Source organism: Lepisosteus platostomus, chromosome 14 (assembly GCF_059453375.1).
Source record: "Lepisosteus platostomus isolate fLepPlt1 chromosome 14, fLepPlt1.hap1, whole genome shotgun sequence".
NCBI classification, from domain to species: Eukaryota; Metazoa; Chordata; class Actinopteri; order Semionotiformes; family Lepisosteidae; genus Lepisosteus; species Lepisosteus platostomus.
In genome coordinates, this window is record NC_142624.1 from 38,135,164 (window position 1) to 38,278,772 (window position 143,609).

General features: G+C 45.9%; 4 protein-coding genes across 12 annotated transcripts in view; 1 reads left to right on the top strand and 3 right to left on the bottom strand.

Moving 5' to 3' along the window:
* Positions 1-488: 488 nt before the first annotated feature.
* On the bottom strand, positions 489-24,161 carry LOC148649456 (ras-related protein Ral-B). 2 transcript variants are annotated; one of them, XM_088606185.1, is made up of 5 exons: positions 24,004-24,161; positions 6,304-6,479; positions 5,473-5,681; positions 4,743-4,920; positions 489-4,075 (listed from the first exon to the last, which is right to left on the bottom strand). In XM_088606185.1, the coding sequence occupies exons 2-5, from the start codon at positions 6,415-6,417 to the stop codon at positions 3,956-3,958; spliced, it is 621 nt and encodes a 206-aa protein (XP_088462311.1). In that variant the 5' UTR covers positions 6,418-6,479; positions 24,004-24,161; the 3' UTR covers positions 489-3,955. The 2 variants fall into 2 exon arrangements, with proteins under 2 accessions (XP_088462311.1, XP_088462312.1); XM_088606186.1 differs by lacking the exon at positions 24,004-24,161 and adding an exon at positions 11,810-11,967.
* A 4,761-nt stretch (positions 24,162-28,922) lies between these two features.
* Positions 28,923-38,639, top strand: klhdc3l (kelch domain containing 3-like). 2 transcript variants are annotated; one of them, XM_088606188.1, is made up of 8 exons: positions 28,923-29,079; positions 31,809-32,027; positions 32,434-32,516; positions 33,119-33,197; positions 33,876-33,916; positions 34,542-34,662; positions 35,226-35,412; positions 36,340-38,639. In XM_088606188.1, the coding sequence occupies exons 2-8, from the start codon at positions 31,883-31,885 to the stop codon at positions 36,941-36,943; spliced, it is 1,260 nt and encodes a 419-aa protein (XP_088462314.1). In that variant the 5' UTR covers positions 28,923-29,079; positions 31,809-31,882; the 3' UTR covers positions 36,944-38,639. The 2 variants fall into 2 exon arrangements, with proteins under 2 accessions (XP_088462314.1, XP_088462315.1); XM_088606189.1 differs by having other exon boundaries at positions 28,924-29,079; positions 31,806-32,027.
* Positions 38,640-39,443: 804 nt separating this feature from the next.
* epb41l5 (erythrocyte membrane protein band 4.1 like 5) lies at positions 39,444-81,318 on the bottom strand. The gene is made up of 26 exons (XM_088606187.1): positions 80,964-81,318; positions 77,430-77,628; positions 72,200-72,304; positions 70,997-71,039; positions 70,042-70,120; positions 68,879-68,923; positions 68,191-68,243; positions 65,763-65,883; positions 64,636-64,723; positions 64,145-64,233; positions 63,683-63,752; positions 61,875-62,044; positions 60,476-60,582; positions 59,908-59,932; positions 58,204-58,243; positions 57,814-57,929; positions 51,628-51,800; positions 51,126-51,217; positions 50,049-50,177; positions 49,426-49,490; positions 48,679-48,798; positions 44,823-44,919; positions 43,563-43,640; positions 43,088-43,138; positions 42,686-42,855; positions 39,444-41,449 (listed from the first exon to the last, which is right to left on the bottom strand). Exons 2-26 carry the CDS (start codon positions 77,607-77,609, stop codon positions 41,383-41,385), a joined length of 2,373 nt encoding a protein of 790 aa, XP_088462313.1. The 5' UTR covers positions 77,610-77,628; positions 80,964-81,318; the 3' UTR covers positions 39,444-41,382.
* Positions 81,319-85,519: 4,201 nt separating this feature from the next.
* The window catches only part of ptpn4a (protein tyrosine phosphatase non-receptor type 4a), a 64,737-nt gene continuing 6,647 nt past the window's right edge, over positions 85,520-143,609 (bottom strand). For 2 of the 7 annotated variants that reach the window (XM_088606193.1, XM_088606194.1), the window contains exons 2-27: positions 123,074-123,228; positions 117,493-117,600; positions 116,479-116,521; positions 116,279-116,357; positions 114,169-114,213; positions 113,945-113,997; positions 112,373-112,493; positions 111,344-111,431; positions 109,381-109,469; positions 107,737-107,800; positions 106,244-106,416; positions 104,945-105,013; positions 102,401-102,529; positions 101,534-101,692; positions 98,564-98,723; positions 97,729-97,812; positions 97,584-97,640; positions 96,815-96,971; positions 96,469-96,635; positions 94,744-94,834; positions 94,593-94,654; positions 93,959-94,105; positions 93,470-93,598; positions 93,190-93,338; positions 90,941-91,076; positions 85,520-90,325 (exon numbers count right to left, since the gene is read on the bottom strand). In XM_088606193.1, the coding sequence (XP_088462319.1) occupies positions 90,239-90,325; positions 90,941-91,076; positions 93,190-93,338; positions 93,470-93,598; positions 93,959-94,105; positions 94,593-94,654; positions 94,744-94,834; positions 96,469-96,635; positions 96,815-96,971; positions 97,584-97,640; positions 97,729-97,812; positions 98,564-98,723; positions 101,534-101,692; positions 102,401-102,529; positions 104,945-105,013; positions 106,244-106,416; positions 107,737-107,800; positions 109,381-109,469; positions 111,344-111,431; positions 112,373-112,493; positions 113,945-113,997; positions 114,169-114,213; positions 116,279-116,357; positions 116,479-116,521; positions 117,493-117,600; positions 123,074-123,228 (2,801 nt within the window). In that variant the 3' untranslated portion in view covers positions 85,520-90,238. Of the gene's footprint in view, positions 90,326-90,940; positions 91,077-93,189; positions 93,339-93,469; positions 93,599-93,958; positions 94,106-94,592; positions 94,655-94,743; positions 94,835-96,468; positions 96,636-96,814; positions 96,972-97,583; positions 97,641-97,728; positions 97,813-98,563; positions 98,724-101,533; positions 101,693-102,400; positions 102,530-104,944; positions 105,014-106,243; positions 106,417-107,736; positions 107,801-109,380; positions 109,470-111,343; positions 111,432-112,372; positions 112,494-113,944; positions 113,998-114,168; positions 114,214-116,278; positions 116,358-116,478; positions 116,522-117,492; positions 117,601-123,073; positions 123,229-132,735; positions 133,292-137,090; positions 137,492-140,891; positions 141,038-143,609 lie in introns of those variants that run through there. The other 5 variants (XM_088606192.1, XM_088606191.1, XM_088606196.1 and 2 more) reach the window with 5 other exon arrangements.

The window sequence follows — 143,609 nt, forward strand, 5'->3', positions numbered from 1 at the left end:
TATTATGACTCACTACTGGCAAACCACTGAAGCTAAGCAGGTGTGAACCTAGCCAGTACCTGGATGGGAGACCTCCTGCGCCTTCAGTTATAGTTTCCAGAAAAGCACTTTATAAGTGCAAGGAATTATTATTATATACGAATTACATAAGTAACACAGTCAATGAAAATTGTTCTTGTGTTTTTTTATCACAAGCTCTTTATTTCACGCATTGGAAATATACTGTAGAAAATTGCATGCTGCTCTATATGAACAATAAAGACAAATGTGTAAGTGCTTATAAACTTTTTAAACAACCTTTTTACTCAAATAAGATTAAATGATCAGTATCTAGTCATCCCACATCTGGACAAATTCATAGTAATGTCCCCAATCAATGCTACTCATTTATGCTAGAGACAATACTTTTTTTCCTCTTAAAACAGCACTTTTGAAGCTTAGATAAAATTATCTAAGAACCTCAGCATAAAGCAGAAAAGAGACAACTGTTTTTTATTCCCAATGGTATCTTTAATAGAGATAAAAACGGAAAATCCAATAATGCAAATAAACACAACAGTGTAAAATATATATATATAGTACACCCACTGTGAAGTGTCCCTAAATGCCGTCGACATAATGCAAAAATGAAAAGTTAAATTTGTTTGTTTATGCCCGTACAGAAATATTACAATTTTTTACATACACACAATTTACATTACTGAAAAAAAGTGTGAAAGAAATCAGTTCATTTTCATGCTTACAAAAATCCCTCGCTGTAAGTGGAAACACGAGGGTGAGGACGCGAGAGGAAATCGACAGTAGAGGAAATCACACCCATTCCCCTTGTATTCCTCAATTGCGTGATTCTAGAGGAGGATTATTTGAAAAAAACAATATGGCAGATAGTTACAGCCCTCAGAGGTGAAGCAGCAGCAACTAGGTTAATAGCAACATCTGTCATATAGGCGATCTTCCTACAACATTAATAAAAGAACTAACTCCATTAAAATCAAGAGAGCAGTGTGACAGCTGACCCCGTCAGCTGGCCCAGCACCGGTTCTCACAGAATGAGAACGACACAGGGTTTCGTTCTGCACACGGGGACGGCGCTTGGATTGGTTAGTCCGCAGAAGTCCATCCTTCGCCTTTTCTCCTTTTAAAGGCGGGCGGTCAAGCGTTAGCGCAGCAGGGGAGAGGGACACACCAGCCGGTCAGGGGGGTGACCTGACTCGGGGTGCGGCAGCAAGGTCAGCAGGGAAGACGACGCCGCAGAACCGAGCCCTCGCTGCCGGTCCCGCCCGGCCCGCGTTCACACCGTCGCTTGAACGGGACCGCGGCTCGGAGGAGCCGCTGAAGGACACGGGCGAGACGAAGGAGCACCAAAAAAAAAAAAAAAGCGCAAAGTGAAGCGGCCACCCCCTCCCGTTGGATTTCAACCGGCCACCTGCGCCCCCCAGTGTGACACAACGGGAGTCTCGCTGCGCACACTGGGAGGCTCCAGCTGGCACCGGCGGGGAAACGCGAAAAATGCAGCAGCAGCAGAGAGACGCTTCAGCCCCAGCTCTCCTGTTCCGCACAATGTAGGCGGCCGGCCCCCTACTGGTCCACCAGCTCTAAGGTCGTGCTGGGCTCCCTGCACCCTAATTCAATCACATGCGCCACGCTGGGCTCCAGCTTTCGTGGCAAGGACACGGAGCGTTTTATTGATTCTTCGCCCGTGATTTAAATGACAGCGCGTCGAGACATGGAAATACAGTGGATACAGGGACACACTTCTGGACATTTAGTTAGGTACTGCAGTATTCCCTTTTTCGAACTTCCGGTTTTAAAGGGAGTAGATACATTTTTTTAGCAGCAGAACTGTCCACATGTCCACACGCCCAAAAGGGAAATCGTGTACGATCCGGAATCAAGACTGCGCAACTCGATTTCCTCTGAAGGCGTCGGGAGTGGGGAGACCTACAGTAGGAGAATAAGTAACCCTCACCACAGTCCACCATCACTGGCCCACGGAAGCGCATGGAGTGGGAAACCTACTGTGCAGCACGCAGAGAAACAGAGGGTAGTTTGCCTGTGACGTTCAATTCCATCTGAACAGCTTGTCAGCATCAAACACTGGTCCTCTTAATCCAACGAAGAGGAAGACTGAAAAACGTTTCCCGTTGAATGATACCATCAAAATGAAAAATGTAGTATCCATGTTTTTGTTCTTCATAAAAACGGTTTTGATTAAAAAAAACATGTTGTGGCACAAAAGGCTAAATTTAGGTGTAAAAAGCACTTAAAATACAATAAGTAAAAGTCGCTCACTGAAACCTAAATTGAAGTCAGTTTCCTTAGTGATCAGGTTATCGGGTTTTTTTTTTAAAAAAACTGAAAGTGTACTATTACAGCAAGAGAGATGTTATTGGAAACCATTCTCATTTTAGTTCAAGCAGCTGTGTTTGAAGACTTAAAGCAGTGCGGAGCGCCAGCCGCGGCGCAGCAGAACCCGGACCCGAGCTCCCGAGCCCAGCTCCCGGCTGTCCGAACACCTCGCTCCGCCTCTGGGCTCGCCGCGTTACAAACCACCGCCCTGCCTCACCTTCTAAGTTTGTTTTTTAACAAGGCATGGAAGAAGGAGTTGGCGTCGCTGGAGTGATTTAAAGCACCTGGAAATCTCTGCCGGTAAATTTAAAGTTTAATTCGTTACTCCTTTCTTTTGGCACGAATTATACTCGAACCCTCTCTCGAGGAAGGGTGTAGAAGGGCACTGTTGTGTGGTGGGGTGTAGAATCTCACTTTTTACGCTCGGGTCTACACTTACTGTACTACATTTGGGCAAAGCTAGGGTACACAGGGGTACAAGACAACTGAGACGTGAACAAGTAAGCAGCGTGGTGCAAGACGGACCGTCAAACCAGAACCTGTCGCTGCAAGACCTCAACGGTTCTCACACCAGTTTCCAGGTGGGGTAGAAATCGAGATATAGTTTGGGCTGCTCCTTTCGGGAAAGGAAGCGGATCTGAAAACCCGTCCAGCAACGCCCTTTGTGCGAATGGAGGATTGCTACCTGAACAGGTGACCTCACACGCAGACGCACAATGAAAAACTAACCAGCTGCTTTCACTGCAAATAGGAAAGCAGGCTTTCAGTGCTGTGCGACACCAAGTAACTTCTACTAGCAAACGTTCTGGGTCTGAACGTTTCCATCGTGAAACTAAAAACGAATGCATTTTTACCTATTTTATTGGAGGGGGGTTTGAGACGTCCCATAGATAAAATAATGTGTAAATTCCAAATTATGTGCAAACGCCAAAAATCAAATTGAATTTATGGGATTTTGCAACAGGCACATTAATACTTCGATTCAATTAATCTTTTCCTCTTTTGCAGTTCTGCACTTAATACAAATGACAGGCTTCTAAAATCGAAATCTGGGCTTTTTGTCCCCCCAAAACGTTCAGTGATGACGGTGCAGCTCTAGTTCAAGAACTAACCCAAAATCAGACAAAAGGAGTCCGGGAGCAGTCCGATGGGCTGCATGTTATCGTATCGAGGCAGTGATTCTGCCAGACGGGCAGATGCATTGAGTCAGAGCAAAGACGTACAGCAAAGCGTCACCCTGTGATCCGGAGCACGAATAATTAAATGACGTTTAGTAAGAAGAAAGAAAGAGGTTAGTGTTGGGAGGAGGAGCTTGGTAGCTGAATGTGATGTAGAAAAAAATACAATCCCGTGACACCACACTGTTTGATCTCGATTTACTCATTATCCAAGCTAGGAACGGCTTACTTATGGTAAGGAAGAGAATCTGGACATGATTGATTATATATATATAAAAAAAAGATTCAGCCAGTGACAGTCAGTAAGGAATCCAACTCAAAGAAATACTTTTAAAAATACTGATCTGTTTTACTTAAGATTTGAAAGGCGTTCCGATTTCGAACCCTCGCTGTCTAGGGGCGCCCCGTGCCGCAGGTCCGCGCTGCGATCAAAGTAAACAGCACCGCTCTCTGAAGCTCTTTTTGTTCTTGCTGCTCCTCTTGCCGTTTTTGTCCTTGTTCTCCGACATCTTTTTTGCTCTGACTTCCCGCATCAGGTCGAAAAACACCTGGAAACGAAAGAGCACCTCAGGGCCACACCGGCGACAGCCGGAGCTGATCTTGCGACAGAGCCAGCCCTCCCGCGGACGGGAAGCCTATCTTCCTTTACAGTCCCGCCGACGAGCGCCGGCAACATTGTCTTTTCACCGAAATGCGCCCAAGTTTAATCCCAATAAAACATTCCAACACCGTTAAAAAAAAAGGTGTGCATCGATTTTTGGTTGATCAACGGCAATTGCAGTTGCACTATAAAAGCGCAAGAACGTACACTGGCTCACGGATTCTGAACTGTAACTCTCATCTGAACACTCCTCTCCACCATCAAGCCCGCTTGAACTCTTATCCTGTCCTTAACCCCTAGTCTGTATCCTGACCCCCCTTCCTGCTCTTAACCTTAACCCCAATTTCTGTGTCACTTCTAGCCTTAACACATTCCAGTCTAGACTGAGAGCAAGCTGACAGTTCATCTCAAGAATAGGACTACTACTTGGGGGAGATATATGCGTTGAACGCTAAATTAAACTATAACTTATAGCTATAACGGCATCCACCTGTCCAGCTCACTCTTCTACAGAATGGGCATCAAAGCCTGCAGACAAGCAGGGCATGTCATCCGTGAACAGCTCTGCTCCACTCTTCACGCAGTCAGACTAGTGCGCGTCAACCCAGTCTTACCTTATCCACATTGGCCCTGGTCTTCGCCGAGGTCTCTACGTACTGGACACCCCACTCCTCTGCTTTGCTCCTGGCCTCGTCGACCATCACCTGCCTCCGTTCCTCCAAATCCGACTTGTTCCCAACCAAAAGCAGGGGGATTTTGTCTTCTTCCGCCTTTACTCGTAGGATCTGTTCCCTGGAAGTTCAACATATTTCAAAGACAGCGGGTGATCAGATAGTCTGGGATCATGCTTCGTTAACTGTACAGCATAGTCCGGGCTTGACTGAATACATGCACTTTGCCTTATTTTGGAATGCCAAACATACGGTTATATTCACTGGAGAATGACCGTCTAATGACGATAACCTGATGGAAGGCCACAAGAAGACATCATATTCAGTCTAAAGAAACCCCAGCTCTCCTTCTGCAGTGCAGACAAGAATCAACTTCAACTGGGCATTGCAGTGTCAATTTCTCAATTCCCAGATTGCAATAAACAAAATACAGCTAGACTGTCAACTTTGAGAGTTGGGACACAGTCACCAAGAGGGTGAATTGTCTATGAGTGTATTCATCTTGTTTTTTAGGCCCTTGGAAAATCATTACCAGTTTCGTAAAAAATGCCCAATAGTCTTAGTGATTATCCCATGCACTTTGCTGTGGCTTGGATTGCCTAAAAGCATTTTTAAAAAAAAATCTTTCCATGATTATCTGGTTATCGGATTATGGTGGACTCGTCGGGGGCACCTGAACTCCGCAGTGGCGGTGAAGGACTCGTGCTCCGTTATGGAGAAGACCAGGAGGAACCCCTCTCCGCTGCGGAAGTAGTTATCCCGGATGGCAGCGTAGTCCTCCTGCCCCGCGGTGTCCAGGATGTCAATCTGGACCTCCTCCCCATCCAGGACCACCTTCTTCCGGTAGCTGTCAGCCTTCGTGGGCTCGTAATCTTCGACAAACTGCCAAAGGGAGTCAGAATCGCCTGAGGACCTGGCTACACACAAGACTGTCTCCCTCTCAGAATAGAGGCTGAGAAATCAGACGTTCCACTCCTACCTTAACTCTGAAAAATAAAACGTCACACCTTCGCCGTTTCCATCAAGAATGGACTTTTAGGTTGGTTGTTTTTTTTTTTGGTCTCGCGCATCTCTTTACTTGAGCTAAGTCAGATTTAACCTACTCTTTTCTAGCAAGTTGTTTACACAATTTCCAACACTTTTGTGAAAATTCGTGATCCTCTGCGACATTGATATTCTAGATCGTGATTTAAGACTGGTCTAATGCTGTTCTAATAAACAACACCCAAAGGGTACAAATGTCTCATTTCTGATGTGTAAAAAGAAAAACGTACCAATATTTCAGCCCTTAACATTATCACCAACTGCTACGACACAGTTAGGGGTGTCACATACTCTAGTGTCATAAAATCACAAATGAGAGGGGGCCTCTCGTCTCATCAGAACCGTTTCGTAGTTAATAGTCAATGGCTGTGAGGACTGTGAATACTTGTATCGGGTCCCTGAAACTCAATCCTGAGACAGGCAGCCCTTTGTAGCAGAGTGCTCTACAGGAGAGCCTTACCTCATCATACATGAACTGCAGCGTGAGCGCAGACTTGCCCACCCCTCCACTCCCCACCATGATGACCTTGTGCAGGGCCAGGGAGCTCTGGTTCTTGCCCTTGTTGGTTGCCATAGCTGGACACTTTCAATACCACGCAGTCGCTCACCCACAGCCCTGGACCGGACACCACCTGGCTGGAAACAAGGGACAAAGGGGAGGCCGGTCACTCTCCGTTACATCCCACATTAACAGCAACCAAAATCGTATAGCAACACCTCCCAGCCTGTGGGCCGGGGACCCCTGGTGGTCAGTGATAGTAAGGCAGGGCATCCACGGAGAAGAAAAATGTGCTGATGCATCAGATCTAAGGCTAACACTGTCATTACATGGACTGAGTGCATATATCTGTTGAAACATTCAAATTTCAAGTTCAAGTTCATCTAATCCAATTTTACACAATATAAGTTCAAAATATACAAATGGTCAATGATTGCATCCTTATTTATTCGATTCCATACAGACAGGACTGTTAAAAAGAAATCGGAAGCCAAACGTTTAAGAAAGGTTACAAACGGGAGGAGGCTAGGCACGTGGCTCAGCAGCCTGCTCCACATGCCCACCACCCTTTAAAGACCACGTTTGTGTTCTCGGTCTTAAACGTACAAACGCAGTTTGTACTTCACTCCCTTCCACCCCAAAATGTATCTGGTTGCTCTTCTCTGGACTGATTCCAGGGCAGCAGTATCTGTCCTATAACGTCTGGGAATGAATAAGGGATCAGCACTCCCAAACAGTCTGGGATCCCCTGTTCCAGTCAACCACAAGCATCACCGTTCATGGGCTGTGTACAACACCCCGCCTCCTAGCCCCTTCACTCAGTACATCTTGGTGTTCACAGTTCAAAACATGGTTGCAAACCCATGTTTGCTGTGCAGAATTTTTAGTAAGAAAAAATAGTAGTTACATACTGTATTCTTGCTTTGTCCAGAGAAAAAACCCCATCTAAGGACAGAGTACTAATGCACTTCTTGATTAAGAAACACATGCTGGTATTTCTGGTGGAATTTCTTTTTCTAAAACCACCAAATAAACAACCAAATTCCAAGAGAGAACAATTATATTTATTCTCTATTGTACCTTAAGAGGAAATGACAAAGACTGTACCCAACAATACAGGAGCTACTGGAACATTTTCAAAAAAGGATACTGTATCAAAGTGGCTAACCAGCACATCCGGATTGATTCCCTCATAAGCCTGATGTGATGGCACTCGCTGCTGTCGAGTTAAAGTTTTTGCAAAGGACAACAAAGTTTTTTAGAGTAGATCCAATTTATCCAAACTGGCATACCAGGCCATACAGTGAAACTCCATGTTGTACATGCATTTAAAATGGGATTTGAACGACACATTCAATGAAGAAATTAAAAACAGTAGTAGATAAGGAGATGACTCCTGAGCTGCGCACTATTTATTTTGTGTGATGAAGCAAACACTTATCTATAGGATGAAAATCCAGAGGAGGCATAACTGAGATCTTGAAATCCGTGCACTAAACAGCGGGAAGGAGAGCTGAGAATTGGAATAAGTGAGCTATTTACCAACAGTGGATAGTCATGGAAATCGCCCACACACTCAGCCATCACGACAAAACAGCACTAAACTGCAGAGATTTGAATTGCAAAAGGACGCCCACATAAGCCACAGGTTCAAATGAATTCATCTACTGTATAAACACGGGTTCAAAGGAAAAGGTATCTGCAAAAATACGATTCTCAGAACTGGCCTGCTGCTAAACTGTTATTTAATTCCCTACTAACTATTAAGGAATGTACAGCAATTGAAGGCCTGTATATTCTAACAGCAGATGTAACAGTAAAGTGGAATACACTCGATTCTCTGAAACACAGACAAACATTAAGAATGTTCACAATGCGTTAAAAAGCCTAATGTAGGTTCATATATACGGTAATGAAGCCTTCTTAGGAAAAGAAAAATATAAATATGGAACAAGTAAATGTTTATTCCAAGCTGAAAACAGAAGAAAGGAAACGACGTTTGGGCTGTGGAGCCTTCTTCGGCTGTGTAGCTACCTACTTGAAGAACTTCAAAATATAAAAATGATGACAGATGTCTTTAAAATGTAGAACATCTGATGCACTATTACTTTATACAGTCTTAAATGTCAAAACTGTAAATATTTGTGGTCAGTTCCAGATGTGCCCCAAGTCATTCTGGATTACTCAGATGACACAACTACAGCACAGTCACTCCACATCGCAGAGGATCATCTCCAAAACCAGGCCAGGCTGCTTCATGGCAGCCTAAAATGTAAGTGAATGACTTCCTTCATGTTCTGTAACTCCACGTACCAGCTCAGAGGTGGCTGCCCAACAGGCTTGTACAAATGTCACAACTGTGAGTTCCCACGCGGCGAGCCTTTGACACTCATTAATAAAGAAGAGTGCAACAAGAACTGATCCCAAGCCTGATCAATGCCCACTGTAAGGAGACCAGGCAGCACGCACAGCCACAAGCTAGCTTGCACCATGAGGACCCGAACAGCCCTCAGGAGAAAAGGGCTTTGACAGCACTGCACCGGAGAGTGAAATACTCAGGGGCAACAGATGCTGTACAGAAGCAGTGGGACTGGGAATGAGATTTCTCACGCTCCTTTCTTGCTCCAGTTGTGCTCTTCCCTGGTAAGCTCACACTGATGACCTAAAGCACACAGCAGCCTAACGCCTCAAAACTTCCTGCCAAGGGACACAAGATGTGCCATATTTAGTACATAAAAATCAATCTGGGACTTTGCTGTTTTTAAAGGTACATTAAAACTAGGCAGTAAAACAATTCCAGCCAGCACACATGACCGTGACATCCCACCTTCCCATCATCACAAGGTGTATGGAACAAGCTTTATTGTGTTTTGTGTCACTGAAGTCCACATCTGCACTCGCATGCGAGAATCGTAAAACAGTCGGGAGCAACCCAGCAAACCAGGGGCTTCCTGTCTGGAGTCCCAAACGTGTTACTTCCTCCGTCTACGAGACGGACATTCATGGAGATGAATCTGTGCTTCGTTTCCGATCTCTGACCCTGTAGGAACGTGCGCAGTTCTGTCGGCATTCAGCTCAACCTGCCCCGTCTGCTGTCCAGGCAATCCCAGCAGTTCAATCCCCGCTTATTCCGGAGTATGCACTCTCTCTCTCTTGTGAGCCCCATTTCAGCAGGGTGCTCTCACTTAGGACCCCCCACTTTCACGATACTGTCAAATTAAATACCTGGACAGGATTAGTGCAAGTGACGCTACCACTAAGGTTGTCGGAACTGGACTGCAGGCAAACAGGCCCACTGGAATCTCAGAGCACATCCGCTGTGTGAGCACACACTGATCGGCCTGGTGAATAAAAGTTCCCCCTTTGTTTTTGGGGTCCTAGTGGACATTGCTCAAGGACCCCAGGATTCTTCCCCTGGGGAGTCACTCATAATATAATGCTTCATAATGCTACGCACATCTCTTGCTTTTCCCACCAAGACCATGCCGAGTCACATGCATCGTGTCGACACTAGATGGCGCCGATTGTCACAGCCAGTTTGGTTTCTCCTGCCTCTGCTGTGCCCGAGGTGAACCCTGGCAGAGATACGTACAGGAGACAATGCTGTACATTCTGTAAAAACCCTGTGAGAGTGACAATATTGTAATCATACACTGGGCACAGTTAGGCTTCTGGGTTTAAATAGCAGATCAAGGTACTGTACCCAGATTGTACCAGCAAACCCAGCAGGACAGACGCCAAGATCGGTCTGCAAACAAACAAGTAACTGTAATGTCTGTAAATCACTGTCACTTTGGATAAAGTAGTCCAAATAAAATTCTAATAATAAAACAATATCAAATATGTCACAGCAGAGCACTGTTTTAAGATGAACCATGAAGAGCAATAAACGTTAAAAAAACGAAGTTTAACAGGGTTTTGTCAATGTCATATAGAGTGATAACTATACAGGTTTAAATCCCAGTAAGGTGGTCTAGTCTTTAAAATAAAGCAACGTGCTTAAAAATACTCTTACAATATACCTTACAATTGATTTTGAGGTAATCAGTATGCTGTGGTGTACACATAGCAGAATCACAATATGAACAACATTACCGATTTTAACATAAGATTATTGTCGTCTTACGGTTTGCAAGATGCAAGAATTCTCCTTGTAAACACGAACCAGATTCAAAACGAGCCTCAGACCTCGAAGGTCTGGACAAAGAGAAAGTCACCTGTTGTCTTTCTACCCTTTTCAAAACCCAAGAGACCTTAATTTTTTTTAATAAGAGACTCTTTCAGAAGAAGAGGAAAACAATTTAACATCCTGACGTCCGATGCAACAATGAAATCATGTGACCCGTAGGGAGACAATGAAAGCGCTGTCATCGGCCGCAGCTGGACGGCTCTTGCCTGAAACGGTCTTCCGTCTCGACCCGAGCTCCCACTCATCTCTCAGGAAGTGATCCCTGTCCTGCTGCTTCCTGTCATTGTTTCTGGTAACCCTGGCAACAACGGCCTGGCAGTTCAGGATGCTGGCAACAGAGGTCAGGAACTCAAAGCGGCCTGCTTGCCGTGCTAAGCGATATTGAGCTAAAAAGTGTGATGTTACAAGTATTGCATACTGTGAGAGGCATCGCTGCACAGGAACAGGATGTCTCACATACAGCAGATGAACATGAACAAAAAAGTTCATCCACAGTGAAACACGAACCAGAGGGCACAGAGAGAAACTATGGGGAACTGCACATAAAATGGAGAACAGAAGGCATTTCTTTACACAAAGTGCTGTGCGAGTCTGGAACACAGTACCCAGTCATATCTTTCATCAAGAAATGGCTGTACGAGGTCCTCAGGTCCTACTTAAAACCAAACAAAAGTGGGTGTGTCAAGAGCCCTCCTCTTACTTGCAAACTTTATGTACTCAAGAGCAAGTTCTGCTTTTTATAAAGTTTTGTTGTTCTTCCGACATCTAGTGATGTGTACAACGTCTGTTCACAAAGTTCTTGTTATAATGCTTTTGTACATAATCAAAAGGTTATACCAAGGGTACTTCAGGAGAAACCTCAGGCTGTGTGTCCCAGGTACTTCATCCACCCCAAGAAACTACAAGACACTACTAAAATATAAATGGTGAGACAGACAGATGGCTTTTTAAAATTCATCAGAATTGCCAGAGAGGAAAAAACTGAACAAGCAAGCATCCACTAACCTTAGTACCCTGCACTGCAAATAGCCAGAACCAAGAATACTTATTCCTAGATAAGACCTGCATAGAAACATTAAAACAGACCATTAATGAGCTAACCAGGCAAGGCAAGATTTTTGTTTGCTTACACCCTTTGGATGAAGATAACTAGACCCTTGGATTTAAAATAAAATCGTCAAGATTTTGCATGACGCTCAAGGTGGAGAAATGAATGTCATAGATTTACAGCTACTTACTTACCGATTCAGCTATTATTTATCAGAGTTCATAACTCACCCATTATCTTTCTGCTTACACCAGTGAAGGCTGTGACAGCAGCATGTACAGGTGGGAGGACAAGACATCATCTTTCTCCTCCACAACGCTTTCCAGATCCTCCAAGGAATTACCCCACCACCTGTCGCCAGAACATCCCGGGCAGGTTTCAAGGCCTCCAGCCAGTGAGGGCTGCTCAGCAGAAGCCTCCAGGGGGGGCGCTCTTGCTGAACTGGAGGAGTAGCAACAGCACACCAGGGTCCTCCCAGACAGCTGAGCTCCTCTCCCAGCCGGGGCGAGCACGCCCAACAGCCTTGCGAAGAAACTTCATCCCCACCACTATTCCCAACAGTCTTGTCCTTTCAGTCACTGTCCAGAATTATCTGACAGTGATTCTGATTCCTGACCATCGCTGACGATGGGGACACAGATCAGCTTATGAATTGAGAGCTCCTGCTCTGGGCTGTGTCACTCCAGTCCCAGCTGTGAGAGCTCCTGCTCTGGGCTGTGTCACTCCAGTCCCAGCTGTGAGAGCTCCTGCTCTGGGCTGTATCACTCCAGTCCCAGCTGTGAGAGCTCCTGCTCTGGGCTCTGGTCACTCCAGTCCCAGCTGTGAGAGCTCCTGCTCTGGGCTGTGTCACTCCAGTCCCAGCTGTGAGAGCTCCTGCTCTGGGCTGTGTCACTCCAGTCCCAGCTGGGAGAGCTCCTGCTCTGGGCTGTGTCACTCCAGTCCCAGCTGTGAGAGCTCCTGCTCTGGGCTGTGTCACTCCAGCCCCAGCTGTGAGAGCTCCTGCTCTGGGCTGTGTCACTCCAGCCCCAGCTGTGAGAGCTCCTGCTCTGGGCTGTGTCACTCCAGCCCCAGCTGTGAGAGCTCCTGCTCTGGGCTGTGTCACTCCAGTCCCAGATCCGAGAGCTCATGTTCTGGGCTGTGTCACTCCAGTCCCAGATCCGAGAGCTCATGTTCTGGGCTGTGTCACTCCAGTCCCAGATCCGAGAGCTCATGTTCTGGGCTGTGTCACTCCAGTCCCAGATCTGAGAGCTCATGTTCTGGGCTGTGTCACTCCAGTCCCAGATCCGAGAGCTCATGTTCTGGGCTGTGTCACTCCAGTCCCAGATCCGAGAGCTCATGTTCTGGGCTGTATCACTCCAGTCCCAGCTGTGAGAGCTCATGTTCTGGGCCCACAGCTTCAGGCCAGCACAGCTCTCCCTGTGTGTGTCAAAGAGACCAGCAGGGGCGTGCCTCTGCAGGCGGGGCTGAACGAGGGTGCAGCACAGCGTCTAAGTCAGCTTTCAAGGTTGTTGTGTCAGGAACAAACAGCGATACTATCTTAACGATTCATTTCATCACAGCCTTTCGATTTCAGAAACCGGAAGCCGTGAGGGAGCACGCTGCGCTCCACACACGCCCAGACAGCTTCCTCCCCAGCCACTGAGATCCCCCAGACGACAGAAAAAAACAAGCAGCTTCGAGCGGGACATGTGATTCACGCCATTCATGCACTAAATGAGCGCCGTTCTGAAAGCTGAAAGCCTCAGAGTCTGGTCATTACCACATACGTATATTTACAGCCAAGCAGAACCGGCAAAGCGGTAGCCTTGGATAATTGGTAATATCCGCTTAGGTGTTTAGTTCGATAATTATCCTATAATGAGTGAGCGTTAGAAGTAAACGATTCTTATAATCTGGCCCAGCTGTCCCGTTAACATAGTAATTAGTTGGTAGCCTTAAAAGGCTGTTTGCTCACCTGGGGAATCTACAGAGAGTCATCAAGACGGTTCAGACTAGAAATGTCTTAGTGCACCAAAACAGAGACAATAAGGCATTGGGAGAAACTAATGATGGAACTTCCTTCAGGCTCTCTAGTAGCGTTCTTTTAGTATTTCTGCTTGTATCGTTCTCTGCTCACCAGATCAAATAAGGTGGCAAGAACCAAGTTTTTGAATTGGTGACGCTTTATACTTGACACTGCGAGGGGCTGGTGCCCTAAAGAAATGCTGAGGAAGCTTCAGTAGTGCAGTGCCCAGCGGGAGTTCAGGATCGGGAGCAAGTTTTGAGTTTTCGCTTGGTCAGTATCGCACATGGATCACAATGCTGCCTCTCTCAGGCCAGGCTGGCTTTCCTTTTGAGTGGTTTTTCATTTGGATTCTGTTGGGCAACTCGGCAATAGCGATTAAGCTGGGATGACCTTTTGATGGACTCCAGCGGGATAAGTACTTGTGTGCACTGAGCGTGTTCAAGTGATGATGATCAACCGCATATAGATAGAGCCTTCGTCCCCAGCGGTTTACATACAGGGAAGGACTCGTTTCATCCACTGCCTCCCTGGGCAGTCAGTTTGCACCAGCTAACACACCACACTGCAGATCGGGTGGAGAGCTGGGAAATGATGTCACTGTCCGGATTCAAGGGAGGCCAAGCTGCACAAGCCCAGAGTGCGATCGTGTAGTTGAGCCAAGACGCCCCCAAGACCATGGTTAACATCCCCACTACTCCAGCAGTAACAGGGGCTCTTTGCTTGGCTGCGAAGACAAGCCCACGAGGCAGTGACGCTGCTGTCTGGGAGGTATCTGAATGGACTGTGGCAGTCTCTGAGAAGCTGTGCCAAGAGCGGAGCTATTCTGCGCAGTCCCACAGTGCCAGTGCGCAGACAGCTCCGCCCCTGACTGGTCCGTCAGGGGAGGTTTTTGTGAATCATTACACAAGAGGACAAACACATTAGACGTTACAGTTTAACATCTCAATCGCAGGGTCATCCCAATTCCTAGATAGATCAGCTCTGAATTACTACTTCTAAACCACACGGTTCAGAACCAAAGAAAATGCTCTGAAAATGACTCACAATTTGCCACCACACCCACCGTGCTCTTTAGATAAGCTGGAGTGCGTAGGGCACAGTATTACCGCATAACACCGCTACCTTATGAGCAAGCTAAAATTTGTTGCTGTACAGCAGAATCGTCCCAAACCACCATGAGACTGTTAAACTACCGATCTCTCCACAGCATGGGCTCAGTCTGATGTGGTTCTGCAATTGTTCTGATAATGCGCAAAACAATATGATCTTTATATTTAATTTTAAAAATGCAACTCTGCAAAGCACTTTAAATTTCAGCAAACTACAGGATGCAGCATGTAGCTATGCACTGAGACATACAGTAGGATATTGTTTTTTTTTTAACAAAGTAAGAAGACAGGTTGCAGGGCATTTACCTCCCCAATCACTGACCATCTCGGTCGGTATAAACAGCAGCCCAGGTCACCTTCCCAGATCAGTTCCAAATGAGAAACTCCATCATCTGAGGCAAAACTGAATAAATGTGTCACTGTAGCAGCACGAAATAAGTAGCCAGACCAAAGATTCTGAAAATAGGTGGTGAGGTGGACTAAAAACACAGACTGAAGCACACTGAAGTACACAGGGACAAAACTAATATGCTGTGAAAAATGTCAAAGATAATCATTCATATTCAGCAGATGCCCCCAAGTGACGTACAATTTACATTCGCTTGACCAGCTTTTACTGAAGTAATCTGGGTTAAGTACCATGTACAAATACAAAACGGCAGAGATCCACTTGGGAAACGATCCCAGGGATCTGAATCCAGGATCGGCACCGCTGGCCCCCTGCAGAGGAAGCGAGGTATGCGCTCAGGCGTCTCTCCTCCTCGCTGCCCTTGGCAGACCCCTCGGCCCTTCAGCTGACAGGCCAGAGCCCCGGAGACGCAAGGTGAGCTACCTCCATACCTTAACCAGCAATATCTGAGCTTCCGCAGTGACCACAGTCGAGGACCACATTCTCTTTTACAAAGGCACTAGCGCCCCCAGTGTCAACGAGACCTGGGCACTCAGCTGGAACGGCAACCCCAAATTCCGAAGCCGACACCGCGAGAAAACCGCGCCGACTCAAGACGTGCATTTTAATGTTCTTCAGAGTTGAGCTCTGCGCTGACTTGCGTCTCTCATTAGTTTTTGTGCAGGGTTTCCTATGCGCTCGTCAACATTTTGATTGCATGTCTCCAGTTGAGCTTTGCCAGCCCCCCCGTTTTTCTTCCTGCATTTGGAAAAGCCCATTTTTAGCGGTCAAGGCTCACTGGTCGCACCCTCGCATCACACGGGGCGAGATCGCAGCAACGAGCGTGTGATCTCTGGAATGTGTGCGACTGGACCATCAGACCTGTGGAAAGCAGAGCTATGGCGCCGGACTTGGGATGAGCCAATGACCATGTAAGTACACGGAGAAGACAGGCCAGGGGTACCCAGCACAGCGACAACCCGCCGATGTCGGAGGCTCGGCCTGTGGCGAGACTAACTCAGCCCGGGTCTGAACCTGCGGCCACCGGCCTACAGGGCCTTCACAATGAACGGGTGCCCGGGTGCACTGAGCCACTCACGAGGGCGACTGTAGCTTGGTTTTACCGCACAGTATCCGCGTTCATCATGGATCTCTTTGTGTAAGGCGATTTGAATCTCAAAAGGGCCGTCCTGGAAAAGCGAAGCATCCAGGCTCGCCTGCGCACAGCGGGCACGTAGGAAAACGGGCTCTGCCTACACCGGCTTCCGCCATTCCTCTCCATCGCATACCAGTTAAATAAAGGAGCTCCAGCTTTTCTTCGGAGTCGATAAAGGTACACTTAAACACTTGACTTAAACACTAAGCACCGCGGAAGACCAGGAGCTGGAAACGCAAAGACGACGACAGTGGTGCTGTACTAGCCTCCCTCGGCTCTGACAGTAACCCCGCCTGTGTCCACACGGGGACCCGCAGGGGACCGGCAGCCCCGGGGGCCAGCTCTCGGCGGAGACTGATGGGAAAGGCGGCAGGAGCACAAGGGGAGACAGAGGAGTCTTTTGAGAGAGCTCAGCCGCACAGCGCTGAATGGGGGCTCTGTCTCTCACAACAGCCCGGCTCTGTGAGAAGGCTCCTGTTGAATGGAAATGGAAGATCGTAATAAGACCCTCCGCTTTCACACGCGAGAGGAAATGAAATGACCTATCAACAGTGGGAAGATAGTCTGGGGTCGCCAATATCGTCGTTTTGCATGTCACTCAGTCACCTACAGTACATGCTGTATTACAATACAAAAAAAAAGGAAATGTGAATGTTCTCCGAGAAACCATTTGGAAATATACTGCACCATTATCTTCCAAATAACCTGCTCGGTACATTTTTAAAGTATGTAAGATTCCCATGCAATATTGAGTGAGCGCAGCAGCGTTCTGACAAGCCTCCATTTTGTTTCGTATTAGTGCAAATACAATATGTATGGTACACTTACTCGAAGAGGACCTGCCCCCCCCCCAACACATGGCACCACCAAAGCCCCCTGCCCCCCCATCTCACACTTCCTAGCGAGCCTGGCCAATGCGCTGGGAACAGTCTCCCAATCCTCGAGTGGAGCGCTGTCTGCCCCCACAATGCCTGAGCAAGCCCCAGCCCTGGCCCCTGGACCGAGGCACTGAGTCACCATGGCGATGGGCCTGCCCTTTCACCCCGGCAGGAAATGGTCCCTCGTGCTCATGACAGAGCTTCCTCGCCGCACACAGCTGCCGAGGAAACGTTGCAGGCTCGGGATAACTCACAGGCATGCAGACAGAGGAGATAAGAGGCTCCAAGACAAGCACAGTATCTGCCTAGACTTCATCAGTCTTTTCTTTTCTAACATTAAACAGGTCCCAGACCAAACCCTTCTACTTAAACAGAAAAGGCTTTTTCAACACCGTCCCCCACCGCAGCTAAATCTTTGGTTTTTTTCCTATACAAAATGTGCAAATGCATCTAACAGGCTACATCATGTATCACAATACACTGTGCACGGCAAGGAATAGGAAAGTCACCTTGTCCTGGTGCTTTTCACAACAAAGGCATGGATTTTGTTCCTTGGAATTAAACATGAGAAAGTTTTTCAAGCACACAGAAAAAGGCTTGTTTTACTCAGACAGCAGTGCAAACTAAAAGAGGATATAAGAAACAACAGCTGGGCCAGCAGAGCCCATTTTAAACAGGCTTTTTTCTCCTACATCTTCAAATGTTTCTTACATTTAAAGAACTACAGCTCCCGAAGGAGCGAACAGTATCTCGCACTTCCAAGACTTGCACAGTGGCCGTACTGTAGCCTGCTCCAGAGTCCTGAACAAGTGTTCCAGCGCAGGGCCCTCATCAGGGCCCGAGGTTCAAATTTCACCTCAGCCGCCAAATTCCGATTTCATGGAAACTAGGCCACATGTCTCAACAAGCCCGCTGAGAGGCGGTGGAAACCGGGGGCAGAAAAACCGACACCGCAGCGCCTGGCCTGTGGAGACACGCAGGGTGAGGAAGAGGAAGAAGAGTTCCCCGGCTCTGCTTGTGATCCACGCGCTAGAAGTGCCCCATGGCCTGACACCAAGTCCAAAGGGAAGCTGCCCTCCCTTCTCCGGGTCCTTTTCCCAGCACACTTACCAGCCCCGGCTCCCGCCCGGATGAAAAACGGCCGCGGGTATCCAGCTGCTCCACTGAACCGCGTTCCAGAGCGGCTCTCCGTGACGGAGGGCCCAGGACTGTTTATCCCCTGGAGGGCTGTGCGCCTACAGGGCGCTTCCCTTGCAATAACACTGGGGCTGAGGAATGGCATAAATCTCAGCGGGCCGCAAACAAAGCACGAGAGCTGCCACGGCGTTCACCGTGTGTGTCTCTGGCCTCGGCGCCGCCATCACGCATGTGTGCGGTCAGGCGGGTGGATTCCGACTGCGGACAACACGCTTCACGCCTAACGAACGGGTGTAACCCCTCGTACAGAAAAAAAAAGGGCAATTCAAAATTATTTTTTCCGACTGCCCAGCTCAGGTCAGTTACAGTTGATACAGTTACAGTTTCTCTTCTGTCTCCAAATGTGTTATTTTCTTATGGTCCCCGAAATGTTACCAGCACGGAGAAGAAGACTACTCGCCCCCATTCTTCTTCTCAATGTGACGGCTGTGTCGTCGCCCAGTTTCAACACCGTACCCCAGGCCAGACGGACGCGAGCGACCGACTGAGCAGTTCGCACATGAAGCTTTGCACTATATACCTTACAAGGCCTGGGTATGGATTTGCATCTCCCAGTAGATTCTGCAAGTCGCAATGAGCACCTCCAATCATTAAAATTTGAATAAAACATCCAAACTGGTGTCTCTCTCCCTCGCCTCCCTCCATTCAGCACACTAAATTTCCATTTAGAGTGCTCTGAAACTGCAATTTTGAACACGCAATTAATGTAAATGAGATATCTGATTAATTACACAGTTTTCATGAGAACCATTCATTGTCTGCACTTTGTAATTAAATAGAACCAATTAGCTTAATACCCAAAGGTGGTTTTCCACTTAATGCTCGGAATGTGGCTTACTTAGCGGACTCGATATACTCCCAGGACAGAGCTATCACAGTAAGAACACGACGGACACGCAAAAACAAACTGTAGGGTATTTCAGGGTGACATTCTAGTTTCCTCTCACCTACCGTTTCTGATCAGGGTGGAAGTCACTTTTCTAATTCAACCCTATAAAATGATCCAACGTAAAAGGTTGAAATATGCTCTGATGAGGAAGAACACAGCACAGAACATTAATTGTATTAATGTGGGTGTCAACAGTTTTCAGACTTTTCCAATGAATGCACAGCTGCACCTCACAAGTGAAAGGTAAAAGATAACTATATACACATTAGATTGAGCTTTACATTAAACAATACAAGCACTTTTGACTTAAGAACCATATGTTTTTCACCTGTTCTGAATTATGACCTACAGTGTGTAAATACTGTCCAGATTTGGGCTGAATTTCATCTATGGAGCTCATAAAAAAACCTCACATCTGTTAAGCAGAGAAAGGTGGAACAGAACACAGGCTTGTACCTCCAAACGATCGATCAAACATCCCGTTACTCAACAAACATTCTTTCCTGAAGAAAATAATAGAGGGTTACAAACCAAGGGAAATTATTACACTAATTAGGCCTACCTACTTAGTTTAAGTTCCAGGAATAGTAAAGGAGCCAAAAGTACTTCTTGGTGTACCATTTACAAAACACAGGGCTACACGGAGAGGTATTTACTTACGCCGTCTGCTGTTTCTTTTTTGTATTAGATGGCTGAGCTATGTTGCGTTTATACTTTAAACATCAAAACAGAACACTCTCTCTAAAACCCCAAACTCGTCAATAGAGCCAATTTCAGAATCCAGTTACAGACACGCATTGCAACGGCTACTACATGAACTGCGCCGGGTTATGAACGAAGACTTCCTGGCTGGCACAGTAATGCTTTTTTAAAGGCTACACTAGTCCTCAGAGCTGAATCGGTGTCTCAGAATAAAAAAAACTAAATCAGAGAAGGCACACACACAGACTACAGGGCTATACATCACAGTACTGAGCCATCAGCTCTCAGTGCCACACTGCAGTTCCAGAGCAGGTCAATTCACAGAGCTCAGGCAGCAGAACTCAAAGGGCAGTTTAAAAAACAAAAACCCAATTGATTGTGAAGCCCACTATTCGATATTGGCCTGGTTAGACTTTCAGCAAAGTGCAGTGTTCAAGTATAGCATTATGTGCAAACCACATCCCTTGTGATGGTGCAGCAAACTCCTCTGCCCCAAAAAGACCCTGCAGAGGAAGAATTCAGCACTGTCTAGCGTGTGCAAGGGGGCGGCAGCACTTGTGGAGCAAGGCTCTCAGTACCACTGAGCCCCGATACACGATCCGCTCTCAATCCGTATTACGCATGAGCAAACACATCCTGCTCTGTCCCTCCTGCACCACCACCCGTGGACAGCAGGGGGCTGCACCAGGGTCCTGCGCCCAGGGGTGGTGTCCTTGAAGGATCTGTGAAACCACACCGCACGCCCGAAGGGAGGATCCCCAGTCCTTCCACCCGTCTCGCAAAACGGCTGTTACACAACATCACAATCCGTGAGAAGATAAGAATAGAAGTTACCGCAGCAGAGGAAACACCACTCAGGTTACAGTCTGGGGGCTGACTGAATAAATCTTCCAGCATGGGACTCACACATACAGTGTACTGTGCACAAGTGATCAGACGGGGAGTTGTGCTGAATCTTGTGAATAACGGCACATAATTCATGGAAGAGAAATGTGTCCTGAGCATGACGACATACTGCAGTCTTCCTGGGACACAGTTACTCTCATCTGCTTGTGTGCCTGCGTAAATAACACGCCAAGAAACAAGACCTTAACATGCTTCACACCAACAAAGAACGACTGCTGCATGTCACACACCACTGCTACGGTCTGCGGCCCATTCTAAATTCATCCCTGAATCAATTCTCAGACAGCAAACCTCTGCTTTGAGGGAATCTCTATTCCGCCTCACAATTCCCTAGAACAGGCAGAGATGGAGGTGACTGGGGAAAAAGGTTACAATTCGTGATTGTGGTAATTCCACCATGCACTAGAAACACAGTGTCGAGATAAACTCAGTATCCAATTCAGAGAGTCATTTTTTTTAAAATCAACACACCCTTTAGTTATTGATCACTTACGATATAAAGAACAACTGGGTTAAATCATTTTCTGCAGCACAGTGAATTCACACTTAAAATCATTTAGATGCTGTGGCCAGTCTGACCTGTTAACTGCAGTGGTTTGAGGGCAATTCTATTCAACGTAAGGTTTGACCAACATAGGTTAAAAGTGCATTGTATTGATCTCATTGGCATAAAACTCCACTTCAAAACTGTGCTATGTGTGCTGAGCACACCCACCACCCTTTCCTGTTATCTCCATTTAACATCAATGGCACCTTAACACAGCAAGGTACTCTGTGCACCAGCAGCTGCAAAAGATATTAAAACGTCTTTGCTAAAAAGAGAAATGCCTAGAGATGGTTGCAGTAAATATTGCTCACACTTCAATAATCACTTTGAATGACAAAAAAAGAAGCTTGGTTTATAGCACCTGTGGTTTTCAGCTCATAGAACAAGCATATAACAGGTCTTTCTAACTAAACTGTAAGTTAGAGAGAACTTTGTACACCCATCAGCTGTTAAAGAATGAGGGTACACACACAGCCTCTGATCTTCCTCAATGAAGAAGTCATTTCAGTGGCTGGTTTGTTCTTTTTAATTTTTCAGTGCATTATTTCTTTGCCCAAAACCAAATTGACAACCTACATTTAAAAAAAAATAAAGTCTTACTGCAAATACAGAGGAGTTACAAATTACATTCCTATATGACACCTATTTCACCCTGGATAAGGGTATCTGCTGAGAAAATAAATGATGATTAAAACTATAACTGGGTTCTGATCCCATTGGAATGACATTTTCACTACTGTACAGAGTCTGTTTGCAATCTCGCACCACATAGGCCACAGTACATACACAAAACACACCTGCTCATCTCAATTTCTGCACCGGTCTCTAAAAGAAGGACTTACAGTGGAGAATGTATGTCAATATCGGCACAGATTACTACACACAAGGTAACAGATCTCCGGTATTTCCACTGGGATGAGACATCTGGTCTAACGCAGAGGGAGACATCCTCCTGCCAAGCTGTTTAAGGGACAGAAGCATCACCACCTTGTAGCCTGATCTGCTCAGATCTAGAAAACCTAAGCAAGGCTGGGCCTGGTCGGTACTGGGATGGGAGACCTCTTCCCTCTGGACGACAAATACTCCAATACAAGCAATACTCTAATACATTGAGAGGGGGTGGAATCCTTCGGAGGAGACATTACACTCAGGTCCTGACTAAGAGTACTTGGATTCCTGGCTAAACTCTACACTTCTACCCTCAACTCTACTCTGCCCTAGGATCCACATCCTCAAAGCACACTGCAATGCCTCTGGCTCAATGCTCGTCTGCACTACCTGCATGGTCTACCACGGTTGGTTTGTTTTTTTTCACCGCTACGTACTTATTGTTCTACACAACATATTTACTGTTCCTGTTGTTATTATTTATGGCGTTTGTCATGTACCGTCTACAGCGTGTGGTGTCGTCTGCTGTGCACGTCCCGAGAGATCAGCGCGAATATGAAGTCCAATGTCCGTGTACATGTGGCAATAAACTCCTCTACTCCACTCTGCCCTTCAGGGTGACACGGGGCTCCTTCTATACATAAAGAGCCCTTTGGGGGTGAATATAAAGAAATGTTAAACAATAACTCTCTCGTCCGCCCAGCTGAGACCCGGACCCCACTGAACGTGTGCATGAATCTCCTGGGACCATCCTCAGCGCACAGGGAAGCGACACGCCTGCCAGCTCGCACCTCTTGGGGTTCAGGCCGGCGCAGACTCCTTCAGTGACCGAGAAGGGTTCTTGTGCTTCCGCAGGGATACCCACGAAGCAAGCATCTCATGGATTCTCTCGGAGTTTATTCGTCAGTTGTTTAAAAACCGTATTCAAAGGCTCGAAGTGTATTCTTTAACCTAAGGTGAGCTTGATTTTTTGGGGGGAGGGCTGCAGTCCGTGCATTTGCTTTTATAATATACAACAAGCTCATTTCAAAGAAAGGGGCACTCGACGTCAAAAACCGCAACGACATCACAGGGCAAATAGGTGTATTAAAGAAACCGCTGCCTGTGCTTGTCATTACTCTCAACAAATTCCACATTTTTGGAATTAGAGAACATGCTTGAGATTCGACCCCTACATATCAGGAACTAAAAAGCAGCGAAACGTGAAAACCGAACAATTCAAGGGGAACTCGGGGATGCAAAACAGACCACGAACAAAAACTTATTCTTCAATTGTTAGTGAACTAGGGGAAGTTGGTCACGTGAAGTATGGACTATATTCCGGGCGTTCGTCAATATTTTAAAGATGAAAACGTCAGCGGTCGTGTCCCCGGGTTATCCGTTTACAGAACCGGCAGATATCGTAGACAGCACCCCATAAATCCGAAGAGAAACACCTTTGTAAATCGACGGGAAGCCTCCAAGCGAACCATCCCTTTCTGTACCACATCCCTGATGTGCCCCGCCCCTCCCCGGTTCAGTCCGCCGCTCTGATTGGGCCGTTCGAGCCCAACAGGAAAGGGGGGGCCGCGGGATCTCGCACCGCATTGGTCCACTCCCGTGTCCATCATGTGCCAGCCTAGCCCACAAGTCAGCTGTGTAACGTCTGCGCGAATGAATAAAGATAACAGTCGCCTTTTCCTCTCTGTCCGTGGTCAGCGCCCCGGCGGATGAGCAGTCCCTACCGCGGAGGAATTCACAAAGTGCAGGAGCGCCTTACCGAGTTTCTTTAACCTTGAAATCTCTGGTTTCTGGGTGCTATCTTGAGGGAAGCATCAAGGTACCGAAGCATAAGGCAGCCGACTGCGCCTGCTTCCAGCCTGGAGTCACTGCCGCGGCGGGAGAAACCCCACCCCAGCCGGATGTGACGCAGGAGCTCTCGGAGGGGGGGCCTGTGGTGTTTGTGAAACAGAAACTCGGATTGTTTTTGTTACTCGAAACAAAAGATGAATAAAGTGAGAAAGAAGAAGTTGTGACAAAGGGACGGTTTTTGGTATTTTTTTTGTTATTTGTTGGTTATTTTATTTTGACGTCTGAAATTCCCGTATAATTTTTTAAACTACTGCCCAATGCGGTGCCCCCTGCTGAGCTTACCTGCAAAACGCAAGAGATCGTTTTGCTGGGGTTTCCTCGTTTTAGCTACAGTAGCTGTACAGCACACTAACAAACAAACCACAGTTTTATAAAGTTCAATTCAACCCTAATGATCACTTATTTATAAATTAATGTCTTTAGGAAAATAAAGTATACAGATTTGGGATATCGTTTAAATGTTACTACATGTTGATAAAAGGGTCGTTCAGGACTGGCCAATACAGTCCTGTATGATCAATAATTCACAGTGATGTCAAAAAAATGACCACATTTAGTACAAAATCACCTTGTTAGTGTGAGAGCAGACTGTTCGCAGGTGAGGGGATGATTTAGCGTGTTTAATGTCAAAGCCTAGTGACATTCAAGAAAAAAAAACACAAAAAGGAGCCAATGTCCTGCGCCTCTCAAGAGAACGATATTTCTGCGTTATTGTTGGAGCAACACCTCTGACGGACTAGCCTTCAGTGGAGACAAGTGGTCTTCAGTGATGAATACAGGTTTTGTGTTGACAGACTGGTAGAGACATGCAGAATGATTTGTTCATTTTTGTGCACAATGGACACATCTAGTCACCTCATTAACTCCACTTCTAGAGACTGACGGCAGCCTGACTCCTTGGCTACAGCCGCCAATCAAGTCCTGAGTCCTGAGACAGACGTGCGGAGTCAAGGGTTCGGAGGTCAGCAAAGCCAGCCCCTAACCCCTAACTCTAACTGTTATGAGTGTCCATGCTCTGTAAAAGGAATGGGAAAGAAAATCCACAAGATAACATCTACAGCCGAGAGAAAAGACTGTCGATTTTTTATTGTTTCCAGCAGTGAACACATGTGCCACTGCTCTGTGACATTCACCGCACACTCCCTGTTCATCAATCTTATTGACGATATTAACGACAGCATAATAATCCTGTTAAATATTCAATAAACAGTCAGTGCACCTGCTACAAAAGGTGTAATTTCCCAGTTAACAACTTTGTGAATTTGCTGCTATACCAAGTGACACATTATTGATGCTCCAGTTTCCTCCCACAGGGTAAAGACATTCTGGTAGGTTAATATGCTTCTGTCTCAGGGCTGCATGCCGTGGTCTGTTCATGTTCTCCCCATGCTGAGGGGATCTTCTCTAGTATCCGTTGTTTTAGGGTTCTGTTGTCTGATATCCTTTAAAATAAAAATTCGATTTTTGATTGGGTGATGGGTGTTTCATGTACTGCAGAAAACTTAAAAGCAATTAAATCACACTTAATCCATGAGCATCACAAGTGTTGACGGCTTTATTCTGATTAAATTAATTACACTGAACAGGTAGCTTCCTGTGACAACTCTTACACAATCCTAATACAGAATTTGAGATTTCAAGATGACGCTGACCAGGGCAACATCGTCTTTGCTCTTTTGTTCCTTATATGATGTATAATTGGATCATATTTTTATTGTAAGTCTTTAATTGTATGAGCTCACCAAACCAAATTCCATGTTCCTGGTTGTTATGGCAATTAAGTATTGAACTTGAGCGGGAGCTTACTGTTTTACAAATACTTTTACAGCACTTATTTTTATACTGTTATCTGAAAGGAAAAAGTTTAACCATTTACAAGGTCATCCTTGCAGTTCATTCAGTCTTTTATGATTCCTTCATTCAGTCTGAAGGAATCATAAAACATCACATGATTTTGAGCAAATTAGAAAATGTGCCTGAAGTCTGTTTCCCCGAACAGAGAGCAACAGAGAGCAACTTCCATCCCAAAAGCGAGTCAGAAAGAAGTGGCTGAGCACAGAGAAAACAGGAGGAAAGAGACAAAACAATCCTCATGCGCCGAGAAACACAAAAAACAGATTCAATCCGATTTATAATTTTAGTGCTTTTCACACAGAAACTAAAGTTATAAACGTAGTTGCGTATTAGGATAAAATAACTTCTTGTTAGCTGTGCTAACCCTTATTGATCAAGTCATCTCCCGACAGTCTGAGTTCCAATCTTCACGCCCCTATTTCGAGTAAGCTGTAACCATCAGGCCAGATCAAGCTCGAGTTTATTGTCATTATACTCATATTCAGGTATATGGTATAACGAAATGCTATTTAGCTAGCTCTCAGACGATAAGCAGTACAAAAACAACAATTGGTAACCCAATTAAGAAGTGACCTGGAATTAAGAGACGGACAAAATGTTGTAGCATTGAGAACCTGGACTACTGTAAACTGTGAAAAGGCGATCACACTCGCTTTCATGAAACATTTCTTTAACAGGAGAAATAAACAGTAGCATGATACAGCCAGAAAGAGACGCAAAGGAAATCCAGGATACACCAGGATTCAGGATACACCGACTTTTAAACACTTTCCCGTTTCCCCCTCTAGCCTGTATCCTTCCTTGGGGTTTCTTCCTGTGCAAATAATAGCTTTATATACAGTACTTCAGGGATAGCGAGCCTCAGGACTTCCACTCTATACCATTATCAAGACATCAGTATCCAGCTTGTTTACTGGAAGGCTCAACGAGCTGGAATGGCATGGAATGGGTGTATCAGGGTAGACTACTATATTCCCCCGCCTGTCTAAAAGCCCACATACAGTACCTCCGGGCTTTTGCTCCAGCCCTGTTCTCAGTTACACAAGTGAACCCTTAACTGCCTTAGTAATAGGATCAATTTGGACTCCTTGACTTTTTTTTTTAGCTCTTAAACACGTTAGAGGCTGCATTTAAACTCTTGCATTTCATGAATAGAACCCCAAACTCTTGGGGAGAAAATATCTTGCAAAGATTCCAATCAAGCATCTTATTAGTTCAATTAAGACTTCAATTAGGCAATGAAGATGGACTGGACAACACCTGCTGTTTGGGGGCCGGGCCAGGGTGGGGGATACCTGGCCTGGGTTTTCCGGGTGGTAAAGTTGTAGCACTCTTTACCAGTTTTGACGCGTGTTGCTGGAGTGTAATCTATGGCCTCTTTTCCCATTTCAGGGTAGCCTGGGGTTTCAGCTGGGACTGCACGCACCCCACTGGAGTTGGCCATTTTCACTCAGAGATCTGAAAGGTCCCCAAGACAGCAGCCTGGCTGTTGTGATTCAGATACAAAAGCTTTGAATGTTCAGAAAAATGACATCTCAGCTGGCAATAGAATCTGTATTTGATGTAAAATATCAATCAGTGTACTTTTTCTTCGACAAGGGACTTGTCACTGCAAGGGCTTTATGATTAAATGTCAGGTGGTCGACGTCCTTGAACACTCTTGTAACCGAGCTTTTTCAGCAACAAGCTCTCCTGAAGGACATATCAATGAACAAAAGACAAATACGGTCAATCTTGCATGTGTTCATTCTTCAGAGTTCTTATCTGGTCTTATCAGGTTAATTCTGTTTGCGTTTCCTTTTTTTTTCTCAAGCCCTTCCTATAAAATGGCTCATGGAGGATTCTAACATCAATATGAGAGTCCTGGTACGAATATGGTACGTGTTACATATTTTAAGATTACAGTTTAACATCATCATCAACAACAACAATAATTTAGCATAATTACCAACTTAGATCTATAGAAATGTGTTTCAGTATATCTTTCTAGCCATAGAAAATAATCCCCTTTATTGCAGCTTTGGAACTATACAGTCCTTATGGCATGGGCATAGTGACCTTAACCCACACCTGAAGAAGGCTTCACAGCCGAAACGTTGTGTTTTCTTTCTTCTCTTTTCAGCATGGAATAAACCTATTACTTGTTCCTTTGCAGACTACACATGCTGACCTAGCTACCCACCTGAACTACTGACCTTAACTACTCGCTTAATCATGCATTTTTGCATGTTAGCTTAGCATTGATGTTAAAGTGTAACGAGATAAGATTTTAACGAATTAAGAAGACGAGGGCTTATAAAAAAGGAACCTGTGTCGTGTCCTACTGCGATAAATCGTCATGACGTAGTAACTGTGGGGTCTTTTTCGCTGCGAACGACCAGAGATCAGCGATTCTTCTTCGAAGCGAATCTGTCTGACCCTGGAGAGTGAAAGAGCACAATTCTGTGAATACCGTTAGACCATTTCAAATTATATTCAGCATGAGTTTTCAGTACCTGTTTAGACTGTGGGACTGGTCAGCGGCCTTCCTAAACCCCGACCTGACCACCTCCACTCCTGTCCTGCCCGTCACCCGTACCCCAGCCGGGCGCTCTTCGGCCGCAGCGCCGGGCGAGTGCGCTACACTATTGGTCGTAGGAAGCCAGAGGCAGCTACACACACGGGACGATAAGACAGTGCAACGCAGGGTCAATTTTCTCAATTATTATAGATGCCCTACATGCCTTTATCTTGTTGCGGTGAATAAGATGCTAAAGGAAAAGCAGAAAGCCACTCTCCCGCGTCAAACAACAACAGATTCCCATGTTCACTGAAATGATTTTAGTTGCAGTTTGCATGACTGTTTGCAATACGTACTCGCATAACAGATACGTCACGCACACATATGGCTATTTGGAGACCTGCAGACTAAGTACGGGCTATTTCTGCTGACCTGGCAGTAGGTTTCGCTGTGTTTTTTGCGGAGCTGGAGAGCGCTTGAACTAGCCGGCCAGCAGGGGGCGCCCCGGGCGAGTGAAGACGCCCTGTTTTCTCGCAGCTCAGGAACCGGGGAAAAGAAACGTCGTTGCAGACTCGGAAAGGGAAATCACGGGCATGAGACGCGTGTTTTCTGAGGAGCTGCAGTCCCCATGTAAGTAAAAAAACAATCCCAAACTAATCTTAATACCTCTGATATCATCTCTAATGTGAGCATTTTATAGATCCGTGAATCTCAGAGTTTGACCCGCTGTTATGTCTACTTCTGACTGCGCACATGACAACCTCGACAGTATCGGCGCTTCAGAAAGAGTTACTGGGTTGAGCCTATAATTGTCATGAACCGCTTTCCAGCTGTTTCTGGGACAGTTTCATGCCGTTTCTTCGAGGTCTAAAACAACCCGGGACGGGAAGAGATCGCAAATTACACTCGCTGCGCTCGCCCATCTCTAGGGAAAGTTTTTTTTTGTGTGTGTGCGTGTGCGCGTTTTAAAACATGGCTTAGAAAAATCTCCACAACGTCTCAGAAGTTTTTTTTCCAATCCTGTCCATTGCTTGCGTTTTTTAAGACTGCATGCCATTTTAAAAAGCCTTAAACGCGAGACTATAGAAATAACGAAGTTCTTTCCTCTCCTAATGTGACATAAATGTATATATCCTGTTTACATGTTCTTAAACGTCGTTATTCGTCTCCGGAGCTGCATCGTTTCTCTCTTATTGTTAAGAAAGACAGACTCAGGGAGTACTGTACTGTACTCGTTTAAAGATGACGAGATAAAATTCAGTCTCAGGATAAAGACAGATTCTCAGTTGCGGTTCAAGCAGTGTCTTTAAAACCTAGACACTAGATGTAAATGGACCCTATATTTTAAAGATGTCTTCACTCTTTTTTGAAAACATTCAGCTCTGTGAGCTTCACGCTCCTATGCCCAAGTGCTACAAACGATGGGCTACAGTGGGGTCGCTCTACTCGTGTCAGGTATTCTGGACGACGGAGCTTTACTCGTTACTGTAACTTGTTTACCGGCTTGAATGTATCAGCTAGGAAGCTGTGAGATAAACTCTCATCTGAGGACGCCTCCAGGAGAACGATAGATCTGAGAAAGGCGAGAGAGGAATACTGCACAAAACAGCTCAGTTGTTAACAACAACACACACAAAAAACCAAACACTACTGTTTGCGAAATGAAATAGGTTGTTGTGAGTTTCACGTTGCTAGAAGGCATACGGTATCAAGGGATTTGATGGTGTACCTATTAATAGCTGTCAGTGTTTACGGGAAAAAAAAGACTGGAATCAAGAAGAACTGACTTTTTACAATTGCATCTGGCCGCTGCACGGATCCAGCACTAGGTCGTGCTTTAATATGTCGGCCTTTGGATCGTCCTCCGATTCCTCGGCGTCAAGAGCGCAGTCTTCCAGCAGGCGCCGGTGACGCGGCGGAGCCCATTGTCACGCCCTCTGCAGCCAGAGGGCACTCCTTCTCTGTCCTGTCCCTAGTTTCCAGTCTGCTGTCCTTCCTGTCCCTCTCTTTCCCTTGGGCTATATATTTCCGGGTCTTGCACTCTGTCCTCGCTCAGCATTAACGTTCGGATGTCCTGAGACCCGCCTAGCACCAGGGCGCCCCACGTCCGCTCCCTGAGGGCATAGGTTTCTATACGGCATTCCTGAACTCTTTGCACTAATGAGCCCGGGCCTTTTTCCCGTCTCGCCGCTACGCATATGGGTCTTTTTCCGCTCTCCTGCTCCCCACGGTTAGTCCCTTTGGACGTCCGTGACACCCATCTCCTGCCCGCCGAGCTCCTGCGGTGTGGAGGAGCCTCCTGGTCACACAGAGAGAGAAAGACAGGGGGCGCCACAGCTCCAGGCGCTGGATGCCTTCGGGAAAGAGCACAGCGCCCTGGCTTACGTGAGGCAGCAGGAGGAGGAGGAAGCCCAGGCATGCTGGCGGTGTGGTGGTCTGGCCCCTCAAAGGAAGTTTTGGCGCACAGTGCAGTTCAAGGCCCATTGGCTGCAGTAACACAGCCTCGCTCCTTTCTGTCCACCCATTTCTCCTGTGTATCGTACTCTCAGAGAACTGTGGGTTTTACCCTTTTTTGATTTGCCTGGGCTGGGGGCTCACCTCGGAGCCTGCGGACCCCCCCGCCGCAGGGACGGGACCGGTCTGGAGGGACGGCAGACACCTCTGGCCCTGCCCTGACGTGCCCTCGGTCCGGAGTCGTCGTTGTTACTGACATTCTCATCCTCTTAACTGTAATACTTATTCCCTCTGTGAACCAAAAGCTGCTTTTCCTGGTGGGGATCCCAGGAGAACGGGGAGCGGTTTCGGGGCCCTGGCCTGGCTGGGACGCTGTTCCGTCCCAGGACGGGCACAGATGCACAGGGATGATTCAGAGACAGCTGTGAAAACGTGTCTTCTTCTGTTCTGAAACCTTCTTCGCCAGGTCTTGGAATAGTTGCCGTTTTATATTATCGAACCAGTTCCAGATTTTCTGTTAAAAGTCATCGTACAGCCACAGGTAACTGAGCTGAACAGTACTTCGGGAAAGCGTGTTCTTGGTTGTCTCCCTCTCATGCTCTTGTGCACTTTACCTCCACGGTTTCTATTAAAGATGGTACAATAACTGTTCCTGAACGAGTCCCATGTGACTGCTTGTTTTTGCGCACTCTTGCTTTGCTTGTTGAAGACTGTTAAGACCTAGAGCCCTCCTTTTATTTGATTTTTCTGGCAGCAACTCCAGGGCAGAAATATTGCAGCAATATGGTAATCTCTGGTAAACCATTGCTCCGTTTGGATTAAAACATAGGGGAGAAGGGTCTTTTTTCATTTGTGTTTTTTTTTCTGAGTGATTTTGTTTTTTGTCTTTCTGTTGCTGCCAGCAGGTTTGTCCCGGCTCTCCGGGAGATGTGGGCTCTGCAGGGACGGGTCGGATGAACGGCGACGGAGGTGCTGAAGTATGAGTCTGTGGACCCGTGTTCCTCAGAGCGGGCCGGCTCCCTGTGACCGATACAAACACGCCTGCTGTGCTCAGGGAGACGACATCTACCTGCTCGGCGGCCGGAGGCAGGGCAGACTGAATGACTTCTGGAGGTACAGCGCTGGTAAGTCGTGACAGTAATTGCTTTTCTGCCAGGGTGGTGTACTGTCCTGCAGTGCACTGTAATCAGAAACACTGGGCCAGTGGGGAAGAAAGCTGGTCTCCATGAGAAATATCCCCGAGCTGCTCTTTTATTTCTGTATGGACAGCTATGTCCCGAATTGCTGCACGGGGGAAGAGACGGCACGCGGGCGGGCCCTCGACGCAGTTTGGCTGCTTTCAGGAAGGCTGTCGCAGTCGCACTCAAAACCCGAGGGAAGGTGGTTTTCATCAGCTCCTGGGCCTGCTTTCCAGCTCTGAGAACGGCGTGTGCGTGTGTGTGTGTGTGTGTGTGTGTGTGTGTGTGTGTGCATGGGTCTGTGCTTTACAGTGCGGACCCTGCTGACCTAGCCTGTGCTCCTCTCTGTCAGCGAGCAGCGAGTGGACTGAGCTGGACTGCAGCTCTGAAGAGGCCCCGGAGGAGCTGGAGGAGCACACGATGGTGACACATCAGGTTCGGAGTCTCGCCGCCAGCCAGAGCCACACGCGGCTCCGTCAGGCCAGTGTCGATAACCAGAGACTGCCTTCTTACTGAGTCAGAAGAATTGCTGAGATCTTCAGTTTCATTTTTTACTGGATAAATATCAGCCACACAGTGCATGTGACCTATTGTATCTCTGAAGAAGAACTGCCTTGACTGACTCAATAAAATTATTCAAAAACCAGAGGTCACAGGGCCACTCTTTTATTTAAAGGGGAACTGCGAAGCTATTTTTAGATATTGGGGTTAGAAGGAATGAGCATTGAGAAGTACATTTTAAACCACAGAAAAAGTAGAAATGTACACATTAACATGTAAAACCTCCAATTCAGATCACAAAATAGACGAAATTTCCTGGTCTGCACAGCGCCATCTTCTGCCATTAAGAACGCAGCAGCAAAACTTCATGTGACATGAGGCAGCCCTGTTACATTGTAAACCCGCAGGCTTGTGAATATATCTCTTTTAATCCGATAGAAATATTGCTCTCGATTGTGAGACTTTGAATTTAGAAATGTTTCCAACACGTTAACAGACTGTTCACACTAACATCGTTCATCCTGTGTGTTTCTCAGGGATTTCTGTATGTCTTCGGGGGAATGATAGATTCTGCCTACACAGAGGGGAAGACCTCTCTCTGGCTGTATGATATAGGTAGATCAAAATAGGTTTTTTATCCTAAATTGAGAAGAAAGTCTTATTTGCAACAATGATCTGGTGAGTACCCATTTATATAACAGGGAATTGATTTACTGGATCACCCTGAGTGACATACTGAGCCTTGTTCAAGGGTGTAATATTAGAGTCCCAACTTGGACTCTGAACCCCCAACCCTCTGTACAGAAGGCCCAACCACTACCTCACACTGCTACACAAGAGTTCAGAATTGCTGTCCAAATTAAGTAACCACATGTATAATTGGGTAGAGAGACAGTAATTCAACATTGAGGGATAAACAAAATGTGCTAAAGTAACATTAGTAACTAGGCTGAGATGATTTCCATTGAAGCATTTTTAGTTGCTTAGGAATTTATAGTGCACTTCATTACACACTTTTCACAAATAGACATCTCATTTATCAAAAATAACATAACAGTGACCAAAGGAATGATGTGAATATATCTGTGGATAGAAATCCTAATGTGGATTAAGATCTTGGAGACAAGTCACCAGGTTGATGAAAGTTACTTCTAACTTCCAGCGCACTAGGAAGTGTCTTGAGTGATCTGTATTCTAGTGTGGAGCTGGACGTGTGTGGAAGAGACCAGCCAGTCCCCCTGAAAGCGCTGTGTAGCTCATAAAGTAATTGCTATGGACGTGTCTTTCCTACAGACAAGAAGCAGTGGGCACGCTGGCAGGGAGCACACAGCAAGGTACTGTACTGTACGGCTGTTTTCACTCTGTGTTCAGGGCAGCAGGATTATTGGAGGGTTTTTCACAAAGGTTGCTGGGTATGACTGTGCACGGAGTGCGCTGGGGCTGTCCCATATTTTAACCTAATCTCTCAATTGGCTTTTTTATTGAAGATGTCGAACTCCAGCAGGGGTTTTGGCTATCTTTGAACTAAGTTTAAATTCAGGGACAAGTCTACAAGTTTTAAAAATGCAGAGGAAAAGGAGATGTCTCTACTATTTCTGGTTTGCTCTGAAAAAAAAGTTAGATGCAGTTAAGTGCTTTACTTATATACTTATATAGATGCGGTGGCAATAAATGTTATAGAAAAACAACCTTTTAATTGCTTTTGTACATGTAAACACAGAAGTTGCATTCTGTGTGTGAAGCTCAGTGTCGTGTTTGCAGATCTGTGAATTTCCTTTGTGGTTTTTGTTAAAGTACAGTAAGTAACCGTGGGAACTAAATGCTGTCATGCCCACAGCTCGCAGAGTGCATCTCTGAAGGTGCTCATTTAACCGGGTAATCGATACCGTGTTTTAAATATGCATGAGCTCTTGTCTCTGTGATGCGTGTCTCCTTTCCCATGATGAATTGGTGTTTCAGAGTGCAGTTCCAGTAAACCGATGGGGTCACAGTGCTGTGGTCTATGAGTCTGCGATGCACGTCTATGGGGGATACATCGATATGAAAGGTTCTACCCAGGAGTTCTGGATGTTTGATTTTGGTCAGTTTGTGTCTATTTACAATTATGCAAAGCTTCAAATGTCTTGGTATATATTTTTCTCTGCTTATATTTCGTATTCTTTCCATTGGAGAAGACATTTGGAATAGGCCTGCAGGATTTTTTGTTAATGACCCTAGATCCATTGTTCAGAATTTTAATTTTCAGTATTGTGGTTTTATTGACCCAGTATAAATGAGCCAGTTACAAACGAGGTGAATTATTTCTGCAAGCTGCTAAGTTTAGCCCCTACTGTGTTTTGTACCAAGCATGAAAGGCTCTTTCCTGAGCCTTACTGTATCTCCTACTGCAGGTGAGCTACCACTCCTGTGATAAAACTCAGGTCTGTTCTCAGTTTCCCTCTGTGGATAGTAATGTCCCGTACGATTGTATAATAGTGCGGTATTGTTACAGAGTTATTCTACCTTTTCCTTTCTGATTTTTCTTTGGACCCTTCATGAGCGTTATGCTCCGGGAGGTGAACTGACTCGCCTTGACTAGAAGCAGAGAGTGGGCTACCGTGGGCGAGACTGACCTTCGTGCATGTGGTCTGTGCTGTGTGTTAGACTGCGGCCAGTGGTCCTCGCTCCTCCCCCCGCTCGGCGACGCTGGCCCCGGGCCCAGGCACGGCCACTCAGCGGTGGTGCACCGGGACGGGATGTATCTCTACGGAGGTCTGATGGGCCTCAGGGAGCAGAGCGACTTCTGGAAGTGGAACTTCTGCAGCCAGTCCTGGTCCAGCGTCAAGGCTTTGTGAGTCTGGACCTTTGCTGCGAGAAATGCTCAGGCATGGTCATGTTTCTAGTGCTCACAGAAATATAGCAAGGCATGGATGTCAGATTGCATCCTGACCTCTTAGGCCAGGGCACCCACAAGACCGTTGAAGGCAGCTGTAGAGGGGTAGGAGGTGCAAAGCTAAACCGCTTCCCTTGTTTCTGGCAAAGACTACGCTGAGAAGGAGCTGTCATACCCAGACTATGGCGGCCCTGGGATACTGCACCATTCCCACGAGAGATCTGGGTCCTCCCGGTGTTCCCAAGACACATTCAGGCTGACCACCAATCAGACGCCTAGTCTCCCAGTTAATCCTTGTGGACTTCCCTGCGCCACTGGGAAGGTGCTCTGGCGCTGAGATACCTGTGGCAGTACGGCCCTCAGCACAGCTTCACAGGATGAGAAAGCGAAACTTGGCAATTCCTATGGAATCCCAAATCTTCCACAGGTCCCAGACTTAGGATCTGAATCTCCGAACCTGCCTGTACCCAGGACTGCAAGCACCTACCCCATGGCAGCTTTCACTGCCTGCTGCTGACTTCAACAGCCATCACTCTCCTTGTTCCTCACCACACCTCGGCCCGTCTCGGAAACCGCTGAAACTGCCCGAGCCCGAGCTCCTGGGTTTCAGCCTGCTAACCAGTGCAGCCGCCTGCAGCACACAGCTGTGCCGTAGCAGGATCATTCGATATCTACTTCTGCACCAGGCGATCAGGTGGTGATGGGGTGACCCACCGTTACATTAGAAATGCTAGGATGAGAGAAGGCGTATCTGATGCCAGGGGCGGGTTACTTTTGACATTTTCTATCATTTTGTGTTTTTTTAACATCAATCCCCCTGAAAAGCATCTTCCTAAAATAACGTTATTCTTTTTCCTCCTCCTCCTCCTCCTCCTCCTCCTCCAGTTCAGGACCCTCTAAGCTAGTGGGGCACTCAGCTGTGCGGTACGAAGACAGCATGCTGCTGTTTGGAGGAGGGGAGACGCACAGCTTCCCAAAGAACAGCCTGTGGAGATTCAGCTTCACGTCCCAGACGTGGGAGAAGCTCTCCACGGCGGCGGACGCCTCCCCTCCCGCGCGGATCTACCACTGCAGCACTGGACTGGGGCCGGGCTTCCAGGCCAAGGGGAGCACGGCGCCCTCGCCTGGGCCGAGCCCCTGCAGCACGGAGAAGCAGGACGGCCTCAGGCTCAGGCCTTTTAAGAACAGGTGTTTTCCCTCCGCGGCTATGCAGGGCGCGATTGAACTGGACACGTTCTGCGTAAAAAACGGCACGGATGGGTCAGGGCGCGAAACCTCGAGCAGTGGGGCGCCAGAGAGAGACGACCGGCTCTGCCAGCCTTCGTTAAGGACCAGCGGCCTTACTGTGGTGAACAGGGAGGCTTTCGGAAAAGACTCTCTCTCCGTGCCAGAGGACCGTGTGGTGGACCTGCTGCTGGTGATAGGAGGGAAGCCTTTAAGCCGACGTGCCAGCATTTCCGTTTGGCAGCTGACGCTGGCTGACCTCTGACCTCTGACCCCTGACCCCTGACCTCTAGTGAAGACTGGAAGCACTTGGCTCTGGGGAAAAAGGCACTGAATCGCATTTATAATTGATAATACTGTCCCATGCAACAGATTTTAAAGTTTTAACTTTATTTTAACAGGTTTTTTGGTAACGCCCCTCCAACATGTTAACTATTTTCTATACAACTATACACTTCGGTAATACAGTACCAAATATTACTGTCTGCTCCTTTAAATAATAACATACATTTTAATCAGGGCCTGTGAAAAACATACTGTAGAGGTTAGGCTCTTAAGAGAAGGTATTTCTTTAGAATCTGAAGTTATTTTCTTAAATTCAAGTGTGGATTTTACCATTATTTTATATATTAAGAGTACAGTCTGCTCTGCTATAAACCAGCTGGAGCCTGATGAGAAGTATTATAGTTAAGCAACAGCTAATTAAATAGACCAAAAATAACTCTATAACAGCCTGCTGAATTAAAAACCAGAAGACGCCATGCCACGGTTATATCCAAATGTGTTGCATTATTATACTGGCCATGATGTAAAACAGGCTGGTTTAGGGCTGGTCCTGCGGGTTTTCATTCCAGCTTGGCTGTGAAAGACCAGGCCTGGCCTGTAGGCAGGTTGTCAGCATTTTCACAGCTTCTTCCAGCTCTCTGGGGGCTGCGGCTGGTGAGACCCCTCACAACCCTGCAGGCACCCTGGCCCTCCAGGACCAGAGCCGGACCCCCTGCTCCAACATACCCACACTTCAGGAACATTCAGCCATGAAGTTGTTTTCACACGCTGCCGGTCTCCCTTTCATGATGCCCACAGTGAGAAGAAAAAGCAGCTCCAGGAATAAAAGCCTGTTTACACCCTGTGAGTTAAGAGCAGAGTAACTGACTTGTGTTCAAAGCAGAACAAGGACTGTAGCATCAGGGGCTTGTTTGCAGAGGATGAGGTCTTCAGAGGCGGAAGAGTGTGTGAGGAAGATGGGGCAACCTGCACTTTGGGTCAGTACATTGTCATTCATGTTCAGCATTTGTTTTACAATGACATGTAAAGGGCACCTGTCCATTTGTCTGCACAAATCTGCAAAACCTCTTCATTGCCTTCTGGGTAGAGTGTTCTTGTCAGAACAATTACAAATGAGTCCATTTGGTCTATCTGCCTCCTTTGGTAGTCATTATGAGTTATAATTATTTTAAAATAGTTGTTTTCACAGCAGAATGGAAATTTAGGGAAGACCGTTTTTGTGGAACATCTTCATCTGGAAAAGAAATGCCCCAAATTGTACACGTGTATCGGGAGGACTGCAGGACTGAGACACTAAAGGGGCCGTGGGATGTGCCGTCAGCAGCACCTGTAAATTGCTTGACAGAACACTCGACTGCTGAAACATTGTAAAAAAAACAGCTCTGGATGTTTCAGAATTGTAATCAACCAATAGTAACTTTAAAAGGGCATCACATGAAAAAAAAAGATCAGTAATTCTTTATATTTAAAAATGTTTAGGTTTTCTGTAATATTTTTTAAATTCTTAATATTACAAAAACACTCCCATGCCTCCAAAACTCTGAATGCTGCATCGCTAGAATAAAGATTTTCGTAAGTTTTCTTCACTTGAGCTTTTTCTGGAGCTGTTCAAAAACTGGTAAGGGTGCTTGGTCACATGTTGGAAAACAAATAAAAAGGGCCTTTTTTCCCCTCAATGGAATGTTTTTCTTGAAGTGAGGGAGTTTCATATTGCAATTGCAAGCTTTTCCAGCCTACCTTTACACCTCTTGCCGTTACGGAGGGTCGCTGGCTGACCGTGAAAAGCTACAAGTTTCTGACACCGCGATGAACAGGAACTCCAATCCTCACACGCCTGTACAGTGGGCAGCATCCAGGGGTACTGGGTTACTAGGAATGCTGAACTGAATTTTTTTGTTACCTGCCCCCTGTTTAAAGTCACTGTAAATAATTGAGATTACTTTAAACAGACGTTATGTGATTACGTGCAGTAAGATTATTGGTATACTGTGCATGTATACTGTAAATTGCTCAGCTGAGGAGTCGCTTGCACAGTACAGTTATTTTACGAGTGCCCTGTGCGGGAGACAGCACAGAGGCTTTTTTTTCCAGTACCAAAATAAAAAAACAGCGCTCTTACCAAAAAAAAAACTAGCACTGTGAACATCCTCTGAGCACAATTTACACAGCGGGTCAGGATAGTCAGCTTTGATTTCTTTTGGAGCTCAATAATTTACCAAGGATAAATGATGGACTTTAATCCATCCTTTTCCCTCTTTGCTCCTTGCTGGACTGTGATAACCGCCTGCTGTTCCAAAGCTACGCTCCCTCCAGAAGAACCTGCAGCACCAGTCCATCAAAAGATGGGCTCCCTTCCTTATCCAGCTGCTGCAACAGAATGATTATGGGCAGGCACCGTCAAATAAGGCATTGCCCATTTGGGTAATTTACAGAAGTAACCAAAATAAGCAGCGCACAAACAAAAAAAAACTGCAAGACAGTTCTAAAAGTATGCATTTTACTTAGAGAAATCCTACATCATATAAAATTGCAGCAGGCATACTAAAATCTCCCAGCTCTTTATCAATGTACATACAAAATACATGTCAGTGCAGAGTTTCCTAATCCAGTTTTTTACATCAAGATTACACCGACATATACAAAGTGAAACATGGTGCACTTTACAAAAATAAATTACAGTTAGGAATGCTACAGTGAATTGCACTTACATGGCAATATAAAGACCTACCAGAGTGGTGACAGAGCTACAGTATTGTTCACTACGACATGCAACTCGGGATACAAAATGAGTAAGAAACAGAAAAACTGTATCCTATACGGACAGTCCTTCCTGGGGCCAGATACGGATTTCCTTCTGTCCGAGAATAAAAGTGATGCCGAAATGATGCTTTTGGGGATCAAAACTGAACTGTGATCTAGTAGTACAAAATTGTGGTATGGTTTCTGAAAGGCTAGTAGGAAAGTCCACTAAACGTTAGTACAGCACATATGCCAACTTGCCATACTCTGGCAGACCAGTCACAGTGTGAGAGCACGACTGGCAGCTCTGAACAACGCAGAAAGGACAGCCGGACGTCGACCAGTCCCGGCAGGAACAGGTAGCTCGTCAGATGCACAGCTGGCCAGCAGAGCAGAGGGAGAAGTCAGATGGAATCTCCCAGACCCGAGATATTCTGTCCCTGCCTATTAGCAGGGACTGTCCAAATGGAGAGAGGTAAAAAGACGACCCCTGACGAGCATTCCCACTGCCTGATGGACAAGGGCTGCCGCGTGCCGAAGCGCTGAAAACCGTTCTTCCGATGTCCAGCCTGGGTGGAAACGAGCAAGCGGAAGGCCAGTGCACCTTGCTGCTGGCTGGGAATGATTTTCTGCAAGGCCAGTCCCAGCGGCAGTGAGTCCAGACACCGAGGACGGACAGTTGCCGCCCAGTGGCCAGTGCGTGCGTGTGTGAGGACAATCCCACTGCACACGGCCCCTGCGCAGCGGAGCGAGGGCCTGGAACAGCACAGGCTGTTCCTGCTGCCAGGGCTCAGTATATATAACCAATGAAGACTAAGTGATTACGTTTTTTTTAGAATCATACATAGTTGATGCTAAAGGTGCTACATGCTACAAAATCTTAGTAGCTAACATGTATAAGAAAGAAAAACAGTTACATAGTTCTAGAAACTAAATAAGGCAAAGTATAAAAACTAAGAAGTACAGTGTAGACCTAGTCCATTCTTCCAGTTTCCATGGCTCATTGTTGCACGCTAAGATTTCTCACATACAGTACCAGCAGTGGTTCCAGTCTGGGGGGTTTCTGAAGCCCGAGGCCTGAGGTCAGCATCGGGACTCTTCACAAAGAACAAAAATAAAAGAAAGATGCACCTTGAACATTTCCAGGAAACATTTGTTTGCATTTCCCTAAAATCGAATTAAAACGGCAGAAAAATCCCAGTCATCAGATGGCATGGCCTCCCAGGCCTGCCGAGTTCAGGCACGAGGCCGGCAGGGCAGGAGGGCCTTGGACAGGAGCCCGCCAGCCTCCTCTGCCTCCCTGTGTTCGCCCCCGGGAATCTCTGCCACGCCCGTCTGAGCCGGGACAGAGTGAGCGGAGAGTCCGGAGGAATCGGAATGTTCAGCGAAGAGGGAATACAGAGTTATTTTCTTCGTTTGGAAACCTGTCCAGGTGCGCACCTTATAATCAGTGTTAAAAACGTTTCCTTCGCAATGTTCCTACAGTAAAAGAAAAGTATTACAATCCCTGTGGCCAGTGTCCTGCTCACTGCTCATGTTCCAGCTGGAGAGAGAGATCCCCTCTCCCTCCCCTGCTGGAACGCTCAAGGTGGAGAAACACGGAGTCCCGTGACGGAGTCGAGCTGTGACGCAGATACAGTAGTACGGATCAAGAGCTAAAAAGAGGAATGCTCGCCTCTCTCAGAGCTCAGTGGTCAGCAGGCGCTTGGACTTCGCTGCTTCCTCCTTGGCTGGGCTGCTCACTGTACTGGAGGACACAACAAGGGAACAGAGGTCAGTACAGAGGGACACTTCTGCCAGGAAACACAGGGCTCAATAGTGCATTTACCTGCATGTGGCAGCGAGTAGGTCCTGCATGGCTTGACACCACAGTACTTGTCTGATTTATCTTCCTACTCCCCACCTCGCAGCCTTCCTTCCTCCTCCTGTCCCCCAAGATCATCTACAACTCTGGGGGTGCCACAGCCTTCTCCTGCTGTGCCCCAGAGTTCTGGAATTCGTCCCTAAGAATATCAGGGAGTCCCCTTCCCTGAGCTCTTTCAAAGCCAGGCTCAAAACTTTCATTTAACTGAGTCTGCGCAAATACATCTTCTGCTGCATTATACAGACTTAACCTCCTATTTTTTCCTTCTTACTGTAGGAGCTATGAGAAGCCACTTTTTAAAGGCACTATATAAAATAGCGTGTTTATGATGGTAAATGCAGAACTAAGGAGGAATGAACAATGCCCTGGTGTAATCTGCATTAAATGACCCAGAGAGGAGAAAACAAAACTCTAGTTAGTTCCGCAGTAAAATCAACTCACCTGTACAAGGTAAGCATGACAAATTAAAGACGGATGCACAAGAGGAGAAAGGATGGTGCTGTGTATTTGCCAGATACTTTTCAGGATGTTATACTTTATATTCAACGCAAACAGAAGGGCTTAGGAGCTAGACGCCCTCTTCAGTATTCATTATGGAATAGTAGCTGTGGACCGTCTGTGACGCTGGACATGTGTTTTATTGCAATCAGAGCTGCTCCCTTGTTTTACTTTTTTGCACTGCAATGCTCTTTGCAAATAGAACCTCAGTTATATCAGCTACAGGACTGGCACTTGTTGTCCAATGTCACAGATGTAATAGTGGACTCTCTTTCTACACAGCACAAAAGAAAATAATGCTCTTGCATGGTGGGGAAAATGGGCACAAGAAAGAAGCAGCCACTTGAGCGCTGGCGCTGTGGCTCAGGATCTGCGCCTGTGGCTGGAAGGTTGCCGGTTCAAATCCCACGGCTGGCAGAGGAATCCTATTCCATTGGGCCCCTGAGCAAGGCCCTTCACCCCAGCTGCTTCAGAGGCGCCGTATAAATGGCTGACCCTGTGCTCTGACCCCAAGCTTCCCTCCCTGTCTGTGTGTCTCATGGAGAGCAAGCTGGGGTCTGTGAAAAGACAAATCCCTCATACAAGAAATTGTTTACGGCTGATAAAGTGATAAAACAATACCTGGCAGCCAACACAGCAGGAGTGTGGGGGAGAGGAGGCTGTGCAGCCTGAGGGGCAACCTCAGGGTTCAGCTGTGGGCTTTTTGTAGATAAGCTGCCATCGCTGTCGAAAAGGCCATTCGTGAACACGCCACCACCCTGAGCCGATGACAGAGAGCGGCAGATCGGCAACTGGGAAGGGGACAGACACAGGAATCCAAGGAGAGAAGGGAGGTTAAACAAAGCAGAGCGCGACGCAATGCAAAGACAACAGGAGCAAAAATGTCATTTTTACTGAAGTGCAGGCATGCAGATCAAATCAGAGCATTCATTTGGAGAAGGAACAGGACAGCTAATAGTCATGCAACTGTGGTCCATGCGTTTGAGAGCCAGAGAGAGACAGACCGCTCCACACTCTACTCACAGGAGCTGCTGGGACAATCCATCTAGGAGCAATTATCAGCTTAGACTGAACCTTTAAAAATGGAGGGACGACAAAACCAATCGAATTACGGAAATCTTGAAAGACAGCTTGTATTAATTAATAGAAGATGAATTAATTAATGGAACTCCGATATATTTGAAAACAGATATTGTAACGGAACTCTTACAAAGCTGTTTTGAAGAATTTGCTGCAAACGAGCCCTGAGATTCAGTGGCACTCAAGATGTTACAGAGCTATGCGCTATGTCTATGTAAAGCAGTGTGCCTGAGCACAAGGAACCCATTTGGATTGGTCTTTTTGGACAAGCTACAGCCTGTGGCTGGGGAGCACACAGAGATCAAACCCAGACTGGGGTTTCATCAGCTCTGTTGTTAAACCAACTGGAGAATAGTTCAGTGTGAGTTGTTTATAACATTCTTCAACACTGAGACAATGCACATCCATTAAAACTCACCAATGGGACGGCATCTGTAAAATCTATTAGATTATCCGTTAGAGATGAAATTAGGGTGTCCAGTTCTTCAGTTTTAGCCTGTGTACCAAACAGAATTTAATAAACCGGTGAAAGATAAAAACAAAATGTAAATAATAAGAAAAAAATGTCATGTCTAATCAACAAGATTTTACTAGTCATGAAAATAATCTTTACTTTTAACTTACAATAAAAATGCATCACTGATAAACAGTGCCTTGCAAAAGTACCAGACTCTTCCTAGGGTGTACTTTGTGGAAAACACAAAATTAATATCTGAATCAAAACCTGAATGCTCAAACTGAAAACGTATAAATTTAAGTAAATGTAAATGACCTATAAACTCAATATTTGGTGGAAGAACCTTTGGTAATGGTTACAGCCCCAGATATTTTGGGTCAGTCTGTCCCAGCTTGGTGCACTTTTTCCCTCTCCTCTTCACGCTTCGCTCATGTTATCTCAGATCTCTTGGGGACCCCTTACGGACAGCACATTCCAGGCATTCCCCCAGATTCCCAGGATTCAAGCCAGGACTCTGACTGGACCCCTCAAGGACGTGTCTGCTACTGAACTCTGTAGCTCTGCTGGTCTCACAGTGGCCTCCCTAACCAGCCTCCTCTCCCTGGCTGCTCAGGGTGGAGGGACAGCCTGATCTAGGCAGTGTCCAGGTGCGTACCACTTCTTAACCCTTTACTTTACCCGACTCAGAGATAGTAAGAGTCTCTGAAGTGTTTTTATACCCTTCTCCTGATCTGCGACTTTACACAACTTTATCCTTGTGCCATTCTGAAAGCTTCCTTGTCTTTATAGTTGAATCTTCGTTTGAGACACACAACCTGACTGAGGGACCTTACAAGATATTAATGCATATATTTTGAAACCATGTTAACCTCTATGATTGCACATGGAGAGAAGCTCCACTCAACTAACCATGTGGCTTATTAAGGTAATTATTTATCTATTTACTTATTTTTGTTGTCTTGCCTTGAATGTGTGGCGTAGATTGAGTATATAACAAGTAATTGCTACTTCAAAGTGTCATATCTACTTGACACTAAAGCAACAAAATGTGCAAATTGCTCAATCGTGAGAATAATTTTGCAAGTCACGTTATGGCAAATCTTTTTATGGCTTGGCTACAGTATACTGTGGAGTTTAGAGAGGCTTTATGTTTCCCGATGACGTGAAATATTTTTTAATGAATACTGAGGCTTGCAAGTGAAGGTACAAGTATTAGGATACCTTTAGGGTCACAGCCTCGCTGCCAGGTTCAGGCGTTAACAAGGGAGCTGAGGAAGAGGCATGATCTTCAGTAACAGCGCTGCCCTTTACCTCATTGCTGAAGAAGGAAAAAAAACAGTTCCTGTTGTTAGTCAATGTGATGGGCACGTCTCTGCCAGGTGATACCAGCAGCCTGAAAAAACTTCAACATTGAACAGAAAAGTCTGGCTTTCAAGACTAATAAGCGCCCAAGCTGGGTAGGAGGAGCCTGGACAAATCTTTATTCCAGCTGGAAGCTACATGCAAGTGCATTTTAAACTGAGAACAGAAGGCGCTTCTGTATCAAGAGGGTGGGAGACAAGCTCTCATGCCATGCTGTGAAAACTGATAGCCTGACTTCCTTCCAGAAACAGCTAGCTGAGATCCTGGGATCACTGAGATACTAAGTACCAAGCGGGCCCGATAGACCGCATGGTCCCTCCAGTTTGTAACCGTTCTTCTGTTCTTACTTCCTACACTTCTCTTGCTCCTACACTTCCGTTCCCTCTCGCCATCAGGGATGGCAAAGATCTGCAGCAGCAGCACAGAATAAAAGGAATGGAGTTCTGCCGTGTTTTGTTCACTGTAGGAAACATGGGAAACTTGATCTGAGTCTCTTAATGTGGGAGTCCTAACACTATACACATCCAAACCGAGGCCCAAGTGCAGCAAGAAAGTCTAAATGAGCAAGCAAATCAGATACAGGCAGCAATTAGGCCTGGTGATAAAGATCAGCTGGAGCAAAAACTGTTTGACAAAGGGCTCCTCCAGGCACAGGACTGGTGTAGACTGAGGCCCTCAGCTTGGAGCGGGAGCTCTTTCACACCAGACTGGTGTCGTTATCAGCACACCACAAGACACCAAATGGCCAGTCAACAAGAGTGTTCCCATTCCTTCCAGGTGTTGTTAAACTGAAGCCCATTTCCTGCCCTGCTGTCTACTTTCACAACTAAACTACATCCGTTTAGGACAGCATAGGGCTTTTAAATGGATTGCAAAACCTGCTACGGGTAACGACTGCAATGGAACAACTGGTGACTAAAGGAAAATGAAGCAGGTTGGCTTTAAAAAGGCAGTGTCACATGAGAGTGAAAAAGGGGCTGTCCTGCACCTTAGAGACCATTTCCTGAGGTGCAGGTACCGCGTTTATCACAATCATCTTCATTAGTGAGCATTTTGCATATCTGTGGACTACGGCCATGATCAAAACATTTACTATTAAAATGATTTAATCAAAGAAGGTTTAGAGATTTAAGATTTTAGGCCTTGAGGAATCTTTAAGGATATTATTTCATTATAAAATCAGATAAGAATTTGGAGAAAAGAAAAGGTTTCTAGGTGCGTTTTTCCCCCACAAACAGTGTGCGTCAATTCACCCATTTCATCACACTTTTTGATCTGGAAGGGTAACAGCATTAGCCAAACATGTATTGGTGCTATAAAAAGTCCTGCACTGGCTCACCCTGACTTTGAAGTGTGTGTTGAGGGGAGGGGTTGTCAACTTGCCGTTTCAAATGCCTAACGAAGTCAAACCCCGCAGGCATGCGACAGATCCTGCTGTTTAATCTGCCTGACAGCTGTTCCTAGGACTCGCGGGGGAGAGCTCATAGAGATGGCAGTGGTGGTAAACGAGCTGTGAACTAGGGCTCCCGTGGGGGAGCAAGTCAGCGATTCTTATCCCCTAGAAGGACTGGGAAAGCATCTTGTTAACATGACAAAAACACAGGTGACAAAAGATGTTACATTTCTGAAAACACTTGCACTTAATGCAGATCAAGATTCGCCTCACTCTGCCTTTAGATCAGAGGAAAGACAGCGAAGCCTCAGGGCTGCCTGGCTCTTTTTGCTACCGACTCTGCTGCTTCCTGTTTGAAGCGAGACCCTTTTAACATCCCAGTTTTCAAACAACGACAGCCTTGGTATAATTCCTAGTGCAAAGGACTCATACAAGCCACAGGCCCAATTCTCTGATCGCACATAGACGTGTGCTTCCTTTCTTGTGAACAGATTTGCTCTTTTTGACGTTTTTCCCAGATTGGAAGTAGAGAACGTCCCCCTCCTCCGTGTTTCCAGAAGAGCCCGAAAAAACGAGGCCGGACAGCTACACGAGAGGCACTGCGCCACAAGGTCACAACGGGGCCAAACGCTGCCCCTCCCACCAGCACTAAGGAAGAAAACATGGTGAAGAACACAAAACAGTTTCTTTTCACAATCACTGTAAGTCTCAAGACTGTGAAAAGAAACCCCTGGAGCTCTTCGAGATGCACACAACCAGGCAAGTTTTATATTTGCTGTGTCTCTACTTTAAGATTTCAATTCTTAAATATGAACTCATTTCAGAGGGAGTTTCAGAACCCCCACATTCCGGTGTGTAACCCGAAGCGGCCTCCCGTCTGTGTCCGTTTCTCACGAACGGATCAATTATTGCACATCCTGTAATCAGAAGTGCAGGTAAGAAACCCTACACACGGTGGAACTTACCGGAAACACCAGTGATTTTGAAATTCGGGGCTGAGAACGGAAACACGCTAACAACAGATCAGTAAAAGTGATCAATTAGTACTGAAAAGTCCAGACGGTCAGGATTATGCTGGGAGCAGCTATTATAGGGAGCAGGCGCCCCCTCCTGGCAGCCATAAAAAGCGCACAGTGCGCAAACTGAACAATGCTCGTACAACAGTCAAGACATTTTTGGCCCATTTCATCTCCCCCCCCCCCTAATTAATGTATACCCCATTTCCATCCCCGAGGGGCTGTCTGCATACATTCTGTATTTTAATTCCACCGGTGAATTATATATATATTGAGATATTATAAATCTCAATCACTTTTTCCCCCCTTCTTTCAAACTTCAAACCCACGAAAGCCTGGATGCGGACGAGCAGGAAGCTCTCTCATTTACCCACGCACACGAGCAAGGATCCACGGCGCGTTTTTTCATCTTTTCAGTGAGAGTGAACCTCTCTTTTTATTGCTTTACACCTGGCTCACCGACTCGGCTCCAGACTGGATTACTGAACTGTCTGCGACTCTCGGCACTGACGATTACAAACGAAACAAAACAGCAGCCACACCACGTGTAGAGACAACCCTCGCTAAAGAGCTCATTTACTTTGATCGTCCTCTCGCGATGTGGCATTACTCTACGTTGAGAGCACAGTTACATAAACCAGCCCTGGAGCCGAACACGCGTGGAGCTATTTCAGATGCAGAATCTTGCGTGGAGCTGCGTCAGAGGGCGCTGGTGGCGAAGGGACCAGACAAAAGGTCAATTCCACGAGGAAAAGTGGAAAGATAAACCTCCCCCAGCGGTGTACTCTGGTCTCGTACTGTGAGAGAGCCAACTTTCTCTCACAAGAATTAAAGTACCTCTAGCCTCCTTCCACCGCCAGGTGGCCGTATAGAGCCACACTGAAGAAAAACAGAAGCGCTGCATGAAGAAATACATTTGAACGGTTAACACCACCCCTGGGGTGTACATTTCACTGCACCGCTATTGTACAGAGACTTAGTGCCTGTCCTAACAATATCTCGGAGGAAATTTTAATCCCGCTCGCAGGGAATTAAAATTCTACAGAACACGACACACGCAGCGGAAAGACGAGAGGCACTCGGTAATCTCCCACTGTCCCACTTTCCGCCCGTGTCAGACGCACGGTCTCACGGATTAACGGCTCCAATGTCTCCTTGATGCGTATCCGTTTTCGGTCCTGCAAGACGGCGTACCACTTCGGCTCCAAGATAAAACGTCGAACACCGAGCTCCCTTCTTGCTCGGCTAACCCGGAGCAGACGCCGGCACTGCCCCCCGCCACACTACCCGCACGCCCGGGTCTTACCTGGGGGCCGCGGAGGCCAGCGGGCTCGGCTTGAGCGGGTCCCTGGAGTCCAGCCGCTCGGCGCGCCCACACGCCGGCAGCGAGGATGCGCTGCCCAGCCGCCCCAAGCTCCCCTTGTTCCTGGGGCACAAACACAGAGGACAAGGGCTGGAGGCGACCGCACGCCGACCACAGCTGCGACATGTTCTCGCTCGACCTCGACAAGCCGCCTTTTCACAGAACACCGTACAGGGGAACCGCGCTGTGCAAGACGGCCTTCACTACATGTATAACAGAACTAAAACTGGATCAAAAACTCCTTTGTGTCTTCATGAAAAATGGGCTTTTTTTTTTTGGAACACGTGATGACAAACTCAGGGATTGTTTTAAACACTCTCAGGTCCCCAGATATGTCAACCGGAGCCAGACAAACCTAGTCCCGTTACGGTCCCTCGCACTCATTTGGGGTTTCAAGCGGTTCTGCGCCTTTATGATGAGTGGAGTGCAGCCCCAGCCCAGAATATGCGGCTAGTGTGCCCGAGAGCGTAGCAGCCGATGTCGGAGATGAATTATTCAGGAAGGACAACTGAATATTCATGACCACTGTGCGTTTTAAACCCGGCTGAAATTTGAGCCCGTGCTGCCTGTGCGACCTGATTCTAACAAGCGCACACAATAGTCATCCAGAACGGAAGAAAGCCTTTTCAGGTCTTTTCCTCCGACTCTTCCTTGAATTCCGGCAGCCCAGTCCGCGGTTCACTCCTGTACCTGGCCGCAGCTTCCTGAAGGTTGCAGTTCTTGTCCCCCGCAGCTGCAACGTCCTCTCTTGTGACCTGTCGGGGGAAATGGGAGACGTAGGAAGGAAAATCGCACCTAGCTTTCCTAGCAATGACAACCTCAGGAATATTCTGCTCAAATGTAAAACCGCCACTTTGTTATCGTTATCGACAGCCCCGCGGGGGTTTGGAATTGCCAGCTGAGCAACAAACCCCGCCGCCGCACACGGGGGAAGGGATGAGGAAGTGGAGGCGGACTCCTTCAACCCGCCCACCTCCACGCCCCTTGGCTTTCCACACATCGCAGTCCCGCGCAGATCGGAGGATAGGCGCCTCCATTATCGACGGTCCCGCATGCCTGTAAGCCACAGGGGGCGCTGTTGCCAAGAGCTGGGGCGGCCCTGGCAGCAGTCTTATCCCACCCGACCCTGGGCACTGCTTGGGGGATCCTGGTCACAGCTGGCTGGTGATCTGACCCCAGGCTCGAACCCGAGTGCACTTAGCCGAGCAGCTTTACCGGTTGAGCCACTTGGGAGGTCATATGACGACAGACTGCTGACGAAGCTTCTTGGCTCTGGATCAACGGCACAGTGGTAAAGATGTGCTGGGTCTTACCTTCAGAGCCGCCTCTGCCTGTGCTTTCAGAATGTTGCTCTTCAGATCCGGCGCGGGGCGCACTGGAGTTAGGACAGGGCTGTTGGTCACGTTGTTCAGCGACTTCTCAGTCAGCTTCACCACCTCCTCCTGCAAGAAGACAGCCCTGTCATCGGTACAGGAAATCGTCCAAGAGATTCTGAGGATACGTTTTAAACTATGGCAGACGTTTCAGCTCTCTCGTTGGGTAGCTAAATCATGATCGATTTAGAACGCGAACAGTCGGGTTTTCTATTTGTTGAATGAAACGTCTTGTAAAAAACAGGAAGGAGTCCAAGCTGTGCTGTGGACCGAGGGACATCCGGCTGAAAGGGTGTTGAGACGGGCTCAAAGCCTGCTGCTCTCGCCAGCAGAGTGCTCTGTTGCTTTAAATTGACTACCGCTCATCTCCCAGTTGTTTGTATTCTTTTGTGAGGCAATACTAGCCTGCTGTCTGCTGCTCCTAATCTCCTTAAACAGCTCCATAATCTGCCTTGCAGAAGGAGCAAACACATGGCCAGAGTGCTGGAAGGGAGCTGGCCAGGGGAAGCTTGCTCAGAAACAAGCTCTCCCACTTGACAAGTGCTGGTATGCACCAAGTGTTTTGCATAAATGGCTTGTAGAGCCACAACACACGAACGAACCTCATGCCAGTTTTCCCTAAAACTGCACCGGCGAAACTCTCATCCTAGCCCAAGCCCCAGGGAAAGTGGCACATAATACCGAAACGAAGGAGCTCGGTACATTTTCCTTTTTGGGATCCGTCACTTGGGATCTGAATGCAAATTTTAACTTCGTCATGCCCTTGCAATTAAGAAGAAACTGGGAAGGAGCGCGAGAGGGGCTGTCCCTCTGCTGCCAGCCAGAGCCTCTGTGCAGAGAGGCCACCCTGTGTGTCCTCGGCCCTGACCCTGCACTGGGGCAGAGCACAGCAGAGGTCTTCCGATATCGGGGCCTCTCTGTGAATAAAACGGATGTTGAAGAGACTTATCAGCACTCAATAAGCACGCGATTCACAGCTCGAGCTGTTCGAAGAAACGGACTCGCGAAGTCACTGACCTGACTGTTCACGTTCACATTGATGTTGGACCGGTGGGGAGCGACAGCTGTTACAGCCTCTATTTCCAGCTGCTTCAGCTTTGCTGCTGCCTCTTGGGGGCCCGTGGCAGGAGCGTGAGAAAACAGGGGACAGGAGACAGGAGACACGGTGAGAGAGCGACGCTGCACGATTTCATCGCAGTGCAACACGACCTCAAACCACCCGCTTTGCATCTTTGTAGAAGGGCAATGGAAAAAAAAAACACTCCAGAGCTTCAGAGGCAGAGCTAACACAAATTATACAAAAGCTATAATCTGCAACTAAAAATGCACTGAGGGACGCTTTCCAGATGGTCACCAGTAATGCAAAGTGATCTTTTGAAATAACAAATTTGCAACAAAACATTCATTCATTAATAACAGCAAAAAGCACAGATTGCCATGTGTCAGTTTTGTGACACGAAAGTCTTCAATCTCTTTTCTCTCATGAAACTGGGGTAGCTGTGTCCGGGTTAGTCCTTACCACACAGAGAGATTTTCTCCTCTTCGTTTTCACTGGATCCAGAGGGAGCGGCACTGAGGCCTACTTCGTCAGGCATGCCTGGAGTTGTCATGGTTACTGGTGCCCCCATGACCTCGTCAACACACGTCTCCAACAGATCCCTGCAGTCTAGCAAATCAGCAACAAGTGGCAGACTGCAGGGTGAGAAGGGAGAGAAACTAAACATCACAACTAATCCCCGAACAAGAATTCCATCATAACTGCACACGTGATTACTGAAACATTCATGTGAAGTAGATGTCACAAAGATGTCCATTACTCACCAAAGGCCCAGTAAAACACTGGTACAAGCCCCCTTATAAAACACATTTCTATAGCTAATTCTGACAAACCCATTACTACTGGTTGCTCGTATGATCAAATTCATACTCTCAAAATCACAAAAGAATGAAGAGTCAAATATTGCACAAGAAAAGGACACACAAAAGAAAGGTGTTTTTCAGCTTAACCCCAAGTCAGGGAAGAAATGTTCCCTTGCACAGCTCTTCCTGTCCACAGGAAATCAACCTGGTTTCTGGTACCTAACGCAATTTCCATACAGCACTATTAAAGGCCAGGTTGTACAAAAGCCCTCGTCAAGCCTTGCGCAAACTGCACCTCAACGCCCACGGCACCAAGGATCACCTTGTAGCCACTCGCCGAAGACAACAGGAAGCTCAGTTAATTGTTGGAAAACCCCAACAGTAGCTCTACCAGCAATGAAGAGCTAAAACACAGCCCCAAAACGGCCTTGCTTTTTATCCCTTACACCTCTCTGAGGTAATTTCCTAGTATAAATGCATCAGGATACATTTCCTTCGTGCACTGCTGCTTCCCTCGGTACTCCTGACGCCCTGCTTAGGTCTGAATTCATAGGTACGACAAATTGTCAGGCTACGTTCACGTCTTCTCAGCTATTAAGTTTGGCGTCGAATTCAGTGTCTTCAGTGTTCCGTGGCTGCGAAAAAGGCTGAGAGGTGCCCTCAAAAACACGTTTCAGAAAGGAAATGCTGTCAGTGGCGGGGGAAAAAAATAATCAAAGCAATAAGACAAATCAGAAAAATAAAAAAACTGGAAAACGGAAAGGCAAGCACAGTCGGCAACCATCTGAGCTCGTCACAGTTATATCCACATCCTGGACTTGTTCCAGGGCTGAATTACAGTACAAGGGCACAGAATAGCACCGTCACGCTCACAAGACGACAGAATGAGCTAATGTTGACACACAGTAAATTGACAACGGATCCACTGTACTTACCTATAAGTGTAGCTGGGTCCCACTCTGGATTAACACGGGTGGGTTAATAATATCATAACCACCGGGGGACAGATGAGCAAACCCAAACAAACCCCAGTCTACGCCCGTCGCAGTGAAAAGGCACTTCCACAGAACCCGCCTTCAGAACGTTCTTGTTCTGTCTAACTGCATGCTCTGACATTACTGGACTTCGGTGGGGCAGAAAGCAGGTCAATCAACACAGCTGTCATTGAGTTAAAAAAAACATCTTATTCCATCCTTGGCGGGGCTACGTGTTAATTTTGAAGAAACGATTTACCAGGCTCTTGAAGGACAGATGATGCCCCTCTATTCAGACACTGGATAAAAGCCCCAAAGCTCTGCCTGCGAGATTTTTAGCACCGAGAGAAGAGGCGAGGCTCGCCTTATACCTGGCGTTCAGATGCTCGCCACAGAGAAACTGAATTGACCAAGGAGATGGCTGCCTGTCGCCTGGGCTCACCATCACGCAAGCACGGGAGAGGCTGCTCACGAATGCTTCTTTCTGAGGCAAGCACCCTGCCGGCGTCGTCTGCTCACCCACACTGCCAGCCCCGGAGCGCCCGGGGCGAGGGCAGAACTGATTGGAGGAGAGGTACGTCTCCTGCGGACATCGCACAGGCCGAGAGGAGTGCAGGACGCTCTGGGGTGGGCTGGGGTGCGAGGGGCCGCTGTATTCCTGTCCTAGGGCAGCCCGGCCCGCAGAAACCCACGCCACCCTCCCTCCTGGGAGACAGGGTTAGAGAGCAGCGGCGCTCCGAGCTCCAGCAGCGAGGGCGTCTCGGCCGCGCCGTGCTGTAAACACACGCGCCGACCCCCGCACTCCCGCCAGCTGGGGGATTCCCAGGACCACGGGGAGCTTCACCTCGATGGGAACTGTGGGAAAGGGCCACACCCTGAACCGACCAACGCCACGCCAGATTAAACCTCACGGCCAGGCGCTGTGGCCGCACGGCCCAACTCGGGGGTGCTGGGAGGTTCGCAGTGGAAAATAAATCGATCTTAAAACAGTGATGATGCACTCCAGTTTCTTTGTTTTTTAAAGCACCGATGCCAAAGGACCAATATTGGCCAAACTGAGGGCCAGTTCAGGTGTCAAAAAGCTATTCTTCACCTGCAGGTGCAGAGGACGAAGCTAGGAGGAAGACCAGGTGCAGAAGACCCCTGCTGACAGTATGATAAAGCAGGCAGACGTATCCACTACTAGATGAGTTTTTTCACACTAATGGCATGAAAACTGCTCAACTTTAACACCCGTTACAGTACTGACCACAGCAAACCAGGTTCCTATAATGTAGCCTGCAAATAACATACCTTAGTGATTGCGTCAGTGAGGGAATTCCATTCTAACAACATAATTAAAAAATGCTCTTTGATTTTGATTCAAATGACACGGAGTATTCTCAGGTTGGTAATACCAGAACAAAGGCACTGTTATTTTATTGCATAATATTTTTCATTATAATATTTACTACAGAGTTTAACAGCACAATTAATGTTTACAGAAAACTTTTTGTTCCAGATAAGTGAAGTATTAAAGAGATTAGCACACCATTAACCATCTGTGTCAGTGCACAGATAAGATGGGACACCATTTCTGATTTAATACTGGACAGCCGCTGACTTGACTGAACTGTTATCTTTGTTTTAAATTCTCTCCAAGTCATGCTTCACACAAGGTTGAACCCAGTCCATGCTGATTAGAGGCTTCAATAATGTGTTTCAATATTAATAAAACTTGAATCCTGCTACTGATATTGAGTGTATTCCACATGCAAAATAAACTAATTGACAAATCTTGAAGACGAGTACTATGCGTGGGTCTGTGTGATAATTGTTCATTACTGCAGGTTGTAGTGCTAAGAGATCTAAGGGCAGGTGTGGAGAATGTACTAAACAGTTGTTTATTAAACTTATTACTTATTGGTAAAATATTGAAATTGGTACAAGCAAGCCTTTTCTAAAAGAAAAAAAACAAACTAGTTGGGAGGGTTACCAAGGTAACTGGCTAAAATCGCGATTTTTTTTTTACATTAAAGACATTGATTTTGAAGGCCGTTATCATCTGTCATAGAGGAAAATAAATGTGCATATTACTGTAGATAAAATGCGATTCAGCTGACATCATCGCCGTTGGTTTGCAGACATGATACTAATACCATCATCTTGCAAAAGTTCTCTCCCCCAGCATCCGAAACGCTTGGGCTGAGGAGGGGCAGTGCTACAACGAAGAGACGTCGTCTGGCGTGGAGAGAACTTCCCAGCAGCCTGGTCCTGCAGGTCGTTCAGCGCCCCCCTCCTCCTCCTCCTCTTCCTCCTCCTCCTCCTCCCGTCAGCCTCCGCCGCAGCTGGTCGTGTCCCAGCGATGGCAAAGGCGCCGGCGGGAGTGTGGCGCTCGGCCGCGGGGGGCGGGGGGCCTGGCGGAGGGGAGGGCAGGCAGGGCAGGGCGTGTGTGAGTGGCGCAGGGAGGTGCGAGGCAGGGCCAGGGGACAGAGAGGGTCGGGAGGGCCCGGGAACAAGCAGCAGAACACCATGAGGAAGCAGGGGCACGCGTTTCAACCAAGCTGGCAACAGACAGGAAACAAGGGAGGAATCTCTCATGGACGCTTCTCTCGCAGAAATTCCCCACCCGCGTGCTTCTCCGTGTGACGGAAGGCTAGCACAATGCATTTTGGGGCTTGTACTTTTAGAAATAAAGAGTTCCTCTGTTTGATTTACACAGAGGTCTCTTTAGCCTGTAAAACCTGCCTCTCAACGCCAGCCCTTTCATTAGTCGCTCCTTCAGAAATCTGGGGGCCGAGGTTACTGACACTGCCTCACACTTTCAAGGGCTGCTTTGAAACTTCTCATCTACTTCGACCTCAGATTGGCCTTCCAACGTGGACCAGAAGAAAAGAGAGGATAAATGTCTTCAGCTCCCTTTTAAAATATCTGAATGCCTCTCTGGAGTTATTTATTTTTTAATTCCAACTCCGACATGAAACATTTTGGACATCACATTAACTTTGAAGTATTGTGCTAAGGTTAAGCACTTTGTGGAACAAAGGTAAAATGTATCGTTTTCTGTTTAATACACTGTGAAGGTTTCTTGACCTGTAGTAAGGGGCTTTATTAACTTGCCAATACTTTCTGCGCAGAAGCCACTATAAGAGCACAGCTGTGGACAAGAAGGATCAGAGAGAGCGGACAGGACTGACGGTGCAGCGGAGAAGGAGCTTTTCAAACCCGTAAAGCAACGGTCTTAAAATGAAACTCGGTCTTTAAAGCACAAAGCAAATGCATAAATCATCGCCACTGATTTCTGAAGCCATGGATTTTGGCATGCAAGAAGAAGCAGAGGGCTGCTGAGGAGAAGGACCCGACGAGCGCAGGGGTGGGGCCTGGGCCGGGCCGGGCCGGCCTGCCCTGCAGGAGCCACATCTGGCCAGGCGGAGCAGCACGACCGCGAGCCAGCGGGCAGAGGGGGAGCTCGGGGTCTCACGGGAAACCACGCCGGGGAAGCGGCCAATAAAACTACTTCCTTAAAAACCGAATGACGTTCTTCGCCTGAACTGTAGAACCGTGGGCGAGATCACCTCCAGCTGCCAACACGGGCGCTGAAAACCTCCCCCCTCCTCCCGATCCGAGGAGCACAGTCGCCCTGTAGCACTGCCCCTCGCAGAAGACTGCCGTTACAAGCTTAAATGCTAAAGAATATGTTCAAGCTTATTTTACGCACCTTCCTTCATAGTCAATCGGCGAGCTATTGAGAAGTTCAGCTAAAAAGTAGCCCTGCCCACAGTGAAAACCCCTGTGTTGATAAAGCTTAACCATTACATAATCATGAAACAATATTCAATTGAATTTTCTATCAATCTTTTGCATTCAGTCAGCTTAAATTAAGATCAATTTTAATTAAAATTTAATTACAAGTCATGACAAATAACTGTTCCTGTTTAGCGTAATTAAATTTCTATGATGATATATTTAAGTTTTCTTTAAGACCTGCCTCCTGCTCTTTGAACTTCATCAGAATGTTTTTGTCATATTTCATTCATTGAGTTCCTTGAGGTTTCATCTATTGAATTATATTTGTGTATTTGGTCTTAAACCGTTTATTTACAAAATGACAGTCTAAGTACATGTATCTACTGAAAATGGATCAGTAACTAGGAAGTAAGGTTAAAATGCACAGTTTTTGCATTTGAGCATTTCCTAAGCTTTGTACTGTCCGCGTGTATCCTGGACGGAGTCTCTGAGGCACAGGACACGACAAGCTGGTTGATTCTGTCAAGAGGTTAACCAGGGCAAGGCACCCACCACTCACCCAGCACCCCAAGAGCACAGCTCTCTCCTCTCCCCACGAGAGGGAGCCCAGCCTGCCACCACACTGCCACCCCCGATTAAAGCAGAGACAAGACAGAGGAGACCCCCGATCACCGGCTCGATTCACAGAGGGAAGAAATCAAGAGCAGCCCCCAATTCCCCTGCAGCAATCATCAAAGTTCCACTGATTTGCCAAAGCGGTTTTGCCATCGATACATACCTTGCCTTTAGAAAGGCCATTAAGTGCCAGTAAGTCACATGAAGCTACAACAAACAATACGCAAATTAAAAATCAAAACAAGTCAACCGAACACCATTTGTTTTTGGCGGCTCCCAGCGACACACAAGACTGGGGAAATGTGCTGTACAGCTCAAAAGGAGCTCTGCCTGACAGGCCCAGGCTCGCACGGCTTCCGAGATCCAATGAGGGCAAAGGTCAAAGGTCAAAGGTCAGGCTGGCGCTGCTACTTCTCTCCCCACAATGATCGGCAAGCAGCACACTGAACCGTGACTCAGCGGCTCCGCGGTGGACTTCACGAGCTCAGGGCTCGAATACGTTTCCGGCGTTAAACCCGCGAGGCGCTTACCTTCTCTTGTCCGAGTGGCCGGCTGCAGGACTCCTGGGGAGGGTTTGGACTTCCAGCGGGACAGGGGCGGCCGGCACGGCGGTGACCACGGGCAGGGCTAGGCGGGGGGTCAGGGCCTGGAGGGGACAGGAAGGCCAGGGCAGGTTCAGACCGGGGCACAGCCAACAGTAAGACAGCCACTTACGTATTGGGGACACTGCCCCTGTACTCAAAACCAGGTAAGGTCGCTGTGCATATCTCCACACAACTATCAGTCTGGCATGCAAGTGTTAAGAGATCTAGGCCAGTGCCTCCTGGAATACACAGATTCACTACTACTTGCACTGTTGACTGGCTTTGTTCGCTGCTGTCAGATGTCAAGGCAGAAACAGGGGAGTAAAAGCCCATTACCTTTGCATCACTGGTTTGATTGACGCCATTGTTGTGTGCACTGCGGGGGGAAGGAAACACAGCCTGTTAATGGACACAGCTCATGCAGCTAGGGGCAAATGAAACAGTACAACAGATATGATAGCCTGCGCAACACAGACAAGAGTGGTGAGCAGTATCTGAGCCTCCTTTCCCACAGAGCGGCCAAGACAGCTCCTGCAGTCAACCAGCACAACGGAGACACTTCGGGCAGACCAGGCCCCACGGTGACCTTTGACCTTGCATGCAATCGTACTTTGCACAGACGCCGACAATAGGGTCGCTCAGGTGCCGGTTTTAAACCTGATCTTGAACTGCCAAGTAATTAACAGCATCGGGACTAAATTTCGCAAAGTTTTTACTTTGTAAAATGATAATGCATCACTTTGTTTCCCTCTACAGAATTACAAATGTATCAAGGGTGAAAAGGCCATCATCATAAACATCATCATGTTTCCTAGCACTCTCTTCATTCACAGTTCTAACCCTGCCAGCCCTCTCTCGACCAGACCTGAAGAGGCTCAGTTAGCTGCCACAATCTCTGTACACTGCCCAGCCCTTCCAGCCAGTGCTCAGCTCATCCCTGGCAAGCTGATCACCAAGACCAGGCTGTTGAAACTATTGTCCACAGTGGACACTCAGCAACCTACAACACAGAGTGGATAAAATGTTATATAATGTTCGGGTGAAGCAAGGACGGAGCTCAAGAGAATCGGAGACATGGCTGTAGAAGCAGGGAGGGTGTTTTCTGAACAACACAGAAGGAAACTCTACTGGCTCGGCACTGTGGATGAAAGCGTGCGTGCTGGTTGGTTCCCAGGCGATGGGGTCAGGAATGAGTCAAACTGCTCCTAAGGCTGTGTATTTAGCTTGTGGTAATCACCAAGAACAATAACTGTAAAAAGACAATGAGAACTGCAATGAAATCCATCTTTTCTACTTAACCAAATCACATATTTGTATTAGTTCCTTGCATTCCTAGAGGGCTTTGGATCACAGTGCTCTCACACACGGGCTGGGACCACGGAGGGGAAGCACCCACATGGGTGTCACACAGCGGCCCCCTACACAGCAGGGGAACGGGGAATTCACCAATAGAATTAAGGGGCACTTACAGACTTACAGACTATGTGGCTGGAGGAGTGTTCAGCCAGGACGCCAGGGTTACCACCCCTACTCTTACAAACGGTGCACTGGCATCTCAAGCCATCAGGATCTCGGTTTAATTTCTGCCAGAAGGCCACCCCCGCGGTAAAACAAGAGCCTTAATTTCAAACTGAGTCAATCCTTCCAAAAGGATGGACTTAACTGCAAACATCCCCTGCTCGACGTCCCAGTGACCGAATGCGAGACCAGGAGAACTACAAGTGCAGAGGAGTACACTCCTCTGCAGGGAGAGCTAGCTGGGCTGAAGACGCTCCCAGTCCAGCATGAGACAAATCGGCTGTCCAAACCGCAAACCCAAACAATGGGGCCTGCTGGAGGCAGAGCTGCTGTTTGGGGTTTCTAACTTCAACTAAAACTCACACGGTGTAATGCGATACTTCTGACTAGTCAGATATGCGCTGTTTGAAAAGAGAAGGTGATCATGCATATTTCTGTTGAATAAATCTTTTTTCCCCCCCTTTCAAACAGGCCATGATGAAAAGAAGCTGGATTTTGACATGTTGTAATGAAAGGACTTACTTTGTCTCTTGGTATTTGTTGGCAGCTGTGGGAACAGTAGAAAGCAGTTAGTTCCAAGCACCACATTTAAAATAAAAGTGAAAAAAATATACATCAAATTAGATAACTGTGATTTGAACAGGACAGAAACGCAATCACAGATCCCTGTAATGTGTAAACATTCCTTACAAATATCCATGAGTTTCATCAAAATGGCCTCTTATATATGGTCAGCTCAGCTGTAGGCATTGTGGGATGAGGTGGCCAGGGCTCTCCCAGCTCTCAAGAGACCCACATGGCTTCATAGGCGCTTGCAGGTTCTGGTATTGAGGGACGCGCCTCTCCTCCAATCAGCACCGAACCTCTGGTAAAGGGCGGTGCTTCCCGTGGCACGTGAAAAGATGATTGGTTCCAAGGTGGGTGGGTCAGAGGTCGCTTCCCCATCCTCCCATGTGTGCGGCACACGAGAGTCGAGGCGATTATATCAATCAATCGGCTCGTCATCCCAAAGAGCGTGGGTTTAAAGAATAAAGGAAAATTACTGATTCTAAGTGTTGCAGGAAGAAAGAGAAAGAGAGGACCAGCTCACTTTTCATTTGCATGGTCCTCCTGGAGTACCGCCTGCTCGGTCTCCGCTCAAAGGAAGCCGACCTCCTGGCCTTGTTGGCTTTGGTGGTCTGGTACTCCGTTTTCCCACTGAAACGGAAGCAGGAAGCACAAGGCAGTTTGGTTTGCTTTGCTTTCCAAACCATAACATGATCAGAGTTCATCACGGTTTCTCTCTCTCTCATGGTATTTCCAAACTGAAGATAAAACGCCAACCAGCTAACAAGAATGTTAAAAGCATTCAGCAAGTTAAGTGCTCGACTGAATTACGCTTTGCAGTATCAATCAGACGACAGCAGCAATGTTGTGTGCAAGTGCTGTCAGCAAGCTGAGGCATAACCTCCATTAATCAATAAACACTTCAGAGCGATCAGTGCTTATTCACGAGCTTGAATGCTGCCTTTACAGAACGTGGTTATTAGTTAAGGTAAAATAAAAGATTAGAAATGCCTGGCGAGTTTCCAAACTCCTTTTTACAAAACCTAATAATACATCCACTCACCAAATTCTATACCCTAAAAAAACAAATACCATTTTAATTAAGCGTCACCATCACAAGGACATGGCAAACAATCTCCTACGCTTTCCTGGGAAAACAGTACTATACAAGTCCCCTTGCCAGCTTGCGAGTGGATTTTAATTCCATGGGAATATTCTGGAACTCATCGGAATGACTTGAAAGATGCTGTCCTACTTATCTGGAAGCATGCCTCAGCAAAAAAAGGAAAAGGTGTCCCTATTCTGAAATGTCTCCCAAGACACCCTACCTTCACATTTGCTGCACAAATATTTGTGGACATGGTGACCCCCAAGGTCCTTAGACTTAATAACACGAGTGTAAATATAACCATAACAATGAAGAACATGCAGCCGACAAGCAGAGCAAAGGTCCATGTTCTTGCACTGGGGATCCCACAGAGGAGAGAGGAGGAGAGTGGGGATCTTACAGAGGAAAGTGGGGTTCCCACAGAGGAGGGGGGAGGAGGAGGAGGAGAGTGGGGATCTTACAGAGGAGAGTGGGGCTCCCACAGAGGAGGGAGGAGGAGGAGCAGAGTGGGGATCTTACAGAGGAGAGTGGGGTTCCCACAGAGGAGAGAGGAGGAGAGTGGGGATCTTACAGAGGAGAGTGGGGTTCCCACAGAGGAGAGAGGAGGAGAGCGGGGATCTTACAGAGGAGAGTGGGGTTCCCACAGAGGAGAGAGGAGGAGAGCGGGGATCTTACAGAGGAGAGTGGGGTTCCCACAGAGGAGGGAGGAGGAGAAGGAGAGTGGGGATCTTACAGAGGAGAGTGGGGTTCCCACAGAGGAGAGAGGAGGAGAGCGGGGATCCCACAGAGGAGAGAGGAGGAGGAGTGAGACAGAGTCCGAGGGAAGGGAGCGCACCTGTATCTGAAGCGGGAGCCCATGCGGATGAACCCGGAGCGCGCGGAGCCCTTCTGGACCGGGCCCCGCAGCCGGAAGAAGGCGTGGTGCTCCACTGCACACTTCCACAGGTGCTTGCAGGCCTTGGGATGGTCCATGCGGAAGACAAACGTGTGCTCCTGCTCCTTGCCCTGCAATCCGAGAACGCAAGAGACATTTCCAGCGTTCCAGCATGGTTCTCCCCAGAGACAAACACCTTCTGCTTCTGCAAACCCCAGATACGCTCCAGATGAATTTACAACACAACTGGGTACACTGCACGATGAGCACTTTAAATCCCTTACAAGTTTAAGACAGAGAACCAACCAAGCTTGGAAAAACTCCGTTAGTATCTATTTCACTTGCTGCACTGTAAGCGGAGGCTACAATTCTTGCTGTTCCTTCAGAGCTCCTATAAGAGACGGACGCACCTGACCTCACACCTTCACCATACCTTTAGGTCATACTTAACACTGTCGGCACAAAACGAAACTGTTGTAATTTTTAAAGCAAGCGCAGTCTTGTGCTGCTGTTGACAGCTAAACTGGCAAAACATGACTCAGTGTTCTCCTGCAGAAACCAGTTCACCCTGGGAATGGCTGGCAGCGAAACTACTGCTGCACGCGTCCAAACTCGCTGAGGTACAAAATAGGTAAATCAATTTAAAATTGGTTCGTCACACACACAAAAAAAAAGATTTTAAATAAATAAAACTCCCCAATTCACATTTTGAACTGCTTCAGAAAACAGTTCTAGCCAGGGTATCCGCAAGAACAAAAATGCCTATTAAACTGTACATTTCCACACACAAAAAGTAACAGTGACAGCATAAATATGATTTACAACTTTCAAGAATATGAGCAAAGGATTAACAGGACGCCGAATAAAAACTTTTTAATCAAAAAATGCCTTTTATTGAGAGAAATCTAAACAGGACGAGATGCAGAGATGGTAGTTGGGCTGACAATTAGCTCCCCTCTCCACCGCTGTGCAGAGTCTTTAGAGTAATTTATACCTCTCTTTAGCAGTTAGCAGCTCTCGTTTTATAAACTGTTAAGTGCTGTGCTCGGGATACCAGGAATGCCTCAGGGATAGTGGGAGGTGTTTTATTAACTCAGGCTGGACAGCAGCCAGCCAGCTCTGCCATCACTCACACAGAGCACACGGGGCCTGCTGGGGAAGGCAGTAAAAAGGGTTGAAGTTTATAAGGTGCCCCTTTAATTTACTGGGTGCAGATCTGCACTTGGCTTGGTCATTTTCCAGTTTAAAAACCACGTGAAAAGATCTCCTTGTCTCGTGGAGGACTGCAGGGCAAATGATTTGCTAATCTGACCACTTACTGGCAGCGCGGATCAAAGTTCGTGTCCCCATTGCCACTTATGTAATGTTTTGAACGGACATTCCTCGGCCATGAATTTCCACATCAGCGAGCGAGAATGTTAGAGTGTCGTGAGCGAGGAGATCCGAGAGTCAGAGGGGTCTGGGTAAGGATCCCGGGAGGGACCGCAGAGCGGGGAGCACGACTCCGGAGGACGGGAGATCAACGGCGCAGACCGCTGCCGAAGACCGGCGACGGCACAGCGGGTGAAATGCCCGCTCGCGGAGCGTGGCAAAGCGCGACCGATTGTTGCACGAGCCCAGGAAGCCCTGGCTGAGCCGCTCACCGACCGCGGGGCAAGGTGGAACAGCGACGATGATCGTTAAGAGCGTGCGGCTGACGAGCAGTGGTACCAGGGCCACGCCTGGCACTGGCGACCCTGCGGCGAGGAGGGAAGGGCAGAGTGCTTTACCTGTTCGTCGTCCTCCACGACGACGAGAGTGAGCTTGCTCTTCCTGAAGTCCAGCCTGGTTATCTTAGGCCTGCACAAAGCAAGCGGCAAGGGAACATGCTGAGAAACAGGACCGCTGCACTTTGCGACATTACTCTTAAAGAGCTATGATAACACAGCAAGCTCCTCGCTGCGTGCTGGGCTTGCCAAGACTTGCTGATGAAACAATACAGGAACCAGTAAAGAACAGCAAAGCAGCTAATTTTCTGAATGTACCAGTAGGAACTACTGGGGCTGTCAAGAAGCACTGGCAAGTCCAGCTGCAAATCTGTTTTTTTTAAAAGCAAACAAAGCATTTACGATTGCTTTTAATTATTGGGAGCACTTTCACAGCATCAAAACATATGCATAATAAAAGGACAGCTACACATGTCAATACATGTTTGTTTCCAGACATCACTAGCCGAGCACAGCTGTTCTCACCAGAAGAAGAGGCCGATCTTGGTGTCTCCCTCAAACACCAACACTCCTGTGGGTGTCAGCCCCAGGCTGTACTCATTCCCATCCCTGGCCTGCAGGGAGAAAGCAGAAGTCACTATAGTCTCAAGAGGTCCATGCCTGTAACTCACACGCCAATGTCTGACACATGGAAAAATAGCTCATCTATTACAATATGGTAGCAATGGGGTGAATACTTGACCACTACACATACAGTACCTTTGCATAGAGGTATCCGGTATAATGAAACAATCTATAACTAGAATATGCTTAAAATAAAACCCCATTCATCACATACACTCCATGGTTTCAAAGTCACAACATAAAAATGCACATTCTAAATACCTTCTTAATAGATTTCTATTTATTGTTAATCATAGCTGACCACTCACTTCAATCTCACCAGTGGAAGGGAAGTGCTGTTTTTTCTGTCTTTAACAAAGAGCTTTGAGAAGGGAAAGGTATTCTTTGCTCACCTTCACCATATGCATGTCCACACCATACATCTCCAGCCACTTGGCTTTGTTCAGGTAGTTTATCTCTGCTTGTGCAGGCATCTGGCCTCTGAAAACAACACAGGCGAGCAGGATGATGCTACAAGCCTTCTGCATCCCTTTTAACATCCAGCCTCACGAATACGCAAAAAATGCATACTGGTCATTCACCCGCAAATGACTGCGGGAAACAGAACATCACACATGTATTCTAACATGTAAGAAAGCTGCTCCAGAACTGTTTGGATAAATTGCTCCTCTTTACAAACTTTTACAGTCTCTCTTGCAGAAAATGAGTCTGCACATTCCAGTCTGGTCATTAGCAATCGCAGCTCGCCCGAGACACTTCCAGAAATGTTCTGTTTCTTCCGGGAAACCTACTCTCACAAAGTTCAATCTGAGAGGCTAAGATGTACCCTCCGTCATCGATTTGCACACTGCTCCTAGTGCCATGTCTGTGACATTTTCATTCATGTTACCATTTCTAATAAAAAGTTAATAATGGTAGCTTCCTAACTTGTCATACCATAGCAGCACACCTGACAGTTCAGCCTCCTAACCTACTGAATATGTTGTTCATAACTCACAGAGGAATAAGAGCCTGTCTCTCACATCACATCTACAATTATAATAATTATAATATAGCGCTTTTCTTATATAGCTCTTTTCTGGACACTCCACTTAAAGCGCTTTATAGGTAATGGGGATCCCCTCCACCACCACCAGTGTGCAGCCCCACCTGGATGATGCACCAGTACGCTCCCCACACACCAGCTCTCGGTGTGGAGGCAAGCAGAGAGATTAAGCCGGGTCAGAGATAGGGATTATTAGGAGGCCATAATGGATAAAGGCCAGGGGGAAATTTGGCCTGGACACCGGGGTAACACCCCTACTCTTTTCAAGAAACACCCTGGGATTTTTAATGACCACAGAGAGTCAGGACCTCGCCCTTACGTCTCATCCGAACAGCCCTTTTTTTACAGTGTAGTGTCCCCATCCCTCTACCGGGGCACTAGGACCCACACAGGCCGAATTTCAGGGCCAAGACAAATGGGAGGTGCACAGGACAGGAGGGGCGTGTTGACGTGCTTCAGGCGGAGCTACTTCACCTGCACTCCTTCCACTTGTCGTAGATGGCCAGCTCCATGTCCTCCGTCTGCTCGGGCAGGAACCGGAACTCGGACACCAGCTCCTGCGGGTGCTCCGCAGGGTCGCAGTCGCCCAGCTCGGCTGAAAGGTGCAGCATCGGACAGGGCGTCGGTCAGCGAGTCCAGCTCAGAGGCAGGTTCAGATACACCAGCAGCGCAGGCTCTAACCCACACAGTGCAAACGCTGGCCCTTTAATAAGACCCGGCAAGGCGTGTGCGTCCACACTAGACAGGCACAGAGCTCGCACACTATTTCACATTTCAGAAAGGACAGGTTTTGCTTTAACAGCCCCGAATCCTTTTAAAAGTCTCAGCTCTAAGCCCATTTTTGCAAAATAAATTATCTTTTTGTGAACAGGGCTGTTTGGCAAAATGCCATCATGTTTTTTTGCTGTAGTGATTTTTCCTTTTCAATTATAAATTCACTATCCCTATTCTCTGTCCCATACCCTCAATCCCTCATGACTCAGGAGAGCTTCTTATCGCACAAGAGCCATTAGAAAACAAATTAAAGACCAAATACCGCATGCAATGAATTTCCTCCATCCCTCACAACACAGCACTAATGACTTTGTACAGGGTGGAATAAAACTAAATGAAGCCAACAAGAGGGAGGGAACACTCTCGATTCAAGTGCTCCCTTCTATCAGGTCTAAAAATACAATGTCTGTCACAAGCAGGGCTGCACACAGCCTACCTTCAAAGTACACAGCCATGTGATTAAACGAGCAATCAAAGTCCAGAACTGTGACTGAACTGGTCTCGGTAACGCGGCGGCAGCAGTCAGGACTGCCGAGCTGGAGCCCCTCTGTGGGCCTGCGTGTCAGACACAGGGCGCTGCTGGGAAGACCCTGCCCAGAGCTGCGCGCGCCCTGCTTCCCCACACTCGTGAGGGGAAACAGGGCAGGGCTACACACTGAGAGAATAAAGGCTCAAAAAACTGCCTGAAATGAGCGAGCTGTATTTCAGCTTCTTTACACAGAGCACTGAAATTCCATTCAGAGCTCCCCTCCCCACAACGCTGCAACTCTATGAAGTTCACTTCCTCTGCGCACGTCTAATTCAACCAGCTCTCAGAAAGCTGAAAGCTGCTTTCCACAGTATCTTGGGGTCAAACTATTAAGGGGGGAAGGTGGGAAGTTGGGGGGGGGGGGAATGAAAAACAAATGCTCTCAAGAGCACAAAGCTGCTCCCTCTCCTACAGCGCGAGACAGCTGCCCTGGTCTTCCTCAGGCGGCTCTTATCAACAGCCTTGGTATGAGAAGAAGGTGGGTTGCGACAGCAAGTCAAACACAGGTCAAGGCAAAATTTCCCAATTTATTAACTTCAGATAAAAGTGTCTCTCGTTTCTGCAGCGAGCACAGGCAAACATTTACATGTTTATCTTGACAATGTCAGAAGTGCCCTTTTTTATCTTCTGTAAAGACTTCCCAACCAGATTTGGTTTCAGCTGTGCCACCAGAAGAATAAAAGCGATGTGATATGGTGAACTGGAGGGAGAGACAGTGGAAACATGTCCGGGGTTGCGGTGGCTAAGAAGATCAGGCTCGCCTCTGTTCAGCAGATCAAATCCTGCCTGGGGATTATCTGGACATGGCCAAGCTGCTAACATACCATTCTAATGAAGGCCAACTGTACTGGACCGATTTCTCCTGGGCACTAGATTTTTAGCATCACGGCTCAAACGCCCGTTGTTGTTTTTTTTTAACAAAAGTAAAAGGTTTTGTTGTTCGATCAAAGATGACAGCATGTAGAAAACTGTACTGCACGCAGTTTGGAACAGACTATGAGAATTGAAAGATTGTGCCAGAGCTCTCTGGGTTACAGAGAGAAAACATCTATTTTAAGCACTAACAGGATTAAATATTCCCGTCTTGAAACTTCATAAATCAGAAGTGGTTTGCTGTACCAGAAAGGGAAACTGCCTGAAGGCAAGAAGCCAAATCCAGAAGGCTCCTAGAAGAACTCCCCGGGAGACCAGGAGGGATTAGAGGGCCGCCGGAGGCCCTGCAGTAACGAGCTCACACGTTACAGAGTTCCAGGAGGAGGAGGCACAGGAGGTGTCTGCCGATCAGGAGCTGCTCTCACAAGTCCTGCGAGCGCCTGCGGCAGAAATCTTCACTCCGATGTCTGGCGGTACTGTCCCCGCACACTCCCAGGTGTCCCAATCCACAACTGACCGGCCGTTCGTCCCCAGGGTAACCGCGGACCTGTCAGCGGGCTCTCCTGCAGCCGAGGGGCTCCGAGCGGCTTGTGCAGGATCCGACCCCTGTTCTCCGGCAGGGCCGGGCGGCGCGGCGCAGCAGGGGAGTTCCCAAGCACCCCCCCCGCCACGGCCTTTCCAGCGCCGAGAGGGATTACCGAGCCCGGCGCCGAGCGGGAGGCTTACCTTGCAAGGCGAAGGCGGCCAGCTGCACGACGGTGTCGAAGGGGCATTCCAACCTGCAGTCACACGGGACACAAGGCCCTGGTTAGCACCCAGATCCAGAACCACACGTGCTACCCGCTGCACACCCAGAGCGGAACACATGGCCCGAGCACAGACCCCGCGCCTCGCAGCACACCAGGCAGCCTCGTGGCCTTCTTCCATCATGTGCGTTTCTGTTCAGCAGAAACAAATCCTTGTTTCTAAAACCTAGGCCTGTGCCATGAACTGTCCCAGTTTTACCTGAGAAAAACCCAGGGCTGCCCCCCGAGAGAGACAGCTGCAAAATTCTCACTGAACTCTTGGCATTTTTTTTCTGTTAATCAAGCTGTTAATCACTCAAGCCCGAAAAAATACCATTCCGGATCGCTATCAGCATGTGAGCCGTATACCAAACCAACAAAAGTAAATATGAAGAAAAATAACGAAGACGCATGTCACGAGAAAATGTCTCAGTAACAGGAAGCACAAATCCTTTCAAAAAAGTGAAAACGGACTGGCTCATAAATCGAAGGAGCAGTGGTGAAGAGAATAAAGTGCTGAGAGAATTCTGAAGAAACCACTGCTTTTAAAGAAGATAAGAAACACTGCGCCTGCCTGGTTTAATACTTGAAAAGGCATGTATACTTAAGTAAGTATACATTATACTTACTTTCCACTGTAGATGTCTTGCTTCAGCTGCAAAACAAACAGGTACCTGCAAAGACAATGCACGAGTTGAAAAACTCACAGGTTTTTTCAAAACGGAGGCCGTGTTGTGGTACAATGTGGCACCTGTCCAACGCACTGACACTGCATTATCTGCTGGTTCGGGGCTACAGGCAGTCATGCAAATGGGTAGTGGGGAACTTTTAACTATGAACTGCCTGCAATACCTTATATGCCGCAGTCTTAACACCAAGAAACTTAACCGAACAGACATGATCATATTTTTAGTCAAGATGACGCCATTCGTTGAACATCAAAACTTCAGGAAAGAATGATTCACTTAGCGCTCTGACTGACAAGCTTGTAAACAAAGGCTTTTGACATTCAATCCCTCTTAAAATACTCCTATTGTGTGAACTGTAGTTTGCCCAAAAGCTACACTCTGTTGCAGGCACTATTGGAATTACAGTGAAGACTGATGCACATACTCTTAAACAATCACACTCGAGCACAGAATGCCTTCTCAGGTTTCAGGCTTAGAGCATATTTGGAAGAAATGGAATTTCACTTCCCAGATAAAGGAGTGGAGAGCTAAAGCAAGATAAGAAGCAGGGGAGTAGACTGTCAGGGGGAAGGAAAGCTGGCTGCACACTGAAGACAAGATCTGCTGCTCTTCTCCAAAAAAGTCTCAAAACAGCAACACCGTCTCCAAGAACTGAAGCTCATAACAGCCTTACAAGAACTCACAAGATTCACCACCTTTCAGCAGTTAAGCAACGAAAGGAAAAGCAGAATCTAGTGAGAAGTAAAACTACACGAGGTGAAGACCACTCGGGTGCCCAGCTCCAAATCACTCATGACATCACGAGCGAGAGATTTACTGGAGTGCTCCTGGACTCTACACCTCTACAGAGCCCTGCCGAGATTTCAGATCATTTCTGAGAGCTAGGAGCTGAAGAGCAAGCGGACAGGGTGGCAAGGCAGGTGGACAGTTCTCCCAGTTGAAGATGGCCAATCAAAGACGCCTTCGAGCTCTCATGCGTGCCAAAGGCTAAATCTACATCCCCATCGGCACATTACTCTCACACCTTACCGAAGCCAGATTTAAAAACAATTTTATTACAAAAATAGTCATAAAATCAGACACCAACAGCTGCACAGACTCACCTGGTCAGCTCCTCGTGCAGGTTGTTGGGCTCTGAAGAGTAGAACTTCACGCGCAGGTGGAGGCAGTAGGGAGGGCCGACTGCGAGACAGAGCACAGCTCAGTCATGCGGCACCACGAGAGAGGTACACACAGGGGCAGAGCTGATAAGGCCTGAACCACAGGAGCTACACTTAGCGTTCGCTCTTTTCCAAGTATCACTGAATGAGTTGGTCATCACGTAAAGGAACACTCTTGAGCGAGGCATGACATACTGTACTCCGCTTACACACACACCCCTTAGGCTGCTAACAAATGAGCCGAACTAGAACTGGGCCACGAGACTGCCATCCGAGCCGGGCCATGAGAGGGCCAAAACGTTGACATTGCTTCAGTTTTTGTCACAACAGTTGAACACTGTTTTTGGTAAAAAAAAAGGGAGAGAGACTGACTCTAGTGATACTGCAGAATGGAAAGAGCTATCCAGGGACATTGCTCAAGTTCCACAATACTTTAATCCACTGTCTGTCCGTCTCTGAACTGATGTACTGTCTTGATGTTCTGTTACAGGAGTCTCGGACCCGGTTCTTGGGCCTAGAGTCCTGTGGTTTATGTTATAACCCCAGTAGTCAGTCAACAATTAAACAACCTAACTGGACCTCAATAAGGTTTTGTTAAGGTATTTTGCAGTAGATTACTCAAAGCAATCGTTTCATTAAAGGCACAGTTATCTATAAACCACCTCAGAGCCTGGTTAGACGTAAGATTCCTTCACAGTTAATTACTTCACACAAATCACCAGGACCTTCAGATCTGAGGCCCTCAATCTTAATTCTTTCCCCTATAGAAAGCAATTGTTAAAACAGTCAAGTGCAAGATCAGGTGCTTCTATACTTTTTTTTTTAATGGTCAAGTATCTTGCAAGTGAACATCACACCTTCCAAATAACTTTATTATGTGAAGAAAAAAAAAACATACTTTTTACTTGCTTTTTGATGCTCTTTGTGTTGTCCAGCCAGTGCTGTAATTAATAACAAATAGGTTAATAACAGAACATCCTTAAAAGCTCACACCCTTCACCGGGTCTTCTTTGAAAGCCCTGGGCCAGTCTGCTTGTGGAAGGCGAAAGAAAATCACGAGAGGGGAAAACTGTGTTTTTCTGAAAACATCACTGATTCTAGCACTAACTTAAAGCTGTTCTGTAAAATGTATTACCCTGACTCTGCTGTTAAATGTCTTATGTACTGTGTTGCATCTTGTACCTGTCTGCAAAACAAATTCCCCACCTGTGACAATAACGGCATTCAGTATGAAGAGAGAAAAACCTAATGAGAATTTTCCAGAATATCCACAAAGCAAAAATAAAATCTCAGTCCCTTGTATAAAAATATGTTTTGTTTTTCGTGCCAGGGCTGGGCTGGCTGATCTTTGGCTTCGTACCGCCGGGACCGAGGGAGGGAGGGAGGGCAGGCGGCTGGCGATTCGCTGAAGAAGCAGCCCGTTTCTGCCACGGCCTGTTTTCTTTCAGCTCCTCCGCATTCCAAACCACAACAGCTGAAAATCCCTCCCCGACACGGCCGACCGTTTTTAAGGTACATACTGTAGCTGCCGCCAAGAAAATGCTACTTCTCATCCCACAATCCGAAGAAGGTTCAAAAGTCTAGACTTACCAGACAGGAAAAAGGGCAAGCAAAATCAAAAGACCTTTTTCAAAAAACAAAATCAGAAGCAGAGGACTCCGTCATGACTACTCACACACTGTACCATTCATAACTTTTAAAGAATCACATAGCACCATTTAAAATGGCAACTTTTTAACCATATTTAAGGCCTGTACGCTGTACGTAATAGTAAAAAGATTACAGGCTTAACTCATGGTCACATACAGGAGACAAATAAATCAGGTGCTTAATTCTTTATATCAGACATATAATGGGGTTTGTTATTCTAAATTGTTTTTGATTATGGATTGAACCCCCGTTAATCCCAATAATTTTAAACCCCTAATTTGAAAATATTGTTCGAACTATTCATCCAGAACACCCGTTCTTCTGAATACAGATGATGTGTTCCAATCATCACACATTGCATCAGCCTGTCGAATCCTTTCACCTGCAAACGGTACAATATAATTAACACACGAAGTCAGAAAAGGGAACACGCCGAGCTCATGAATCTCACCGGGACTTGCGCTGAATCCATAAACCGGAGACCAAAGTAATCCTTCTCGACTAAATCCAAGTGATACATGATCTGATCAAACAGCTCTTGTCCTTTCGCTTTTTTCTGTGAAAAAAGTTAGAGAGAGAAGAGTTATTTCATTGTGTAGAAGAAGTTCAAGTAGGGAGCTGCGTCAGCATGCGCAGGCTGCAAAGGGACAAGTAAAGGTTGAATCCGTGCTGAAACACCTTCAGAAGGCTCCACAGCCGAAACTATGCGTTTCTTTCAATAAAATGAAACCTTTACTTGTTTCATTTTACTGGGTACATGTTTATTGGGTACAAAGTCATATGGGGATCACCAGTCTTCAAATTTTATATCCAGTGGATAGAACTGCCAATATCTTACCAGTCCTTACTGATGGCAATTATAGATTGGAGAGATGCTTAATTACCAAGAAATTTCTGCATCTTTTTATAAAACTTTTATTCTTTCATTTAAGAAAAAAAAAACAGGCGTTATCCCAATAAATTGGGGGACGGCAGAAACTGGGCACGGAAGCGATGCCACCTGAAACGTGCCCTCAGAACAGGGACACAGAGGGCCGGCTGCGCAGTACAGGATGGGAGACTGACCGCCAGGAACGACTTCAGGAAGGAAACGGACCGCTTCACCTTTACTCTTCAACCGACACACTGGACGATCGTTCATTGGCGCCAACTCAAGCGGAGAACGGAACCCCCTGAAAACAGGGGTGAAGGGGGAGGTTGGAATTGCCAAACAGTGACCCGAAACCTCTCTTACTGAGAAAGAGAAGCTGCCTACAGCACTCCTCAGAACCGTCCCGGTCCACAACGCCACTGGCGTCTGCTATACAGTAGGCTGTGCGTTTGAACACGACTGGGGCTGGGGATTCTGTTCCCTGCTTCCCCGAGAAGGCCCGGCTGCTGACTGCCCTCAGCTACCTTTACGCCCGTACCAGTCCGCGCGAGTCTGAGTCACTCTGCTCAAGGCCCTGGGTGATCAGCATGAGAAATTGCTCCGGGGTAACCATGGCAACTGGAAACAGGCCCGGGCTGCTCTACCCTTGCACACACTCCAGAGACTTTTACTCCGATCGTCCGTCCACCGCCGTCCCGTGGACAACGCACAAGCTATTGGCACTCTTGAGCGAGCCAACCGGCTACAGCAAGAGAGAGCAGCTCATTTGATTAAAATATATTGCATACAAGACGAAGGAGGCTCTGTTAAAGAGGCTAGGCTCCAAACACATTCACAGCCTTTTTAAACACAACCTTCTCCTTAATTCAAGCTTAAAACACAAAAATGTACATTTTGTTTTAAAATTATCTAAGTCTCCCTTTCACGAGTATTCAAATCCCCTGATGCGGCCCATTTAAGTTAATTCAGGTGCACAAAATACTTTAGCGTGCCATGCAATCAGTTGAGCAGCCTCAGTCGGCGTGCAATTATAGTGGTTCTCATTATTTTAGGTCCAATACATCTCTGTAAGGTCCTTCAGTCAGGGAGTGAATTTCAATTTCAACCTCTCCAGCAGCTTCAGGCTCTGCTCCCGTGTTACTTGTGCTCAGTGTCGTCAGCTCAGACCACAGAAGGCCTACTGGAGACATGATGACCAATCAAGAACGCAAACTTCAGAGCACCCGTGTCTGCTCAGTCACGGAGTCTGAAGCAGGCTGTGCTTTTCTATACTACTGTAAAGTCCATTTGCAACCAAGGCTTAGGTTCTTGACAGAAGGCACCAGTTTGTAGCTTAAATATTCCAGCAAATTTCACAAATTATCTGTCCTTCAATCTAACAAGGTCACCGAGCAGTAGAACAAGAACGCAAAACAGATCCAAAAAGCGTTTAACAAATTCATGTGACCTTCAAAACATTTTAGACAAGAACAAACTAGATATTTTGCTTATTATTGTGGGGCATTGAGAAGTACAGTATTCGTGATCTAGTCTGCTAGTTCACTGTCCCTTCCTCACAGTGCATGTTAATCTCACAGGAGTTTCAGGTGAACCCTACAATCCTTCCACAACAAAGCTCACTTCTTTAGAAACCAGAGTCTGAGTAAAGTGCTTAAGACTTTACAAATTCAAAATACCTTGCTTGTGTGAGCAAGAAGTGCAGAAATACATCTTCAAGCATTCCCGATATCCACCTCTTTCTTTTAGAAATATGCATGTGGTTAGTCGGGCTGTTTTCTTTTCAAAGAACAGCTGGATACAGTAAGGAGGTATGACATTTGTAGCACCGTGTTACTGACCTTTGAAATGCTCATGCCCTCTCTTATTGAGACATTAATAACCTTGTAAACGGCTGTGAAACTGCCCTGACAGTTGGTCACACTACGCTCCTGTGTATCTGCATCAGATACGAACTGACCTCAGAGGAAGAGCATCTGCTCACAGACCAGACATTTTGCCGACGGCACACCTGAGCACTAATTACAGCAATTGAGACGAATGTGGTTGTGTAACGTAGACGGAAAAACAAAAACATTTATTTAGCCAATTTAAGTTATGGTTTGGGTTCAGAAACCCTTTGGCCCTACGGTCATTTTCCTCCTACAGAAAATAAACAGCAGCCCCTGCACAGCAAGAAACTTGCACAGTGTTTGGACAGCTAGTGTAGGCAGAGGCCTCTTGAGTTGGCACAGCATATAAAGTGCCCGATCAAGCTGGAAGAATGGACACAAAAGGGCTATTGTGCACTCCAGCAGGCTGCAGCCACAGACCTGCATTGTCTGCGGCGAAGTGAGACAGCCGGCCAGAGATCTGCCTTCACGTACTGCAGTTAAATTCCTTTCTGCCGCTCCATGCCTGCGGATCACGGGAGCAGAGAACAAAAACAAAACCAGCCGCCACGTCCCAAATTTTAACGTCCACCCAGCTCCTCACTGCTTTGCGCGAAGGACTATCAGAACGCCGTGCAACGTAACTTTGACAGACCGTAAAACTAAAGACATCAGATTCCATTCAAATCAACAGGTCGCAGGGGAATCAGAGACGGTCTTCGAAGACCAAGGAGAGACGTACGTGCTTTTCGTGATCTTTTTAGAATGAAACATACCGCTCGACATTTCAGTGGCTCTGAAGAACATCTACATGTTGTACTAAAAACCTGCATCCGTGCCGTGTTGCCACTCCTCCAGCGGAGTCCCCTCTGATGTTAATGGGGCAGCGCAGCAGGAATCGGTCACTTTCACCCGAATGAGTCCGTTTACAGGATTGTGGTGACGAGGCCTGAAGTCTTCTGCCTGCTTTCGCTTTAACAAAGGTCGGAAAGGTTCTGCTGGGGCCGTTACAGCTTACAGAATCTCCAGCAACTGCTTTCCCTCCGATAAGAGCAAGGCTGGGAGAATGACAACAGGTCTTGTTTTGCTAAAAAGGCAGAAGCAGCAGCACTGCAGATGGCAGCTTTGTGACTACTCTTTGGAGAAAGACCGTTCACGTCTGTCTTTAATGTCACAGGGGTCTCCTTAATATGCTGGGGTTAGCCATCACAGAAGTGCAACATGTAGCATAATCAAGTGTAAAGGGAAATGTTGAATATTAAATTGGAGGGATAGGGACCATAAGAACATGTATTTTCACTTCACTACACTCCTGCAACTTACTGCACAGAAATGTCTCTCATAAGAAATAATGGATGGGAGGGATTGGGACTGGAAGATAAGGAGATGCCTTTTACTCACAGAAACGCCAAAGTTTTGTGAAGCATACGGTACTGTACGTGATGTTAGAGGCACCTGCTGAACATCTGCTGAATTTAAGGTCCTTTTAGCAGCATTTTAACTTCCAACACCAATTGAAAACCATTTTCATTACATAGCAAATGGCCTTATTGTGACAATTTGTAAGCATTACTGCTAGCCTCCAAATTATTTTTAATTATTTTTTTATAACTTAGCATTACTTTATTCCACAAACTTATTTTTGTTTCCCACGACAGAATTTTAAACATTATATTTCCCTTAACCAGACTCTAAAAGGAGAGAGTCATGTTTCTGAATAAGACTGGGCACTGTGTTGCTAGTCTCATAATTGTCTATGAGCACCAGAACCGTGAACCACTACAGGCGGGAAACTTCACCGCTGTTTGTCGTTCAGTGTCTGTCTGTCCAACTCCACAAGCTCATCATTTGTTAAGGGCACAGATTCCAACACACTTCCAAACATTATGATTCTCCTCCAAGTTTTGCAAAACCGGTCTCCTTTGCTCATTTCACTATGTCGCTTTGCAAGAGCAGGACATTTTTACAGATTCCCCCCCAAAAAACAAACAGCTATGTAAGAGTGGGGGAATGTATAAAGGGGACCTCCTGTCCGATGGGCTTCTTCTCACCACCTGCACCTGCACCATCACTAGCACTGCGGAAGCCATGTTCTTCTGCGATGGAGAACATGCTCACTGAACGGAGTCCAAAACGATGCAACCTTTCGCAGGCGTGATCCAAGACTGAAGCACTTGATCTTTCTGCTGCTTTTTTAACACCAATAGAACAGTGGAAGGAACCAATTTTCCAGCTGGGCCTGCAACTTGCGTATGACAAGTGCTGTGGTGAGCGAGCCCATCTGTGCTCCATTCAGGTCTGCCGAAGAGCCACTGGAGCTCAGTCGGTGTCCTAATGTGGGAAACCCGATCCTCTGTTCCAGTAACTCCTAACCCACAAGCTCTGCTCATCACTCCTCAGCGCCTCCGGGCCACAAAGCTGCCGAACCCCTCCCACGACTCACTAGCACTGCAAACACAACCACACACAACAGAGACAGCAGAAGCTACTGGACGGCCACAAAGGCCAGCACACAAGATGGACCTGAGCACGTTCTCCCAACACATCGCTTGGAAACCGCTGTCGCAGGATCAAATAAAAAGGTCACATCATATCAGAGGCACAAAGCACACTAATGGAATCTTTCCAGCCCTAGAGAACAATAAATCCAGACCGAAACCTGCAAGGGTCGCGTTTGCTTTGATAAAATTGTTCTTAACACACCTTAAAATATCATACTTCTTACTGGCAGAAGCACAGAGGGGAACAGTTGCCTCTCTTTACTTCAGAGCGTAAAGATGTTTTCAGGGTCCAGGAGTCTCTCCCTGTAAGTTATCTGCAGGCAGCTCGTGCGCGTTTTCAGGGGGCTGAGCCTGCGGACGAGAGCGAACTGCCCCGGCTCTGGGGCTCGGCGGGAAGGGTGGCGTGGGATTGAGCCGAAGCGCGACGCCGGGGTCTCTTACCGGCAGGTCCACGCTCACGTCGGTGCCGTCCAGCAGGGACACCCGGCAGGTGATGACGGACTTGGCGTCGCCGGCGGCCGGGATGTGCGTGCTGGCTCTCTGGGCCTCCCTCAGGCGCTCCTTCTCCGCATGCGTGCGCATGGACCGCCGCCCCAGCGTCCGGCGCAGGAAGCGCAGCATCGTGACGGCCGGCGGGGTCCTGCCAGGAGGCAAGACGACAGACCGCAGTCACTCTCCGGGACCCCCGAGCGGGCCGAGTCGAGCCGAGCCACGCCTCCCAAACACAGACCCAAAAAAAGGCAACAACCTGTCACTTTTATCCAACAATGCACCACCCACCCACCCACCCTTCGAACATCTGTGACAAACATTTTTCCCAACTTAATTCTCATTTCTGGAAAAGACATGAAAAGATTCTTCCTGGGTAGGGTTCCAGATGGGGGAGTCTGCACGTTCCCCCCCCATATTCGCATGGGTTCGCTCCAGTTCCCTCCTGCCTGCAGGAGGGGAATGCTGGGTCCTGGAAATCAGTCTTGAGTGCCGTCGTTCCTGCAACGGACCAGCCTCCTGCCCAGGGTCGGCCCCACCTGCTTCCAGGATGGCTTCTGTGCCTTAGTGGCCATAGCCAAGAAAACCCCACTCTTTCAGGTAAGACCGATGGACTGGCAAGTCACTCTAACGAAGCCAGCTTTCACTCCCAGAATGCTTAGCAATGCTTTTGCAGGTATGTGGAGCATTTCTTCCCAGAGAAGGAGAACCCCACCGCAACCACGACTGAAGGGCGCCCCCACTCAGGCGACAGGCAGCGGCTAACCTGCACCAGCCGCCCCACCACTCAGCAGAGCGGGCCGACAAGGGAGCAGCTGCTGCCCCACTTCACTCGAGCCCGGAGTGGAACTCAGACACGGGAAAACACTCATGCTCTCGTGAGAGGTGCCATAGGATGTCTAACGACTTCCTTTTTTAAATCTCGTCCAAAAACCCATTGCAAGACACTCCCCCCTGTGACCATACGGGGGCATTTCTTGGGCAAACCTGCTCCAGAGAGAAGAGCACCACCTACTGGTCCACCAACTCCACTTACAGCAGCAGCCTGTAAGTTACAGTGAGACGTCTCCCAGTGCTGACCAGGCCCCACCTTGCTTGGCTGCAGACATCTGATCAGGCTGTGGGAAGTGGAACAACTGCGGTCACCTTTTCCTTGCTATAACATCTTTACAAAAAGCGAAGGATGATTTTTTTTTTTTGCTAGTGTTGTTTTAGCAAGAGGGAGGAGCAGAGGGTCAGCTCTGCTGCCTCACAGCCCTGGGCTCTGTTCCTGGGGTGCTGTCTGTGTGGAGTTTGCATGTTCTCCCTGTGTTCCCAGGGTTTCCTCCCACAGCCCATAGACAAACTGGCCGTATCTGGCGTCCTGGGAAAATCGTGCCTGGTGTGAGTGTACGTCTGTGTTCCCTGCGACGGACTGGTGTCCCTTCCAGGTTGCGCCCTGCTTTGCACCAGTTGCTTACTGGGACAGGCTCCTACTCCCCCAACGACCCTGAACTGGATAAAGTGGTTCGAAAATGGAAGGATGTTTTAACAAGACCGCACTACAAAACACCAGCAAAACGGCAGAAAGATCAGGGAGCAGGCCAATGCGATCAGCCAGGTTCACTCTATGGCCTCAGCAGCAGCTCAACAAATGAGCTCAAATAACAGACCACAAACTGGGTTAACTGGCAAACTGTCTTGCTTTCTGTTCTGTGTGGCCGCTTACAGTGAAGTGGGCATTATTAAACAATTCCTCTTTGCACACTGAAAAAAGGAACTTATCCACACACAAAAAAAAAGCCTGCAACAAAAAGAGAGCTACCTGGGTTCACAAGAATCGGCCAGTTTGTCGTATCAAGCACATAGTTAGAAGGAGGACACGTTTCAAGGTGAAAACAGAAGACGAAGTCAGGAGCTGATAAAATTGCTTTCAGTCTTCTGTGTGCAAAGTCATCAGAGAGCAGCATCATTAATCCAGGCCTGTGTAGATGGGGTCCAGGCACAACCCACTGGTGCTCATTTCCAACAGCTGGCCAGACCCCAGCACAGCTGTAGCGCCCAGACTCTCTTGGTTGCGGGCTGTGATCCGTGTGTGGGGAAATCCGACTGGGCCTGACCGAGCAAACCAGCCCCCCCCCCCCCCCACTCTCTAACCTCTAAAACGGCAAACTTGTGAGACCATCTCCCCGGATCCACGTCCTGCCTCACGAGAGTCTCAAGAGGAATTCACTCGGGAAACCTGATAACACGGAAAACTGGGGAAAGTGTCTGGTGCTGCAGGCTTTTATTTTCCCATCTTTCGAGTCTAAACTATAAATACATCGGTAATTATGCTACCGTAAAAAATCAAAAGCGACGAATGGACTAAGGGTTGGTTTTAATACTGGTGTTGCGTTCCAAACTGCATTAATTAGAAACATAAACACTACACGACACACAGGGCCTGGCCACGAAATCACAGGTACTGTACTTCACATGAGGAGTGGTGATCAAAGACGCGAGAAAAGTATTTAAATCAACCGCATCTCCCTCAATCCCCAAAACACGTCAAAATACTTACAAGTGTTAAACGAAGGACACGGCAATAAAACGGCCGGCTTCCCGGTACCGTCAGAATTACTGACTGGAATTTCAAGCGTTTCGACAATAAAAACTCATTCCGAACAAAAAACCAACCCTACTTCATTTCCAGAGTAATAATGTGTCTTCACAGAAAACCTCGAGGTTGCTCTCAGAAGCGCCTCGTTATCACAGCGAAGCGGGCACTCAATACATGTAGCTGTGAAAGTAACGCGGATGTTTAACATGAAAGATGCACAATCTCGATACTCTTCTCGAAAAGAGTAACCTTCCTCGCAGGCGTCCTGAAGCGAAGTTTTTCTGCGGGCTGTCGGCGCGACTGAAGCGGCAAACAGAGACAAGCGGGCTGATATCGACACAGAAAGACTCACAGCTTCCTTGTTACAATCAAAGAAATATTTGTGTTTTAATACCTCCGGCTCACAGACCGGTGACAGTCTTTGAAATCAAATGCGGGGGCAACTGCACTTCGGTTACACGACTTAAAATCTACCTCGAACTTACATCACGACAGAGAGAGGTGTAACTCGCGTGTACATGCATAACGACCAAAAGAGGTCCGCCTGGGTTTACAAATATCACGCCAGAAAAATCCCCGAGTTTAAAAATATCACGACAGGGAGAGGTCTACCTGGGGTTACGTATATCACGATGGAGAGAGAGGTGTAACCCGGGTCTACACATCCCAGAGTTTACACATATCGCGACAGAAAGAGGTCTGAGGTTACAAATATCACGACAGAGAGGTCTGAATTCGCATATATCACGACAGAGAGGTCTACCTGAGCTTACATATATCATATCACGACAGAGAAAGGTCTGAGTTCGCATAGATCACGACAGAGAGGTCTACCTGAGCTTACATATATCATATCACGACAGAGAAAGGTCTGAGTTCGCATAGATCACGACAGAGAGGTCTACCTGGGTTTGCTCGGTCTCCTGCGCGTCTCCCGGATCCGATGCCCGAGGTCGGGAAGTGTGTCAGACTCCCGGCAGCCCGCTTCCCACTTGTTGATCCCAGATCCTCAGACAAAAGCGGGATACAATCCCACCAGCAAACAGCAGACTCCCCGGCGACCCAGGTGCAACTGCGAAACCATGTATTCCCAGCATTAAATAACGAAAAACAACTCAAGGAGCACTTTTTTCCACCATATCACATCGAGAATTACGCGAGTTTCTTTTTTTTCCGGGGGGAGGGAGGGAGGAGGGGAAGAAAATCATAGCAGCTCTAAAACGGGAGCAGACTGAATTTCTCCCAGAGGAAATGGCGTCAACATAATTCCTCAAGAAACTGGATTTGCATTTAAAGGGACAACGTCGGCCTCCCTTAAAGTCGCAGTGTTGCCAAAGAACAAATCCCTGTGGGATGATGTTATTACCGTCACCAGCGCCCTGTGCCAGGTGGATTATTTCAACGAAAGGATTGTGCCTTTAAAACACTCATTGTAACATTTGGAGAGTAGCGGTCTTGATCAGACTCCCGTTTGAATGGTCGGTCTGGAATGAATAAGGGCAGTTTTCAAATTTAAAAACAGAATAAAAATATAGCGAAGCAATGGACGATGGAAAACCGAACATACGATACATACAGACAGTACGACAGGATTTATACCTACCATGTGGGAAACTGAGAATTTAGATCTGTCTAAAAGTACCTTGAATATAATTCCCTCGCTTTCTTTTTTTTTTTATTTGAATTATACTGCAAAAGTTCGTTAGAATTACTCCGTAATTTCCCCTGCATGTCAAACGCAACCCTATTAAATAAGAAGCACCCCAAAGATGTGAAGGTGACTGCCAGCAGGGAGGTGTAAATGCTTCTGAACCCGAAGCTACAGCCCAGCATGCTACCCAGCCAGCGACTGAATCCGATACCCTGGCGTAAAACGTCTGCATGAGATTCTCGGCTCAGTTAAAAACTAATGCAACCCAACGGCTTTGTAGACTTTCGTCGTTTGTAGACTTTTTCTTACGTCTTATCCCGTAACGTATAGTGCCTGATCCTGAAGCCAATTAAACCACGATGTCTTTGGACAGTGGGAGGAAACTCACACGAACATGGGGAGAACATAAAAACACACAGACAGCACCCCACATCCAGAATTAACCCCAGGGCCAACCAGTACGCCACTGGGCCAGTGGGTGGACTCTAACAGAATCTGATCAATGCAATCAGGCAACCTGAGGTGACCCAGAGACGTGGCTGACAGCCTTGCTGTCTCAGAGGCTGACTGGTGTGCAGTCCGAGACCAGACTAAGAGAGCAGCAATGACAATAAAGTTTTGCAGGGATCACACAACAGCCGCTGGGAGTTCTATTCAGTTCAAATGAGAAGGCTGCACAAAAGTGCGGCCCTCGTCTCAGACTGCTGGCTATGTGTGTCAGTTCACAGCCAGAGCATTAAAGTAGAGGAACAGTGTGACATAACTAGGGCATGCAGGTCTGTAACGCAAGCTGGAAAATATGCAGTCACACAAAGTAACTGGCCACAGCTTTATTGGTGCCCTGCTCTCATTACTTTAAAGCAGGGCAGATTTGAGTGCTCGTTGGCCCTCGGCACTTTCACTCCGAAACGTGCAGAAAATGGGGTCACCGCCAGCTGAATGACGCCGATTGACATGATGCACTTTAAACTATTCTAATGCTGAACCCCGTGATTGATGGAGCGAGTCCAGCAACCATCACTTCGATACTTCCAGTGTCTAGAACAGCCGCTACATACAGTAGCGTAGGATTATTGATCTGGAGCACCGAGAGTCGATCGCAGGCAAGTCGTTTCAGCTCGTTTTTAGTGAGTCACTAGTGTTTCCCTCTGCCTTAGGCTCTAGGCTCTGTGCCTGCAGTGCCCAATGGGAAATCCAACATTGCTTTAAAGGTGTGGAGAGGCAACTGCATACTGACGAGCAGTGCCTGCGCCTCTGGGGAACACGGGGAGGATGACCAGGCCTTCAGCATAACAGAGCTTCTCAGCTCCTGGGTGTTAAGCAAGGCTGAAGGACCAATTCAGCCTGTTATGTACTTAATGAGTGATCCCTGGTTGGCACATTCTGTTAACAAAATAGTTAAGAGTACCCATACACACCCAAACCTTATATGAATTTTAATTGTATTTTTTTGCTAAGGGAAGTTTCACAAGGGCACAAGTGGAAGTTAATTTCACACAAGAAAAGGAACAAAACACCTTGTGACCACCCCTGACAGGCTGTGTGTTTAGTTTGGAATTACCCTCAGTTTGTCCCCCCACAGGCTTCACCTCAATCCCACAAATCTCCATGAGTCCAAGCAGTAACAACTAAAAACCCACGTTGAACAGGTGTTCTCAATTGTGTTTTTTCAGAGAATGTGAGTCGTTTAAAAAGCAGTTACCACTTCTGAATGCTATACAATCGTTTTCAACTGTAGGAGATGTCCACCTTATGGTATGTTGGAGTATTACAAGGGAAATGTTAATTCTAGTACTTTGAGAAGGTCTATGTATCAGGCTAGACAGGTGTTACGAGTGTTGCATAAGCTATAAAAATGGTTTAAAATTTTCATGGTTAAAAATATTTGGAAGATGAAATCTTTACACCGGATATTAAACATGATTTGAATACTTTCGGTGAAAATTGGGAAAGAATCGTTTCAGAAATGCATCTGCAGGCAGACAAATTGAAGAATGAATTTATACCTGCAGTCTTCACCTCAGTTACAATCAGCAAAAATACCAGACCCGTCACCCCAATTAACACGGGCCTTCGTGTTTCAGTCAGCGTCATGTGAGAGGCCAAACGTCAGCTGTATCATTCATTTTTTCATGCACATTTCGAATTGCCTGTTATTTTTGATGCATCCACCTTATTTTGATAAAGCCAATGGTCTGTTTTCCTGCTACCGCACATCGAGGGCGGAGTATCACTCCTGTCTTGGACCCCCTGCCCTGGTTTCCTGTCAGGGTTGGCGTCGACAATCCATCATGTTCACAGCTCTGCGCATAAGCCCCTGTATCTGGCCGATATGGGATTATCCCTCTCTCTCCAAGCAATTATAGCTCGGCTGATTCAGGTTTCCTGGGGGGGGGTCCCTCTGCTCCTCTGTACTCTGTGGGTGATGGGCAACATTTCGTTCCCCCGGGTCCTGGAACACCACCCGAAGGGATCGGCCACATTAAGTGTTTTTAAGTCTAGCTTGATGACCCTTTCTCAGAAAGGCATTTTATCCCAGTGCTCATCTTCTTTATCTGCATTTCCATGGTTGTGTCATTTTCCTCTGCGTATTGTGCATGTTATGCACTGCATTGTAAAGCGTTTTGGGATGACTGGTTTTAAAGGTTCTACATATAAAATTACTTAGATTTACTTAAAACGGCACTCACCCGACTATCTCCACCAATAGAAAAATGCCAGGGAAAGCAATTTATATGCATAATACTCTACTGGCATTTTAGGCAAAATGTTATAGTGCTGTCACATAAAAAAAATACCATTCATTAAGTTCACTTATTCTCAGATTTTATTTAGTTTCACACTGGTTAGTCTGTTCATCAGAAGTGTCCACCTGCTGCATATCTTCTCCTGGGGATATCACCTCCAACACTGTGGAGAAAACCTGACATCCCTGTGCATATAAAAGGAGGTGGTACTCGTCATTCTTCCTCCCTGAACCAGACCTGCAGTTAGTCTCCTGTGTGAGAGGGGAACAAAAAAATCCACCCAAAACCCTTCAACAACAACTGGACGTAAGGTGCCTTTAAAAAAACGCAATCGGTATTCACCGAAAGATGAGAGGGTCGCCAACTTTGTGAACGGAGCTGAGGGGGGTTTCGGATGTTGCCTGCTTGGGCACGTCTTTTCTGGGGATCGGACTCGACCCGCCCAGATCGGACCTCAACCGGAGCCAGAGCCGCACCTGCGTGCGGAGAACCCCGCTTCCGCAGGGCTCTGGAAACGAGACCCAGACACCGGCACTTTTACTAAGGTCGTAGGTGAGAAGAGCAACAACGAGGAGGTTAATTCCACGGAGTACATGGAGAAAACGACAACGTTCTGGCCGCAGAGCTGGTGTCGAGTGTGTACAGGAGGGGGAGTGGAAATAGGAAGCAAGCGAGTGGGGAACGGAATGGGCAACTCCGACGTGTACCCTCGCAGCTCATTTGCGGACACAGCTCTTCCCCCTTAACATCTTAATTAGGAGATCCCAGAAACGCCAGGGAATCCCCAGCCAATAACTTAGAAGGAGCAGAAATAAGAGAATGCACGCATCCAGACACCAACAGGGTGCACCGTGCATGTTACTATTGTGATTTCAAAGGAAATTCATGCATTATTAAATGACAAGATAAGAATGAGACAACTGATTTTCTAGTATGCGAATCTTGCTGAATTAAAAAAAGTTTGTTCCTATCTAAAGTCCAGTAACTATTTATCAGGTGTTGTAAGACCACCATCAATTCCAGCCTGACAACTACAGTCGTGTTAATACTCAAGTAAGACACGTTTGTACAGCAATTTACCAAAAATTTACTGATGCTTTTTAATATCCACTGCGACCCACAATGATTTTTCAAAATTCACTAGTGGGTGGCAAAATGAATTCTTTTTTACATAATGCACACTGCCAATTTCAAACACAAAGTGAAATTATCTTTTAAATACCATTCGCAAACGTTCCACAGACCTAAACAAAAATAAAAACAGCAAAGGAGTATTGGAAGAAACCTAGAAATTGACAACAAACTAGCATACTTCAATTTCTGAGCAGAAATAAAGACTTTAAACTTTACAGAACATTGGCACTAAATTCACAATATTTATAATATTGCTCTTATTTACAATGAAAACACTTGAGCCTTAAACCTTCATGTATGTGTATATATACACACACACATACAAATGTATATATATATATGGAAGTGTTACAAACTTTTCTTTTTACAAATGGTATGAAAAAATATTTTTCCTTAAAGTCCAACAGTCATTACTCTACCTTATGAATTTTTTCACGTCAGATTGATACATTCAGTTTTTGTACAGCATGATACAAGTAAACAGCTTTATATCCTTCTATAGACTGTCAGTAAAGAACAGAGATTTTCACAATATTTAAGTATACCCTAAGCAGACATTTATGAAGCCTATTTATACCACAGTTGTGCAGATTTAGAAAACATTTTTATAAGGAATACAATTATCATAACAATATTCTGTCACCAATTCAAATGTGAAGACCTACTTCTTTGTGAGCTGATCTAGGCAAGGTGTACTCAAATCACTGAACTGTCTTTCAAATGTGTGTGGTACCCATTCACCATGTGGTATAAATGGCTTTTGTAAACAGCTGCTTAAGAGACAATAATTCAATAAATTTAATAACTTAAATAACTGATTTAAAGCAATCTGCACCCCCTAGAAAGAAGGTTATCATACCTTAGCATGAGACTTCAGGAGTGAGGAACTCAACACATGAGTTTTGGCAAAACCAGCCTTAGAACTACTCTTAAAAAAATACAAGGTACTGTATATTGTTTTGTTAGTACTAAAAGAACTCCAAAATTGTCTCAGATCTATGTAATTATACATTAAGATATTAACTATCTCAGAAAGGAAATATTAGGAACACAGTTATCTTATCCTTTGTATACTGCATCTCTGAATGTTGCACTGATGACTGTTAAGTGCACATCTTGCCTGTAAGTTAGTTTTGCATCAGTGGCAAAATTCACTATTTAGAGGCAAAATGAAAAAAAGCACCAACCACCTTACTTTTCAGTTACTTTCTTTTCATAAAATACTTTATTAAACTTCAGAAAAACAAAAATGTCAAATTATCTTAAGTACTTTGCATGATTTAATTGTTCAAAATATTTAATTTCTGATTAAAATCCTATTACAAAATATTTACTGTACATTTTCTAGTTATCAGTTTCTCATGTTACCCGTTCTAATACAAGAATGAACATAAAATAAGGGATAACAGATTAATACTATTACTCATTAGTTTGTTTACACTACTTCAATACAAAATTAATTTAGTCGAAATATAAGCAGGTAACAGAGAATACCAAAAGAGTCAGAAATTGTTCAGAAGTAAAATACTTCCATTTCACACCACCTTGAATCCCTCTTTAATTTCCTGGCCACAATAAAATACTGAAATTTAGTTTATTCCATTCAAATTCAAAGCTTGAGAAGGAAATCTCTGCTTGAACCTTCATAAGGTGCAGCAATGTTAAAACTGAAAACTACGTTTGTAAAAAATAACCTGATTGCAGCCCTAAATGACACTAGTTTATTTTCTGCACAATGGACCTGACTTGTGGTTGGGAGACATTTACCACTTTCAGCCATCGCTCCTTGAGCATGAATTGCAATAAAATGTACTTAATAATAAACTGCTGGCTTTGACAAAATCAAATGTGAAATTTGTGACTTGCTGGGCTCTTTTCATTCAATGTTCCAGTGACATGCATTCGTACAGGTACATTCTTTCCTACAGAGATCCTGATTAACAGACAGCATTTTAGTCAATGTAAAACTTCTGAGATGCGGCCCAATGTGTTTTTTTCCCTCCTTTGTTGATGTGGAAAAAACGGCTTAGTAATTGCAATGTTTTTGTTTTACAAAAATATTTAAACGCATGTCATCTTCCTTCTCATTTTAAAGATCTTAATATACAGCAAGGTATTTACAATGTCTAGTTTATGTACACAAAACCAAGAAGTGGCACTACAGATTTCAGCTTCTTCTACATGTGTTTTAGCAAACAATGGTACAACTGTATCACATTTCTCTCTTCCCAAGCAGCATTAAGGCTACAAAGTCTGCAGCAAAGTACTGTCCATTCCCACAAAGGCCAAGGCAGTTCTTTTACAAAAATACATCCCACCCTCCAGTATTCCAGAATAACCTAAATATACAGCTTATGCTATTACTTTGTTTTGTCAAACAAAACTTGCAGGACAGTCAAAGGTATTTTAAATCAAATTGTCCATAACCCAGTCCTGATTTTTTAAAACAATATTCAAGTTTTATTTATAGGTTTTTACATAAATACTGAGAAATTTTGGACAGGTGATAGAAATCGGTTAAGCTTCAACTTGCTAACTTGACAGAAAGAGTCTCTTAAAGAGTCTCACAAGGGTCAGGACTTGTCGGCAAGAATATTTAACTGACTCAGAAGAGGCCTGATGTGCCCTGATCAGCCAAGGCTCATCAGTCTTGAAGGGAAACTGCAGCAGGTAAAGGAGGGGCTTTATCACTACAAAGCTACGCTACACATAAAAACCTGCTGAACATCTACTATGAAAATAAAGTACTGCTGTTCCACTACTGGGAAAAAACCAACTGATGCCACTGTCATCCACATGCACTGCACAGAAAAGATGGTAGGATATTTCCCCTTGAGTTACTGAGTGGCACACCTAAGCTTTAATGCGAGATAATTAATACTGGAAAAAAAACACTTCTTGAAATGATGTTAGGGCATGTAAACAAGCAGAAAAATAGTTTTGATTGTTCACAGTCAAGCTTGTTGCTGCTGGCATTTCCAAATCACCTACTGTATATATATTGACACTGTAGAGGTCAAATGAAATGTTCAATAATTGCACACACACGTGTAGAAATCTCATAGAAGCACTACTGCCAACACCAGGACTGGGCGAAAAAGGACAACTGTACATGTGATGCAGAATAAAAGCTGCACAGAAATGCACTGACAATTTAAGGTGTCGAATTTGTTTAGAATAATGCTTAAGAACTATTAAAGAGTCGTTTATTCAAATCATATTTGATAGGGTTAAAGAAATTAATTATAACGTATGCTTAAAGGTTCCAACACAATCTAGCAATTTAAACGGGTTCTATCACATGGACTAGAGCACCACCTGTGGAGACTAATTGACTGTACAAGCATTGTAAAACCATGACGCACATACTCCTCCCCATAAAATAAAAACCTCAAATTAAAAGTCTACTGGGAAAACACCACACAGTTACTTAAGAGGAAAAATGCTATTTTTTAACACCGTTTAAGGGTACTGTAAAAAGAGGCCACTGGAAGAGATTAAATCTAGCAGGAGATGCTCTGTATGGAAACCTGGCTAAAGCCTTTATTACAATTGCTCAAGTTTTAACACCATCCTGACAAGTCGGTCAATGAAATGAAAAGGGTCTTTATTAGTTTTGTTCCCTACATTCTTTAAAAAAATCCTCACAAAAAGAAACAAAAATCCTAACAAAGGTTTGAACTGAAAAAGCCTTAGTCAGGTGTCAGTTTCTCCACTTTAAATGCCCACCTGTTTAAAGGCAGAGATTTCAGACAGCAGCGTACCAAAGAGACTCTTCTTGTTAGGCAAAGCAGTTATTTATATTACAGGCAGGTATAAAGCTGGAAATGATATCATTCTGCTACAAAGAATAATTTTCCAGCAGTTTTATCTCCATCAGAGTGGCATTACCTACGAATCAACTGAAGGTACAATGTACATAAAGCCACACCAAAAAAACTGCTTTCCCCTTTCAGCACCTAGTACCTATTGTCAGAACATCTGAGCCTGTTTTTCACTCCAAAAATTAAATAGGACCTAAAATGAAGCAAATTCTCTCACAGAAGACTAACAGGATATTAACCGCAGTAACTGCATTCATTTTAACTGATCTGTTAGCAGGCCTACAGGGAAAAACAAGATTCCAGATACATCTTGATTTAGTACAATTGGTTGACACAAACTAAAATTAAAATTGAGAAGTACTGTAAATAAGGGATTACAATAAAAAAGGAATATCACTCTGATAGATTTATAATGAATTTCAAGCATAGTGACTCATTTTTAACCCTGTGCAATGGCAACTATTCCACGTAAGTAAAATGCTTATTGAGAAGGTCTATGGTCATGTTATGGCACTACAGCAAAACTCCATATGCTATTTACCCTGAACACTCACTTTCCTTAAAGTACCTATCATCTTAGAAAGAAGCAAAATATTTCAATTTTTCACCAAAAACATTAAGTCTTCTACAATTTGTTTTTTTTTTTCTCCTCCAACATAAAGTGCAACAGTGCTAAGTTTTCTCAAAAGTTCCAGCTCCCAAGTGGCCATTTTGACTTGATTTCCTTCTTGATCGTTTCCTGTGAAAATCTGCTTCCGGCCCCTGGAGTTCCGACAGCAAAGCGAACTCCACAGCCTTCCAGATTAAGACATCTTCCCCTTGGGTTACTTGTACAGTGTTGACTTGAACGGTTTCACCAGGCCTTCTTCATATACCCTTAAGATAGCTTCACAGACAAACCTGTACTGGCTCTGAAAAACAGCACAGAAAGAGCAGGAGATGCACGGTGAGGGTCCGTGAGTGCGACTCCATATGCATGTCCATATACGATACACTGGAACCAGGTCTTGTGTCAGGCATTGCTTGCTCTCTTTTGAAATCTACTGATGCAGTTTGCACACTGCTGGGTATTAATGAAAGATAATCACAAATCAAATTCACAAAAATAGCCTCTGCTTATTTTGAACCTTTCTTCATTGTGGAACTCACAAACTGTAGCTCCCAGGATCGAAATATTAAAAATGTTGAGTCTTATACTATGGCCGTGGTGACTGTTCTGTGTAAAATGATGACACACAATAAAGACTTAAAAGCTTGTCTATAATAATTGTATCTATTTTATAGAACTTATCTATTCATCAGCTTAGACAGTGGAAGAGATGTGTTCCTTGTTCCAGCTGGTATCGAAAAGAAATGCTCAAATTCTGAAGAATTAAACAATTATTAAGTAAGTTTTAAAAAATCTATTTTACTTTGCATCCTAAAGCTATCTGTCCTAAGCTTCAAAACCTCTTACGAGAGTTCAGAAAAATAACATTACACAGTTACTCAACAAAGATCACTGCGGGGGGAAATGCCATACTTACAGGGGTTTGAATCATCATAGCCCTTTGATCTCTCATTGTTCTGACAACGTCTAAGGGATAGACAGGCTGGTTGCATTCGATCAAGCACATAGCTGTTTCCATGGTGATGAGCACTCCGGTCCGGCCTATCCCCGCGCTGGAATACACACAAGGGAGAAGTGAGTAGTGCTCGGAATATCGGAAAAACCCTGCAGAAATTTCACTGAATGGGTGGGATGGGACTGGCCCATGTAATTTACAAACAAATCAATTTAAATATAGATATATTAAATACATCTCGGAAGAACAGGGACATGCTGAAAACCGACTCACCATACGATTAAGATTAAGATCACTTTATAGGCCATATACCATTTCTTGTATTAGGAATTTGTCTTTTCGCAGACCCCAGCTTGCTCTCCATGAGTCACACAGGCAGCGAGAGAGAAGCTGGGGGTCAGAGCGCAGGGTCAGCCATTTATACGGGGCCCCTGGAGCAGTTGGGGTTAAGGGCCTTGCTCAGGGGCCCAACGGGGTAGGGTTCCTCTGCCGGCCGCGGGTTACGAACCCAGCTCCACAGCCGAAACGCTGCGTCTCTTCCCTTTCCAGCAGGGAATAAACCTTTCCTTGTTCCTTTGCAGCCTACACCTGCTGACGCAGTCGCTTACTTGAACTTCTTCAAAACAACATGTCCAGCCACAATCACCTACGGCTTCACACCCTGAAGTTGTATTTGTACTGCACGTAGAAGGCAAGTGTTCCTAGGACATGACATTACCAGCAAGGAATAAGGCACATCCTGATGGACACGCAATCTATTATGCACAATTTTAAACATTACTGGACCAAAATTAAAATATAGATTTGATTACTTATATTTACAGATGACCGTGCATTTACTGTACATTACAAAAGCTACACTTACAATAATGATTAAAGTATACCAATGATTACAATGACATTCCTTGTCTTGTAGATGAATGAAAAAAGCTCTCTTTTGTGATTTTAGGAAAGTATCCACTGAAATAAATCTTAAAATAACTAGTACCCAGTTTAGACCACATCTCATTAATCATAATCATTACCAAATATAGAGATCATATTCTGTATTACAGGCAAATCACGTGATTGTGGTAAGATTTAATTACAGTTGTGGTGGTTCAATTCCTAACCAGTGTAATAGAAATACTGCAATTCTTTAAATAGCAGACACTCCCTTCCTCATTCACCAGCCAAGTATGCACTGGGTATGTGACTATGTCATACAAGCATTAAGCTAAATGAAAGCTTTAATTGTCATTAAGCTTTTAAAACCTTTCATTCTAAGAGCTGGAAAACAGCAAGGTTAATTACAAAACGGGCACACTCCCCTCTGCAAAACCCACTGATAGCCTATTAATGACATGGTCCTGTTAAAAGAAGTGCTTAATAATCTCATAATAATGACAATAACAAAAATATTAAAACTGAAGCTGTCTGTCTTCAGTACCCAATCCAATTAAAGCACACTGAAAAGAATAATAAGTCAACCTGAAAAAATAACTGAATATAAAATGTCCAATAAATAAGAACATTATGGCCATACAAAACTGATGCAATCATATGGCTACACTTCACACAAAAGCAATGTGCAAGCCACAATGCATGTAGTAGTACGTAACCTGAAATTGATCTTTGGACTACTTCAAAATGCTAGGCCAGATCAATATCCGATACTGTGGACAAAACAAAATGTTTCATAAAAGGGGGCAAAAGCACGGATGAGGTAGTTTTTCGCAGGTTCTCTGTTTCAAAGGATGTGTCAGAATATTCCTCCCCACTATGCAAACGCAACAACCCAAGAAGTTTAGAAACTGATATAAAAGAATGCGGTCAGTTAAAATCTATAAAAACCGAACGCCATTTCCCCGGAAATGAAGAATCCAAAGAGAGCCGTATTCACAGGGCTGGAGGAGCCGAGGGCACAGGGAGCTGTTTACAGCAACGGGACGATCGCGCCCCTTCGCCATGACTGCTAGTAACTCTCCGTCCACGTCTCCGTCCACATGGGGACAAGGTACAACGCCGGCACCCAGCCGGATCACTGAAGACCCCGCCCGACACCTCGACACGGACTCTGAGGCGCGACTTCATTTCGAGTGAACAGAACACGCCTGGAGGTTTCCTGCTGTTCACCGACGCAGGCAGAGCTGTCCCACTGACTGCACGACGGGTTCCCCCGTGGAAATCCCGAAGGGAGCGCAGGCCGCCGGCCGTCTCTCAGGGCTCACCTGCAGTGCACCACCACGGGCTCGTCCTTGCCCGCTCGCTTGCGGCGCACCAGGCTCACAAAGTCCAGGAAATCCGTCGAGTCGTCGGGAACGCCGTGGTCCGGCCAGGCCACGTACTGGATCTGAGTCAGGTGGCGGCTCTCGTTGCTCTGCCCAGGGCGACAGGACAGACAGCAGAGGGGATTACTGACCGCGGACAACCTCATAATCACCCTCAACAAAAAACAGGAAGAAAACAGGAAGGAGTGACAGAAGGCGCGTCTGTCGCTGTGCATCCTACCTCCGAGTTTGTGAGAGTCATCTCTCTAACCAGGAACGCAGCATTCCCTTCTTCAGAGAGACAGGTGATCTGAAAACTGCCGTAAGACGCACTCCCAGAAGGATTCGGCCAGTACTGGTGACACTTGATCTAAAAAGAAATCCATCGAGTGTCAGCCATTATTTGACACCACACCCTCGGCCGAGTTAAACAGACAAGTTTGGGTTAAGGAACGTGACGATAACCTCAACTGTTTTGTTAAATTTCCATTTCTTATCCATTCCAACATCTAGCATTGCATGAAACTACCTGCACATACTTAGGTTTTTCAGATCGTACCCAAGGACATGTGACCCCCAGTACAGGCCCATGAGGCACACCTTCACAACACCTTTGAGCGCCTAACAAAAACCCTCCAAAAAAGTCTTATTGGGATAAAATAATGCGGTCAGCTTTTTTCCTTATGACGACCACAGAAACGGAAAGTGACAGGGAATGAAAAGAACGTACTCTGCCTCTTTCCACCTGAGTGGTCAGCATGACCACCATGGAGGAGCCCTGTTCCCACGTCATCTGCCAGAAATCTGGGCAGGTGTTGGGCAGAGGACCCTGGCAGGCGATGTACCGATTAATGATGCTGGAGGAGGGGATCTCCATCTGAGAAGGGATAAAAGCACAATAGAATGAGGATTATTTAGGGGCTAATTCATGTTCAGAAGCTTCCTTTATCGGGGGGGAAAATGATACTTCAGTAAGAGACAAAAGACCCCCAGTGAAACTGTCTCGCCTTCTCCCCTGGAGGTTGGAAGGGCTATTTCAGAGGTACCGAGGACAGTTAAATAAATCGGTTCCAAGTGAGCAGGCTGGTGACAAAGTTTTTTTTTTCCCATCATTGTACCGATGGAGAAAAGTGTTGTTTTGTAATTCGGTCTTAGCAATTCTTTAACCAGGGACTCGGACGATTAGGCTATAAAGAATCCCGAAAACAGGTGGAAACGTTCTTCTTGACACTACAGCCGAAGCTTGATGAACGGTGGCACAGCTCACATGCCGCAGACTCTCCTAAGCGAGCATCAGATCACCTTTCTGTTGTTACAATGCCCTAACATAGCCGACATGTAGAAAAAAACTCCAAAACACTTACATTTATGTAATTTGCATTGATATAATCATCCGCACCCTTCAGAATAACCCGTGTTGCATCATCTAAAACACACAAAAGGTTCAGAGCATTACCCTGCGTGTGCCACAACACACTCCGAATTTCTCACAAAAATCGGAACAGTCATACTCACACGGGGAGATGTCTCTGTAGCGGTTTTTGGAAATGTTCTGAGGTAATTTGGCACAAGACATGGTCATTCCAGGCTTTTTCCGGTAAAGTTGCTAAAAATGAGATGAAAGACAAACGTAAGATTTCTGCAGCTTCAGTGCAACCGAATAAACAAAACCAACTACAGCTGTTTTTCATGAATTTACATAAATCATGACTAATCACCCCAGACAAGCCTAATTTAGTGGAATATACATCTTTTATTAGAATACAAAAAGCTCATGAGAATCCTTTGCAGCTTTTACCTTACTAGCTTCAAAGAACGTTTTACTAACAGTGCATGACCAACTTACCCAAACAGGAAACTGTTGAGGCCGTCTGATGAAAAACAGGAAGCAATAGGATTTAATTTAGATACGTGCCTTCCGTACCTGCTGTGGGAAACGTTTTGTATACCAATACTTCAAACACTGTATCTGGGATCTTAATTCTTTGTTTTATTATTATCCACATCTCTATGTTGAAGAATTAAAAACTTAGTAGCACTTTGGCTAGTCTTTTTTTCTTAAAGTAACTTCTGAAACCAGAAGCTCTTAGTTTCCACTATTTAGTCCTTTAAGATGAGAGATGCTTGCATGCATTAAAAATTAATTTGTACATGAATATGTGACCGATCCAATGTGAAATTTACATCTTCAGGCCACATCTATTTTTTTTTTGCTGCCAGATTGTTCATTCCTTTGGCTAAAAAATTAATCCAAGACAAACCTCATTTCAAGTTTGCATTCTATAATTTTTTAATTCACAGGTAAAACAGTTGCACAGAGCATTATTCATTAGAGAGGACTAAACCAGCAGTGAGACAGAGCAGGGACCCAACGTAAGTTACACCCTGAATCTAAAAGAGGATGCAACACGGGGAAATCAGCAGTTACAATACCGTATGTTTGAACCGCAGGTATACAAGTAGAATTAAGAGTTAACAAAGGGTGTGTGGGATCTGATCAATGTTCTTTAATGGCCTGTGAGCGCAAAAATGTCAAGTTTTGCAAATATTTTCCCCAGTGACAAAAACTTGTATGCACTAAACTGCGTGTATGTAAAATTGTAAACCTGAAATTGTTCTTTGTTAATATAGTCATCCTCATAGAAGCATGGAGATCCAAAAGACAGGGACAGCGATTCAACGAGTGTGGAGCGAGCAGGAGCAGGGAGGTAGACTGCGAGAGCAGAGATATCGATGATCGAGAAGCGATAATAATGCACACAGCCAAGTTGAGCCACTCGCAGCCAGTCTCGTGCGGTCAACTTAGCATTTTTCAATGATAGAGTTGAAATGAGTTTGTTTTATCATCACATTTTTGGGGGGATTTAATGTTTTGTGCGCAGTTCAATTTCCTATGTACACTGATTTCATAACCTGTGTGCGAGCACAGCGTAGAGGAAACACTGGATCTGACCCTTGAGGGGGATAGAGCAGCACAGTGCAGCTGATAACAGCTCTTTAGATTGCGAAGCCTGAAAGACTGATCACAGGGTCTGCAGTTACAATCCTGGCACTTGCACACACCTGGATTCACCCCAGAGCCAGGGAGGCATGGGACTGCAGGAAAGCAAGGGGGCGGTGGGGATACCGGGACAGGGGAGGTGGAAGGGCTGTGTGGGAGACGTGAGGCACAGTGGAAATGCAGGAATAACCCAGCTCTGCACCGCAAGCGCGATGATTGAAATGGGAGGAGAGACTCACATCGAACTGAGCTAGGACAGCGCCGTTGCTCAGGCCTTCTTTTAACTGCAGCATCGAATCTCGCCAGGCATCGTCGTCCAGCTGCGTGGGATCCAGGGCGGATTTCTCCGGGATGTACTGGAAGTCCGGCTCATTCTCCATCTTCTCTTCCACGACGTCATAGATAGCTGGAAAAGACCACCACCAGCCAGTCCTTAACCCCAGTGCTCGGTAAGCCCCACGGCTTTGGCAAAAAGCAAAAGCAAAACCGTAGTGTTCTCCAATAATCTACCAATCTCAGCTATGGCATGAAGGCTGCAGTTTCCAAATTTTAATTGGCATGGCCAGTTAACTCCAGGTCACCCACCATTGGGTCGGACGAGCAGAATGAGCTCCCTCGAATGGCTCTCGCAGCTGGCCTTGATGAACATGACCACCTGGTCGTGGGTGTGCTCCGATATATCCCTGCCGTTGATCAGCACAACCTGGTCGCCTTCGTTCAGGCGGGGGACACACAGGTCCGCCTGGAATTTGGAGGAGAGAGAAACAGCCAAGCCTGTATCAACACGGTGGCAAGGCGCAGCAAATCACACAACGCTAGGCTAAAATGTCATATTAAAGCAGATTTAAACCCCACCTACACTACAAGCCACAGATTTCAAACACCGGCAAGAAAAAGCCAGTGTAACAAACAGAGCAGCTCAAGCCTAAAATTCAGACACCACGAGGACTTCACTGGAGACAAGTGAGCTTCCTCTTAGCCTCGTGAGCTCAGTGCCTCGCCAGGAGATGCCCGTGACATTGTTCTGAGCCAGCAATGCTCACTCTCCTGTAACACCCAGACCGGCACAGCAGGCATATCAGAATGAACAGGAGTGCGCTTCCTTACCATACACAGACCAAATCAGAACTGCAGCACGACTGGAGAGCTGCAGTTCATCTGTGCATGAGAGCACAGACCACGGGGCAGTAAAAAAGCGTTTTCTCTGTGTCACGTTAATTTATAGTATTACCACTGCTCTGCAGGCGGGCCACAGAAAGAGCTGCACATAACACACTAGAGAGCTGCACCGACAGCAGCCCGGCTGTGTGAAGATCAAGATCAAGCTCATCCCGTTTGGGAAACCAATACATACCGATGTTCCCGGCGCCACTCGAGACACAATGACAGGCATTTTCTGATCAGAACCACCCTACGGACAAAAGCAAAATAGTTAGAAGCATCCACCTTTACATTTAGCACCTGCATCTAAAAATCCTCAGAGTTAAAAAAGGAGGTACCTTCACATTGAATCCAAAACGGCCGTGCTCATCTGGCCTCATTCTGATAAGGACTAGATTGTCATGTGGAACAACCCCATTCAGCTATAAAACACATCACAGGGACATGCATGTAATACACATTGAAGAAGCAGTGTCTGCTGGTCAGTCCTTCAGACACAGACATTTCACAAGTCTCTGAATAATAAAGCCAGATCTGGACTGAGAGCTGAAAGCAGCAGTCATGTACACAGCCACAAGGGCATGGTCCTGCTGTCACAGGAGAAGTTTCCTTAACACAAACATGCTGTGTTTCCTCCTAAAATGTAGACGAGGAGGGTACGCTATTTTAAAGGAGAAATAAAAAGAAGCAGATATACAGTCACCTTCCTGAAATAATCCTCAAACTACAAACTAGGGAAGTGTGGCCTGCCGGATACTAAACATAACTCAAGGCAAAGGAGAGGGAGTAAAAACTGGTTTTGGGTTCAGAGATTTAGCGATTCCAATCGGATCCAGAGAGAGAGGGTGTTTTATGGTCATTTGTGAGTTTCACTGTGCTTCAACACTCGAAACAAACACAGAGCAGGCTGTGCACAGGACTGCAGAAATCCACGTTCTCCATCTGGGTCATGTTTAGGCTGAATAAAAACACTTTAAGATTATGAAACCAGATCTTAAAAGGATTTGAAGCATAAATAATGCTTAGGAAGAAAGACTGAAGATGCAGAACCCCCTCAAACAAAAAGCACATTGATATTAAAAAGACGTACAATGTCCTAGTTGTCCATTTCACAGCCCACAGCTGACACCTCAACAAAGAGAGGCATTCTGCACAAGATGAAAGAAATCTTACCATTGATTTTTCTGATGCGAGAGGAACATCATACATTTCATTAATGTGGTTATCCAGTTCCTGCTGGGAGTGCGACTGATTTATCTGGTTGTAGATGTTCTTTCTAGACTGCTTGGGTGGTAGTGCTGGGGGCTGCCCATCTACAGTTGTCTCTTGTGACCTCAAATTGAAATCAGGCAGCAAAACACCATGAGAATGAGTATAAACATGGTTCAGGAATATGCAGCTCTGAATATTGGAAAAAACAAGTGGAAACACATGCAACTCGATTCACAGATCACACAACTGTTTTTTAAAACGGTGTATTCCCAGTTGTACATGTTTGTACAAGTGAGACAATATAAATAGTGCAAGTGTCATGTCACTGTTCAGACGGTTCACAATTCATCAGCTGTGCCTGAGAAGTGCCTGAGAAGTCACGCCAGTCCACACTACCAGGATCAAACCACGCCCTCATGCACAATGGTGTAGATTTAAGTTATGCAGAACCAGGGCCCAGAACAGCAAACTCATTTGATTTGTGACACTAGCCAGGTCAGAAACCTGGGTTCCTAAGCTGACGTTTCAGGAGAAAGATTCCTTGTCTTGTAGAAGCAGAAAGAGTATTTTAAAAGCCTGGGAAATCCAATCCGAGATGCCGGGCTAAAGTGAAGTGGTTGCTAGCTGGCCTCAGAAAAGCCATGTCTCATCTGTCCTTTCAGGAAATTAAAATGCAAAGAAACAGGGAAGAAACACAGAACCTCAAGATAGATAGTTGGGCTGGCTAAGGGCATGCTCTTCTGAACTGGTACCTAACAAATGCTGCAGAATTCATCGTTTAGATAATAAATTAATTTCAGAAGCTGTGTGGTCCTTTCTAAGAAGGGCGATTCTCTGAATGCATTAAACCTTTACACACTTTTGAAGTGAAGTGCTGCCCCCTTTCTCCTTTTGTTTATTCTTCTGCTTACAGAAGACACTCCCTCCCTTGTGTCACTGTAATAGTAGCATTTTTCACTAGACCTTCAGCTAACAGGGTTTGATCCAAATGACAACGCACATTCTTTTGGCTCCCAATCATAGAGGACAAAAAAAGGATCCCGGGATGCTACCAATCATATAATTAAAAAAGGTACGAAATGTGACAGATATTTATCTTTCAGGCTATATAGAAACAATGCAAAGTGTGTTTTTGCTGCATCAATTTAGAATGATTTATATGGGCTCAATGCACTGTTTTCACTTGGAACAACTCGGGAAAAAAAGCAGATTTTTAAAAGTTAGTCTGTGCTCCACAGGCAGTCCTGCAAGACTGTGGTGGTTCCTGCAACGTTAAGGTTAATCACCACACCATGTCCTAATCTGAGCACAGCAGAGTGCCTTCAGCAACAATACAAATGAGAAAGAAAGGGCCAGAATCAGGGAGAGGAACATCTGTCATAAGAAATGGGCGGCCTCCTTAATTCAGCTGTTTTTTTTCTCAGCACAATGGCTAGAGGAAACTACTGTCACTGGATCAACAGAACCAAGTGAAGCAGAAGGGATTTTTTCCCCCAAAACTCAGATGTACAAACCATTTGAAGTTACCCTTATCCTAATCAAAGCACATCTAAAATCAGCACCTGGATAAAAAAAAATAGTTTTTTTTTGTTAAATAAGTAATTTAATGATGCATCCTACTGTAACATATTAGCATAACAAGCTCTGAGCATTAACAATAGTGCCATGGGCACAGGATGCAGCTCTTGATGTGTGCCGAGCCAAGACTGAGCCTCATTATGAATGCTTAGATGACAGCCATGAAAGCAGCCTATTTTGTAGTCTGAAAGCAGAGCATGCAGCTACCGCCTTAGGCCATTTACATAATAAACAATAAAAAAAATTAAAATACACAGCATTGCTGGATTGGACGCCACTAATAATGCCAATATGTATATCACATACCCCAGCACTAAAAATGTTAATGCCAATATGTGTTGTGGAAGTTTATTAATATCAGCATCTGCTGTTTTTTTACAATCCCCTCTACATTTACAAGAGAAAAATCTGCCAAGCTGCTTCTGAAACAGGAAGAGAAAAGGGAGGATCTGTTCAGTTGCTTCGTACAGCACAACACTGCTCGGACCTATTAATAGCTATGCATCACCCAGTAATGCAAACGTAACGTTTAAACAAAGATGACCTGTCTTACGTACACAGCCCTGACACACACACTGCAACACGGAGGATGTGGGTCTTAGAAAACCTTTGGTTACTTGACAAAAAGGAAAATCTGCATGTTTTGAAACATTGGGGGGGTATTTTTAAAAACTTTTATGATGAAAAAAAGACTTCATGCATTCTAAGCTAGTTTCCTGGACTCAAACATAAAAGTCTGTGAATCGGTCAACTTTGAAATAGTTTCCAACCTGCACTCAAGGGATCCGCCTTGCACACCGAAGAATGGAAAATGGAAAACCGGGGATGGAAAAGCGAAGCAGCTGACAGGGCGAACGATCATTTCAATCTTACAATGAAAAGAAGCGGCCATGAATCCCCAAAGCCTCTCGCCCATGATCACTGGTTCGAGTCTGGCTACTGCTAGCCAAGGAGATTCCCCCGGTAGCAGCTCAGCGTCAACTGGCTTAGCACCTCCAAAGCGAGAGGAGGAGGGCGTGCACGTTTGGCCTGGGCAACACAGCGCCCCCTGTGGCCAGCACATGACCTGCAGGACTAATCAAGCTGTTGGTGTAGAATCAAAATACTACAGCACATGTTAAAGTACCTATCTTTTTTTAGGCACCTAAAGCCCCCATCTTAAACATCGAAACTATACATAATGATTACCAGGCCCTCTTAAATATTATCTAGCTTACCGTTTTTGTTTTTTTTTTGGGGCTAGGAATTAGTGGAATGCAGAAAGAAAACGGACATGCAGAAAATCCACAGTGAAAGATTGTCAGCGTCAGAATCGGGCGTTTAAAGTCTGACAGATGAAGACTGGAAACTTACGGGGAGGAGTCCAGGCTGATGCTGTTGGCCTGCGTAGAGGAAGGGGACTTGTGGTTGGCAAAGACTTGACTCGGGGACGTGTGGATCACATGGTCAACCAGATGACCCACCGATGAAGGTCGCAGGCGAGTTCCTTCTTGTGCAAACATGGAGTTCCTGCTGAAGGCAGGACAGCACACAGTGCAGATTACAGTCACCCCCGCTGCGCGGTTAAACACCACTAAGACCATTCAATCTCATTTTTATTTGACATGGATAATTTAAGAGCTTTTAAAACTGAGAACAGGAAGCACATCTTTACCCAAAGACTTGCGGAAGTGTGGAACAAGACGCCCAGAACGTTGCTGGAGCCGATACTCTGACATCTTTCAAGAAACGACTGGATGAGAATGTGGGATCGATTAGCTACTGACTACCAGGCTAACTGGGCCCAATGGCTCCTCTTGCTGTAACCGTTCTTATGTTCTGGATGACACCCATGACAAAATTACGATGAGTAAAAGTAAAAGTAACAATGAAATGATCACCAGTTTTTAGTGGCTTGAATACAGGTGGCAAGTTAAGCCGGTTTTCGAATACTTTCAGACCCAGCACTACGTCAACTCTTTCTCCATTTGCAAATCAGATCAGGCACGGTTAATCTGGCAATGTTTTTTCATTTCAAATTTGGAAATTTTCTTTTCTTTCTGCATTCCTAGTAATTAAGAACAAATCTGTGCAGAGAACATCACTCATGATCAAGTCCGAGAACAAATCCTGCAGCGCCCAAGTAGTTAAGTCGAGGGGTTTTTATGAAAACGCGCTGGTGTCCCCCAGGGGTGCTTGCTGGTGGGTGTGTGGTGCAGGGCTCGCCGGCGAGGGGCTCACTGGTTGGGGGTTCCAGGGGGGGAGCGCGTCGGCAGGCTCTGGGTCTCCAGCCGCTCGTCAGAGTTCCTGCTCATCGTTTCCCAGTCCATCCCACTCATCAGCTTCCGGGCCAGCGGCTTGCTGGGAGACCTGCAGGGGAGGCTGGCTATGATCTCAACGTCCGTCCCGCGGCTCATCGCGGCACAGGCGCGGAGCCGGGACCGGTTTCGGGATGTGGCAAAGGGAACATCGCCCACTACTAGTCCCCCAGAGCTGCGAACCGCGGCGGGCTCGTGGACTGAGGCACAGGCCCGAGAGCAGACCTCTGACCCCTACCAGATTCTATCCCGAGCCTTCGGCACTGAAAACTGAAAAATGTCAATTATTCTTCCTCATCTCTGGACAAATAATACAACAATCAGTGTTGCAGCAGCTTCCCACTAAGAAAAGAAGAATGCGACAGAATCCACAGCTATTTTGTTTCTCTAACCCATGTGCAAACACTTCCCTGCTCCGTACTGGAAAGCCCTGCTATCCTTGGCTGACCTCAGTATTACTTGAAAACATGCACACAAACAGTATAAAAGACCCCTTTCTCAGTCTGCGACCTGTAAAATCAATTTTAACATGTCCTGTAAAACGTTCAGCGGGAGAAGAAAACAACAATTCTTGTTTTTGGCTGACCATCAGCAGGATATTTGTTAATCTGGGGTCACACACAGAGGAAGCCAGGGAGATGCTTTAAGGTCACTTGTTTTTTTTTTCCTTAGCATAATTCTTTTTGCAATGCAGATTTTTTAACAGCAGGAGGCCATAAGACACATAGCAATGACATATTAAAACCTTGCTTCAATCAGTCTGCATCAACACACACAAAGCCCGGCTGAAAACAATGCTGAAAACAGATCATCTCCACTGATAATCAAATGCAAAATGTCCTTTTTCAGACCTGAGGCTAAAGAAAAGCCCTCCAGAAGAATAGTTAGACGTGTTACGGTGTTCAAAAACAAAGATGTCTTAGAGGTGATTAATTAGAGGGTTAACAAAGTCAGAAACGGCACAAGGGTAAACAAAACAGACAATTCCACAGTGCAGTGGCCGTGGAAGAACGATCTGATCAGGAATCCTTGTGAGCATTACAAAATCGTCAGCACACTTCAGACCGTTAATGTATACAAGCGTTATTAATTCTTGTGCTATTTTAGAAATCTGCAGTCCTCAACAGACAGCCTTTAAAAACACAAGATGCATGTAATGGGACAGAAGAAGATGTCTTTCTTCATTTCACTTAGCTACCACGAAAATGTAGGGAACTCCACCCTCTGCAAGCTATTAAGTTTTTGTTACCTATTTTTACCCTCTAGACTGGCAGCAGTCACAGCTTCCAGTACTAGCTGGTTTCAGCCGAATACCAGACACAGTTTTATCTCATGAAAATACAAAATTAGATGCTCTTATGTTCGTAAGCAAACCGCGTGCGAAGTATACTGCTGACCACAGCACTCTAAGGTTGTCATTAAAACAAACGTCCCCATCCTGAGACGGAATTCTGTCAAAATCCCTGTGTTTTCTGTCGTATACCTTCTCCCCAGCCACCCCCCTCCCCAAAAACAAAACATTAAAACACCTATTTCCTCTAGTAGGAACCTATTTCATTAGCACACAATATTAAGTTCCAGCGTCAGCTCATTTATAATAAAAAGCACATCTCGGGCTTCCTAACAACCATTTACATTCACTATAGACATATCACTCTGCTCCAACTAAATATATACTCCATCCTGCGTCAAAGAAACACATTTTGCTTGTTTCATTAGGTTGTTAAATGTCATTACCTGCAGCATGCATCATACATACACACAGGTTCAGCCTTCAGAATGCCTTTGCTTTCGGCTGCTTGTCAAGTGGTGTTTTAACATTACTTTTGAACCTGCAGGTCCCTCCCTCTCATATCGGCTTGCGTTTCCTGTATAACTTGGAGACTTCTAAGAAGGCCTAACCACAATGCATGTCTATGCTCCTCAAAGCTCTACAATGGAACGACCTAATTGGTTTCTTTTAACATAGCCAGGACTGCTTTAGAACACTCTTAATACAGACAGGCAAAACCGTGCAGGTTAGTAACTGCTTGAAGAACGTTTTCCACGCTGATGTTTTGACTTTGTGCACACACATTAACTATGGGCTTTCTTGCACGAGCACAAATGTTAATAGCAAAAACCTCCATACTTTCTATAGAAAGCACATCATTTCTCATTCTAGTCTGTTTTAACAAAAAATTCAGTAACAAACACAGAACACAGAAGAAGGATGAGAAGTTGGAGATTTTTCCGATACTTGATACATACATCTCCAAGCACACACCTTGAACTGTACTATACATATGATCAGAGTACATAGTACAGAGTGCTATACAAATCCTGGACATTGTATATCAATCACAAAACTAGTTTTTTCCTTTAGTGGTGAAAGTGATCAGATGTGACATGAGGAGTAATCCATGTTACTATTACTGCAAAAAAAAAACTCCGCAGTGCATCCTAATCCAGACAGGTTATACTTTACCTGGCAAAAACTCTGTCCTTGATCCCCTTCTCCTTGCCATACTGCACAGACTGTACTTCTGTCCTCCCGCTGGAAACAACAAGGAAAAGGATGGTAAAGATACTTGGTAAAACCTTGTTTTGTTACACCAAGTTCAAATCAACTTCAACATCCGCCACATGACGACGGATCCAAAGGAAGCATTCTGCCAAACAAACATTACTCAGCACTGCGGGTCTGCCGGGATACCCTGAGCATATGATCTTCAAGAGGCAGACTTTATAAAAACCCCTTTTAAAATATCTCAGCACATCCCCGACACTGTGAATTCTTCACATGTGTGCTCCTCTCAGATGATTTCCTTTATTCTTCCTTTTATTATACGGGCTATGTAACACATCTCTACTTTTACCGACAACTACCCGTGAGTGAAAGTAGAAGTGCAACAGCTGTGCTTCTCGCTTCCTAAAGATCTTCAAGACCTCTTCGCCTTACAGTCCTGGGTTTAGTGCTTTCACACCACATACACGTAAGGGTCAGTGGAAAAGTGAAAGAACCGGAGCACATGGAGGGACGTCACGGGACATCTTAATGACGCACTCACGATAAAAATGAACGTGATCAAAAGCTTGGGAACGTTAATTACAATCTTGCAGTTTTGGAATTATGAAAAGATTTTGGGTTCTAAGGGTTTCAAGCAATGCACCATGAATCTGTTCCTAGCTTTAGCAGCTCTGATGCCAGTTTACAGATTACATTTTAAAAGTCAAAACATAACACTCATGTCTACTCTGGGGCTGCAAGCTCATGAATATTAACCCACAAAATCTTAAAATAAAACATTCTGAAAAAACATTTGTTCTGTTTGGGGTTATGCCTTTTAAAGGTGCAAAAAATCCATCCTGATACACGAAGGTTAAACCTCATTCTCATCCTGCAAAATGAGTGGTGCTGCTCCCGCGTGTCAGATATACTGCGCACAGATGAGCGTGCGCGCGGGCGGGCGAGCTGTGCTGCGGGGGTACACTGCGAGATACAGGCATGCCCCTCCAAACCACAAGCTTTCGTGGAGAAAGCACGAGGAGGATGAGGTCAGGGTCATGCACGAAGCAGAGACATCGCCCTGACAGAAGACCAGCAAGTCACATTAACTCGCCAAAAGAGTAACCTGGACTGCACTTTTTAGCTTGCTGAAATATAAGATGCTTCTTAAAACCTTTCCAACATGACCGCTATGAGTAATAAAAAAAAAAATAATCAAACCAAAAACCCTCCACAGCTGAGAGCCAACTTGAAAATCTGACGCACAGAGACACTTACCAGTACCGAAACTTTGAACCCAACGTGAAGTAATGTGCAAAAAAGTTCTTCTGAGGGGGCAGGGGCCTGTCCAGGCGGAAGAAGGTGTGGTGCTCCACACACGCTTTCCACAGGTTCTTGCAGGCGCGGTAGTTCCCCATGTTGAACCCCAGTAGCGTCTCTCTCGAGTCGTGCTGGAGGAGAAGCACAGGAACGCGGCCGTTAGCAGCCGAGCCAAACAAGGCCCGGCCTCCTCGTTCAAAACAACCGGCCCGATTACCGTTCCCATTACCGATGGACTACCGGAAAATTAATTTTTAAAAAAGCGTGGCATGACGACAGGAAGAGAGAAGACCCAGTTGTCTTGTAAGAAGACACTCCGGTTTCACGTCTCTATGGAGACACCACTGACACCAGCTCTCAATTTAATATAAGGCAGCGGAGACCCTGTTGTGACGATGGAAAAGGTCTTAAAAGCTGCCAATCAAAGCCTGGTTGCGAGCTTCATAATTCAAACAAAGATTAAGCCAATAAAGGTCAATAGGTATTTACAGAAGTGGAAGGTTTCTAACTCCTCATTGGGAAAAACACAAAAAGTGCATCGTGTCAGACATGTACCACATCCCTGCTATTTCACAGTTTCATCAGCTATATTCGACTATCTAAGAAAGCATCAATTGTTATACTTAAATCTACCTGTAAGTGTATTAAAACTTTATGGTTATAAGTTCTTTGAAAATGACCTTTCACAGTGCTATAAGACAGCTCAGCACTCTGACAGAACTTTACTGCTTCGGAGCAAATTATGAAGGGGAAACCACTGACTTTTGCTTTTGAAAAAATAGTTCTAAAGGTTCATCACATACAGTATTATTTCATCAAATCATTCATGTCCTTCAAAAGATAATGTAGTCCTGCTTGAGTTTAAAAAAAATGCCTTCTAGATATTTTACTTTTCCTCTTTAGTGTCTGGGTTGACAACAAGCATATATTTTTTTTTTATCAGCAATGCTGAACGGAGAAATATAAAACATTGACAGATTCTAGATGCTGCTGTTACACCAAAACACTGAAGAAAAATTCCACTAGGAAACTGCCCACATACCGTACATACAGCATAAAAAACACACAGACCACAGGACATGTACAAACACACAGCAAGGGATTTTTTAAATTAACCAAGCTCGTGCTGATGCTGTCATCAATACCTGTATGTGTCAACTGTAGATTAATTTAAGCCACAATGACCAGACTGCTAGCAATATCATTCTCAATCAAACCCCAGAACAATGCAGAATGCATTCTGATGAAAACATACACATCACAACACTTGAGTGAGCATTAGATTTAGTGGCGCGGTGCGAGAGCAACCCAACGCTTGGAGTTTCGAAAGCAGGCTTGTTCAACTGTGGTGCACACATGGTCAGCACATGTAAGGGCGACATTTGTGACAGAGTGGAGCAACAAGCTCATCTGTGATCAAGTAAAGCTAACGCCGAGAAGAAAACACTTACCAATTCTCTTCTGAGTTGAATAAAAAACTGTTTACATTTGAAAGATATTTTTACAATCTTCAACCTGTATAAACAAAACACACACATTTTACTTAAAGTCAGAAATGAGAAGATTCTGCAATCACTCTAATGGGAAGTATACAAGACTTGAAATGTGTCTGTATGTTCTTTAACACTCATGAGACTGTTAAGTGCTTTTTTTATTCACTCAACATTAATGCAAGAATACAAACTCAATATGTAGCATTAAACATTTCGTTGGCATGGCTGGGGCAAATCTGCATAATTTGAATGATCCAGCTTTCTTTTTATTCAAATCGTAACTCAGGACTGGTCTAAATACGACTTTTCTATTTGTTCACACTGATATAACAATGGTCTATTATTAAAGAACAGGTTAAAGTCATTGCCTCCAAACATTAAGTTTACAAAACAAAGATCCAAGTTTCTAATACCAACTGGCATATTTCACAACTGGATGATTTGGATAAAATGTATTTCCAAAATTGTTGGATAAAAGAAAATGCATCTCTAAAACACACTGTACAAAGAGACAAATTCATAAAATCAGATGATGTGCAATTCAAGCAGCTTTTTTTCCCATTTCTAACTCAAACAAATATAGCTCCATGGGCATCAAGACACATCACAGCTTATCAAATGGTTACCGTAATCACCACTGTAACATTTACCTGATGTAACTGGCTTTTTAACTGGGTAAAACATGGAGAAATGCACAAAAGAGAAAAACGTTTTTTTTTGTATTTTTAATTTCCTCTGATCGTGATAACAATAGGTGGTTTCAAATCCTTTGGTTAAAGAAAATGAAGCCAAGTTTGCTCCAGGTGTAAAACCAAGTACATCTGTCTCTTTGGATGAGACCTACATTCTCCTCATTAGAGATACAGAAACACTCTTGAACAGACGTACGGATCTGCTAAGAGTGTTGAGGAAGAGTCCCTGTCGGAGAATCAAGTCCCATGCTCTCTTCTAACTGCCACAACAAAAAGACATGAATTCATGACATTTTAAAACTGCTCTTGGGCAGATACTCACATCTCGTGGAACAATGAATCTTGTTTTCTCCAATTAAGGCCAAACAAGGCAGGTTAGAATACGAGCTTTGCTCAAATACATTTTAGCAGAATATAGTTCAGTTTGTCCGCATTTCAAGGGGCTTTTAACTGGTTTGAACGTCCAAAGCCAATCACACAGCAAAAAGGAACGTTACCCACGCTGCCTGGAGATATGATCTCGCAGTGCTGGAGCCCTGGGTTCAATTCCTGCAGTGCTATCTGCCTGGAATCTGTACGTTCTCTCCATGCGCTTGTAGTTTTCCTCCCACAATTGGTTTCTAGGAAAATTAGCCCTGGTATGAGTGTGTACGTTCCTGTCTGTGTGTGCCCTGCTATGGACTGGCGTCACGCCCAGAGCGTGCCTTGCCAGGATAGGCTCTGGCTCCCCAGTGAGGCTTAACTGGGGTAAAAGCAGCTAGAAAATAGACGGAGAGGTCAATTTCGTTATAATGCTTACGCATTTTTTAACAATATCTGTTCTACAAGCTAATTTTTTGCGCAAGAAAAAAAGTTTGTTTTAACCATTCAATTCATTTATACACAAACAAAACGGATGCGAAACACTCACCATGAAAAGTAGTTGATTCGTACCCTGTTCTTGTATATCACAATCCCTGCTGACATCACCCCAATTAAAATTTCAGTGTTACTTTGATCCTGAAATAAAATGGAAGAATTTATAGCAAATGCAGGATTAAGACTTTAACCAGCCTGACACAAGCAAAATCCTGAAAAATCTCTTTTAATTGCTCATGCGGTCAACGGATGTGTCAATACATGAAAAGATTAAACATACATCACGAGAGGTTTTGAGCACTTCACGCAACTGGTATTTCAACACCTGCTCTTTGCGACAAAAAATTCATAACTCCCCATCAGAGGTATTCCAAAAGACAAAATGAAGTACACAATATAAAGTACAGGCAGTGGGCAAAAAATGGAAGAGACCAATGTAAAAGTTACTTAAGTTGGTGGGCCACCATGTGCAGGCAGGACAGCCTATATGGGCTGTGGCATTAGTCTACCAGCGCCTGCAATTCTGCAAGAGGGATGTGGTACCCTTCTTCCAGGAGAAAGTCAAGCAGCTCACACCTGGTTGAGAAAACGCTGATGCAGGGGTTGTTCCAGAAAATCCCACAAATGTTACACTGCTGCACTTAACTGTCCGAGTGCAGCGGTCTGGGGCAGCGGAGTGCATCCAAGTGCAGGCAAAGACAGGCGAGCACGCTGATGACAGCGGTTGGGCACGCCGACGTTGCAAACTATCAGCAAAGAGAAGCCTGGGGCCGTGGCCGTAAGCAAGCACAGATCAAGGCCAGAAAGACGGAGCCAAAGCACAAACAGGAGAGCCAAGGGCACAGTTGAAGCAGCAAGCCAGGCTCGTAGCGCAGGTGAGAATCCTAAGCGAGTCCAGACAGGCTGGGTCAAAGCATGGGAGAATGCAGGCGAAGCACAGTGGAGATCCAGAGACGCAGAATGAGCCGAGAGAAACTACCAAACAAGCACGAGGGACAAAGCACTGACAAAAAAAAAATATGCTTAATGATCACGAGCCACACCTGTGTGGAAGCCCTAGCTTTAAACTGGTGTCCCTAACTTACCCAGGTGTTTTCAAGTTTTGTCCACTGCCTGCACATGAAACGATAGCGGGCTGCTTCCGTTATGACCAATCGGGTGATACACGACACCAGTCTGAATGTTTTCTGGAGGGCATATGTATTGTACCTTCTTAATCTCCGCAACCTTACTGCCTTTCATTGCACTTTGAGATTTGTCTTTTTAAGAAACATTACTGAACAAATGCTAGATCAGAACACATCAGAGTCTGTAAAGCCCCACATCCTCTCCGTATTTATGAAAGTAAGGATTACAATAAAACCCTTCAGACTTAGGAGATTTCCTGTCCAAATATTGTTTTTCTAACAAAATTATCTCTCCATGTTGAAGGGTTTTCTCTGTTTCTCTATTCCATCTATTAGATTGTCATTTCCAACTGCGGGGGCATCTACAAGCTTGAAAACCTCAAAGGCTCTCATTGCACAGCTTTGCTCGCAGTTAGCAAGCAGCAGAAACATTTCTCCCAGAACTGTAACCTGAAAACATTCACACTACTGACTTCAGTCTGTCAGTCACCTCTGCAACAGTCTCTTGGTGTAACCCTCCCTAATCCCTTCCCTGACACAAAGTCAGTGTTCTTTCCCCCATTCGAAGTTTCTTTCTTACAGCTCAAGGTACAATTAGTTCTCTTCTACGCTATCTATGGGGTCACAGATTTGTTTCAGCTAACACTTTACAAGCTTTTAAAACCTTTTTGTTACATCGTCAAGGAACTGTCAAGCCTGGCGTCCCAGAACACACCGTGAGAGGTGTTTATTTATGATGTGGCAGAAGAACACAACAGCCAGCCGTGTGTGGGGGAAAAAAGGCCAGTGGCCTTAGAAGGCTATTTCAATATATTCATGATTGCTAACAGTGGCACAATGTGCTATCTGCAGGCTGTGCACACAATCTGACAAAAGTCTTACCCTTACCCTTGCATAGTGCAATTCGACTCCGTAGAGCTCCAACGTACGTGCTGTGTTAAGATAATTGAATTCTGCGTCTGCAGGAGACAATCCCCTGTAACAAAAAGATATGCCAACTGTGTCTATGGAAGAGCACACACCTTAATATTTAACACAACTGTTTGAACCACACAAGTCCCAGCCACAAACAGGTCACTCACTGCACATTAGAAAAGCGATGAAAGGGGAGAGACCAGTCCGCTGACTTAAGTCCCAGCCTGACCCATTAGAGACATACTTGAATGGCACTCATTGTTAAGAATATTAGTTGGAAGTTTTTTTTTGGTGACTGTAATTTTTTGTTGTTGTTGATATTGTCTAATAGGAAACTAAATGAGAGAGTGAAAAAGAAATAAAATAAAAAAATACATATATAAAAAATAAAAAAAATAAGTCCTCCAAAGTTGGGGGGGGTGGAGGTGGGTGAAGAAAAAAAAAAGTCTCAGCCTGATCACAAAGTCCCGACTGAGTTGCAAAACAATAGCTCTGCCCTGGGAGTGTGGAACAAGCTGCCCAGCCACGCTGCTGAGGCTGAAACCCCGGCGTCCTGCAGGACACAGCTGGACGGGACCTCGGATCAATTAGCTACTAACCACCCCATCAGGCGAGAGGGGGATCAGACTCCTCATGTTTGTGACGGTTCTCATGTCCTTAAAAGGATCCAGAGCATCAGCATTCTACATAAACGGTCCAAACACATGTCAGTGATCTTTTACTGCATCAGCACTGAGTCACTCCCCTCCCATTCTTAGGAAATTAGAAAAAACAGCAATTTCACACTGAACTCGGGAGCCTTCGTAGGATTGAGCAAAGGCTGTGGCAGCAGTTGAACTCCTAACATTCATACACAATATTTAAAGAAAGCTAAAGGTTTTCAAAAACAATTAATTTAAGCTCAAGCTCTGGGTGCACGGTCTTTCTTACTGCATTGATGGTACGCGTTACAGGAACAAAACAAGACGTGCAACTGACACGGCGAAACACACTGCGTCATACTTGTGTTGCTGATGTTGCTTGGCAATCTCTTTTTCAAAGTCTGGCGGTGGCCCTGGGATGAAGCAGTAATTGGAGAGGTAGCCTGATAAGTGCTCTGAATGGTTGTAGTCTCCCAGTTCAGCTGAAAAAGCAGATGGTGTTAGAGAAATAAGAGACTGATAAAGAAAAAGGCAAACTGAAAATCTATTTTCTGTCCTAAAATCTTTTCCTAAGTAAAGCCTAAAAAGTAGGAACCTATTAAAGACAGCACATATCCATTTCAGCCAAAAGGAAGGCAAGTGTTATTTTGAAATGTTCAATCAAACATTTTACAAGATTTCCAAAACAAAGAACCTAAACAAGTTTGTACATTACAACAAAGGAGCTACAGAACATTTGGCTTTGAATATACAGTATACTAAATATACTAAAATAGTTTTTTTTCTTTTTACAAATTGCTGTGGTTAAATGGATTAAAGCAAACTGAATCACATAACACGTCACATCTCAGATATATGTGCACACCAGTGGTAGAAAGATTAAGGGAGAATTATTTTTACACTGATAAATGCCTGGATAAATGATATCTTAGAAGAGAAAATGAGGATAAAATCAAAGAAAATGCACATATCTAATCTCAGTATTTCAAGGGACAAACTAAATTGATATTAACCAGTTTGGAGGTAATCAATCAAAGAGTTTTGAAAGAAGAACAGACAGCTTTCCAGTGCTGGGCATGTTGGAGCTTTTAGGCAGGTGTACATAAGCTTTAATCTTACATGTACACAATGTGTGATTAATGCTGACCCAAAAGTTATACAATGTTCACTGTTGCTGACCACTCCTTGCATACTGTGCAGTAAGAAATGTGCATTATATACCCAAGAAGAATTTTAAAATGATCAGCACTGTGAGTGGTCAAAGTACCCTTCCTCATAAAAACTATGACACGTAGATTTTTGTAATTAACTGAAATCGGCAATGGAATTCTTCAATGAACTTCTTTAAATATGAGCATCTTGTACACTCTAGACCTACAGATAATCTGAACAAACCACTCCAGCTTTCAACTTCCACAAGCTGAAATCTGCTTCCTCTCCTGTAGAGGATGCTGGCATTCAGTCCAAAAACAAAAAACCCAAAACAGATGCAGTGGTTAAGTGGTTAATTAAAGAAACACTGCTGTATTCAAACGACAACAGTTAAGTCAATCTATTTTGGCTTGATGTTTGGCCACAGAAATCTAGCAAGTAAATGCAGTAGTTTTTAATGAATCTGAACATTAGAAAAGTGGTTCATTAAAAGAAAAAAGAAGAGAATTCTACCTTCAATTACAAATGAAGGAGTTTCTAAAAAACTTAATGGACAAAAGTCCAAAAGGTTACAAAATACTTTTGTGATTAGGGGCTGTTACTCGTGTTAGAAAAAATATGAACCTACAGCTGTTCAAGTAACCTACTGTACTGTATGTCTGAGGAAGACGTATACATGCAGTAATGAAGAAAAACTACTTATATTGCAGGCACAGAGCGTCATTATAAACGCACCTGTGCAACCGAAACAAAACTATTTCTTTCATTTGTTTGTACTTACACTGAACAGCATATGATGCAAGCAGGACTGCAGTATTGTATGGACAAGGTAACCTTAACAAGAAAAAGAAAAAATAAATCAGAATATCATCATACTGCATCCATACTGCTCAACCATAAAAACAGCTTCAGCCCTTGCATTGTTGAGCCACAACACAAAGACGATTCTGCAATTCATTTCATGCAGATCTAAGGAAATCAAATCTCTATTTTAATTACACTTACCTTCCAGTGAGTATGTCTTGCTTGAGTTGCAGAAAATACTGGTACCTATTGAAGAAAAAACACCCTACTTGAATTTCAAGACAAAACTGGATTCTCAAAAGATGACTGGCAGGTATTGTTTCACAATTAACTCACAGCAGAGGAGTGCTTTGATAATGTTACACTTGTTTGTCAAAAATGCCAAAAAAATGAAACCTCGAATAATTTAACACTGGTAATCCTTTAACTGTTGTCACCACAATGTTTGTTATTGTTACCTTAAAACAGACCAGGTTTTGATGATAATGCAGCATTATCTTACCTAATATCGCAATACTGGTGTGAACAAAGTACTGGTATAGTTACTGGAAACCCCCCCAAAATGTATAAATTTTTATACACGAGAGCGTCTTGTTTAGATCTCCATGAGAAGATGTATTGCTTTTTCTGAGAAGCTAAGGCATACAGTGAACCACTGCAGAAATCTGGGACAAACAAACTCCCATTTCCTCCTGACAACTTCTCTTGCCCACAAAACCTCACAGGGCAAAACCAGAGACATGCATAAGCAGAATGACGCTATATACTTTATTTTTACACAATCTTAAAATAGCCATAAATACAAGACAAAATAAGATAAAACACAACAACATCCTTTTCTGCAAAAAAGTCTAACCCAAGCTGCTAGAATGCTCATTTTTTAAACTTAAAGCAACCAAATGTTATTTCACAAGATCAATGACTAATGCTAGCCACACGCTGCATTTGTAAATGAGAACTGTCTTTATGGGGGTTCAGAATTTTAGTTCATAGTGGTCCTGGATAATGAAAAGGTCATACTGTGTGGCTGGAGGGGACTACTTTAGTACAAACGAAGAGGGGGCTTTCACAGCTTAATGCTTAAAATAGGACATGCTGCTATTTTCACCAAATCTTCAGCAGCTGTTGAAAATGTGGGACACATCCAATACTTGTTTCATTGCCAGCAAAACTGTACAGAGCATACTTACGGTTACCGAAAAAATAAAGGGTTTTTATTCTGGACAAAAATGTAGTGGTTTTAGAATGACAGCGCATTTTCACGAACAGGAATTGTCCATCTGCTCCAGATGCTAGGAAACCGTGATCAGTAGTGAATTTCTATTCTCATCGTCAGTGTAATGCCTGTATATGTAAGTGGACGATCCAACATAAATCTCAGGGGGCTCACAAAAGACCAGAAGTAAATGGCTACATACTAGCTTTTGATAGTACGCAATATGTTTAAAGTATTTTAAATTCTGTGAACCGCTAAAACAAAAATAAAAATTTAACAGCCATAAATCACCCGAAAAAGCAGAAATACAATTGATTTTAAAACACCCGGTTAGGTTAAGAAATCTTGTTGAACACTTGTGGTTCAACGCATCAGAAGCCATTAGAAGGTCATTCAGCTGCAGCAATTTATAAGCCATGTGGAGCACACTCGACTGCCCAAGACTGCCAACAGAGCGTGCCCTGACTCGTGCCGGTCTTCTACAGGTAGACCACAACAGATAAAACCAAAATCAATACAGTATTGTGCCATCACCCCATGTGTGCAGATGGGTGAACACAAAACAAAATCGAACGTATTGACAGGGCGTCTGTGAGGGGGGTAGGGAGAATGTACTATTGCACTATACTGCATTATGCAGGAATAGAAAAGCTGGGTACAGCAATCCCAGCTGCCGGATAGAGTCTATCTCTTCGAGACCTGCTGAAACTTGGTGTAACAGGAGATTTACATGTGATAAGACCCGGTTTTATCACCGTCACCCACAGCGCATGACACCACCCATTCAGGGGAATATATCCACTACACTGCACAGGAAATTCAACCCAGGGAGCTCTGCAGGAAGGCTCACTCACACCTCGTTTTGGAAAGTACTTTCTGGATGAAGCTGAACAGCTTCAGGGATAACTTATCTAGGAACTAATCCAGTTAAGTATATGTTCTTTTTATGTTATATGTTCTTTCTCCAGTATATACTCACACAAGCAACCCAGTATGATTAACTTCTGTACTTGCTAAAGACTTCTCTTTCATCCCTTCAGGTGCCGAACATGCACAGTGTCTCTGCTGCACAGCAGAATGGCCACTACAGCTTACCTTGTGTACTCTTCCTGGAGCTTGTTCGGGTCGCTTACAAAGAATTTGACTCGAAAATTCAAATTATGTGGAGATCCCCCTGCCATGAGAAAAAAAAAAGACACCAAAACACACATGAAGCTAAAAACCAAAAGATTTTAAATCGGCTTAGCTGAAAAAACAAACAAACACAAACTGACCAAAAGACTGATTTCACTTACTTTTTAACTGCTTTCTAATGGGTTTGTTTGGATCCAGCCATCTCTGCAAAACATTGATGAGGAAAGTGAGTATAACCCAAAGCCCTGGTCCTGCAGTATCAAAACCCGCCCTCCTGCCCAATCTCAAGGATGCAGTCGCTTCCATAATTCCCAGTCCTGGCCACGCTGACCCAGTGCGAGGCAGCCCAGCGCAGCACATCAGCCCCAGTGAACCAAAACCACACACCCAGGACACAGGAAAACCCAGCCACAGGCGCCTGAAGGAGTTGACAGTCAAGAAACTGGCGTCTCGGTGCTTTCAAAGTCTCACACACAAGATCCAGCTTTCATACAGGTAGGACAACAAAACCCCCCTTTAAAAAAAACGGACAAATTAGACCTGTATGAGGAAATTAAGGCCAAGGGGATTTCTGAATTAGTGAAGACATGTCAAACGTATCGGCCGATGTACACGCCATCCCTCCTGGGGAGCCTTTTGGGTTTCTTAAAAGATTCCTAGGATGCTTTTGGAGCACAATTGCAGGTAAATCCGCCGAATTCAAAAGCTCTCCGAATACGGAGCGGAATCTCTTCCCAACACTGGTCACCAGACACGAAGGCCATTTTATTGCCTTTTAGGCATGCAGACGACGCAGAGCCCTTGGCAATGCGAAGGAGAGAAATGCCCCGGGCATTGCCCTTCACTGGGGTAGTTCCCCCTGCCCTCAGATAGAGCTGCACTTGTGTATATAGACAGGCGCCCCACCATTGCAAATGAAAGGCTTTCCAAAAGGATAGCTACACCTGTTGTAACAACTCCAGTTAAATAGGTGGTGTAAACACAAGTGAAATGATTTTTACTGGGTGTTCTATTATGCCTCCTTGCTGACAAAGATGTAGAGAAAGTGAGGTAACATCTGAATGCCAACTTGTAGCAGAGAACAATGAATTCAGTCTTAAATGCAGCTCAGCTGACAGGCAATTCACATTTGAAATGCTCGGCTTTTGTGAAACGGATGATGAAGAACAACTCACGGGGCTGTCAGAAGAGTCATCTGCGAGCTGTAATCCGAAGTAGTCTCTTTCTGTGAGTTCTAGATGCTTGAAGACAAGATCCAGCATGACCTGTCCCTGATCGTGCTTCTGAGGAACAAGAAGAACATTCTAAAGTAATATACTCATCACCAAATGTAGGTTGATTAGTTTCTTCAGAATTCTCTTTTTGCTTATCCGCTCAATAAAAAGGGTCCTTCCTACAGTAGTATCTACATAGGTTACATTATGTTACACTGAATGATAAGTGAGAGAAAAAAAATCAGCCTATTGTGAACACAGTAAGTATGAACATAGAAAAACACAGGAGAAGACAAGTTGCTTCATGGCAAAATGAACAATTTCCTGCCAACACTGCATGAACACATCTCCAGTGATGGGCTTCTTCTTCTGATATGCAACAACCTCCATGAGGATTTGAGACTGGAAGTCATTTCTTGGCTTCGCAGGGAGTACATAAGGAACAACTATGGACTGCAAAAACAAAACTTCAAAGGAAAGGACTGTGTTCTCTACAGAAGTGATATGTTGTCACAATAAACGGTGATGCCTCTTGGTTATAAAGTTAAAGCATTATTAACTAAAAAAAAGTATATATATAAATGTGTATAATACAAAGTACAATAAACTTACTGAAATTTTAGATGCCAGGGAAAAAAAGAGACACTAGAGACTCTAAATATTTCCCATCTCTCCCTCTCTAATTCACACCACGTAAACTATAACCTGCAATAAACAATAAGTAGATATTCCCTTGGTATGACCTTACAGCTCAGTAAGACACCCTGGAAGGTGTCCTCACAAAGATACAGTGAACTGTTGAGTAGTGTAGAGTTCTCCTCATTACTCAGAGTGTACACTCAGCAAACTCCTGAGCCAACCCAAGCAGAATCTGTTCTCAAGGTATTGCAGGGCAAAGCTTTCTCTCAAGCGTGCTCACATGCTGGCACAAAGCATCTCCCATCCAAACTCGGGTCTGATTTCTGTGCAACTGATATGTCCTTTAATGGTGGGCTGGTAAAGGATAAATGTGTCTTTAAACCAAAATCTGGCTTTCCTGAAAAGGACCCAAGCACAGACCTAAGAGAAATACTTGGCAGAAAGCTTCTGACTATAAAGCGAGACATTTGCTTCTATTTAGGAGGACTGTTTTCGCTAACTTAGCATGACTGTTAATCCCCACTGCATCAGAGCACTCCACAGATGCGAGTCCCATACCCTTAGATGTCCCAATTCAAGGAACACCCAACACTGTAAAGTGTGCAAACAATCAAAAACACTAAATTTAGTTAAGTACAAAGTTTCCAAAAGCAAACACTGTTAGTCTAAGCCTCTGTTCTTTTCCCGTTACTTTTTTTTTTTTGCTCCTGTTAAAAGCCTGTTGTTGAGCATCACCCGGAGGCTGAGCGCTGGTGCTTCCAGCAACCCGGGGTCACTCTGCTTTCTGAGAGCTCAGCTGTGAATGTGCTCTGCCTGTGAGGCCCCTAGCCCGCCTGCTCCGCACTGATGCCAGCAGAGGAGAAGACAGACGACTCTCCTAGCTGTGTGTGCAGGTCACTTCATCCCTTTATGGAGCGGGACCCTTCTTCAGCCATACGCCAATGGCTGTATAAGCAGGGTGCATCTGTGCTAAAGGTTACAAGGTCCTGTTCGCTGATGACTCTTAAGCAGCAGATATGTACTAGTCCTTTCTGAAACAATTTACATTTATTATGTAAAACTACCCTCTGGAAGGCACATTTTTGGAAACCGTACACATTAGATTAAACCATTTGGGGATCCTGACAAGAAAAGCTATAAGCTATTATTAAACATTAAAAGGCTTATATAAAACCTTAAAGTTCACTCTCAAGCAGTACTGTAAAATAAAGACCATCCACCCAGCCATTCGGAAAAAAAGCTCTTTATGCTCAGAGCATTGCTGTCTACCAGAGCCTACCCTGCCTAGCACAGGGCTCAAAGCACAGTGCACCCTGGATAGGATGACAACCCATCACACAATTACACACGTGGGGGGGGGCAATTTAGAGACACCAATTAATCCACCAAGCCTCTCTTGGTAGGAAACCTGAAAGAAATCCATGTGGCCACAGATATAATAGTCCAGCCCCAGGCCGGAAACGAATCCAGGACCCACGAGCTATGAGGCAGCAGTGCTAACTACTGTACCACACACCACGATGCTCAAAATTAGACTTGTCCAGCCCATGAACCTAAATCCACACAAGCACATGAAGAGACGCCGTTGTGCTCTTCAAATCATAAAGCAGTGACTTGGTCCTTAATCACATTATATCAATTATTTGAACAGCTGTGTAAACAGGAACAGCCGTGCAGAAGAAAAGAATGCTTCGTGTAAACACTGAGTATGTTCCGATAAGCACCTCCGCAAGCGGATGTAGAATCAATTGATCACATCAAAGGCTAAACATGTTTGGCTCCTACTCTTCCTTGACAGGCAGGGCGTCTGTCCAGCGACAAAGCATGGCGAAAACGAGCCCATCCATTCCAGCAGCTCATCATGCTGCTCTTCCGATGGGACATGCAAGGCTTAGGAGCGGCTTAGCAACTCCCCAGCAGAGATCGGCGGGTCTTCGGCGCTGGCTGGCACGTGCACACAGCCCCGGGTGACCACGGTGCAGGACACGGAGAGCAGGTCGCGTTTGTGCTCCGAGATGCAAAACGATCCAAAAGGGGGTTGAGGGGGTTGTCCTGTTGTCACCCCAACTCATTTTCCAATTCTTTTGGTCCGACGCTCCAGTTCGGATGAAAGAAACAGAGTCGTATACAAGATGTAAAGTAGAAACTGTCCAGGTTGTCAACTCTCACGCGGTGTAAAAGGAAAAAAAAAAAGCATTTCAAAAGGCCCTCTGGTTCCTTAAAACAGCCACAGGCCAAGGGCCCCGGCGGTGGGGGTCTGTGCTTTGTCTGAGCGGACCGGAGAAACAAGCCGGACTCACACAGAGGGGCCGCAGAACAAGGGCCTTCCAGAGGCAGATCGAGAAAGAACAGTCGAGCTTTCTCTCTAACCCGCTGACCCAGCAGGGGCAAGGAGAAGCCAGGAAGAAATAAAAATCCAAAACGTTCCCTAAAATGTGCAATAACGGAGCGCTCATGTCAGACGGATGGATCCGATTTATTTATACTGTGCCTGTTGCATGTAATTAGGGCAGCCCACAGAAGGGCTCAACCGAATGAAAATCTGCCGGATCGCCACAAAAGAAGCAGCACAGATGTTTGGGGCGAATCCAGAATAAGCTTTGATGCACAGCGTATTTACATATTCCCACAGGAGTTCACGCAGGCGGCAGTGACCCACATTACTGTGCGATAGTTCAGCTGGGACTCAAAAGCCTTTTGATAAAAATGTACAATGACCTCAGTCTATAACATGAGCTGACAATCAGAACTCCAATTAGCTACTTTCTTCTGCCTCACCAGAACTGATTTCTACTTTTCTGCTTTTTACAATCTTTTTTTTTTTTCAGGCTTCAGTTCGTCAGCGTTGTTCTATGTAGGTCAGAGGTTGCTCTGAAAACACTTTTGAAAACAGAAATTACAAAACTGATTCCCAGTTCAGAAAGCAGAGCTGATTTCAACAGGCAGAGATCAGTGCGGAATATGAATGATACATTGATGAAGTAGGTGGTATCCACTTCAGCACCTCTTATCGAGCTGAATCAACGTCATACCCCAGTTTTCAACGGCACGTGTTCGACAGTTAAAAACATGCAGCGCCTCAGCAGTGATTGTGTGTAACTGCTAAACCACTATACTGTATGTGTTTGCAGAGTTTGCTACTGTTTCTTAGACTGAGTCAAACAATGTCAAATGTACCACACTGTGAAAGATGACATGAGAGATCTCTGAGATAGTGTATTGTTTCCCTCTGAATCAGGTCTTTATTTTAAAAATAGGTACTCTTAGACTTGTTTTTTAAACAAACAGGCTCCAGTTCAGCATAAATGCCTGGTATCTACTACCATTTGTAATCTGAAATAAAGACTTTCAAATTCCAATTTACTATATTGCTTATTTCTGCTACAAAAAAAGATGTGGGGAGCAAATTCTGAAATATCCACGCTAATAAAAATATGAAGCAGAGTATACCAAATGGTAACAGTATTTCGAGACTGAACAGGACACTGTGGGGAACACTCAGCTTTTTTGGTGTTTGGTCCAGGTGTTGATCATTATTTCAACCTGTTCTTACTGGAAACAGAATCTCGTCTGAACTGCTGCATCTGAAGCGAGGACATTTTTCTGCCCCGAAGTCACGCTTAACAAATCAGTCCTCTACTTGATAGCAAGGTGCGATGTAACGTGGGCTGTGCCTGCAAGAGATCCTCTGCAAGTATGTGCTTGAGTTTTATGGTAGCCCCAGGGGAACATTTCAAACCGGAATGTCAGGCATTTAAAACTATGAATAGACCAACCCTGACTGGAGCTCTCCAGCTATAAATGACTAGAACTCCAACACCTAAAATTAGCCTGTGAATCTGCTTATACCACTGGCAGTACAACTTGACTACACTCACACCTGTGCAATCAGTGTCTGGCATTGCCTGGGATGATTCATTATTTGTTTCACCCTGTTCTTTCCTGGAGAGAGACCCAGGCGGGCACAGGGCACAGAGCAGCTCAAGACCCAGGAAGGGACACCAGTCCAGAGCACCAGCACAATTCAGGGTCACCAATTAACCCTGACAGCATGTGCTTAGGAGGCAAGAGCAAACCAGAACCATTTTTAGAGAAACCGAGTGAGCATGGGGAGAGCATGCAAACTCCACACTTAAAGTGCCCTAATCTGAAGCCATCATGCCACCGTGTGACACTGTTTCATGTGGTGCACACCGCTCTAAATGTCTTAGAACAGAATGTCTTAGACATTACAAGGGCTCTTAAGTCAGTACCACGTCTGACAGCAACCAGAGCTCTACACTGAGTGTATGGACAATTTAACTACTTTTATACCAATCTACAGTAAAGATAAATTACAGAATTATGGCAAAAAATACAATCTTGGAGATTAGACAATCACAAAAATGCCAAACACTTTTCAGGAGCCAGCAGCATCACACATATAGGTTCCAACTGTCCTAAAGATGTAACTTTACAAACTGCTTCTCACATTACAGTATACATGTAGATCAAGTCACTTGTTTCGACATCAGTACTGATTAATTTGGTATATCTACGCAGTACTGTAAGAAGCAGCTCATTGCATGTTCCGGTATTTTCAAATAGTAACATTCGCGACCTTGTACTGTGTATATGTACTTCTGTACACATGTGTTACTGTCCACACTGTGTATACTGCACGCGGGTAAGAAAAAAACAGCGCCACCGAATGTTTGGGCCACGGAAGGGTAAACCAATTAACATAACTGCAGTGCTGCATCTTTTCTGTAGCCAATTGTCCAAATCCACCAAAATCACCTTCCGTTCTCGTTAAGCACAAGGACATTGACATTTAAGGGTGTTTTTCTGATTCCGTGACAGCGGTTTCACAAGCACTGCGCAGGCCCGGCCCCCACCTGTCGACGCCGAGGGAGATACTTACATTAACTCTGAAAGCCTGAACAGTGTTGTCCAGCAGCAGAACATTACAGACCACCTCCGTGTGCTGCCGGTCCCGAGCCAGCTCTGACGCCCGAACATTGTAGCTTCTGCCAGCTGGCAACCGGAAGCGCGCGGTCATTACTGTCCACACCGGATCTGCAACACAGCCGAGAGAGTGGACATGGCATGAGACCGCGCGGCGAATCGCCCCCGCCCCCCCGCGCCCGCCCGACCGAGCGCCACCCTCTCCGGGCCTCGTTTCGGGGTGACCACAGAGGCAGAGACGGAAATCCATTAAGCATCCCCGCGTCCCGTCCTCCTCTCTCGGGGAAGAAGCCAGGATATCTGCTCCGGGCTGGCGGCACGTCCCGTTACCCCCCCCCGTCCTCTAGATTCAAATCGGTCTCCTGTTCTCAGGTTTATCTCCACTTCCCCTTGGTGGGCTTTTGTTTCCACGGGGTCATGTGTCACTGCTTATACCGGAGAATCCAGATAGATTTGGAGTTAGACTGGTGAGGATTTTAAACACTCGGATCAGGTCCTCTCCCAGTCTTCTCTGTTCAAAACTAAAAAGATTCACTGCTTGTCCATGTAGGACCATCTGCAATTTGAGCATTCACCCATTATCTGTACTCTGCTTTCTATTTATTAACCATTTCTCAGACCAATACATGGATTTCGCATGAAGCCTTAACACTGGCCATTTAAGAATGAATCCTACAAAGAACTTTATTAAAAGCCTTCACAAAACCCACACACACTTTGAGAACATCCCTTAATAATAATTCAGATACACAATGATTTTCAGCAAAACTAGAAACGTCTAAATCAAATGCAAATTTAGAATACTTAAATAAAACCACTGAACTCCCCAACCTCCAGCTACAAAGACCTAATGCATTCAAGAAATGACAGAGGTCATGTCCCGTTTGTTTAGAGGTGGCAGATCAACACAATGGTCTTTATACAGAGTAGGGCTATCCATTATGGTCATCTTTAAGGAGCCTCACTGACAGCAAACTAAGAAGCAAGTCAACTAACTGTGCAAAGACCCAAAGACAAATGTTAAAATGGAAAAAAAAAATATGGGCGCCCACTTACAATACACATACGTTTATGTGGATACAAGAAAAACTCCTTTGGTGCATTATTATTTAAAACTTTGGATCTTTATGTGTTTGATTAGAGAGGAGGAGGTCGATAGTTTTTTTGAGTTATTTATTCCTGGTCAAGAACAACAACCCAGAGCCTATCTCAGAGACAACAGCCCATCTCAGGGCCAACAGAATGAAGAGGTTTGGAAATTTCAAGGCACAAAGCCTACATAAACTACGAAATAATCCAACTTTACTATGTAAGACTACAGAAGCAGACAGCAACCTTTAGAATGATTAAAAATCCCTCAGTTAACCAAAAGACTCACACAAAAGAAGGAACACAAAAGGAATTACTCAGAACATTTCAAAAGTGGCAGGTTTGGGTGTACCGAAGTGAAAAAAAACTCCCCATTTTCAGCTATTTTTGTCACACTGAAATGACAAGCAGTTCTCAGGGCACATGCACTGTGTTAGGCGCTGTCTGGGGTGGGAATGTTTTATAACAGCATGAGCCAGAGGCCAGTAAGCCATTCAGCACAGATCCTTTCCCTACTGCTGAAGAACGAGCGATTGCTTGAGAGCTGGAAGACAGGATATCACTCACAACGAGACCCCTGAAGGAACGGTAGACACTTTGGGATGGGTATTAGAAACGTAACACTTGGATAACGCAGGAAAAGGATGTGTCAATGCAAACACTTTCTGAGCAGAGCCCCTGTGGTTCAGCCCTGCTGTTGACAGCTGCTAATAAGCACAACAGAACCACCGACATCACGTCTCTTCAATAATACATCAGCACACAGTCCGCAAAAAAAAAAGGGTGGCCATTTTCCTCATTAGAACTTTGTGAACCTGCCGATTTTGTTCAGTAAACATCACTCCTCCTGTGGAAGTACGCCGACAGCTGGCCGTATTCAACCAATGACCAGCGGAGAAAAGCAGCACCGAGAAGCGAAACCCCCTGCTCTTGGAGCACATTCACGTCTTCGCCGGCTCCTCACTCCACGGGGCCCAGGGTGAGAGTGTGGGGGCTCCTGCTTCCCCAGCACTCGCACAAGACAGCCCGAGCTCTCCGCCTGCACCTGCTGAGCCATCGGCCTGTCAATATTAGTGTGGCTGCAGGTGACGGCCACCCCCACGAACTGTGGCTGCCATGCAGGAGGGCTCAGAGTGACGGCAGCCCTGCACTCCTTGGCTTAATTTAGAACACGCACTGGAAGAAACCGAAAACGCAACAAATGTTCTTGGCTTTACTAGCGAGCTGGGGCCCTGGGTTTAATTCTGGACCTGGCCGCTAAGTGCGTTTGGGTGTGTGTGCTCTCCCCCTGCTCGCAGGGCTTTCTTCTGGGTGCTCCAGTTCCCACCCACAATCCCAGGGACGAATCGGCGGGTTGACTGGCCTCTTGGAAACCTGCCCCCGGTGTGAGAGCGCCCCGTGATGGACTGGCGTCCTGCCCGGGGTGTGTCCTGCCTTGCTGGGATAGGCTCCGGCTCCTCCGCGCCCGGGGATTGCAGAAAGCAGTCGGAAAACGGACAGACGGAGATGCTTTTCTGTATCGCTTGCATATAGTATTATAAGTAAGGTACTGTATTCAGAAAACATGCAAAAAACTATATACCGCAATGAAAAAACTACAGAACTGCAACAGCCACTCCAAGCCAGAGTGCTTCTGTAGGCAAAACACCCCCCATTCCCTGTCATCAGTACTTTTCTTACATCTCATCAGAAATCCAATGACTATGTTTCCAACGCTGGACCCAGGAAACGCCTGCTCCAGGAATGCACACGGGTTCACGGAATCCCACAATTCCAGACGGCCGACGTGGCGTAACCAAGATAGAGGGAAAAAAACGGTTCTTGCATTTACAGATTTCAAGCCGCGCTCATCATGAGCCACAGGTGAGCTCTGGCTTGTAGGAGAGCGGTACTGGGAAGGGGAGGAGGGAGACGGGCACCGCTAGCAGGAGAGTCCTCTAGCTCCCTGTGCACCCAGAGGCATCATTTCTATACATGACAGCCCTGTGTACGTGACGGCAAGCACAGGAGAGCTCCTCACACAGGAATCTCATTTCAGCGACAACCAGTGAAAACAAAGTGCATCGTAACTCATCATTCACGGTTTGAAATCTGCCGTGTGAAGGTCAAGAACATTCTCTTGTTCATTTTCAGATATTTCTTTGAGCTACACATCGGCTGCGCCTTCTCATTCAGAAGGGGGAAACACTTCCCGACCTTGCGACTTTCTTTGCAACTGCCACAGCTGTGACAGTTCTGCCAACTGTACGCTCTGGAGAGGGGTAAGGCAAGCGATCGGCCAGCAGGGAAGACCAAGGACTGAGATTCGGTCATTTGAAATCCAGACCTTTTACATTAATTCACTGGCATAGAAATTAAACCTGCACGATTTATTTTACGTCTTACCATAAAATTGTAAGCATTTTCTTGGGCTTGTTTGTTTTAAAATATATCATCTTTCCCAGAAGAAAACCTGAAAAGTGTTCAGTGGCTAAAAAGTCCTTTACGTCTTTATTAAACACAAATTTACTTCGTAAACAAACACCCTTGTAGAATTTGGAACAGTTCGAACTCAGAGAGCCTTCATTCACAATGAGGGGGTGCAGCAAAAAGAGCTTTTTATCTACATCTGGTGATCAAGAACTGTTGCACTCTCAAAGCAGGAAATTGTAAACGTTAAAACGTTACTGTATCAGTTATCGATATAAAAAGCAATGCTTTATTGCCTTTGCTAGGAAAGAATATTTGCCATGCTTAAGGGAGATTTGTTTTAATAATGTTACTGCCAAGAAAAGTGAATAAGAAGCTGAGACATTAAACTGAGCTTTGTCAAAGGCATCATTGCGTTCACGTGATACAGCACCTTACATCAGTGCTAGAGCCACTAGATTCGCTTTAACTCTTGCCCGACACGTTTAAAATTAAAAACGCAGATAACATGGCACGTGTGTGCGAGCTACTTTCTTATTCCTTATAAAGTGTACAGCTGTGTTTCAGCAGACTAATATCGAAGAATATCTCGTTTCATGTAAATGCTCAAGACAGGAAAGGTTCTGAACAGAACACAGTCCTGGTAAAATAGCCCATCGGCACTCCTTATTACATTATTATATTACAGACAACTTGAACCTCAAGGATAAGGTTTCATAATTTGTAAGTACTGCATGCTAATGCCATACGCAGATGGACACTTGTGGTGCGCATCTCTTGCACGATGGCAGTCAGACAGAATGAATATTGTTCCTGGAAAACCAGCAGCCTATTTGGTACAACGGATCATGTCTGAGCCCTTCGGAGTCCACGAGCAACGAGAAGGAGCCGGGGCTCTGGTGGGCAACCGCAGTGCCAGCTGGACCTATGGGGCGCGAGGAGAGGGCGTCAGGACAGCCCGGAGCCCACACAACGCCGAACCAGCCCCCATCAACCCCACGCAAGGGGCAGCTGGACGGGCTCCGAGAGGAAACCCCGTCAGCACGGGAATGAGGCTGATCCTGACCGGGCGCGAGCTGGCCAACAATGGCAGGAAGATAAACACCTTCCCAGCAGGGCCCTGCGGAACCCCGATTACAAGATTATTTCCTCAATATGGAAGAGCTGTCAGCAGCAGAGCCCTCAAGCGTGCCAAGGAAGACGAACAGCATAATGCAACTTCAGCTACCCGTTGTGAGGTGTTGGATGGCTGGAGAAGCAACTGGTAAAAACAATTACAGTGACAATTTTCCTTTGATCTAAAAGAAGCATAAAAACAGTCCTTACCTTATAAATCCTTATAAATTCAAGGTGATACATTTTGGTACTGTTTTGTTTATTTAAGACATTTACAATAAGCCTGTAAAAAAATGCTCTAATAGCCAACTAAAGGATACATTTCGTAGAACCGATACCAAAATCCACAGCACCTTTGACAACAACAAATGAGCCTAAGAATCAGAGAAAATCAGAGCAAACGGACTGCAGACACAAGACTCTGCACAACTAGTTTCAAGATCCCACGTTAACCTTTTCACCTGAAAATATTACTGCCCAGCAGCTGGTCAATAACATGCATTGTGCACTGCTCTCAAGCTGCAAGCACACTTTAGACTACAGCAGCATCAAATATGCAAGGACTCTAATAAACTGGGCTGTGAAACATATTCCACCTGTTGGACAAGGAACTATCTTTTAAAGAGTGGCATGGCTTTTTCGTCGCATTGGTCCAAGAAAAAAAAATCAAAATTGTCTTTAAATCTCTAACAAAAGAAATCTGAGACTAAAAATATAGTGTACTGCCACTAATTAAGTTCAAAATACAAATCCTGCATAACCTTAGTTAAGCACGGTTACAAAATCACCAAAAAAAACAAAAACTGAATACACCGAGTCTAAACGGAGAACTACCAGAATTCAATGCAGACTATCCAGTGGTGTTTAAACGAATTATTTGGAAATTCAGATACAATATTTAGGTGGCACGACCTGTAACACACTCCTGGAAGTAACACTATCAGTGTTAACACCTGAACTTTTCCCTCTTCAACAGCTGAGCAGTACCAAACTGCACACTATATTACAGCAAATGCCTTAGTATTGCTATGCCTTTAGTAATTTCCAGTTCAGTGAATGTCAAAACTAGCACAGGAGGGTCAGTATACACCCACCTTATTCTGCAATACATCCAGCAGCCTCTGCGCTCATACAGTACATACTGAAATGTCACTCTCGCATCAGGGCTGTAATCTGAAATGTAGAAGTAACATTGCATTTTTCTGCATGGAAGCAAGCAACGTATGTTCCAGTCGTTTTTTTAATGTTTCTCGTGTGTCAAAATACATCAGCCCACAACAGATACATACAAGGGCCACTCTTGTAGCGTAAAAAAACAGCCTTCACTCAACTCCATGGTCCTTTCATGAATCCGGGCTGTACAAGCACACTGTCCACACAGGCAGACACAACCAGACTGCATTCGGCAGGACTGACAACTAGTTCATTCTCTCCGAAGTCCTTGCTTAAATAAAAACAGAGCAGGATCACATTTCCAGCTGCCTACAGTAGTGAATGAAATACAAACCAAGTCAAAACGAAAATGGCCGGTTTCGTTTTCTTTCTCACTAAATATAAAGAATGTAATAGAAAACCGACAACAAGATAACAATAATAAACACTTTATTTATCTCACAGGAAAGGAGGTCCTCTTTAGTGAGGCATGGCCATTACTAGAACTAGCGTTTCAAAAGAGTAACTACACCACAGATGCATTTGCCTGTTAACAAGTCTGTCCCCGTAACCACAAAGGCACAAACAGTAAGAGCGCTTGCATGCATGCCAAGGTCACGAAATCTGCACTTTCAGGATCAGTAGAACAATTCACTTTAACAATGAGCCCCTATTTCCCCCCTAGTTGAATTCACAGGCTGTGTTCATGAGACAAACTCCTAGTGCCCAAACAGAAGGTTCACCTGGACTTTACTGATGCTCAGAGCGCCTGACCATCTGGGTGCCTTTTGCCTTCTTCCCTGATGCTGGTTTTTCCGAGACCGAGCCACACATGAAATCCGAGATTGCTGGCCCTGCTGGGCTCCATGTTCACCCCCCCCCCCACGGAGCAGCAAACAGTGAGAAAGTACAGAGAGCCCTGGCAAGACTGAACCCAGCGTCAGGCTCCTCCTGACAGGTAAGGAAGCATCCTGGATCACACAAGCAGAACAGCTAGGAAATCCACTGGCATGTCAGACAAGCCTTCTAGTCCTCTGAAAAAGAGCATCTGATACATTTGTGCATTTGTATTTAGAAACTTCATGTAAGAAAACATTCTCAAAAGATCGGTTTTACAGTGAGAATGTTAAGTGGCATTTGAGAGTAATTAGGCACGTTTGTAATTGGCATATTAAAGGTTTTCTAAAAATATTTCATGTTTGCTGCAGTTCACTCATGTGACTCTACTCCAGGGGTGGGAACACTGCAGAGCAGCCAGGACTGAGACCATAAGCTGCCAAGCAAAGCAAAGCAAAGCAAAGCAGAAAGGCTGTAGCAGTTTACATATGAACAGTCACATGTATGCACTACTAATACAAAACAAATCTGCACACACGCACACACAGGAGCTGAAGAAACACACTTGCAAGAAAGCACTTCACCAAAGGAAAAGCTCAAACAGAAATTCCAACCACAAAAAAAAGAGCTGACGTAGGAACAGCTTTCGACTTGTGCTGCCTTCAACTCAAAACTAGAGTCCCGTTTAAGGCCATGTTTAAGTCAGAAATCGAGTGTAGGCACATTATAACGTTTCTTTCTGTGCAGAGCAGTGGGTTTTTGGCTTCCTGCTGCACACTGCCCTGCCCACGATCAGGTCAAGTTCATCTTGCAGTTCTTGGACCAGTAACCCAGGACGGGCTGTACTGTCTCCCTGCCTGGGCTCTTTTCTGACAAGCCCTTGCCCCTGCGAGGGAGGAGTGAGCTTCTGTTCCTGCACCTCTTCCTTGCTCCTTTCTCCTGACTGCATCTGCAACCAGTTTCCAGCACAAGACTCAGCACCTCAGCTTACTGTTGGGTTTTCAACTATTTTTCAGCTGCCTGGAATCCCGATTTCAAGAACTGGGGGGAGATTAAATGAAATGTATCCAGTTCGCAAGGTTTAAGATTATTACAGACTGTAAAACAGGATCTTTGATGACCCATTATGCGGGAGCTCTGTCTCATCCAAAGGTCAGCCCCTCCAACAGCACAACGTCTTTGGTCATCACAGTGGGGGCACTGCTTTGGAAACATAGAGGGTTCACGGATCATCTCACCAGGGTCTTTGGGACACGGTGACACTTCACAGGGGTCTGAGCTTCACAGAACTGGAGCCCTTCCCTTCAGCTCAGCCCGTCCGCAGGGTTCAACAGCCCCCCGACAGACATTCCACATTTACACGCTGGGCATTACACCACAGACTCCTACCACCCCGTCTCAACGGGACCAGCGGGGCTCTTGTCTCCTCCGTCTCCCGCAGTTGCTAGCTCCTGGATAGCTCCGGGAAGCAAACCCGGAAGCAAACTCTTCAGCGGAGCACTGCCCCACACAAGCCCGACGCCCGAGACACAACTCAAGGAGCCTTCTTACCTGGGCTGGTACCGCTCAGAGGAAGCTCACCAGCACCACCACCAGTCACCCCGGACTGAAAGCACCCCTGGGCGAGAGTGCGAGAAACACGCCAACCCCAGACACCCCTCTCGGCAGCTCCCATTGAGGTTTCATCTCTGGCTGCGACGCGCTGCCGCCCTTACGAGCTCAAGATCGATCCTGCTCTTTATCAGGCTCTCAATAATACCTCCCCTATTCGTCTCCCCATCTCCCTCTGCCCCCAGATCCGCCTGTCACTCCACGCTGGAAGCATTATGCAAATTTATTCCGAAAACTTCTCCGAGAGAGCATTCAATTTAAAGAGACGTGCACAAATGAAAAGCCCCCCCCCCCTGCCAGAGCTGTTCACAGACCCCAGAAGGGGAAGTCTGCATTTAGCACCAAACCAGACACAACCAGGCACGTTTCAGATCGTTCCTCTTTGTATGTTTTTTTTTAGTGTTGTGTCAGTCACACGCTAGCCTTCTGAAACCCAAAATAAATACGCTTCCTCAAGTGACCACTGCCACCGACACAGAAGGGCGTTCTTACGTCCAGAAACTGCACAGTCTTCTTCAGGGGGACTCGAGGACTTTCTTATCAATATTTTACACCATTTCCAAGCGCATGTATCGAAATCGTTTCCAGAACAAGAACTACGTGCAAAGGGCAACTGGAAAAGATAAGGGCAGGGATGGTGATCTCCGAACAAATCCGTATTTACCAGTCGCCCATGACCTTTATTTCAGTAGTTCCTGAGGTTTGGCAGCACGAATTAGTTATGTAGGCTTGCTCAAAATTTGAATAAAGGTTACAGTCCGTGGCGTCTGGCTAATAACTCCTCCTTGTCGGCCGTTTAGGTTCATCTGAAATCTCCGTCAAGCTTGAAGTCTTCTGACAGCAGCAGAACTTGATTTCCGCGAGTTTCTCCACTCGGGCCCACAGACGGAGCCTTTTTTCTGCCCCTCTCCGCACTTTCTCCACTCCACGTGTCCAGCTGTGAGGGGCCGAGCACCCCCGGCCGACACACACACGGCGCAAAGTTCACCTCGGGTGTCCGGGGAGGACCTACCAACACACACTGCGGTCCAGAAAGAAACAAAAACACGCTCCGGTTTTCAACTCGCTCCACCCCGTCACGGACCCCTGAAACCCATCGCCGAAGCCTCCTCCTTTTGTCTCTCTCAGCTTTTTGTTCGCAGGGTGAAGGGTGAAGGGTCTACCCCCACCCCCCCCCCCCGAGTGTCACTGACAGCCGTGGGCTCCGCTGCTGGCAGCCCTCAGAGCCGGGGGCCCGCCCGGAACACAACCGCGACAGGACCGCTCCAAACAAAAACCACACAACAGAACAAAAACACCGAACCTTTCGCTTTACAGACTCCAATCGGTTCCACTTCTTGAACCAAGGTGAAAGATTCGTTAGCTGAAAACGAAACGAGCCATTCATTTGCGAGGAACACCTACCCCTTCACTTTCGAGTGAATCGCCGAGACTTTTTACAGTGCTCATCCACTGCTACCACGACCCACAAGCCGTCGAAGCACAGCAAGGGCCCGTCTGCACTTCTAGGAGAACGGCTGCGTTTACACCGCCCCCCCCGTGCGGCCGTCCAGAAAAGGGTCTGCACAGGGTCCGAGCGCGTCCTGGGGGGGTCCGGCGCCGGGGACGAGGGGGCGCAGGCAGGAAGACGCCCGGGCGCGCTGGCTGGAGTACCCACCTGGAAACTGGTCGGAAACTGGAGGGGGTGGGCGCACTTCCCTTTACAAAATACTGGTCAGGCGGCAGGCCGCTTAGCTCAGCGGTTAAACAGCGGCGCAGCTCCGGGAAAACGATTACGAAAAAAGGCTGATGAGTCGCCGCGACACGGGTGCCGTTCAGAGGCGATGGCTCCCCGAAATGAAAGACGCCCGTAAAAGAAAAACAAAAACAACAATAACCACCCTCCGACTCCGGAGCAATTTCAGTCCGGAACCCCGAGATGCCGGGCTGAGGTCCCCAGCGTGTCTCTCTCGCACAGGACCGGTCTTCGGTGTCCAGCGGTGTGGACGGGTCCCCAGCGATAGGACGCGCCCGCGCATTGTGACGCCACAGACGAGGGCCACGCCGCGCCGTGACACGCGGGAGAGAGGCAAGGCTCCCTCGGAGACGAAGGACGTGTAGCCCTGCAGAGGGGCTGGGGACCTGTGTCCAGATCCCGGGGGCAGGTGTCATGCCTGCAGCAACAGCCCTGCTTGCTTCAGTCCTCTGCTCACCTTGCCATGCACTGGTCCCAAGACCTGCCCCCACGAGCCTGTTCCATGTCCGGCAGTCTAACGCCACTATCTTGCTTAATGGGAGCTTCCCCGCAACAGGTCCTCCAGAGGGAAAATGACGTGATCTTAACTTGAGAGACAGAACCTGCCAGATTGCTCCCGGGAGCCGCAGGATGGACTGGAGGTCCTGGAGCGGGTGCGAGTCAGGAGCGCACCGTCGCTAGCCAGCTCTGCGCAGTGCTGGAGCACCAGCTGGGAACGCAGGAGCTCGAGGTCACGTGTAAAGCAACATTTCACATCTTACATCAGGGCCTTCTTTCAGCTTGTAGCCTGGCAATACTGTACTCCATCCATCACTGCCTGAACAGCCTGTATTTTGTTGCAGCCTCCGAGGTCAAACAACGAGTATTTGGGCGCTACAGTACTTGAAAGAGAGGTGTCTCACTGAGGAGCTGGAGCTGTCCATGAGTTGGAGCTCTATCCCGCTGACGAGCCCCAGGCTCCGGGGGCTAAGTGCACAGTGAGATGTTTCAGAAGTAGCGCAAGGGTGACAGCCAATACACACAAGAGCAGGACTGCAATTCAATCACAGCAAGAAGGCAATGAAATGCCGAAAAGAGGGAACTGCTGTTTTTGGTACCGTTATCGAACTACTGAACTAAGCTGCCCTTAGCTTCTTTTCCCCAAGGAAACAATATCTGGCGGTATTGTACGTTCGGATTCCTAGTGGTGCCGTTTCAGCCTCGCGAATTCCAGAGGCCGCTGTCCGGTCGAGGACCAGGTGTGTGTGGAAGGGGACGGTCCACATCAAGCTGTCTGTGAGGGACAGGTCAGTCTACTGCACTCAGGCACAAATACACACCGTGGACTGCCCACAGGAGCACAAATGAAGTTTTATCAGTAATAGGGTTTTTGCTTTTCCACTGTTATGATGATCTAAGGGAACCACAGTTAAAGCATTGTAATATAGGTCCCTAAATATTTTCAGAAACTATTTGTGTTGCTCCAGATTTTTTTGATACACTGCCATTTAATAATTTAAAGAATGCAAGCCTAATTTTACTACTGGATTATATCTATAAATTTGCAGGGGAAAGAAAATGACAATTAGAAATAAATGGGAGGTTTAAAAAGTTATCTTCACACACGGATTGGTTTTATTAAAACGATTATTAAAAGTGTATTAACATCATCTAAAATCAGTGCTGATCCTGGACTGAGATATTCAACGGTTGAAAAAAAACAGATTAAAATAGATACAGGTCTGTATCTCCTCTAAAACTAGTTCTCTCCTCTATTACTGGTATGTCACTTTACTGAGTAATTAAATGCCCTGGACAGCTTGGACAGTCGCATTACTGTCACAAACAGCAGACAACTGCAGAATATCACCTCGACTTTAAACCACACGTAGGAGGAGTAAAATGACAAAAATGCATTTCTCTGTAGCATGAAAACCAGAAATTGGGAAAACAAATGCAGTATTTGCAACCTCCGACTGCGATGGTAAAATGAGGAGGAAGTATGGGGGGGGAGGTATGAAATTATTTTTCGGGTACTCTGTACAAACAGAAACACACATCAAACGGCCGGTGCAATCTGTGGACGTCAGCATTTTCTTTGATTTGCCTCAGAGCAGGAGGAGGGTGGGGAGAAGGTTTCTGTCTGCAGATATACAGTATGCGAAGGACGCAGGCAGAAGCAGCTGAAGGAGGGAACTGTGCAGACCCAGCTGGGGAAAAGCCTGACCTGGCGGTGGCCGGAACTGAGAAAGTGGACTCTCGCTCATCACAACAGTGTCCGCAGGGCTAAAGGGGTGGAAGAAACACATTTTCACTGTTCGGGGTTCTGCGGACTAAGAAAAAATCCTGCAATACAGCACAGATTAAGAATTTAATTTTTCCCCCAATTAAAGATACAAAAATCGAATGACTGAGAAATTAGAATTGCTCACTAAAAATAGTTGCTCATTTAACCTTTTTGGCGAGGCAGCCAGTATGTCCTCCTTTCTGGAACATTATCGAAGTCCAAACTAAAACACATGCCAGTTTTCCTTAAAGTAAACAGAGAGCATTCCCTTACTGCTCCGCTCACCCGGCAGCGTCACGCAACAGGACCTCTTCACGTTCATCACCTGGGCGAGACGAACGCAGGCGAAAACCACACACCTGCCTGGGGACACTGTCAACCCAGCGGCGGGCCAGCTGTCCTCGGGGCGAGCTCGCCCCGCCCCGCCCCGCGCCCGACAAACAGGACCGCGCGCCTGTCGGGGATTCACGGAGGAGTCCAGGGACGGGGGAGAACGGACGAGCCTTCAGGGCCCGGAGGCGGGCAAGGAAGGGACCGTCTCGGGCCGGTCCTGCAGAGCTGAACCGCGGGCCGTACCCCAGACGAGCCACGCCAGCCGGACGTCACCCGACGCCCACTCGGGCGAAGGAGGAGCCCTGCGCTCCCGGCGCCACGGGCTCGGGCTCGGGTCAGGACACGAGCCGACTGTGAGCGGACTCCCCCCAAGTGGCAGAGCTCAGTGAATTGTGGGAGAGGGTTAGGGTGGGACACAGCGCCCCCTCTGGCTCGGGGGTGGCACTGCAGGCCAGGGTGTGAAACACACAACAGCCGTAATCAGGAGGGTACTTAAGAAAAAACTGAGCTTGTTATTGGAGAACTTTCCTACAAAAAAAAATGAAGAATCGGTATACTCAATTGTTGTAGTTACCATATCCAAATTTGCTTGAAACACTAATTTACACTGTTTCACAAGGAATGCTAAAAAGGAGCTCGGCGGATCCGATACTCCAGAATGGAAATGCGGTTCAGAAGAGGGATGAGAACATGATCCCTTTTAAGTCTTGATGGGCAACACCAGCTACTTACAGGATCTACTTCCTAAATTTACGCGTTCTGATTATTACAAGTCACAATTTGTTTCAGACAAAACTGTGAATGGAGATTTCATCATGACGTAACCCATCTGTCCTTCCCGTCGACTGCGCATTAACATTTTAATTAGCGATCGTGCTTCTGTGTAGAAAAGAGGAAACGAATGGCATTATCAGGCAGACTGTTTTAAACAGAGCCAAGGCAGTAAATGTAGACAGTGTTGAAAGCTGTCAATCGAAGAGACCACTGCCAGCCTAATCCCTAATCCCACGAGTTGGCTGAAAGAGAACTTCTAAAACACTCCACCCAGAACTGTTCTACGGCTTTAAAATAAAACCAGAAAATGACCCAAAAACAGCACATCCTGTTGGGCGTGATCTGCTTAAGAGTTCACCATTTTCCCCTGAAGAAAATCACATTTAAGCTGAGTGCACACAGGGAAGATGGGCAATACAATACAAGTCACAGGTTAGCTGCCATGGAGCTCTGTAAAGAAGCAAGACTCCTACAAACAGAACCTCTCATCCTCATCTCCTGTCCATCTCAGGAATGACTTTCCATTATCTGTTTTTCACAGAAAGCGAAAACACGAAGAAACATCAGGAAACCATCCCAACACGGATAAAGGCGACTTATACAGTAAAAAGAAAACGCTGAAAACTTTAGAACAAGCCAAGTCGCGCTTACTTGCTAAAACATTCCTGCCTTCATGCCGTGGCTTGTCTGTGAAAGGAGTGAGGGTCGAAGCAGGAATTGAGAGGTCAGTTCGTTTCAGATTCAGGCCAATTAACCTCCGCCCCGGGAGAGCTGGACCTCTGTCCCGAGAGCACAGCGAAAGACGGATGTGACCGTGTTCGGCGGAGTCCCAGGACCTCGACGAGCTGGCGCAGTTTTAAGTTTCAGATTCCGAGCGGCGCGGCCGTTTAATCTTTCAGCGATGGCAAGACCGAGAGTCGGAGCCACCTGCCCGTGCGAACGCAAGACTTCGACACGCCGCGGGGCCTGCGATCACCAGCAGCACGTTTGTGCGTTTTCAAGGAAAAAAAATCTTCATGAGCTCAGTCCCGCCCCATTCCTCGCACCTCCACTGCGGAGACCTTTGTCTCGCGTATATACTGGCAGTGGGCTGGCATCCACACTCACCTGGTGTCCCCTTCTCACAAACTCTCCGTTTGTTTTTAAGAAAAGGAACTCACTTCCCCAGTAGAAGTAGGGGCGTCTCCCTGCTTCCCGTGCAGGTGAACACACTCATTCTACAGCTATGTAAACACGAACTGTAACCAGATCCTAGCGCTGTAATGAGCCGGCCTGCCTTTTTCACAGCCCGCAGCTACATTTAGCAACACTGACACAAACACAAATGCAGCGGAAAACAGCGAGAGAATTCTGTGGCTCCCACCGTGGGGACGGATGAAGAATTTACCAGAAACACAGCATGGAGATCAGAGCACAGCACTGCTGGGCAGCAAGGCTGCAAACAGGCCGTCCAGGTCAGCTGCATGAGTGAGATACCTGAAGCGAAACGCACAGATGCTGCAGCTGACACTGGGAAACGAGTGTCCGGCGACTGAGCATGTTTCAGAGCTGACAAACGTAGACGCGAAGGAAAAAACAAATACCGCCTCAGCGGCTGTAGTCTTAAACTGAGAGTTAAAGAAGAGCAATCTGGGTAAAAACACCGACATACGGGTGGGTGATGCAAATAACCCCCAGTGTGTACAGCGTTTCAGGAGGCGTTGGGACGGTGAACACTGCAAATGCAAGGGATTAAGACAAAAAACACCTTTAATCGGAAACAGGAATTTCATCCAGTGCCTGTGCTTAGTTGCATTTACCTCCATTTGGAGAAGATTCAACCCCGCAGGGTTTGCAGATCTCAAGAGCCCCATCAATGTTCACCGGGTCCTAAGAGTTTATACCTCATACTCTTCGAATTTCATGTATGAAATAAGCTCACTTCTGATTCTCATTTCTTTCTAAATCTGTTTTTTCCAATTAAGCTCAAAAAGCACAATATTTAGGAGTTTGGGGGACCGATTTAGAGAACATGATTCTCTTTTGTTTTTTAGAAAAAATAATCAAAACGAGGAAGCTTTGTTGACATTTGTTCTTTGCTCACCTTCAGCAGGAAGCGAACGAGTTACAACAAGCCAAGTTTCTAATACATCAACAAGTGCCACATGCCAGACACCTCGGACGGAGAAGGTTGTACTGCACTGGATTGGAGATGAAGCTCTTTTTTCATGACTCTACGAAGCTCAGGCTTAACACAGCAGAGACTGCACAAACACTCTTGTTCACACATCCCAATATGCACATGTCCAAAACTGCTGAACATTATTCACTTAGAGCCCAGGCTGCCACCTGGGAAATGAAAAACTCCATCCATGGAGAACAAACCGAAGACTAGCTCCCGATTTTTTGGAAAGCAATTGCAAAACATAAAAAGTCTTATATTGATATCTATTTAATTTAATCTCGCTTTTTGAGTAATTCTGAGACATTTCCCTTCATATCGTGAGAAGGTGTGTACTATACCCTGTGCTCTCTGCTCAACTGACTTGAGTTAATGTGCAATCAGGAACAAGAGCCAATGGTACAAACATTTTCAGGCAAACAACAACAACTGCATCCAAGATCTAATAATGTCACAAACATGAGTCATCCAATAACAGCTATCTAAAAATGTGTTAAATCAGACTTTGAAAATAAACTAAGCTTCACAACCGGTTTTAACAGTAACCATGAAGACAAGTACTATTTTTTAATTTTTTAATGTAATCCAGTAAAAAAGTCCAGTGACTTCAACACAGGCTTTCAAATTTGTAATAAATATTACGTGAAAATAAACCCTGTATAGTAGTATGTACTGTATAGTAGTAACAATCGTATTACTATGCAAGAGGGAGAATTCAGAAATCGGGGCATAATTAGCTACTAACGAACGAACCGGGGGTACTGTACTGAAGGAAATGCCATACGATGCACGAGATGATCAGCTGAGCTCCTAACTACGTGGTCGTTAAACCACACCAGTGACACTTCGGAAGAGTAAGCATGTTAAACCCTGGTCTTGCTGAAATCCACTTTAGGCTCGCTCGGTCTGGATTCCCTCACTTCAGCTGGCGAAGGACTTTTCTCCCTCACACGCTAGCCTGCCGCGGAGAGCAGCTGTCCGGCCCGCGCTCTGGCGTCCCCCTGCACGAAGAGCAGCGGGCGCGACCGCGGCGCCGCGGGGCCCAGTCCACACGCCGGGCTCCGTGGAGACAAGACAAGCGCCGACCCAGGCGCCGCGGGGAAGGTCCCGCCATCGCGGCCGGGCAAAGCCAGGGGGACGCAGGGAGGCCCGGAGCCCGCGGGTGGAGGGCAGCTGGGACAGCGGAGGAGCTCAGCGACGGGGACCTGAGCGAGGGCTCTGCGGGGAGCCAGGGAGCTCAGTTGGTCCAGTGCTGGCCATGACACGGAGCAGCGAGACCTGATCATCTCCCACATGGGGCACGCCCAGCCCCGGGGGGCGTGGCAGACCGCGCGGTCGCTGTGGCAACGTGGTGGTGCGAGCCACCATTCGCACGGGTATCACAGTAATTCTTCTGACTGATTACTACTGTGACAAACTCACACAAGATACAAGATACACAATACTGATCATCCAAAAGAATAACAACTTTTATGCACCAGTTTCATGCCTGACAAGTTTAAGTGATTGGATTGTTAAATATCTAAGGATACAACAGGGCTAATGATGGATTTCATTCCTTACTTTAAACTAAAGTTCATGTAGGATGGCACAATATCCTGTTTTGGATAAAGCAGTTAGAAAATGGTTGGATGAAGATCGTTTACTTATTTCTGTAATCTTAACATCAGAGAAAAGGAACTGAATTAAAATCTGATTATTTCCATTGTGGGTTTTCTTTAGAAAAAGCAAAAAATACTGTAGGCAAATGCAATACATTCCACTAGACTTTAAAACCATTCATCATAATGAGAACAAAAAACAGTTATCACAGTTTGCAGTATAACTTAATCTTTCAATCTGGCTTTAGTACGATAATATGTATATAGGAAACATTTAAAGTGATTCTTATCAAGGTGGGTACTTTCTAGAGACTTAGTTTTTCCACGGAAACACCATCACAAAAATGTACGCAGTGTTCCATTCCACATGATGAAACAAAGAACGTGCCCTAAATAACCCAAGTTTACAATTAAACGAGCAGCACCTCACCATGTCCTCCGACCTAAACCTGCGCGACACTTCCTTCTAACGATAGATACGTGCTGCTCATCTTGTGCGTCCGGCAATCCGATAAAGCTCGCGCTAAGCCGACTGCTGCAATGTCTCAATTCGGTTTACCAACGCGACGACAGTGCGTGCATCTAAAAGCAAAACAGCATTTGCAGTGAGGGCAGATGAATGATTGAGCGGCCCCGGGCAGGGAATCAGCTCGTCTGCTTTATGTACCAAAATATCATAAAAGCCATTACCAGTAACAGAATTCCTGTCTGCCGACCTCATTCTCCCACCAGCTCGCTCCTTTCATTCTTAAAGCTCCAGAACGACCAGCGCTTGCTTCATTCATATTTTCAATGCTGCACACCCCCAGAGCTGCCGCTGGAAACGCTAAGCCCAGCTATTCCCTTTCACTGCGGCCTGCACACACGCGGCATTGTGCACACCTCCCCCTCTGCACCAGCTCAGTGGTCTCTCCTGCTGCCGCCTGTCCGCGCTCATTCACTGCAAAAGGGGAGTGAGACACGCCGTCTTCTGCAGTCGCCACGAATCCGGTTCCTTTGGTGATAAAGGACAAACTTACCATGTGTGTCTAGAGCAAATCAGTTTGTTTGTTTTTTAATCATGACGCTTCCATTTCCGAGCAGGAAGCTGGATGAAATCAGCCCTTAGGGATCGACTCCGTTCATTTCTATTTAACATTCCTCTTTACTTTTGCTTTTTTAATACGTATCGTATTAGGTTGTGTATTTGTGCGACACTCACATTTTCACCTTTTGCCTTATTGGAAAGCTCTACAAGACGTCACAGAGGGAGCCAGAAAAAATAACGATGACAAAAATAAACCGGTCACAAACCAAATAATACATGACAATTCCAATGCTCCCATACGGCAGGCCTGGCGTCGTTTCACTATCTCGATCTAAAGACAAACGCACACATACCACACAGTTCTATGGGTCTACAGCTGCCGGCGAGCAAAAGTATTCAGACCGAGACACAAAACACCTGTATGGAAAAGCAAACCTTTCCGGTGCGGGACAGGGTATCAGCCAAGGGTTTTAAGAAAAGGCTAAAATAAAAGCTCCCCCCAGCGAGTCCACCTGCCTGCAACGCCAGCTTGGCTCTAGAACGTGGGACCGGTGATTCACGAGAGGAAGCCTTTCCTCCCTTCGAGCCCGCCCGGGCGTTAGCAAGCACTCCGCCATGCGAGTCAAATTCTACAGCTCCTGCACACCTCCAGCTGCTCCACAGCCCTGGGAGGGAGAGAGTCAGCAGGGGAAATGCCACAAGGCCGGACGCCATTATGCAGATCTGTTTGCAGGACCAGAGACCCTGGCTTCCTAGCGTGGGACGCAGTTCCTCAATGCAAAAGCACAGCAACGAGGCTAACACCATCAAAGACAAAATACCGCTTCATCACCTGTTCCTTCCAGCAGTGAAGGGGCCAGACTGGACTTCTGCCTTGTCTAGGTCACTTCATCTTCCTATCTGGTTCAGAAACTGAGATCACAGTAGGCCCATATGCAGCTACAACTGAGGACTGTGCTTATGAAGGTTTCGAATAATGAGCCTGGAGTTTGTGGGCACTGCTGAATGAGTACTAGTGACTTGTCCAGCATGTTACAATGTACAGTACAGTGCATTAATAATAATAATAAAAAACATTTATATGACACCTCGAAAATCAATCATCTCCAAGCACTTACTAGCCTCTTTCTTGCTACAAATTAAGCGATATCCCCCAAAGAAAATACTGCCAGCAACCACATACTCATTCGCAAGTGGAGCAAAGGAATTAGTAATGAGTGCAAGCACGTTATTAACAGGAAATTATACCCATCTAAAAGTAACAAGTAAATCAAATAAATGTATCAAACGTATCAATAAAAGTATCAAATAAATGCCAACTCAAATCAACCCACTGTACAAATTTTAGTCAAAACCTTCAAAAAAATCTTATCACAGATGACACATTATGCAAAATGATTTATAAATAACTAAAAGAAAGGCAGTCAGACCAGCAACACACAAAAAGGTTATTTACATTAAATTCCTCTAATAACCCACATAAGGTTTAAAGCACTCCACACATCTACTGAGAGTGCTCAGATACGGACCACTTCTGTGTGTGCTCGTTTATAGCAGGATCTTTATCACGATGCAACATGTGTTCAATACAGGTGAATGAATGGAAGATAATCCGTTTTTTTTTTTATTGTGGCACGTCTCGCGCCAAAGTCACAGTGAGTAAACCAGGTGGGTCTTTGAACCTCTGCAAACTGACTGATTTAAACATGCCCTTGACCCAAAACGAACCGGTGGACTTGATACAGTGTTGGCAGGTCTGGCACTACCATAAAGAGTCCTGTACGATGGAGGGCAAGCACGTTCCAAATGCCCTCGCAGTATTAGTACGTAGTAGTTCAGGTGGGGAGCTGCGTCAGCATGCGTAGGCTGCAAAGGAACAAGTAACAGGTTTATTCCATGCTGAAAAAAAGAAGAAAGAGAACACAACGTTTCGGCCGTGGAGCCTTCTTCAGGTGTGACACCTAAAGAAGGCTCCACGGCCGAAACGTTGTGTTCTCTTTCTTCTTTTTTTCAGCATGGAATAAACCTATTACTTGTTCCTCATTAGTACGTAGTACTTCAGGTGGGGAGCTGCGTCAGCATGCGTAGGCTGCAAAGGAACAAGTAACAGGTTTATTCCAGGCTGAAAAAAAGAAGAAAGAGAACAACGTTTCGGCCATGGAGCCTTCTTCTTTTTTTCAGCATGGAAGAAACCTATTACTTGTTCCGTATTAGTACGTATCCCACTTGTGGGCTCATCCACGCACACGATCCTTTGTGAAACCTTCACACAACCGTACCTGTCCCATATCCATGAATAAGTCTAATTTACTACCAGTGCGTATATGCACACCAGGGGCTCAGCAGGGACGTGCCAACACTGAGACCCACGGTCTCACCTG

Excerpts from the sequence above, each read along its gene's own strand:
- LOC148649456 (XM_088606185.1), bottom strand. The coding sequence starts at position 6,417 with ATGGCAACCAACAAGGGCAAGAACCAGAGCTCCCTGGCCCTGCACAAG. Across the intron at positions 5,682-6,303 it reads TGCAGTTCATGTATGATGAG|TTTGTCGAAGATTACGAGCC; the intron begins GTAAGGCTCTCC and ends TCCCTTTGGCAG. Across the intron at positions 4,921-5,472 it reads ACCGCCACTGCGGAGTTCAG|GGAACAGATCCTACGAGTAA; the intron begins GTGCCCCCGACG and ends TTGAACTTCCAG.
- klhdc3l (XM_088606188.1), top strand. The coding sequence starts at position 31,883 with ATGAGTCTGTGGACCCGTGTTCCTCAGAGCGGGCCGGCTCCCTGTGAC. Across the intron at positions 32,517-33,118 it reads ACACGATGGTGACACATCAG|GGATTTCTGTATGTCTTCGG; the intron begins GTTCGGAGTCTC and ends TGTGTTTCTCAG. Across the intron at positions 33,198-33,875 it reads TCTCTGGCTGTATGATATAG|ACAAGAAGCAGTGGGCACGC; the intron begins GTAGATCAAAAT and ends TCTTTCCTACAG.
- epb41l5 (XM_088606187.1), bottom strand. The coding sequence starts at position 77,609 with ATGCTGCGCTTCCTGCGCCGGACGCTGGGGCGGCGGTCCATGCGCACG. Across the intron at positions 68,924-70,041 it reads CTGCACGAGGAGCTGACCAG|GTACCTGTTTGTTTTGCAGC; the intron begins GTGAGTCTGTGC and ends TTGTCTTTGCAG. Across the intron at positions 42,856-43,087 it reads GGATTGTCCCAGCAGCTCCT|TTGCCGATCTGCCGCTCTCT; the intron begins GTGAGTAGAGTG and ends TCCCCTTCCCAG.